The 142,550-nt window shown below is 45.7% G+C and overlaps 7 protein-coding genes across 15 annotated transcripts in view; 4 read left to right on the forward strand and 3 right to left on the reverse strand.

The window, feature by feature from the left end:
* The window catches only part of kdm7aa (lysine (K)-specific demethylase 7Aa), an 18,637-nt gene extending 7,539 nt beyond the window's left edge, over positions 1 to 11,098 (forward strand). The window contains exons 2-19 of one of the 2 annotated variants that reach the window (XM_012823534.3): positions 681 to 766; positions 1,159 to 1,276; positions 1,574 to 1,734; positions 3,944 to 4,085; positions 4,180 to 4,366; positions 4,639 to 4,801; positions 5,631 to 5,718; positions 5,861 to 5,967; positions 6,152 to 6,243; positions 6,445 to 6,531; positions 6,771 to 7,004; positions 7,168 to 7,215; positions 7,451 to 7,575; positions 7,912 to 8,045; positions 8,221 to 8,282; positions 8,397 to 8,563; positions 8,874 to 9,226; positions 9,492 to 11,098. In XM_012823534.3, coding sequence (XP_012678988.2) covers positions 681 to 766; positions 1,159 to 1,276; positions 1,574 to 1,734; positions 3,944 to 4,085; positions 4,180 to 4,366; positions 4,639 to 4,801; positions 5,631 to 5,718; positions 5,861 to 5,967; positions 6,152 to 6,243; positions 6,445 to 6,531; positions 6,771 to 7,004; positions 7,168 to 7,215; positions 7,451 to 7,575; positions 7,912 to 8,045; positions 8,221 to 8,282; positions 8,397 to 8,563; positions 8,874 to 9,226; positions 9,492 to 9,580 — 2,443 coding nt within the window. In that variant the 3' untranslated portion in view covers positions 9,581 to 11,098. The remainder of the gene's footprint in view (positions 1 to 680; positions 767 to 1,158; positions 1,277 to 1,573; positions 1,735 to 3,943; positions 4,086 to 4,179; positions 4,367 to 4,638; positions 4,802 to 5,630; positions 5,719 to 5,860; positions 5,968 to 6,151; positions 6,244 to 6,444; positions 6,532 to 6,770; positions 7,005 to 7,167; positions 7,216 to 7,450; positions 7,576 to 7,911; positions 8,046 to 8,220; positions 8,283 to 8,396; positions 8,564 to 8,873; positions 9,227 to 9,491) is intronic. The other variant, XM_012823535.3, reaches the window with a different exon arrangement.
* Positions 11,099 to 12,557: 1,459 nt separating this feature from the next.
* ndufb2 (NADH:ubiquinone oxidoreductase subunit B2) lies at positions 12,558 to 14,700 on the reverse strand. The gene is made up of 4 exons (XM_012823537.2): positions 14,497 to 14,700; positions 13,883 to 14,027; positions 13,352 to 13,455; positions 12,558 to 12,754 (listed from the first exon to the last, which is right to left on the reverse strand). The coding sequence occupies exons 1-3, from the start codon at positions 14,580 to 14,582 to the stop codon at positions 13,384 to 13,386; spliced, it is 303 nt and encodes a 100-aa protein (XP_012678991.1). The 5' UTR covers positions 14,583 to 14,700; the 3' UTR covers positions 12,558 to 12,754; positions 13,352 to 13,383.
* A 4,744-nt stretch (positions 14,701 to 19,444) lies between these two features.
* LOC105896721 (interferon alpha-inducible protein 27-like protein 1) lies at positions 19,445 to 20,697 on the reverse strand. The gene is made up of 4 exons (XM_012823519.3): positions 20,554 to 20,697; positions 20,404 to 20,436; positions 20,125 to 20,286; positions 19,445 to 19,844 (listed from the first exon to the last, which is right to left on the reverse strand). The coding sequence occupies exons 1-4, from the start codon at positions 20,561 to 20,563 to the stop codon at positions 19,750 to 19,752; spliced, it is 300 nt and encodes a 99-aa protein (XP_012678973.2). The 5' UTR covers positions 20,564 to 20,697; the 3' UTR covers positions 19,445 to 19,749.
* Positions 20,698 to 35,401: 14,704 nt separating this feature from the next.
* On the forward strand, positions 35,402 to 73,371 carry sema3c (sema domain, immunoglobulin domain (Ig), short basic domain, secreted, (semaphorin) 3C). Its single transcript, XM_031582962.2, has 18 exons — positions 35,402 to 35,703; positions 38,648 to 38,834; positions 53,456 to 53,616; positions 54,662 to 54,724; positions 58,440 to 58,559; positions 60,811 to 60,901; positions 62,392 to 62,511; positions 63,176 to 63,318; positions 63,497 to 63,611; positions 64,089 to 64,158; positions 65,321 to 65,465; positions 65,719 to 65,941; positions 67,366 to 67,454; positions 68,065 to 68,106; positions 68,380 to 68,537; positions 69,336 to 69,403; positions 71,019 to 71,149; positions 72,636 to 73,371. The coding sequence occupies exons 2-18, from the start codon at positions 38,687 to 38,689 to the stop codon at positions 73,035 to 73,037; spliced, it is 2,289 nt and encodes a 762-aa protein (XP_031438822.1). The 5' UTR covers positions 35,402 to 35,703; positions 38,648 to 38,686; the 3' UTR covers positions 73,038 to 73,371.
* Positions 73,372 to 77,420: 4,049 nt separating this feature from the next.
* Positions 77,421 to 85,307, reverse strand: cd36 (CD36 molecule (thrombospondin receptor)). Its single transcript, XM_012823491.3, has 12 exons — positions 85,095 to 85,307; positions 84,709 to 84,869; positions 82,494 to 82,638; positions 81,919 to 82,074; positions 81,542 to 81,633; positions 80,987 to 81,036; positions 80,720 to 80,789; positions 80,013 to 80,200; positions 78,895 to 79,013; positions 78,545 to 78,618; positions 78,376 to 78,430; positions 77,421 to 78,047 (listed from the first exon to the last, which is right to left on the reverse strand). Exons 1-12 carry the CDS (start codon positions 85,218 to 85,220, stop codon positions 77,877 to 77,879), a joined length of 1,407 nt encoding a protein of 468 aa, XP_012678945.2. The 5' UTR covers positions 85,221 to 85,307; the 3' UTR covers positions 77,421 to 77,876.
* Positions 85,308 to 87,674: 2,367 nt separating this feature from the next.
* Positions 87,675 to 102,290, forward strand: gnai1 (guanine nucleotide binding protein (G protein), alpha inhibiting activity polypeptide 1). Its single transcript, XM_012823548.3, has 9 exons — positions 87,675 to 88,191; positions 95,671 to 95,713; positions 95,864 to 96,005; positions 96,452 to 96,609; positions 98,320 to 98,448; positions 99,375 to 99,504; positions 99,869 to 100,022; positions 100,816 to 101,026; positions 101,536 to 102,290. The coding sequence occupies exons 1-8, from the start codon at positions 88,074 to 88,076 to the stop codon at positions 101,004 to 101,006; spliced, it is 1,065 nt and encodes a 354-aa protein (XP_012679002.1). The 5' UTR covers positions 87,675 to 88,073; the 3' UTR covers positions 101,007 to 101,026; positions 101,536 to 102,290.
* Positions 102,291 to 141,528: 39,238 nt separating this feature from the next.
* The window catches only part of magi2a (membrane associated guanylate kinase, WW and PDZ domain containing 2a), a 214,905-nt gene continuing 213,883 nt past the window's right edge, over positions 141,529 to 142,550 (forward strand). For all 8 annotated transcript variants that reach the window (XM_031583189.1, XM_031583194.1, XM_031583195.1 and 5 more), the window contains exon 1: positions 141,529 to 142,076. In XM_031583189.1, coding sequence (XP_031439049.1) covers positions 141,779 to 142,076 — 298 coding nt within the window. In that variant the 5' untranslated portion in view covers positions 141,529 to 141,778. The remainder of the gene's footprint in view (positions 142,077 to 142,550) is intronic.

Consider the following 142,550-nt stretch of genomic DNA (forward strand, 5'->3'; position numbering starts at 1 on the left):
TTGGAAAGAAAAAATAAACACTGCTGTGAAGTGGCTGTAGTTCTCCAAGGGCTTCCTGATGGATGTCTGACGGGTTTCCATAGCGACATGGGCAAGAGTTTCCGCTTTATTGCAGTGTCATTTGACACCAGAGTTCTTTCTGTATTTCTTCTACAGGGTGATTAAAAAGTTGTATCTCTTCCTGCTGTTTTGCTCACTTCACTTTAATGCTATCAACTCACAATGTTGCTATAGGAAGGGCACATCAGATAGATACGACTGTGGTCCTTGAGAGTTTGAGTCAAGTAAGAGGCTGTTTTGACGCACCAATGAGAAACACAGGGACAAGCAAGTACAGGATGTGTTCTATTGCAGTTTTTTTTTTGCCAGATATTCCTCCATGTAAATGAATATATTGGCAATTTTATGTAGCATTTATTGAACAGTTATAGCTCATAACCCTTTAAAATCATGGTAATATGACAACAATCCAATAAAAACTGCTCATGTGAAAACAGGAACCAAAAGACAAGGAAATGAACAGGAGAAAAAAACCCTCAACAAAACACAAAATGATGCTTGAATTAAAGTGTGCGGGTGTAAAAGGGTTCCAACATAAAACAACTCTGCCTGAGTTGATCAGTATTATGGCTTATAAAAGGACTGATTTCTAACGAGCTGCGCTCTCTTTACTCTTTCAGCTGTGTCAAAGTGGAGGAGCACCATGCAGCGGATATTGACGTCTATCACTGTCCCAACTGCGACGTCCAACACGGACCCTCCTTGAGTAAGTGGCTCTCGGGCCGACCACAGACAGCGGAGATTAATTGCCCTCCAGGGAACTGATCATTCTCTGTCCTGACACAGTGCAGCTCTGACCCCCTAAAGTGCCGGGGTCAAACAGTAACAGGCTAATTGAATGGTAGTGTAATTCTTTAATTGAGTCTGTGCACAGGCTATGGTTATGGGAAGCAAGGAAGAGAAGTGCTACTGTGTGTGTGTGCGTGCGGGAGGGGTGGGGGTTGGGCATCAGTCATTTTTGCTTGGCAATTTCATATGCTTGGTTGAAGGAGGTGGTAGTGGTAAAGCAGTTAATGATTCAAGAGAAAACAAACAGAATGACATTTTAAGTAACGAGACATTAGACCCTAACATCGTTTAAATTGTAACCTATTGCAGTGAAAAAGCGCAATAACTGGCACCGCCATGATTACACGGAGCTGGATGACGGCACGAAGCCGGTGCAGGCGGGAACCTCTGTGTTTGTGCGAGAGCTGCAGAAGAGGACCTTTCCCAGGTAGGAGCCTAAAACCTTTGTTTGTTTATTCAAGTGATTTCTCAGCAGGTAATCACATCTGCTGTAGGAACAAAAAAAAACAGTTTACCGCAGTGAAATTGATTCTCAATAATGGAAGACCGCTGTAAAAGCCGTGTTGAAACCGTGCTTGCGTTCTGTTTGAAGGATGTGAGAACATAAAATTAGCAACTCATAAAAGTACTTGTAAATGTGAAGAAACGTAAACGCTAACTGAAAAACAGTGGCCTTACACAGGACTGAAAGCTGATTGCTTCTTTTTGTATCTGTGTGCTTCAGTGCAGATGAGATTGTCCTCCGAATGCAGGGGCACCATGTGACCCCAAAATATTTGGAGAAGCAGGGGTTCACCTACCCCATCATGCTGCCGGAATTCGAGGGGTTGGGTCTCAAGCTGCCACCCCCTTCCTTCTCCGTCAAAGACGTGGAGGAGTGTGTGGGTAAGGAACCGACCGGAATGTAGCCTACTCAGGCTGTGTATGTGGGCGTGCCTTTGTTTGTTTGCTAGATCTTAGCTAGATCTGTATTTTAAATTTAAATGTTTAGTTTTAGCTGTTTGCATTTCTTTAGATAGAACAGTGAAGAGAGTGGGAGGGAGATTAGGAGTGGGATCGAACCACACGTCAGATTCGTACCCGGATCCCTGTGGACACTTACAGCCATATATGGTTGGGATGCTACCGCTTGTGCCACAACCCTACCGATGAATGAGCATTTTCATAGGACCTTCAGTGCTAAATGTTCCTCACAGATTCATGTAAGATCTAAGGCAAAAGCAGAATATCTCCTAATCAATCTAACTTGACCACTAAGCTCCAAATGAGAAGCAATAAAGCCGAAAGCTCTTACCAGCACCCTGCGACTGGTGTGTAGATGAAAAGTCTAGTATTGTTCACCCAACATCAATCAAAAGTTGAGTATAATCTAGGCTAAGGGTTGCTTACTTTTCAAGGTCTAAAAGTTCAAGGCATTTCCTCCTCCTGTTGAGGCTCTGGTACATCCTGGCTCTTATTACAGGCCCTTTGCGACCGGCGAGCGTCTCAAATTCAACGCCATCGCGGCTGTGTTTTATCTCTTAAGCTCCAATTACACGCCACCCCTTATGCTCCATTGAGCAATAAGCGCCCCTTGTTTTAAAAAGAAGCAGGTGTTGTGACTGGGTGTAGGCCTCATGGCCGGATCACATTACATTCTTACAGTTTTGGAGACAATGGGTGGAGAGCTCACCCCTCTGTCCCTCCCTCTTTCTCTCTCTCTCTCTCTCTCACCCTTTCACCCCCTTTTTCTCTCGCTCAGTGTTAGCAGAGGCTCCAAGTCCTTGTGAACTGCAGAGACCCTTCCACCCCCCATTGTTGTTTTAGTATCTTGTCACCTGTGCTTGCCAAGACCAAAAAAAGAAGAAAAAAAACGCAATTCGACCCCTCTGGTCTTGGTCTTAGAGAGATAGCCTGGGATTGAGGTGGAAGCCTCCCAAGCTCATCTGTGGAGAAGACCATTTCACTGGTATTGAGGTATTCAGTGGTGGCTCTCCCCCTCTCACTCCCCATCTGAGAAACTTGATTAGTTAGACATGCAGGGACTACAGTGCTCCATAACGCTTTCCACTGGCTCTGCCTCAGCGCTGCCTCCACCTCCAGCTGTTCCCTGTCATCAGACGCTGGCCAGCTGGGCCTGTGAGTGTTTTGGCGTGCGCGTGTGTGTGTGTGTGTGTGTGTGTGTGTGTGTGTGTGTGTGTGTGTGTGTGTGTGTGTGTGTGTGTGTGTGTGTGTGTGTGTGTGTGTGTGTGAGAGAGAGAGAGAGGTTGGCGGCAGCAATGGGGGGGGGGGGGGGGGCAGGGCGATCACACAAACGCCAGCTGTCCACTCCCTACTTATTGGCAGCCCTGTTTCCGGCGCTTGCTCAGCCCGTGCGTGGTAGGTTTGATTTGCTGCCCTACAGCTGTGGCCTTAGAGGCCACAGAGGCCTTATCTCCAGCCTCCGGGGCCCACTCGTCCACCTCTACCTCTACCCCTACCTCGGTGGCTCAATCACGTGACCCCCCCCCCCCCCCCAGAGTGAGAAATCCCCTGAGGGAAGTAGCACCGTGGTTTAAAACTAACGGCTAGCTCCAGGCTCTACAATTAAGCAATTCCATTTACAGTCTGTAGTTAGGGAAATGGAGTCTAATTTGGACTTTGCACCATAAGATTTGTTTTACCATAAAGCATTACTGCCAAAAAACGTCAAAGTGACACCTTGTGTGTGTGTGTGTGTGTGTGTGTGAGTGTGAAAATAGCCTACATCTTCCATGGTTAAAGATGCAGTAAGGCCATACTTTATTAGAATACTTGAGCTCGCTGTTCTTTTCCATTTGGACACGCATCACAAGAATAGATGCTGTGGGAGGGAAAAATAATTCCCTGGGCTCTTGAGCTCTGTAATCATTAACATTTATGTAAACACAGTATTAAAAAACTTTAACAGATGTTAAAAAAAAATAAAAAATAAGTTTTAACAGATCTAGAAACTTTCGAAAGAGATGGGCATCTTGGCCTCACAAATATTTTACATGTACAGTGGGAAATGTCTTATGGGATTTAGCAAGGAGAGCTAACCTCACTTACCATAGCTCAAGCATAGTAAGTAAAATCAGCACTTTTGATTTTGCAGGGGGTGACAAAGGCATTGATGTCATTGATGTTGCTAGACAAGCAGACAGTAAAATGAAACTCAAAGAGTTTGTCAAGTATTACTACCAGCCTCAGCGACCAAAAGTGTTGAACGTTATCAGCTTGGAATTCTCAGACACAAAGTAAGTCTTCCTTCTCTTCCTGCTAAATGAATGATGGTCACTGTTGTTGGTAAGCAGGAATACAATGTGAATGATTGCCCCTCCATCCTTTCAGGATGTCTGACTTGGTGGTGGTACCGGACATCGCTCAGAAGATGTCCTGGGTGGAGAACTACTGGCCGGACGACTCCTTCTTCCCCAAGCCCTTTGTGCAGAAGTACTGCCTGATGGGGGTGAAAGACAGCTACACTGACTTCCACATAGACTTTGGTGGCACGTCTGTGTGGTACCACGTCCTTTGGGTACGAGCTTAAGAGGCTTTTTTAAGATCTATGATGGCTAGCTAACAGCTTCCTTAAAACTGTAATGCATTCAAACGTATTTATGATGAGACGTTAATATAAAACAGTCTGTTTATGTACGCATGCCACTGCATGTTTGATTCCACATGCATTGAAAGATGTTAATTTGTTCCCGCTGCAATGCATGAATAGCTCTGTACTTGCAGGTAATATTACTCGTCAGCGTAAAGGCATCTTACTAAGTGGTGTTTTTGTCCCTGTGACCTCTGCAGGGAGAGAAGATATTTTACTTGATCGAGCCAACCCAGGCAAACCTTGCACTTTACGAGGCGTGGAGCTCCTCTGTCAATCAGAGTGAAGTATTTTTCGGGGAGAAGGTGGAGAAGTGCTACAAGTGCGTGGTGCAGCAAGGAACCACTCTTCTCATTCCCACAGGTAAGAGATCCTCCCCCCAGCTGCTCGGATTCCCAAGAGCCCAACAATGCTCACCTCTTGCCTGGGCACCAGTTCTTAGATCCTGGGCCTTGGTGTTTGTGGTTGGAGGCCTCGCTTGACCCATTGAATGGAAAATAGTTTCTTGGAGAGAGAGAGAGCGAGCGAGAGAGAAAGCGAGATTCAAAATCATCAAAGCAGGCCCGAGTCAAAAATAATATCAACATTTTCCCAGGGAGCTTGCCAGGAAAATCTGGCTCAGTGCTTGAGGGGGTGACGACCCCGCTCATTGCCAAGGGAATGAGAAACAGGGAATCTCTGCCAGGCAACAGTGTAAACACCACAGGCCAATTGGACTGTTACTGTATTCTAGACGTGACTCTGTGGAATGAACACAATCAAATGAAAGGCTGGCCAGGTTGGCCCAGCAGCTCTACACAAAAAAAAACCCAATCACGAGTGTTGTAAACATTAGATAAGGTACTCAAGGTGTCGTGTTACAGCAGACGTCCTTATCACAGGTTGGAAGGGGAGCATAGGCTTGTGCTTGGGGTGTAAGTGAAGGGCAAGAAACCACTCAGGCATAGATCCTTCTCCTGGTCTCTGGCATCGGTGTCATTTAGAGCATCTGGTTTCTCTCGCTTTCTGTAACGCTTCATCTGAGCTCCCTTATCCAGAACCCCTCTGTTAACGTCAAGCGCCTCTAATCTGTTCTGCGTCGGACAGAACAGGAGCAAGATATTGATCAGATGGGCTGTTGTGGGTGAATGTGTGAACAGTGATTTCTTTTTTTGGGCGTCTGCCGACTGTTGTCCTCTACTGCCCCCTGCAGGATGGATCCATGCCGTTCTCACCTCTCAGGATTGCATGGCATTCGGAGGAAACTTTCTTCACAACTTAAATATTGGCATGCAGCTCAGGTAGGCTTTCTGCAGACCGTAACCTGAGAACACCTAGAAGCCCAAATAATTAAAAACATTCAGTCGCGTGCACAAGGATACAACTCCGTGGCTCCAGGTTGGTGAATAACACCTAACATGATTTTTTGTATCTATCCGCCAGGTGCTATGAAATGGAGCGACGTCTGAAGACCCCTGACCTCTTTAAGTTCCCCTATTTTGAGGCCATCTGTTGGTATGTGGCCAAGAATCTCCTGGAGACATTAAGAGGTAAAAAAAAAAAAAAAAAAAAAAAGAAAACACACCATTTTTGATCAGTTTGTAATCGATAATCTTAGTGGTCTACTTGTCATCAAAGGACTACATCATCATCATCATCATCATCATCATCATTAGGTATCTAAATCTCTGCTTATGTATTGTGAGGTTTTAATGCTCAACCATTTCTCCTCAGAATCACGAGAGGATAACTGTCTGCCCCAAGCCTACCTTGTGGAAGGGGTGAAAGCTTTAATGAGTGCACTGAAAACATGGCTAAAAAGAGAGGTATGACAACCGCCCTTCTAAAGACTATGCTTGAGCAACTGTGTCCGTGATGAATCAATGTCTGGTCAGTATCACACATCACAGTCCAGGTGTGGCGTATGAATAGCCATGCATTTGCATTCCTGTTCAGGATGTAGAATACTAAAGCAAACACCGCACAGGCCCCTCACTGTTCCGTGTGTATGCTCTCTCTCTCTCCAGGTGACGGAGCCCACCAGTGAGGTTCCTGACCATATCAGACCCCACCATCTCGTCAAGGAGCTCACCAAGGAAATCCGCCACCTGGAGGTAGGTCACCTTCTGCAGATAAGGCCAGTGGAAGAGTTTGAGTGTGGACACACCTGGAGTCATTGTGTGGCGTTGTGACAATGAAAGGAAGTGATCTTAGTATTATGCCTCAGTTTGAAATGAACTGAAACCAACCTAGACAACACAGTTGCTTTTTTTTGGGAACCAGTTTTCCCAGGATTAAATTCTAGGATTGGCATTTAATCCAAAGTATCCCCATGGTTCCTTATGACCTTCAGGAGGACCAGGGCAGCGGTGGTGGACACAAGCCAATGAAAACTCAGGGAAATGGGGGTTGTCCCCTGACTCGCTCCACGTTAGAGCGTGGCTGCCATGCCAGGCGGGCTGCACGGAGACTGCGGGAGCAGCAGCAGCAGCAGCATCACACCCCAAAGCTGCCCTCCAACCTGGACATCCTGGAGCGGCACACTCGCGACGTCCTGAGGAGGCTGGAAGTTGGCGCTCTGGAGGAGGTGAGTGGCATTATGGGCTATCAGACGAAAGCTGGGTGGGGGGGGGGGGACGACTATATGAAGGGTGGATGTTGTCTTGGAAACAGCTATACTTACTAATGGAATATATCATTGTGGAACGTGTTACTTTTGTAACATTTGCCCCATCACTCAATGTGTTTAGGAGTTGCCAGAAGAGCTGAATCCTCTGACATTTCCTCAAGGTTTTGAGGTACTGGGCAGCTAATTTCACAAAATACATAACAAAATGAAAGGCACCTGTGATCTACCTTAATTAGATCCAATTTGTTTTCAGTGCTGGGTTGGAAGAAAACACAGGACTTGATGAGTGAACATCAAGAGTGCAGGAACTGCCAGATGATGACTGCCTTATGGCTCTACTGGCAATCAATGAGAAATGTTTGTTTGATTTGATCCCATAAATCTCTTAACTCCATGTCTTGTAGGATCCAGACTTCAGAGCAAGAGAGCATGGAAAGTTCAACAAGGTCTCCATGGCCTCTGCAGTCACGATCGAGAGGGGCCTGGACAATAACCTGCACTTGGTGATGTGCAATGGCAGAATTGTCAGGTGCGATAGACCTCCTGCATGTACTACTGAAAGGTAGCGATAACATTGATGCATAAAGCATACGTCTTTGGACACTGCAAGACGGCATGTCCGCATTGGTCCATGCATTAGTCTCTAGGCAATGTTTGGTGCCAGTCTTAGTCTTCAGCAGGCTTGTTTTCATCAGATATCCTGCCCAGAAAGGATCTAAAGAGCTTTAGTTGATCAAAGTGTCTGAAATGTTACAAAGTCATGGTCACACTTGTCATTGCCTCTGCTGGAGTGGTAACTGCGCCACAGGGCACGTGGTACTTTGGTTGCCCGAAACTAACTTGTTATTGACTTGTTATTGAACAGAGATCAGCAGCCACGTGGTTTAATAAAGACTTTGGTGAAGCCTGAGAGCGGGACTATGTTGGCATGCCAACTTAAGCAGATCAAGACAGAAAAAACAGATTCGGATCAGGAGCAACAAAGCTCCACAAGAAAAGGTAAGAAAACAAAAAAGCTGATATTGTATCTCTGATATTGTGACATAGTTTGTTTAACAGTATACTAAATTCTTGTGGTTCTCTGATACTCACTGTGCCAAGTGATGAGTTGTTGTACAAAATGAGCACTATCGTGAGTTTCTTGTACAAAATGTGCATTATCTTTTTGTAACAGAACTCAGGGGAGAAACGTCTGGTGTTTCGGATACCGAGTCGGAGGATAGTGGAAGCTCAGAGGTACCAACTCCCTTCTCATCATACTCCTCCCTCATGAGACCAGTCAAATTTGGTTAACTCTGCTATTAATTTGAAATAATACTGACTGTTTCTTACTCGGTCACTTTAAAACAGAGGGATTCCTCCTCGTCCTCGTCCTCGTCCTCGTCCTCCTCCTCGGATTCCGAGAGTTCGGGGGATGAAATGGAGGATGTGAATGGCTCAGCGGAGATGGACTCAGGGAGCACGACGGAGCACCAGGCTAACACGAAACACAATCACAAACACAGGCCACTCAAAAGGTAAAGCTGCAAGTTTCTGATATGGTGAAGTGACCTGAGGTTACAAGTAATGTAGCAAAGCCTTTTTGCTGTCCATTTTCTGGCCTTTGAATGCTAATGGAATGGAAGAACCAGGACTGTTGCACTTTCATATAGTGTAACCTTGACCTTTGTGAAGACCCAAGCCAGTTATGTTATATTATAGGTTGTGTCAGCTCTAATCTCATCTCTTGGAGCTCTAATCATCGTTTATATGAATGGTTCAGATACTTACACAATTTGGGTAGCCTTGGAGATAATTAACGGTCTGCGTGTGTTTCCACATCTGCAGAGAACGTCCTACCTCACCAAGCACAGAAGAAGCCATTCAGGGCATGCTGTCTATGGCCGGGCTGCTCTACCCGCGGCGGCCTGAAGAGGACGGCAACTCCCAGGAGCCATGGTGGTCCAGTCCGGCCCACCGGCAACCGCCATCTGGCCAGGAGAGCAAGGGCTTCATGGACAGTCAGGGCAACAGTAGCAGCGAGGCCTGGGACCATCACGAGCTCCCGCCCAGCCCCTTGCGCCAGGAGCACAGTCCAAGGAGGGATTTCGAGTACCGCGAGAGCTCCATGTCTCCTCCGCTGCATCCCTCTAAGCGACACGCTTCCGACACCCCACCCATCAGTAATCAGGCTACAAAAGGTATGAGGCTGTTTTGGTTTCAGCTGCATGTGTTTTGCTGTTTGCTTATACCAGTGTGGCACCATTTTGTAAACTTCTCCTTAAAGTCTTGAAGGACTTGCATGGTGGCTTCATCCTCCCCTAGCTCAGTGAAATAAAGGAGGCTGCTGCAAAAAAATGGCAATGTTATGGAATTAATTCCCAGGGAGAAGAAGCAATGATACAATTGTGTAGGTTTGCAACTATGATATTCTAATTTACACAATTCATTTTGGCCGTTTTTCAGGCAAGCGCCCGAAGAAAGGAATGGCGACAGCCAAGCAGAGACTGGGGAAGATCTTAAGACTCAGCAGACACAATCGCCTGTTCGTGTAATAGGAGGATTAAGGAGGAAATGGTCATGGAGAAGAGCGCTGCAGTCTTTGGGCTCGTAATGATCTGCTCCTCTTTTTGGTTTAAACGTACAGAACTTACACATACAAAAGCCACGAAAGCTACGCCTGGAGCATGCGCACCATCAACACACCACACGCACACAAACACACTCGCACGCTCACTGTGCATGCTTATGAGACAGGGTACTTTTGATGGAAGCAAGCACACTGCTGAACCTGTTAGACACCCAGAAGGAGGAGGATTTAAAAAAAAGAAAAAAAAGAGGATATGTTCTCGCTACTGCAGGGACTGTGGGAAAATTACAATGGTTGTGACTTTTTTTATCATTTATGAGCTCTTCAACAATTTTTGCAGAGAATTAAGGAGTCTCCTTCCACATTGGCATCACGGAAGTTACGTCGTCGTCAGAGCAGTTGCAACCAGCCTGTATTGAGTTTTTGCATTTCTATTTTTCCCCTTTTTTTTGTCTCCATGCTGTTGGAGCTTCCACTGTAACCCTACCTCCATGAATCCCTGTAGCGCCGAGGTGAGCGAACCTCGTGCTTTTGAGGCCAAGGACAATCAAGGACAAACTCCGCACGGAGGACAGGCTGTGTGGCCTGTTGAGGTTTAACACTGGGGTGGGGGAATCACCTAGTTGTGAGGTTGGTCTCTCTCACTTTCTCTTTCTTCCTTTTTCTATCTATTGATCTATCGATCGATCTATCTTTACATCTGTCTATCTCTACTTCTTTCTTTACATCTGTCTTTACTCTAGATAGCTGTCTACCTGTCTCTCTTTCTTTACATGGGGTCCTTCTAGACCTAGAGAAGGGAAAGGTGCTATGGTGATAAACTGGAAATTTCTTAATGGTGCTGAAAGTTCGTATGTCCTACGTGTGTCCTCTCCCCTGCCCCTGTCTGTCACACCAGCAATAATGACCTGATGTGGAGTGAACTTAGGTCCAAGAAGGCATTCTCATGCAACCAAGTCTTCCTCTGATCGCCACTAATCACCTCTTTTTAATAGAAGTACAAGTAGTTTGTACACATTTATTTGATCACAGTTGCAGTCTTTTACATTGTTGGAACGCCCCAAGTTTTGCATCTGTGTAATTGTCGTGTGTTGATTTTTAAAAACTATCAAAGCCATATGTTTAATGTTCAATGAAGCAACAATGCAGCTCAAGTGACACCAACACAAAACCATAGATGAGTGTTGTGCTGCCTCCTATTGGTCAGAGGAAGACATGATGAGATTGCCATCTTAGTATGTGTAGGGTAGGTGTTTGCTTGGTTTAAAGGCATTAGATGATGTACAGGGATGGATGAATGATAGAGTATCTTACTTAATTTATTTGCTTCTTTTTGGTATCTGACTTGATCATTTTCTTTTGATGGCTTTTCAACTGTGTATTTATTATTAAGTCCTGAATGCATCCTATATTCTCACCTCCACACTGTACAAAGTATTTTTTTGTAAATGTTGATATTATTAAACAGTTTACCTTAGCTCAACCTTGCACCACACTAAGTAAGTTTCCTTGACATTTGAAATGCCTGGTTTGAGGAGGCATTGGGTATTGATTGGGCAAAACTGCAGCCAAACCTCATAAGGACTCAGTTGCCTCACTTTCGTGCTAAAAAATGTGTTACAGAGTGGTACATGACACATTTTAAATTGATTTTCATTTGTTTAAAAAAAAGTCTGACATGCGATTGCATCTTTTTGTTTTGCTTATTTCTGAATTTGAGAATTCCAAGTGATTTGATGAAGTGGTATGGTGCCTAACTGCTAAGAGGGGTCTGCAGTTTGTCTCAGGGAACGAATCACAGAGCTGACATCTGATTTCATCACCAGCAATATCCATCTGTGTCACTATGGTTTCAGCAACCATGACAACGCTATTTGCTTAGTTTACGTATACAGTTATGATTTTGATCCTGAGCCTTTGCCAAGTTCTTGATAGAGTACTACCTAATGACCATCTAATTACTTTGAGGGATAGTTGCTTTCAAACATTTGGATGGCTCATATGAAACTTAAAATTGTAATTTCAAATAGAGCAGGTTAACCTAGATAGCGTGTGGTTGTAATTTGACCAAATATTAGAGCAAATCATAGAAGTACCTCATTTTAAGTATTATTTGTGATTGCATTACACCAGATGTTCTGAGTTGGGAGGCTTTTACGCTTGAGAACCCTTTTAATTTTGTCGCGAGTGGAGACGATATTCTAGCACTAAGAACTAAGATAGTAAATCGCCTCTATCTGAAGGACATAAGATGTCCCTTTCTGATCTAGATTTAAATCTTAAAGATGTAATCTTTGCTACTGACTGTTGGTCTGTGTCTCCTGTTCGTAGTGAATGAACGGAGACCCATTCGATGTAAGCGAACTAGTCTACTACTTACAACAATTATACATAACAGCAATGGTGATTTTAAGCACACCATTTCTTTAAGCTTTAACAAAAACCCATGTCCTGACAATAAACTAACTGGATTAGCTGGAGCCATGTTTGACTTGTGAATGCAATGGCAATTATACTTCCCATGAAAAGACTTTCACCATTGTAAGTCCTAATCCCAGACATAAACATTCTTTGTTACCCTCTATAGAAGTACAAACCACTTAGATAGATGTCCTTGTCAGAGTCCACGTCACATTTACACATATTTGCAATTAGAGGTGCTAGCCTGCCGGCAGGGTTTTGCTCATGCCTTCATAGTGACATGTACAGTATTTATTTGGCGTCATATCTACATCACAGCTGTGGTATGGAATGGGTCACTGTGTTTGAATTTATAGATTGGAACTGATTTCAATATTTTCTATGTGCTTAGTAATTTAAAATATAATCTAATGCAATGTCAGTTCATTTTGAGAAATGGCCTGTAAATATTGAAGAAAAGAAAAAAAGACAATTTCTTTTGTGTATGAACTGTTTGTTCTTTATACTAGCTTTGAACCAGATTTCAAGTGGCAAATAAATCTGTTTATTAAGTCAAAACAATGTTATGCACATGTCAGCTGTTTCTTTCATCACATCCACGTTCTTAGGTTGAAGGAAGTTTGTTATGGTGAGAAACCAGACTGTCTATTTACAACACTGACTTCAGAATCAACCATTCAGGGCATTCTTGTGCTGCAGATCACAGGGTGGAGGGGACCTGCAAATAAACAACACAAAAGCATATGAATTCACTATTTAATTCTACATTCAGGTGTTTCTAACACTGTGAAACCGTGTGAGGTTTGTGTCAAGGTTCTGAACTGAGTTGTTAGTAAGTCATGTGCAACAGGTTGGAAGGAAACGTATTCAACTCAAAATCGTCAAATGGCTTGCAACATCTAGGTCAAGCTTTTTTTTAATTTTGTTGGAGGTTACTTAATAGCACTAAATTATAGCCAGAAGACTGTAGGATGTGTTTGTAGTATAATATGGATTTTTTTTCACTGACAATTACTGCATGAAGTACCAGATTTGCTGTATTACACATTTGATGGCACACAGTTTCTCCCGATCATGCATCCCACTTACAATACAAAGTGGCCACAGTCATATTACAAGCCAGACATCACAAAAAGGGGAAACCGTTACAAAAACTAGAATAGAATAGAAAAGCCTCTCTTGTCATTGTATTTGCATACAGCGAAATTTGGAAGTACTGTGAAACTACTGTAATTTGAAGCATTCCGTCTTGATGTGATTTACCTTCCATTCCCATTACAGCCTGCACGGCTTACATGACTGGGACGAGACTCACCTGAAAGTCAGCTTCACTAATATGGAGGAACCTCACTCATCGTCAGGGGGGATTCCCAACTCCTCATCTGTCCACGCAGATGTATCTGGCCATGGGAAGTGACCCTGCAGAGAAAAACTGAAGTTTAACATCCAGCCTCACATTATTTGTTACCAAGTAACAGAGTTAAACCTTGTCCTACAATTGATGACAGATGAACAAAGTACTGAGGAAAGTAAAAACAGCTCCATAGTAAAAGCAACAAAAGTCTACATCTAGAACTGATGTCCCAAACCTACCCATAATAATAAGAAAACATTTCATTTTTGGTTACTGAAGTTCATCACCAGTATAATACCATGATAATATTGATGCCTGCTGACAATGATGCATAATGTTTACAAGCTAGCAGCCTTCTTTACACTACCTCTGCTGGCAAAGCAAATATGAATTATCTTCACATGGTGGTAATAAATCGGAATGGAAGGCAATGGACATCCTGCATTTCTTTGTTTAAACTTTGTTATACTTATATACAAGACAGGCACTCACCAACACAGCATCTGGGTCATGCCAGGAGTGCCACAGGATCCAGAACCACATAGCACTGGATAGCAGCTCCGACTGGAAAACCTGGTTCTTGGTGAGTTGAGGAGGCATCCTGTACTGGGGCTCAATGTGTGGGCCGCCTCCTGCCCTACAATTACAGACCCAGGTGAGAGGGTGTGACACGCTAATGCACTTGGGATAACCTCTATCTGTTAGATTTTAGCTATAGTTTGCATTTCAGTAAGCAACAGTGCACTGCAGACCATGTCAGACGAGATACAGAAAGCAAAGCTAGCCAGCGAGCAAAATCTCAGACAGGGACACACCAGAGGCAGTAACGAGCTGGCTAAGTTAGCTGTGACAAATAGATACTCATGTCGCTAGCTGGCAAGGTTAACCATGGCTATTAACTGACAAGGGTAAATATCTCTTGACACTTAATTCTACACATTATGTGTCTCATTTTGCGTATTGACTGGAAGTGACATACTTAAAATGTTTATTTATATCGTCAATTCTAAAGGGCAAAATGTTAACGTTACCTAGCTGGCTACATGCTAGTTTCAGCTAAGCAAATTGACGTTATCCTAGCTTGGTAGCTAATGGCTAAGGGTTACCTTCTGACGACTTGTCTCTGTGGCCCTCGTCGAACAAGCTGCATGCCACCTCGGAGGACATAAGCAGCCCTCCCGAGAGAAGCCATGGTGACTTTATTTTCCTGTCACCAGTTAACGGTCCAAGTGGTGTAGATACTGAGCAAAGGCGACCAACTACAAAATGTCACCTTCTCAACACAACATCGATGACCAACCAGCAATCTGCAATATCATTGGTGCATTTCTTCATCACCATTTGTATGGGCCAGGACATGACTGAACACGTTCCGACACCTGCTGTATCGGAGTAACAGTACACCACAGCAATACCACACCAACCTTCAGACCATTACTTTAGACCCATTTGAAATCGTTTGCCTTTCCATAGCTTATCCCATTATTATTTTTCACCATGCATTTTTAAGTAGCTTACCCTACATTGGGAACATTTTTACCAGTTTTAAACTATAAAATGAGCGCAAGTGAATTTGAATGACTGTTTTGATTGCTATGAAATAAGTCCTTTTTGCAAATGTCTGACAGGCATTCCTGCATCTCTCTCCCTCTCTCTCTCTCTCTCTTTATATACACTTTAATGGCAGCAGTTGAATGGCTAAAAGATGTTCAGTGGAAACTCCAGTTTATGTTTATGTAGGCCTGTTAAGTATATTTGTAATGTATTTCTATTAACATATTGATGGAAACGTTCAACATTGGTTTAGCTGTTATCAAGAGATCTCTTTTTAGATGGTCAGGTTTCACAGAAGTTTCTTTTGACTATATTATCGGTTGTTATAATATATTATGGTTGTTTTGAAAGAAAATCCAGAAGACTCAACACTCATACATCTGTTTTATCCGCCTTTTCCATATCAACTGAGTAGACACAAACGTGACACTGATGGATACTTTAGCCATGGAAATATTACATGGTTTTCAATTTCATTGTGTATTGGTTTCCTCCGGCACGCACCAGGGGGCAATAGAACACAGTTTTCGAGGACTTCAGTTGACTGGATTGAACTAAGACCCACAATTGAATGTAGCTGTATGATCACGTAGAATAAAGGAAGAAAGGAGGAACAAATATTTTACTCACCTTGTCATCACCATCTTAGCAGGGGTCCCCCATGTTTTGGAGTCTACAGGCTTCAAGTAGGGATGGGCTGTTGTTCATGTTTCTAATTCCCCTCTCCGTTCCAATAGAAGTGAAGTATTATTGATATCATCTGAGCTTTTCACTCTTATGAGATCCTATTAAATGCCTGGCCGGGGTCCAAACACCGTACCATCCACTCTTTTCACTTGGGTAAAAGGGAACTTAACCAGGCCCACATGTGAGACCACATAGCCCATAACATTTGTGTCTCTGTAACAAATGGACTGTATCCCCTGTTCATATGTCTGGCACTTTGCCTTTCTGAAAAAAAAAACTCTTACTAGGTAAAGAGACCTTTGTCAAAAACCACCGTCATTGGTATTGTGTTTCCTGACATAACTTTGGCATTTTCTCTCCCTGTCTATTACCAGGGAGCAAACTAGGTCCTGTACCTGAGGCAGACACACACACACACACACACACACACACACAAATACACACACTTTCAAATACACACACATGCACACTCTCAAACAGACACACACACACGCAAACACACACGCATGCACGCACATACGGCAGTCCAGCCATTAAAAACATTCCCCTGGCAGCAATGATGAAGGGCCATGTGGGCCAAATTTCTCTCTTTGAAAATACATTGAAAGAATATGTGCATACAGCGAGAAACACACAGGGAAGGAGGGCGACTTCAAGCCCTGACATACTAAAGTGGTTTTAAAGGCAAATATTTGTATTAATCACTGTCGCAGGCATGGTGGTAGAGGACCAAATGAGTTGGGTGGGGGACTGCGGCTCCAGATGTAATGGCTCTCCGTGATTAATGGAGGAAAGCCACGCATGGTGTGAGGTTATACCCCTGCGTCGCCGGTACCTTGCTCGTGATCACCCTCTGTTGCCTCGGCACAGCAACAGCCAACTGCTGTCTCCGCAGCTCTGGCTCTGAGCCACCGTGGTGTTGCACAGTAGGAGCGCCCACTGCATGCCACTGACCTGGGATCAGTCGTGATAAACACCGGAACAAAAAAAAAAAAAAAAGCGAAACTATGCAAAAGTGACACTGGGAGTTATTTAAGAGCGCAAAACCACCCAGTTGTTTTGGATTCCCCCCCATGCGTGTCCATTTGACAGATGTGGCATGTATAATGCCTGTGGAGCCTGGCCCAGACTGAGCCTCTGACTGCCAGCACCAGAGAATGTGGGGGAGGAGTGGGACAGACATGGTATCAAACATCCAATTACACACAGAGAGAAGGACAGGCAATCTTCCCAAAACAACCACTCCTTTATCTGCAAGTAAGGAGCTCTACTGTGATAGCCGAAATAATTCAAATCAACAAACATTAAATGTTTTAATGACGGTTCTGCCCTCCTGGCACACAAAACACACTTTTTGGATACATTGCTGTGTCATGAACTTTGTGTTTTCACAGCACAACCTTTTCCCAGTCTTTGAGTCACTTGGACGCTGCTCAGAAGATACAGGTCTGGTAATATCCTGTCAGTAAGATCAAACCCGTGTTATTGGCTTGTTATTCCAACATCGTTGGAGTACATTAAAACCACACACTTGCACTGTAAGGAAGTTCCCCCATGACACTGGGTTGACCTTCCCGTCCAGCCTTGCCCTGCACTGCTGCTATCAGGGGGCTCAGGAGACCTGCAGAATCAACCCGCTAGGTTCCCACAGTGTGGATTTGCCCAGACTAACATCCCTGACACAAGGGATATACAGGGTGTGGTGCACAGTTATCCTCTCTCTCTCTCTCTCTTTCTCTCTCACTCACTCACTTTCCCTCTCTGCCCCACTCTCTATCTCATGCACTCCTTATCTAGTGTTGTAATAAGGACACGGAGCTGACTGGAATTGCTGTAATGCTTATCTTTAGTCTTGCTCCGTTCCAGGCCAACCTGTTGTGCGTATAATTTGATTTTTTTTTGCGTGCAGTAATCCTCCTGCTCCGCGAGTGGCTCCCCCATGGGATGCCCCCCTCCAGCCTGCAAGTGATTTAATGCAAGTGCTGCTTTTGATTAATTACAGGGCTTAGTAACTATGCTCTAATACATTGAAATGGAATACAAAGCCTATTTCTATGCTCTGATAATCAGGGGAAACTAGAAGCACTTGTTCATATTGTACATGTGCATGTTTATGTCTTTGAGTGTTGTGGAGGGGTATTCTTATTTTTGATGAGGGAATGCACTTACCAATGTCAGACAGTCAACTTGTGTATCAGGGCACCATGGAAACATATATTGCCATGACATTTACCTAAAATTCATGACCACCACACACACAGGCCATAGTCCTGGAATATGGTTTTTAAAGCAAGGCTTGGTACTCACTCTCAACATGACATCACACACAACAGGAGTGCGTACCACTCCCAGACGTCAGCCAGAGGAATGCTGCAATTCTTCCAAAGAATGCGCATGTTGGGAAGACAGACAGAGCTCTATTTGTTACGCCTGGGAGAAAACTGTCTTGTTTTTGAAGGGCATTATCTTATTGGAGAATGATCCCAAAATTCATAATGCAATAATTGAGTCGGGATTCAAAGGACCTGGTCATGCAGATAGAGTATCTATTGAAAAACATCTGCCAAAAATATATACAGCGATTCATCAATGCTGCTGACAGCTTGAAGAAATCACTCATCGCACATGCTCCTAAAGGCTTAGCATACTGGTCATGTCTCGGCCAAACACTCATCACCCATCAAACCTGGGCTTATCAGATAGTGCAGTCATCATCCTTTGCAGGACATTGAATAGTGAACTGTGTTTATATCTTTGGTATTAACACGGAACTCTGAATGCAGATACCGCATTGAGGAATAGTAAAGTCTTGAGCCCCTGGCCTTTTGGAAGCCATTTGAGCCTAAACATTAAACACGTCTCGTGTGTGTAAAGGAAATCCCTCTTAAGGATCCAGTGAGCTGGATGAGGTCCAGCAGTCTCTGCTTCTGGAGTGTGCAGCACGGGGCCGGAGCTTTACATCTGAAGTCGTCAGTGTCACCGTATGTGCTTGGCTGTGACAAATGGCATTTTCCATTTCGCTCGCAGCGTTTTGCTTTTTTTTTTAGTGTGTGTGTATGTAATCATTTGCTGTAGGATACCTGATGCACTGGGGGTAGAGCTTGGAAAAGAAAAAAAGATACTGAAAGCAGAGGTTCTTCTAATTGCAATGTGTTCCAGATGAGCCTGAGTTTGCAGTCAATACATTGTGTGAGTTTGTGTGTTATTTAATGTGTGTGTGTGTGTGTGTGTGTGTGTGTGTGTGTGTGTGTGTGTTGTATCCCTCAGCCATCCTTTAGTGAGAATGTTCCTGGGGAGGCTCTGCTGACTCTTGTGAGATGGCCGTTGTCATGACCACGTGATTAAACAATAGAACGTGAGAAAAGGACAGAGATGGAGGTAAAGAAAAGCATAGAGGACAAACAAGAATTTTGGATAATGAAGACAGATTAGAGGAGAAACCCAACATGCTTCAGTTTTGAGCCTCTAGAGCATAGTGATAAAATGGTTTATTTGCTAAAACCCCTTTCTTGATATTTATAAGGCTTTGATGTTGCAAGGTATGATGGCAGTCATTGCTCAAAAGAAGAAAAAAACTATAAACAGGAAATAGTTTGTTTATGTAATGGTAAAACGCAATACACATTGTTTCCAATATCACATGAATTATTGTTTAATCATGTGCACAGTGTTCCCAATCAGAGGTGTGTTGCTGATTTCAGAGTAGTGATAGCATTTTAATAATTTACTTTTAAGTTGTGTCAGTACTGAAAGGAGTGCAGTGATCACACTTCATGCCATTAACCATTTACAATCCACAACCACTTTCACAAAGTTTGCTTAATTATTGCTAAATAAATCACAAATACATTTCCTCTTCAATAGTATAATACATATCCATTGCATTCATGCAGAAATCTAACAGCTTTATTACAATACTGTTTTTTTTTTTTTGCTGTTAATGTAAGGACATAGCTTTACTTGAAAAAAAAATACTTTATTCTTGCATTGTTTCAATACTTGTTCGAGATTGACTTGAAGTTCCTACTATTATTTATGATTTATGTTTCATCCCAATATTATTTTACTCAGACATTGGACTTTTTTTGAAGCTATTGGACTTGTGTGGAGTAATCTTTTCATGGTCTCCTCAGTGCCCTCCCCACTCCAGTTCCTACTGAACCTCCCACAACTGCCACTGCTGCTTTCGCTGCCAGCGACAAGCCCGCTGCTCCTAGACAACACAACACAAACCACATACACAACAAAGTCAAGCACAGTTTATTGAATTTTTTTTTCAATTTTGTGGACTGTATAGATGAACTTTGTAGGTAAATGACAATCCATTCATCCAACTGAAAACAAGATCTTTAAAGAATTTCCTTGGTTTGGTTTATAGTTCAGTTGTATCAAACTGGTGCAACTTCTAAAAGGGACATGGCTGATTTTAAACATGAGGACAGGTGATGACTAACACTGGGGTGGAGATATCTGGAGATCCAGTGGTTTCTTACCAGCAGACTGGAGGACTGACACCATAGACCCAGCTACCACTCCACCTCTACTGGTCACTGCAGTGACTGACATCATGCTAGCTGCGGAGGAGCCAGCTGTGATGCCTGCTGAGGTGAAGCCTATGACAGGCAGGGCGACTGTTGCCATCGTTATGGCTCCAACTTCAAGACGGCAGAAAACGAAACACTTATCATTTACACTTTATTTGTGTACCGAAGCGATAACGGAAGAAAATTCAGAATTCATTTTAATGAACTGAACCATGGAGTTTCACTTGCCTGCTCCAACTAAGGCATCGATCACAGGACCCACTGCACAAACAAAATAAACTTTTTAGAGTTTCACAACATTTCCACACCTGGATTCCCACTCTTGCTGGTATGCAAACAAAACCATTTAGAGGCAGGAAAACAAAATAGGCTACTTACCAGCAACCATCTTAGTTTAAACCAGCTGGTCAGTAAATATTGCACACTGTTTCTGTACACCAGGACCAGATTCACACAGGGCCAGTGAGGTGAAGCCTATGAATCACCGACCGTTACACACCCTGATACCAAACAGCACAGTGACTACTTTTCACCCTTTAAATAGACAGACTGACTGATTACAAGATTGAAGACACCTGTGATGATAATTAGAGGCCACAACTTAGTTTAACATGTCCATATGGTCAAATTATTTTCCATCTTTTCTAGGGGTACCATCATTTTTTATTTAGAATCGCAGATTGCACCTTTAGAGCTGCAACTTGGAACAAGTGAACATGATTGTATCGCTCTTCTCTGGGTGTATCAGGAGCTATAGGAGTGTATACTGAGCAAACATTGTGTTATGTGTTGACTCCTGATGAACACAAGTTATCTTGGGCACTGAAATCTCAAGACTGTCAGGCAGCCATTCCTCTTTTTTTCCCCTCTGCCCTTTTTTTGATCTGGGATCAGTAGTTAGGGAGCTGCTGTGTGTCTATGCAGGTGGTCTTACCGCTGAACACTTGACCAGCAGTGAATTCATTGCCTGTTCAAACCCTGGCAGTTTTCCACTAAGGTCTCTGCTGTGTTTATGTTCTAATTAATCATTAGACAACTTACTGTACCTTCAGGTCAATGGGCTTTATTTTTCCTGTGTGTATGTGACTTCAGCTAGCCGCCTTTAGCTTAACCGCGCATTGTGCTCTTGTGTAAACACCCAGCGGATGTCAAGCATTAGGGTTCAGCTCTAGGGGGATGTGTTAGGAAAAGATGTTTGTTTTACCAAATCGTTAGATTTTTTTAACAGACTTTGCACATGCTCTCCCATACTCTGACCCTCTTACTCTTTCCCTGTCTCACTCCTTTATTTCTCTCTCTCTCTCTCTCTCTCTCTCTCTCTATGTCTCTCTCTCTCTCCCTCTCTCACACACAACCACAAACACTTTTCCTCTCATGTTTTTGCTTTCTTTATGAACATCTGGGTTTGAATACAACTAATAAGTCTTTGAGTGCTTATTGGGTGAAGAAAGAATATGATGGAGGTATGATGGAGACTCATATCGCCTCAGGCAGGCAAACATGTGTCCAGACAGAGAGACATAGAGAGAGAGAGAGAGAGAGAGAGAGAGAGAGAGAGAGAGAGAAAGAGAAATAGAAATAGATAAACATCTGTATTTCTCTGCATCTATCTCTACAGACGCGTTTAGACATGAATATACACACATATGGGGATCACCAGAAAAGCCATCCTATAACGTGTTTAGTGTGTAACTGACTCTAAAGTGCTATGTGTTTCCCCCTAGGGAGTCATATGAGCTACATAGACCCCTGCATCTCCAGGCATTTCAACACACTTCTGGGCCAGCATGTCAACTGCTAGTGTTAGCAGTGATTTACTGTATGAGCGCCAACTGCCGTCTTTCTTGTGACCTCATCACTGTGAGACGCATTTCATCACCTGCACCCACGGCGTATCATACCTCTGTCATCTGGTCATTGTAGTTTTTAAGAGGCTGTTTTGGTGTACTTTGATATGGTGTAATATTCATCAAATATATGCTTTGTGAGGCTGGCCTTCCCTGACACCCTAGTTGATGAAAGAAAAGGTTTGATTTAATCTGGTCTGGAATGAAAGTGACAGGGCTTTGACTTTCGGTCTTTGGCTGATTTTCAATGTTGAAAGGCTGGGAAGAGTTCAATGTCTGTGGTGTTCTCTTGTAGACCAGACATCTGCTGAGTGACAGAAAGGTTCCACAGATGCAGATATGAACTGGCTGCACGCATATAGACTCACACACCAACACACACACGCACACACACACACACACGCACACGCACACGCACACACACACACACACACACACACACACACACCACACACACACACACAAATCCAAATACACCCTCATCTCTCTGTACATCTCATACACACACACACACACACACACACACACACACACACACACACACACACACAAATCCAAATACACCCTCATCTCTCTGTACATTTCATGTACACACACACACACACACACACTCATCCATCCACTTGCTTTTACCTAAAACACACTCTCTTTGACCTATCACAACACACACACACACATACACACACACACACACTTGGTGCAAACACAGTCCAGATGACTGCTGATTCTCATCAGAGATGCTGGACATGACAGATTCCCATCGGAATGAAACACCCTCACTTCCCCGTCCGCTCCTCTGTCACAGATAAAGTCAGGACTGCACCAGCGGTTTAACGTCCATGCTGAAGTCATCCCAGAGCATTTGTTGGGGCACAATCAACCCAGGTATGCAGGCTACGGGCACAGATTAGACCTCTGTGGAAACCTGGGTAAGTGAGACTGATGTGTTGGTGGAGAAGAAAGCATACTGTGCTGTTTCTTTTTTTTTTTCAATGTCTCTGCCCTCTCTCTCACACTCCTTCCTATCCTTCCACCTGGATTGAGCTGACTTGTATTCAGTCCAGGAAATTTGCGTCTGGAATAAGTGCCAGGAAACGCCCGGAGTCAGACTCTTGTGATGGTCTGTTCTTTATCCATACCATTAGAGGAGGTGTTTCCTGTCTAATGAAGCTCTGGTGTAATGATATTTGAGAGGGGCTGAATAGGAACAAACATCTTTTCTCTCTAATGACAAACATCCACACAAGTCCCATCTACGTCAATTGACAGCTGTCTCTGATGGATTTTTTAAGAAAATATTTTGTTCTTCATCAAACAATACGTCTGTTGAACTGAATATTTGAATCTGTGGTATGCCTACATAACTATACCAGTTGCATATTATCATGATCCCACGTGTGCTCTTTGGCCCTAATTTTTCACAGAGCACATTGTTATATAAATCACCCAAGAGTGCGCTATGATGGACTGTCGACACACACCGGCATGTAGCAATTTATCTACAAGTGAGACCCATGAGGCAGTGGGCTCCGTATTTAGGCTTGACATGGTAATGCACTAATGATATGTTACTCTGCTGCATGACTCAAAGCGTGAGGCTTTCCATATCTGCAGACGCAGCACAGCACAGCAGCGGCTGCTGGCTCAGACCACACTTGGCAGATTGGCAGCAGAGCATGCAGAAAGAGAATACGGCCCAGCGCGTGTGTGCGGTGTGTGTGTGTGTGTGTGTGTGTGTGTGTGAGAGAGAGAGAGAGAGAGAAAGTGTGTGTATGTCTGTATGTGTATGAGCTGGGTGGGACCGGGTTGGGAGGTTGCGCATGGGTTACTGCTGACGAATCAATCAGGCACTAATTGGAATTACCTAAGTGTGGCCCCTAGTCAGCCTTTAGCTTAATTAGCCAGAGCTCATCCAGCAGCTTGGCCACAGCTTTCTCATCACGCTCGGCCCAAGGGTTAATCACCACCCTGGACCCAGCAATGGCTGGGAGAAGAGGAGTGTCTGTAGCCAGACCACACCAAGGGGCACTTCTGGGCAGGGAGGCCCAAAAGGGAAGGCTTCCCCTGGGGTGGCTGCTATAAGCTATTCCCCTCCCTCTGGCTCTGCTATTGATTTGAGTTGATGTCATAGTCGGTATGTGGGAGGATCTCAACAGGGGGTCATCTCACTAAGAGTATTTGAGCTGATTGGCCTCTGTTAGGTCATAGCCTTGTGCGTAATTGGATTACTAGAGTTGAGTGGAGAACAGGACCAAGCCTGTGGCCACGAGAGTAGATGGATTGGTACTGTACGATTGGACATACAGTATTTTATAAGGTGACCACTCTGAAACAGACTGGATGCTAACACCATAGAGTTTGATGAGCTTATGCTAGGAGTGTTTTGAGGTAGAGAAGGGTGTGTGTGTGTGTTTGTGTCTGTATTTCTGTGTGTGTGTGTGTGTCTGTGTGTTTCATGTGTGTTATCATTTCTGTGTATTGCCCTATGTTTTTCTCCACGGTTGTCCCCCCCCCCGTCTGCTTCCCTGATCACCTCCTCAGCGCGATAGCCCCATGTGTTTGTAATCCAGGCCCTGTTGATTGCTTTGGCTGTTTGCTTTAAATGATCCCATTTCACAGGATGCACAAACTGGCCTTGAACAGCATGGTGCTGTTCCTCCATCTGAGAATGAGGTAATGGACCTCAGGTTTCTCAGCGCCGCCGCCGCAACTCGAAGGTCTGAGCACGCTCAATCAATGCATACAAAAATCCCCTATCAACAACAATTTCACGTCAAGTGATAGGACCACATATTTAGCTTCTTTTCTGCTTTGAACGGGGTGGCCCCTACACCCCTCGCCGATGCCTGCTGATAAAGAGCATTTTATCTGATGAGTGGAGGCTTTATGGAGTGAGCTGAGCTGTGTTATGAGAGTTCAGAGGCTTTTAAAGTTGAGCTGCAAGGATTCTTTATGGCCCTCACAGCTTTCCTGGGTCTCACAGTTTCCTTTCAACCCCAATGGTGCCAATCTCTCTCTGTCTCTCTCTTGGCATCCTGGCAGAGGCGAGACCCGACATGGGTGTCTCTCCAACCTGACTGCAATGACTGGAAGGTCTGGAATGATAAAGATGGTGAAAATGCCATTTTTCGCGTTTCACTGATGCTTGTTTACGCAAAGACCACTAGAAAATATTTCCATGGCTATTTTTATAGTATCTCGCACATAACTGTGGTCAGGCCAGAAAACACTCAATTCCTTCCTCCCCCTACAAAGAAAGCGACCTCATACTTGTCTGTGGTCACAGGGCCGACAGGAGTCAAGGGGGGTACACACAAAAGGCCTGCTTTGAATGTAGGCCAATGAGAGCTCAGTGGGTTTAATACAGGTGCCGATTATCGTCAAGGAGACCATTGAGGCTGCGATACGGCAGCTATTGATTAAAATGTCTTCGAGTCTGTGTGTCAGCATCATGCAGATTGCCTAAGTCCTCAGGGACCCCAGATTGACTTGCAGATAGAAATAAATAATGGCCTGATGGAATAGTTCAAAAGAGTGCCAGGCCTTCTAACCCACAAGGGGAAATCGAGTGTCACATTTTCTCTTAGTTTTTCTTAATGCACTCTGCGTTTTTTTTTAGTTTTTTTCTTGTGTGAGATCTTTATGTGTACATTGACTGTTAAAATCTCTGCTATTCATCAAGCAGAGTAAAAATGAACCCGCATTCCGGGTTCTTTAAAGGGAATTAAACTTAATTGAATTCTACTGTGTTGATGACAGAATGCTTTCAGATCCTGATTTATACAATGATTGGTCATGCCTTGTCTGTGGTGACCTTTGACCCCAGGAAGCATATAAAACAGCAGGATGTTTGTACAAGGCAGATTCATAAGCTCTGCGAAACACGGCCAAAAAAGGCCTCCTCCCCTGCCCAGGCTGTCCCACCAGTCTGCTCCAATCAGAGAAATGAAGTGTCGTTTTCGGCAGAGTAATTCCTTCAGCATGCTGGAAACGCTGAACAATACCCTCGTCTTCCTCAGTGTGGCTACTCTCCAGTGGGTAGGAGTCATAGGTGAAATAAGAACGCACTGCGTTATTGATTAGGCAATTTCCAGATAAAGGAGCCCATTCTCTGTGGATGGAGGCAATGCAGGACCACAATACAGTCCCATTTGTTCTAATTAAGCGCATTCGCTCCATTTTCATATTAAATCACTGGAGCCACAGAGCTGCTCATAGTGACCCTGGCTACATGTGGTGGAATTTGCTTGTAAAGGATCATTGAAAAATAGTACTGTGGAAAAGTTAAGCCCGTAAAGCTTTTGCAAAGTGGAAAATAGAACTTAAAAAAGCGAGTTGTTGTTGGTTTATTTTTTGTTATTATTTCTTCATGGAAATAGAAAGTGTTTGGCATTGCAAAGAAGAGTCAGTTCGGTCTCTTTTCACATCCATAGGGGAAATCTGGTGCCTCACAACAGAGGATTATCCAATTACATTTGCGGGTCCCAGACCATGACAGTCCGCAGTAATATCAAGCAGATGATTGTGTGGCAGAACATGAGCGCCGCTAAGCCCAGGCTCTCCAGATGAATGACAGACCTGTGTGTGGTGAGTGTGGAAACCAAAGGACCGGGCAGGGCAGGGCAGGGCAGGACACAACTGCATGGGGGGAGGGGGGGTTGAAGTACAGAGCAAGGGCACAGTACTGCCTCCAGCTATGACCTACTGCCCCACCCACCCACCCTCAGGGAGAGCTGGAGGTCCTCTCTAGAGCTCCACATCACCATGCCCCCCCCCCCCCCACACACACACACGCACACACACACACACACACACACACACACACACACACACCACACATGCCCCACTGCCCAATCTGGTTCGCGGTCACAGGTGAGTGTGTTTGGCGAGCGTCTGGGGGGTGGTTGAACCAAATTGCCTCTCTCGCTGCTCAGGAGTTCCGCTGGGATAGTGGGAGAGGGCTGTGTTCCATTCACAGGCTCCATGTTGGCCTTGCAGAGCCTGGTGGCCGGGGAGCCTGACATCATGCGTCTGCATTCAATGCCACGCCAGGTAAGCGATACCGCCTGACCCCTGACCCATGGAGAAATGGAGGCTTTCGTCATGCTGTGTGTGAGCTGGGGGGGGGGGGGGGGCAAAGGGGGGAGCGGGTCAGCCGATTCTAGCACATCTGTTCAGAGCCAGGTAGCATGTGCAGAGCCAAGGCCGCAACTCCTGCATCTAGAACATTCTGTTGATGTATGGAAATTGATGGCAGTTGCCTCTGCAACCTTACAAAGCCTTTTGTAAGGCTGCATAGCCTATGGATATCCAACTCATTATCTAATGAATCTATGGAAAAATCAACTTTGAAATGCAGAGCAAGGGCAAGAAGCTGTGGGCAGCTTAAGTATCTTGGTAAGATAATACTTCCAATTTCACTGAACTTGTTGCCAACTTAAATCTTCTCCACTAATTCGGTGGTTTTCAAACATTTCAAACGAAGACGGTTCTGTTCCGTCTGTAGCACGTCCAAGCTTCTGTCAGAATAAAGAAACTTTGGTGGCTGAGGAGGTTCCTCTGGGTGTGTTTAATTTGTGAGTGGAAAGTTCTCAGGGTTAAAGTAGAAGGCTCTTACCGAATTTTTTTCATACAACAATACCCCTGTTGTTGCGTCTAAGCCTAAACCAGAAAAGTCAATCTACCATCAGTGCAGACTCTCGTTACTCAGCTCATGAATGTTGGTGGGAATCACTTTACAAAACGACAGAAGAGGAGCATAAAACAATCTGTCTATTTCCTGGTCAGTGGGGTCACTCCCATCATTGACTGTCACATCGCAATGGACCGTTTGACCTTCAACCCCCGAGGCATGGTTCACCAGCGGCGGCAGTCAGACGAGACTACATTGTCTCGGTGTTCTCCTAGATGAATGACCTCTGAATGTCTATTGGCGTGAGGGGGCCCTTGAGTTGAACGACTATCGAGCGACCCTACTACTGCAACCTGACTGAAGAAGAAAGCCCACAGAGACTCCTCCATTGACATGAACTGATTAAAATTCTCCACTGGGGTCTGGATGAACAGCTGAAGATACTGGTGATGATCCCCACTGACAGGCTAATTAAAGGAGTCCAGACAAAAGCAGATTAAGTCAGACCAGATTCCTCCCCCTGAAGGATAATGTTGCCATCACCTGATGTTTAACAGTTTGGAATAAAGGGCATACCATTTTGAGTGATTGATTTGAGTGGAATGCTGGAATTGGTGTTGTTACAAGGGAACGTTTGTGTTTCTTCAACCTTCAAACAGCAACAGTCAGTTGACAGAAAAGAGGAAAAAGAGAGAAAAAAAAAAAAGAAAAAAAATCCTGAAGATGGTATTCATTTTGAAGGCGTTCACTCGGCACTCCGATGTCAACAGTAGATTTCTATCAAAATATTTGACCCGCTAGCGAGATCACTGACACGTTGCTGATTCAGACTTTTCATCAGGGTCAAAGCAACAACCGCTGACACGAGCTCCAGAGGAGCCTCCCCTTCTCCTCTCCTGTCGACCCAGATCCGCAGCTCTCCGCCTGGGTGGGTCGCCACACGGACACACACATTCCTCCCCGGGAGCGGTCTGTGTGTTCAAGACGTCCATCCATCCATCTGCGGCTGAAAGAGCACACCACCTGTCTGCCTCTGAGCTACACAATAGGCTGTTATGGTTTTTCTTTTCTCCCAGAGAGATCTTTCACTTGTTGCAGGGTCTGCAGACAGCAGCCGTCTGCCTTGCATGATTCGCAGACAGGAGCCGTGTTTTGGGCCCAGAGATCCTGGGAAACGATATGCCTGGAGCTGAGAAATTGCTTTCAGGTGTGTTTCTGCGAAAGCTGTGTGGACAGCAAAGAAGGGAGCTTTGGATATGCGTGTTACACTTCTTTGTCTTTTTTCCACTACAGGGGAGGGAATGTGTTTTTAGCCAAAACATATAGTACAGTCTCAAGAGCCAGTGGTACTTGCAGTTAGATAAGTTATGCATATTCATATCCCTTGATTTAAAATGAAAACAGTGGCTTGCAGAAAGAAAGTGGTCTCTTTCAGTCTTTGCTCATTCCATGACGCAGGTAGGTTGAGCACTTGGGTTTAACTACATTAGCAACCATTTAGTTGCCTCTAAACAAGCGGTGGCTGAACTTTGGCAGTGGACCAACAAATTCCACTTCTCTCCCCTATCCCCCTCTTCAGTGCTGTCAGATGTCAGGGCTCAATCATTCCCTCATAATGGGCGGTAGGTCTAGACATTCCTGCTTAATGAAGGATGAAATGAAGCGTAATTACACAGCAGAAACGACAGTGGTGGGACATGCAAATGTGGAATACATCTCATGTATTTATTTAGAGAGAAAATTAAGGACCAGAGGCAGCCAAGCAGAAAACAGAGACACAAATAACTTTTCCTCTGAAGAGCAACCTCACGCTAAACTACGATAGAAGTGTGGTGATAACATCATAACCGGAGAGCCGTACCACATGTAGTATCATGTATGTCAGCCAGTGCCTTCCCTCCTATTTGTATCTTTCATTGCTTTGCTCTCTCTCACACACGCACACACATAAACACCCTCTCCCTCTCTTGCTCTCTCTTTTCTCTCTCTCTCACTCACTTTCTCGTCTCTAGCACACTCCTCATTTGAATAACTAATTTAAGTGTTGGTTTCCTCCATTGGGTAATGACACACAGATGTTTGTTGCTTCTGAAAAGAGCTCAAGTCACAGAGCGAGGGAATAGACAGAACATTGTAGTATCGCTTGAAAGTCCCACTGTAGTCTCCATGTGATATAGTCATCCAGGACATGATGTTGCTGTGCTGTGCTGTGCTGTGCTGTGAGAAGAATTTAGTTTTTATTTATATATTTTCCATAATTCCCACAAACTTCCTAGGGCTGTTAGCAACCGTGTCTAAGCAACAGTCCCAATGAAATAAGCACTATGGAAATGCGCTGGGTATTCAGATGTGATTGTAAATCTGTATGATTACTGTGTCCAGTATGACAGACTATGGCCAGACAAACAGTGGAACATCCCCTTCAACAGGAAATGGGTTGATATCTTTTAACCCCTGCCTAATGTATTTGCCTGACTGAAGTCCGTGCCAGACATTGGGAGGAGTAGTTGAGGGGATATTGCCTTTGTGGGGATGTACTATGTTTAATCTCTCCTGCTCTGGTTGTGGTAGCACGCGGTTAGCAGTGACACACATTAATATCAACAGGGCTATATTTCACCAGACGCAAGGATGCAGACCTTAAAGGACTATATGGTGTTGTTTGTGTGTGTGTGTGTGTGTGTGTGTGTGTGTGTGTGTGTGTGTGTGTGCCTGAATGTACATCCATGTATGTGGATGTGGATGGGACTACTGATTGACCCAATTTTAGATATAGATTCCCATGAGACTATGAAGGCAGCGGGAGTGACGGAGAGCGTAGACATAGCTGTGAAGAAATGGCGCTATTCTTAGCTACCTGATGATGTATGTGTCCTGTTGGCTTTATTAGCGACCTGAGAGGTATGTGATGTACAAGTGGTGACTGAGGGCGAAAGGAAAGCAGCTCACAGTGTCAGACTATTTTTGTTTACCTTTGATAAATGGCTTGAAGTCATCCGTGACCCCCACCCACCCCCCCAGCCCCACCCCGAGGCGACTTTAACCAATCGGAAGGCAAACTGTGCGTCGGAACACAAAGGGAGTCTTTCAGTGGAGGCCAGGCGCACTGTGACTCATGGGCTAATTGAGTTAGATAAAGAGCGTGCTGTCCTGCTATGTGCCTGTCAGGAGCCCGAGAGAGAGTCAGCCACTCATACTCATCCTCCTCTCATTTTGCCTTCACCACTCTGTCTTTCAGTTCTGCTGACACCTCTCTTCTTCTTTCTCTCTCTCCTCCTCTCTCCCTCTTTTTCTTCCGTTCCCTGGGGCCTGAGGAGAATTTTTAGCCTTCCGACGCGTGCAATAGGGAGGTACCACGCGCCTCCTGATGTCCTTTAGATATGGAAGTGCCCTTGGTCTGCTCAAAGTTGGCCTCTGTTCCCCTTGCAAATGCCAAGTCATTCCCCAGGGGCCTGACTGGGGTGAAGCCTCGCCAACACTGACTCGGAGGAAGACGAGACCATGTGAGAGACCGTGAGAGAGAGAGAGAGAGAGAATGAAAATGAGAGAGAGAGAGAGAGTGTGGTCTAAAAAGTGCTAGGAGGGGGAAAAGAGTCCAAGGTAACTGTGCACGTCTGACAGGACCGCTTTTCAGAGGTCGCAGAGAGACGAGGAACGTTTGAGGAAATCTCGCTCAAGCTGTTTCCACATCGTTTGTGACTGCGGTGGAATTCCACGTCTGCCTCGGTTTCTCCCCTTCAACTGGAGTGGCCGCTGGAGCCAAAGAAGGTTTTTTTTTCGTTCATGTTTATCAGATACACCCGCCTCCCCAACCCCCCAACCCCCCACCCCCCGATACCCCTGTCCGCTTCTCATCTTGCCGTTTGTCTCATTAGCCGGAGCCCCTTGCACGCCCCTCCCTCCTCTTTGTTTGTGCTGCCTGTCATGCCCAAGTGGCATAGCCGGCCGCAAGCATGTGCTGCTCTCACAGATGGAGACGATACGCCGCACAACACCAGCTGCCCGACTGGCAAACGCCCCCTCGCTCTTGTTCTCCGAGACGAGGGCGGACACGCGAGTCAATCGGCCAATTATTTACCAATTTCAATCCGATCCTCCTTTATTCACACCACACTCTTTTCACACACACACACACACACACACACACACACAAATACTCTTTTATATTATTTTCACACGTTTCGTTAATCACTCTAGGTTTTATTAAAAAAAAAAAAAAACATCCATGCATGTCTATCATTATGCTGACAAAGGTGGCACAGTGTGTTGATTAATAAGCCTTGGCAGCTTATGTCCCTGGAGCCAGATCTTTTTCACTCTTTTATTGAGGGGTTGTTGCGGCGTGGTTGAGGGCAGAAGTGAAGTGACTTTACTAAGGCGGGTCGCCCCCTCTCGACTCTCCTCGGGGAGAAGCTCACACACAGCAGTGACAGTTATTGGTGCGTTACGCCGGAGACTGCCATGCAACGATACACACAGGGGGGAGGGAAGGGGGGCGTCCACGATGGCAGCAGCCGCGACCTCTAACCCCTAGATTTCCCACAAGCCACTTAATGTCAGCGTGACAAACATGAAACATCTGCACGGGGCCGTGCAGGATGAGCGAGTCACACACACACACACACACACACATGCACACACCAGCAGTTAAACACACATTGATTCCATACATTCTGTAGATAAAAATGACCCCATGCACAAACACACACATACTCATACACTGGGAACAGAAAGACATCAAAGTCACACTCCTTCCTGTGAAATTGAATAAGGTGAGATAATCTCAGCGCTTAGGAGAATCAGTCCTCGGAGAAACGAAAAACAAGAGCAAACACAAAGGCTGGGATTGTTTCAGTCTGTTTTGATTTCTCACTCTCAGCCAAATGAGTGCCAGCGCTGCCAAAGCCCACAACGCCTCAGTCAGCGCGGCCCGATACGCTACCAAAAGCCGCCACCTTCCTCCCACTTTCCCCCGAGCTGTTAACAGCCGCAGTCTTCAGAGAGTGCAGACTTCCACACTCATCGCAAAATGGTTTTCTTTCTATTTGCACCCTCAAACTCCTTTATGGCCTCTTCTCTCTCCCTCTCCCCATTACACCTCCTTTCTCATCACTCTCTCTTTCTCTTGCTCTCTCTCTCTCTCCTATCTCTTGTTACTCTTCCCACTTTTGGAAACACTCCCATCCCACCCTTATGTGTGACTCTCCCAGGTGCTCTTGGCTTCATCAAAGGGATGGGGGTAATTTACTACTGCTGGTCTGCAGTGGGGTGGCTTACGAGAGAGAAAAAAACTAAAAAAACTAGAGAAAAGGAGCCGTTCTCTTCTCGCTCTGTGACGTGGAGCGGTCGGGTGGCTTTACGGCCCAATGAAATGCCACCTCTGCACAAGCGCTTGCTCCTGACAGTTTAATTGGGGAGGCGTAAATCACTCGACATGTCACAGAGGAGGTAATTATTTCCCCCTGTCTCCACTGGCAATCCCAGCACACTCAGCACGCACACACACACACACACACACACACACATGCACACACACACACACACACACACACACACACACACACACACACACACACACACACACCTTGTGTTCCTCCTAATTACGAAGGCCTGTCCACTGCCACAAAATCTCATACAGTGAGATTGCCAAAGTGCCCATATACAAAGTCACTAATACATTATGATCAGATACATATACATACAATTACACATCTACTGTATTCAGTTGACATTCACACCATTCACAAACTGCATTCTTCAACACACAACGTCATGCTCTGTGCACACACACAAGCATGAGTGCACACACACACACAGACACACACACACACACACAGTCAAACGCTGTGCTTAGGCAAGCATGCATGAGCACACACACACACACACACACACACACACACACATACACACACATACAACCCTCATTTCCACTCGATTCCCAACAAACCACTTTTCCTCTCAAGTGAGAGTCGCCACACGCTTAAACACTGCCTATAAAGTGACAGGAATAAAAAAAGACGGCATTCCAAGAGCAACACAAACCGCCGGCTCAGTCAAGGAAACGTAACCTGGCCCCGGCTGTAATTACCCCAGTGCTCCCGGGCTCTCAGCATGGCACTGGGGCTGGTGTCGGTAATAACGCATACCTCATCCGCTCCCTCTCTCCCTCTCTGCGCACTGCCCATATATCAAACGCCAGATCGCTGCAGTTTTGGGGGCTTTTTTGTAGCCCGAGGGGGGATGGAAGTCGGAGGTGAAGTGACAGGTGAAGTTGGGGGCAGTTTTATGTGGATGACGAGGCTTCCGATCGGTCGCTGGAGTTCAGGGAGCTGGAAGGAAGGACGGTGGAGTGAGTGAGGGAGGGCAGGGTTGGGTTCAGCACATCCTCCTGGTGCTCACCTCGCGCAGGTGTTTATTTTTAACCCCAACACATGAGGAGTCAGCACTGTGGGAGGTTATGGAGGGGGGGGGGGCTGTAGTTTGGCTTGGATGAGGGCTGAAAGTGATACCTTGCTACCCCACATCGTACGCACCGACACACATATACACACCTACACTGACACACATGTACATGGACACATGCTCATAAATGTGTGCACGCACATGCACACGCACACGCACACGCACACACACAAACACAGCATGCCATCATGCCCCAGTGTCTAAAAGGGATTCATCCCTCTCTGTCAGACCCCAACATCACCTGCATGTTAAATGGATGAAACAGTGTAAAGTTGCCATGACGACAGCATCTATGGCATCTCCCCCACCCCTTCAAATGTTTCCCATTGTCAAGTACCAGCTATGAATCCTTTAATGCCACTTCTACACTTCTAACTGCTGATATCAACCAATCACAATCCTCAGCCACAATGACTGTCAGTCCTGGGACTGGATGGGACCAATTACTGAGGATAACCTAACCCCTCTCTACGACACGGGTGCTTGATGGATGGGCAATCCTGAATGGATGGAATGAAAGAATGAGTGTTAAACGAATGCATGGACAAACAAACGGAACATTTGCCATCAGAGCGGGAGAATGTTTTTCTGTCTTAGAACTCATGGGAACTGATATCTTGCAAAAATTATTAATTCTTTAGAAAATGTGCCCATGGCAAAATAAATTGGGTTTGCTGTGGAGGAACAAGTTCAATAAAAATGTATCTAGCTTGTATGAGCTGTAAAATTGGACATACAAAGAGAAATTCCATATTTGTTTAAATGTCTGTTTAGTTTGAAAGCTGTTGACTTAATCTGTTTGGAGTGAGAGATTGTGTGTTAGTAAGTAAACAATGTGGGCTGATTAGCACTGACTCTCTCCTCCTTCTCTCCACCTCTCACTTCATCTCTCCAGCTCTCTCTCTCTCTCTCACACACACACACACACACACACACATATACACACGTTTTCTTCTCTCTGTCATTCTCTCTGTGTGGGCATTTAACGTTTGGCATTTCTTCTATTTTCCACTCTGTGTGGAGCAAGAATTCACAGAGGAGCCAATGTTTGTTCAGAGAAGACTCTGTGATCAGTCTGTTGTCTTGTTAGAGAGAGGCAGAGAGAGAAAGAGAGAAAGAGAGAAAGAGAAGGTGGGTATAGAGATGAGAGGGAGAGTGAGGACGGGGTATGAGCGAGTGTATGTGTGTGTGTGTGTGTGTGTGTGTGTGTGTGAGAGAGTGAGTGGAGACGAGTGTAATAGGAAACCCGTCCCTCTCTCTCCTCTCCTCCCTCTTCTCTCTCTCTCTTACTCTCTTGCTCTTTCAGATTTGCTTGTCCTACAGGCAACTGGATGGAATAGCAGAGCTCTCTTCTCCTCCTCTTCCCCATTCTCCCCTCTTTTCTGAGAAGTCACTTCAAGGAGGCAGACGCGGAGCACCAGTGAACTTACTAACGGGACACACACACACTCAAACATACGGACAGAGAGTAAGAGTGAGAGAGAGAGAGAGAGAGAGAAGGGGGGGTTGGAATCGTCTTCAGTGGAACCAGGATAACCCCTTGGACTGGCTGGACTGGCATCAGGAGCTTAAGGACGGGCTGAGAGGGTAAGTCAGAACCTCCTGGGTCCATACTCAGGTCTGGGTCCAGCTGGGGTAGGGCCATGCTGGGAGCGCATGGGCTTCCTTCCCCAGCCTGGGGTCCAGATGGAGTGGAGGCGGTGTGTGTGCGGAGGAGGGGAGGTTGGATCGCAGGGCTCAGGCTAACAGGTGCGAGGGTCCCACTGGTGAGACCAAGGGAAATGACAATGCTTAAAGTTCTGATGCAGGATTCATCTGAAACAACAGGCCCGCTGAGCTACCCTGTGTGAAAGTCTTTCCGAGTCTGTTGAATTCATCTTGAGGCTGGATTTGATGTTTATATTGCTTTTGGTCGTCTTTTTATGTTTGTTTCTAGTTTCTCTGCTGACTACATTTGTATTGTCTTATGGAGGAGGGCTAGTGGATTTCTGTGGAAATTTTGAAGAATGGTTGATCTCAGATCCGATAACTGTAAAGGTTTCACTAATATTCATTTAGACTATTTGGTTTTTTGCATTTCTTGGATTTGGTTCTGTATATTTTACATTTATATATGGACACTATTACATTTCAGTTTTATTTTTATGACCTACACACTGCGGTGCTATTACTATTACATCTTGTTGCTCATATTACGAATAGCCCATTAAACAGTGTCGCCAAGTTATTTCAATTCGTTCAAAACGTTTCAGTGTGAGAAATAAGATACAATGATAGCAATGTTCCTTTCAAATATACAGCGTTGCTAATAAACAATAGTAAATAGGATAGGATGCAAATCCGAAACCAATATTTTACCCCAGGGCACACTTCTGTTTTGTCGTAGGTACGTTTTTTTTATTTTCACGGAGAGCTGGTCACGCCTGCCTTTGGCACCGCGTCGGGGAAGCGAGCTGTTGGCAGATAGCGGGCAATGGTGGTAACGGGTAGCGCTGGTCATCGCTGTGCGCTCTCTCCCGCACAGACAGAAGGCTGCCGCGCCGCGTCCGCCTTGCCACATGCTCTTTGGCACCATACTATGTGCTTTACCTTCACTGACTCCACTGGACTAATGCGATTTCCTGCCTTAAATGTATCTGATTCAATTACTATGTGGCGATCTCTGTCTGAAACCAATCCCTGTTTATATTTAACAAGGAAGACCACAGACAGACTGTTTAAAACAATCTCTCATCCAGCTGCAAGTGCATTTTACTCAATTACTACAGTTTAAACAAACTAAATTGTGTGCATGTGTATTACACATCACAGACGACAGATGCGTAATGGCTTGACGTTCAAGAGATGACATAAAAATTAGGCTAACTTTCAAGGACTTCGTTAAACATCTAGAACAAACAACCTTGATTTCGTAAATCACCCGTTTAATGTTTTTATGTACATCAGTTGGTTTCAAAGGGGGAGGTTTCTATGAGGATAAAATGGAAAATTCATTAGGCCAGTAGCCAGACAACACAGAATAAAGCAGATTATCATGACACTCTACTCTAATGTATTTCAATGTTTATTTAAAACTGGCTTTGAATCAAACGCATTTAAACTTTCATTTCTAAACCTTCCTGGCCAGACTTTTTTGACAGTTTCCCTGGACTGCGTTCAAAAGTCCCAGACTATAAACGAAGTGAGTGGTTTGTCCGGTCTGAGTTTAGTTATGAAGTGGGTCATTCCTCGTTATAGGTCTATTGTGAGGCACAGTTGGGTGATTTAATTGAGAGAGAGAGAGAGAGAGCGAGCAGTCAGGCATGGCAGGAGCAACGCTTAGGTGCTTTTTAATGAATTCCTCTGGTGTCTGTTAATACGCACCAGAATTCAAGTTTCAGGGATGCTGCACAAAGATCTGTGAAAATATGTGGATGCCGACCAGTTCCTGGTTTGTATGGGCTGTAGTGTGTATTTATTAGTGTATGCAGTTTGTCTTATAAAAACACAGAGAAAGAGAGAGAGAGAGAGAGTCTCGGTGTGTGTATATGCGTGCGTGTTTGTTGGCGGGCATGTAAGTAGGATATACGGTGTGTATGTGTAAGGTGGCTGGGCCGCGTGGTGTCTTATCTCGGCGTAATGGTTTATGACGTTCAGTGGCAGCCTGCTGGGTTCCCCAGTGATGGCTTTAGCAGCTGTGTGGCTGACATCTCGTGGACCAGAGGGAGAGAGAGAAAAAGAGAGAGAGAGCATGGTTGCTCATCATTCCGCCCTGCAACTTCCATCCCTTCTCTAGGCTACCCCTAAATGCACTGCCAAAGCAATCTTCACATTACGCTGTTTTCCATATGCTAACCGAATAGCTTCATTACACCCGTGCGCATTCTGTACACACACATGCACTCTCATACACAAACATAAGTACACGTAGAGGAGAGTAAGTATAGCTTTTTGCACAGCTGCAACCAACCTTCTTTGTGAGGACAGGCTGACCTCTGCAACCCAACCATTACCTGCGGCCGCATTGCAAATTGAAACTTTCGTAGATATCCTGCGCGCCTGCTTTCCTCTTCACGGCCGGCCATCAATCTTTCACGAGTGCTCATGTATAAGCCATGAGCGTGGAGACTTTCTTTTATTTCCCCCGCGCAAATATAAATATATATCGTGATGTTTCTGTAACCTCCCTACTCTGTCCAGAGATGCATTTGAGCTCTCCTGCAGCGATGAAAGAATCCCTACACAGGGTGTGTCCTCCTTAAGCACGGCTTGTCCTTATTCATTATTGATCTCTTATTGTCTCAGAGAAGAAAAAAACAGAGTAAAGGGCCTTCACCAAATGTTTTTTATAAAGAGTTAACTCATGCATTTTGTACCAGTCTTTTGAAAGGCAATAGTGCATTTCCCAATTCTCACGGGAGACCTTTGATCCACACATACAGAACCTCTTACCAAAGACATGTGGTGTGTGTGGTTTGGAAATCCTGATTAACCACATTGTGCTTTGTTCTTTCTTTCTTTCTTTCTTTCTTTCTTTCTCTTCTCATGACAGGTTTGTTGGGACTGGGTGGTTTTTCTCATCCCAGACATCATGGGGTGGCCACAGGGTCATGTGTCCTGGCCAGTGGGGTCATCAGGCAGAATGACAGGCCTGAAGACACTGGCTCTTCGACTACTCTTCCTCACCTGCGTGTCCTCTTTCTCTACTCCACTACCCAGAGTCTTCCTCACTTTCAATGGTAAGGACTGAGTTGCTGTCTATTGTGTCTTCCTGACTGTGAGTGAGAATCCAAGTGGTGGGCGTCTTCTTTCAATGGAGAAGAGTCAGGAGAACCCTAATGTTAGAGAAGACAGCAAATGTTGAACACATATCCAAAATGTGTGTATATACTGTATGTGTGTGTGTGTGTGTGTGTGTGTGTGTGTGTGTGTGTGTGTGTGTGTGTGTGTGTGTGTGTGTGTGCGTGTGTGTGTGTGTGTGTGATGTGAACAGATTTATTGAGTTTGTCCTGGTTTTGATCCAGTCACTGGGAAGATACTATGCAAGAAATGTTTTGAGTCTGGAAAGATGATTCTTAATAGTGCACCTATCCCGCTTAGGTGAAACAGATTTACACAGCAGACTGACATACTGACCTGTTTTAGGTGCTATTAAAAAAGAACCTCCCTCCAGAACTATGCTGTTCATCCCTCTGCCTGTCATGCACATATTATGGTGGATGTGGCATTTTATAAGGGGTCTGATTTATTGCTGTATTTATCTGATTTATTAGATATGCTCTCAGTTATCAGGGCTGGACAAACTTAAGTGTGCCATAAATAAGTTAAGCAAAGAGGAAAGTTGCACAAGTGAACAGTGAAGCAGTTGGAGTTTCACCTGTGGTGTGACATGCTGTGGAGCTACACTGTAAAATCTGAGATGAACTGATCTTCACTATGAATCAGTACCGGGTTTAATTAAACAAGGAGTCAGCCTTGACTCATGCCATGAATGAATTCTGAATCAACTCACGGCTGTGAGTCTGTAGTGAACTGGCCCGACATCTTTGCACAGTTAAACTTTAATTCATGTGGAGTGCAACGAAGGTCCTCTTCCTCATTATTCCAGCCAGTTTGCTCTTATTTTTTCATATTTAATTACCTTGACATGGATCATTGGCTGAATTATTAATAGGCCTGAGAGAAGGGGAATGAGAGAAGGGGAGGAGGGGGCCTATTTTCTTGAGTCTCCAAAGTTCCAGACTTCCACGCTTGCGGTAGGGGTAGAGTTGTGATACTGTACAGGTGCTTTAGACAGGAGATGGTTGATTGCCCTTAACTAGCAGGGAGTAGGAGAGACTGGGGAGGCGGCGGTGTGTGTCTGTGTGTGTGTGTGTGTGTGTGTGGGGGGGGGGGTCTGGTGGGGCGTCTGTTCTGTGTCTGTCTCTGTGGTGACAAGAATGTCAGGCCCCCTTAGAGTGGCCTTGGCTGTTTGGTGTTGTGCACTTAAGCAGTTGGAGCTCCCTCTCTCTCATTCTCTCTCTGAATATCTTTCTCTCTTGGTCTCAACTGTATGGTTGTCTGTCTCTCCCTTTCCTTTATTTCTCTCTGAATCTCTCTCGTTCTCTGTCACACTCACTCTCTGTCACACACACACACACCCCTCCCCCACACACACACATACACACACATACATACACACACATACACACATACACACATACACACATACACACATACACACATACACAGACACACAGGTACAGTGTGAGTACAGTAGAGGGTGAGTTACAGCTCTGGCTGATCTTCGTTGGGTCGGTCATGCGGCAGGTTGCCAGTGGGTTTGTGTTTGGAGAGAATGGTGGGCTTTGTGTTTGATGGGCTTGGCTGGTCTGATGTAGAAGGAACTGGTGGTATCTTCTCAGGTCCTCCTACTATATTTCAGGCTCTTTATTCGCCTGTCAGCATCTGCCTGCCTGTTTTCTCCTGGTTGTTTCGTCCCAAGTAAGACTTTATTCACTGCAGATCATGGTTTCTACTTTTAGTCGCTGCTGTATTTCCCCTCCTCTGACCATTGTGCTTTGTTCTTTCTTTCTTTCTTTCTTCGTTTTCTCCATCTCTCTGTTAATTCCTAAATCTGTATATGTGTGCTGCACAGCTGTGGGATGGTTTAATCCAGCGTCTTTCCACTGCAGAGCCTGACTAACTACTGACTCATGGCCCACTGGCTCACAGTGCTGACCTGAGAACATTGGCAGTCAAAAAGGGGTGAACAGAGGGAAGGCCTGGAGGAAAGGGAGGGGGACCACCAGAAGAAGTCCTCGACGTCTGCTATGCGCTGCAGCTCTGTAAAAATGGCTGACCCCTGCGGTGAAAGAGTCACCATGCTGAAAAGAAGTCAGGCCCCCACAGTGCGAAGCCAGGTGTGGGTTTGATTGGTCCCTCTGCTCGGGATTAGACGAGCTCTGCTGAAGTCGTCAGCGTAGAGCGGCGTGGCGACAACGGAGAAGCACTCGCGACTCGCAAACATGGCTGCCGTTTAGTTGCAGGTTCTCCCTTGACTGGGGAGAACCGCACAGGTGTGCTTCAGATGCAGAGTATGATGTATGTGGATGGCTACATTGTCTCCCTCTCAGGAGGCACATTTCAGATTCACGTGAGGAACGCTGGTTTGTGGAATGCTTGTCGGCTTCAGTTGTTGGTTGTTCGTGGATGTGGGAGAGGTAGACAGAGAGAGAGAGAGGTTCCACGGCTCTGTGAGCGAGCATAACTCAGGTTTCTGTGTTTGTTTCCGTGATTTAAGTCCACGCTATACTGTACTACGTGATGCGAGGTTGAATTGATCTCACTTTGCGCGCTATAAATCACAGTGGTGCGAAGGAGGGATGGGAGCGTATATCTCCCGCGGCAGGAGTTGGATCTCAGTCAGAAATCGCCAGATGTTCACAGACGGTAGGGGAGCAGAGGCTCAAGTGTGAAGACCGCCATCTCTCTCTCTTTCTCTCTTCCCTCATACAAGACAAGTCTGGAACGCCCAAGTGTGGATGCTACTCTTCGAGGTGGTTATAGACTGAGGGGTCCCTCTCGGGGTTGGGGGAATGGGGGAGAAGGTCTGGTCTGGAGGGGGAGAACCTGCAGGTGGGTCAGCACCTGTCTCCACAGAACTAGCCCAGTTCGGTGGCTCCACGAAGAATAGGGGGGGGGGATTTATTATTCTGACCCTGATCTAACCAAACTTAAACTTGGTGGGAAAACAACCCCCTGAAGGAAGGATTATAGTGGAAAGCAGGTAGAGGCTGAGGTGTGTGGAGTGTGGAGACCCTCCTGGCTCCACCCCCCCTCCCCCACCCCCTCCCTACCTCTCTCCCCTGGGCCCCTGAAACCCAACCCCAGGGGTGACATGGGTTCACCGGGCCCGAACAGGAGCAATTGCGTCTTGTCTCGGAGAGAAGTTGCTGCCTTTGACATTCCATCTCTTCTCTCTGCCCCGGGATGCCAGTGCAGTGGGCCAACCACCATAGCACCATAATAAACACAATCGAACACAGCCGCTGCTAAAAATGTGATGAACGCTGGCCTAATTCTTAGCAGAGAATGATAATAAACACAAAGGACTCAGTTTGTGTTGAAATGAGCACAACGTGCTACGTTGGAGTGCAGGTTCATTGTATTAAACCATGCCAGGTTTATACAAGATTTATACGTTTACATAGTATCTGTTTTTGTACATTCGTTTGATATTTTGACTTCCAATATTTAGTCTAGCTTTCAATTTGTGCACTTTTCAATCTACACACTGAATGGCACTGAGATATTTTCCCCCGAAGTGTCTTGTGATCATATAATGAGCTCTGAGATTCTTGTGTTTTTTGGCGAGAACAGCAGGAAGATGACGCCAATATTTTCTCAGACTTTGTAATATTGCTGTGATCACGCTAACTACTTTGAATAATCATGCTGTAAGACTCAATAACAAACATAGCCATGTAAAGCCTTGGCCAGACCTCAGAGATGTAGCCCGATACCCATGTGTGCTTATCAAGAGAAACCCAAGACCTCCAAAGTTTTATTTTAACCTGTCGTGAGAATGGGAGAGGGTGCAAGGGTCAGGTAAAACCTAGCTGTATGGTTATTCAGAGACACCAATTTATTGCTCATGTTCAGAATATTTAAGTTGAGATGGGTACGTTTGTTTGACTGTTTCTTTTAAAACTAACCCGACCCATTTAAATAAACCTGGGGTTCGGACGAAGACTGTGTATGGAATTGCACGACTGCATTGCTTCATCCTGGGCCACCCAAACAGCCTCTGGCCTCTTTTTTTCCGACTGTTAACGATCCTGAGAAAGTGTTTGTCCAGTCCATGCCTTCAATGCTGTTTGCACCTCCAGACACGCATCGCAGAGTCCCTTTCATAAACTGATGTGTAGTATTTACACAGTGATCTTTGGATCTGGACTGACTATGCTGTTTGAGTTACGGCGCTTTGCACGCAGGCTGCTGCAGGTCTTGTTTTGTGTCTCGCTCTTTGTTGTGATGGCTGCGTGTTGAACACTAACACGTTGGGTGTTGAGCGTCATGGTCATTGTTGGACGATGGACAGGCTGTGTGACGTGTCGCATCTTTTTTTAATGGGTCGGTCAAAATCAGTCTGAACTCCATCATTGTTCTCTTAACACAAACTAGTCACGGTGGTAAGAAAGTTAATGCCATTTACTGGCTGAACTTGCGTACATGTATGCATTCTTGTGTGTGTGTGTGTGTGTGTGTGTGTGTGTGTGTGTGTGTGTGTGTGTGTGTGTGTATGTGTGTGTGTGTGTGTGTGTGTCTCTGTGTGTGTGTGTGTGTGTGTGTGTGTGTGTATGTTTGTCTGTGTCTGTGTGTGAGTGTGTGTGAGTGTGTGTGCATGTGTGTTTGTCTGTGCTTGTCTTAGTGTTTGTCCAAGCATGTGTCTCTTCCAATCCACCTCATTCATCTTCAGATTGATGTCCAATGTGCACACGGGTGTGTGTTTGTGTGTATGGGAGTGTGTGTGTGTGTGTGTGTGTGTGTGTGTGTGTGTGTGTGTGTGTGTGTGTGTGTGTGTGTGTGTGTGTGTGTGTGTGAGTGACCGTTTGTGTCTGCATGGAAGCCCCTGTGTCCATTTTAATCCACCTCATCCGTCTCTGAGACCGAGGGGTGGAACTCCCCTCCGGTCTCGTGTCTGGGATGGATCGGAGCGGGGACTGTGGTGAGCGATCGCTCCCTCTGGCCCAGGCACGGCCTGCCCCCCCCGGACGGCGGATGGCTTCCTTCACCCAGATCAGGCCTCGTCTTCATCACGCTCCATAGACTCCTTCCTTCACTCCTTCATTGTTCTAGCGTAGTCTAGCATATATATATGTATATAATAAATACAGAGAGAGGGGGGAACGGGGGTGGACTGAGTGGGGTGGACGTGTTAGGTGGACGTGTCGGTGGTTGGGGCCATATGAGAGCACAGACCAGTGGGTGTTGTATGTGGCTCCTCTGCGAGGCCTGTTCCTGCTGAATCACTCGGGTAAACATATGCCACTGTGGTTTGGTCACCCAATCATTGTGTTTAGCAAAAAATGTGGCTTCAACTGTAGGTTGGAATGTTGGAAATTACGTCCGAGCCCTCACAATCATGTTCAGTTGCATTCCGATTCAAATCATGAAGTACAATTCCTGATTTTTTTATTTTGACGAGGGTAAAGTCAAGGCTAGAGTTGACTCAGTGTGAGACGTGGCTAGAAGTAAAGCATTTTCTAAATTCTTTTGCATCAAGATCAGGGCTTTAGAGTAGACAGGGTTGCGTTGTGCCAAAACTATTGCCTTCTTAGGAGCAGTCTGGCATAAATCACACATTGACATCTACAACAATGGGTTACTGTTCAGGAAATGTTTATCCCATCCACCTAAAATTGATCTTAAATCGACCCTGCATCTTTCTAAATCTTTCGTATAAATTTCATGGTAATGTCTGTTGGATGGCTTTGCCCTTTTGACTGTTTGTTATGTCTCTGACCCTCCGAGCAATAACAGCATTAAACGAGACACAAACAGAAGATGGTGAGCAGTCGCCTTGCGAGGTCAGTTAAAGGTCAAAGGTCATCCATGAGGGTGCATTTTTAAAAGAGGGTGGTAGCTGCTCAGGAGAACGGCTTAGCAAGTCTGAAAAATGACACTAATTCAATAAGTGTCTTTCCTGGGGTATAGTATTGATCTTCCATGTAGGCCAACTATTAGGGGCATGACGTTCACAGAAATTGAAAACATAAACAAGTTTATCAAAAACAACTGTGACACCTCAGGATCTGGGGAATTCCCCAGAAACACAAACCAGGGGCCTGTCAAGGTTGTCGCCGTCAGTGGCATGGAGAGAGGCACAAACAACTTGTGTCTTGTTTTCTCTCTCTCTCTCTCTCTCTTTCTCTCTCTCTCTCTTTCTGTCTCTTTCTCTTTCTCTCTCTCGTTTCCCCAGGCATGCATCTGCTTGTTAAACAGTGTTAATTGATTGAGTTAGGACATAGACATTCTCCAGTGAAGGTTAGGCAGTGTACTCATGCCTGAGGCTGTGGTGTTCAGACAACGTGTCTGTCAGTTTCTCTCTCTCTCTCTATCTCTATCTATCTGTCTCTCTCTCTCTATCTGTCAATTTGTCTTTCATTTTCTCATTATTTTGACATGTCTGCCCTGACCCCAGAGTCATCTTTGAATGTCAGATTCTGTCAATTTCTTTGCACTGCGGAGGCTCAATCTTTAACAATCAATATTGACAACAAGGTCTGTTTACTGACATGTGGAGGTCAAACTGGTAATGATCGGAGCGGATTCCTGCATGTCAGCATTGCATTGATTTAGTTTGATTAATTCACAGTTGCTCTCTAAGGTCTTCCCAGATATTCGATGTCAATCCCCTCTCTGTTTAACTATGCATGCCGACTGTGGTATTAAAGTTTTTTCTCAGGAATACATCAGAATCAATTTGGTTAAAGCACTTGGATGCTCAGCAGCGGAGGCTCTGACTTAAATGCTTTTCCGTTTGAAAGGCCAGTGCTCCCACCATCGTAAAAGAAGTGGGGGGAAGCTTCAGCATGCGGTCGTGAAACAAATGAAGGAAACACTGGGGGAATGGAACAATACTTAAGCCCATTTCACGTGGACTCTCGCAAACTAATTTTATTACCCAGACGAAAATTGTCTTTCCTCTCCTACAATCTGGATCAAAAGGCCAGCAAAAGGGTCCACTTCAGTCAAAGTTCCTGAATCTTTTAATGTTCCCTTTCGAATGCATCAACCACATTTGTCTCACTTAGTCCTCAGACACATCAAAGCCCCTTACACCCCTCCGAGGTTCCCGACAGGATGTATGGCCATTTTAATGAAACGTAACTACAACCTTTTAAAATATCCTCTCAAAATGGAAGCCGTGACAAATGGGCTGAGTTGTTCAAGATTGGGCTAGCCTTTCCTGCGTCCTCCTCTCGACCCAGAAAGCCTCCTGTAACCTATTTAGGTTCTAGCTCGGTCTCTGCGGAGCTCAGACATAGTCATGTATTTTACAGCACAAGAGGGGTGAGAGGTGAGTGGATGCCGGTAGGTGGGGTCAAAGGTCACAGGGGTACCCAGGGGAGCTGTGTGACAGGTGAAGAAGAGAGCAGCAGATGCTAATTGGGGCTAAAGCACGCGCTCGTGTTCGCACAGGCAGGTCAGAGGCTCCTGTTTCAGCTCGTGGAGGGAGGGTGGCAGGCCACAGAAATCCACACGCTACTGACGCAGATAGCAGCAAGCAGCCTCATCCAGGAGCCTCACGGCACCGGACACCCAGTGCCAGAGTGAGGAGAAGCTCTGAGAAGGAGGCAGTTTGTCACAGTAGACCCAGAAGGCCTTTGAATTGAGAGGAAAATATATAGAAGGTATAATATAATGTTTTCAGTGCCATAACCAAAGGTAGGCCGTCTTGTCTGTATTTAGTCTGTAAGGGCAAAGTGATAGTCATCTGGGATTGCAGTGACAACGACAAAATCCAGTTATTTGCTCTAATGAATGGTAAGTGTGTGTGTGCAGCGGAAATTGTTAGAATGCCTGTTGGGTATATCCACACTCTGGCCGCCCCTGGGAAAATGTGGGGAATGTCGGCTGGACAGACTCGCTGACGACTTTCTCCTCTCGGTCCACGTGCCAACCGGTCTGGGTGGTCTCCTGCACAATGACACCCCCCCCAATCTTGCACTGGACATCCTATCGGTGCTGTCAGACTCACCTGATTAACCTTGCCACCCAACCCACAAGCCATCAATCTTGGGCAAGTGCCTACGTCTCCATCACGGCAGGGGAGACAAGTATGCCCGTCCCTGGGCCAGCGGCCATTATGTGCCTGCGTGGGGAGAGAGAGAGAGCTGCCAGGTTGCCTGGAGCAAAGCTTTGAATAGTGCAGCAATGTGTGAAACTACTGACACACCGCAATACGTGAGGGCAGCCATGCAGATCTCTGGCTATTTGTCCCCACTGGGGGGGGGGGGCGTGGGGCCTGGCACAGGTTTAAAGTCGGCCACGGACAGAGGGACCCACTCGATGCTCACAAAGAACATGGAATAAAGAGGGTGTTCCAAATCCCCTGCTTAAACATTTATTGCCCAGGCGATTGGAAGGCGGGGTTTGTGGGCGGCCGTCCTGCCCACTCGCTGCCCCCGATGACCGGTGGCACCGGCTGGAGTGCAGTGAAGGCGACGCAAATTAGCAATGAAGCGCTTCAGTTGCTGGTGGTTGGTTTGTTCCCATTGGTCTTTACCAGAGCTCAGCCTCTCTGAAGGGAGGAGTGATTAATCAGACACTACAGAGCCAGAGAGCATGGAGAGAGAGAGAGAGACTGGATGGCAGCCCGGCAGCACAAGGTTAAGACCCCGATATCTGTCCCGCATCCAGAGAGTATCTTTGACCCGGATATCTGTCCCGCATCCAGAGAGTATCTGTATCCCCTACAGGTGTCTACTGCTTAGTATGAAGCAAGCACTCTTACACCCACGCCTTACCGCAGTGTAAGCCGATCCTGAAGCTTGTATTAAAGGGCCATCAATTTCCAGTTTGTACTCCCCCCCCCCCCTTGACATGGAGAAGGGGCTGAGTGTGACGGAGTCTTCCTGGTCCCTGTGAGAGAGCCGGATGCGTCACTGTCTGGCTCGGTTTGATGATGTCACTACCAGGCAAGGGGTAATCTAGGGTGAATAGCATAAGTGACACTGGTGACATCACAGCAATACACTTCAGTCTGTTGGCGCCAGGTCTTTTGCCCCCCCCCCCCCCCCCCCCCCCCCGCCCTTACAAAAACAAAAACCTGTGGGAAGTACTGTACTGTTCTCATCTCTTAGATAAAAAGGCTGAAAGAGTTTCCAGTGACCGTGAATCTCTTTTTTACAGCACCGTGACGTGAAGGAACAGTCCGTCCATGTATGGCCGTGACCAGGCCAAGGAACGCCACCGTGCTGTTTACCGCTAGAGGCCCAATAGAACTTCTTTAATTGGAATTCCCCAGCGCTGATTTCATCCCAGACACCCAAACAATGCAATGGCAATCTCCATTTAATTACACGGCCACTGCCATTTTGCCCTCTCGATTAAATTACTGCCAAACTAACGTGGCATGGGATGTTTCTTTGCTTTTCCGTCCCATTTCCAGGCACATTGTCCCTTTAGCCTAGAGGCACATTTCAGGATGGGTTTTTTTGTTTGTTGGTTTTCTCTACATTCAATTTCCAAGGATTCCAAAAAGCTTTTGATGTTTCCACAGTGCATTAATTACTTGTGTTTAAAAAACAGACGTAATGCTTGCATGAAAAAGTGTAATAACTTCACAAACCGCACATTACATAAACATCCAGTCCTGCCTCACGCTGAAAATGTTAGCAGTCAGAAACAGTTACGAAACATGTGGTTGCTAGGGCTTCATATGCCCAATGGCTTTGTTGTTCTCTTTGCTTGGAGCTTATTAAAAAGTTATTTAATTTTTAAGGGTCATTGTGAGACCAAATTCTCTGTGTTGAACAACAAAATGACAAATGTAATATATATTGCTTGTTTATCTAAACTCTTTTGTTGTCTCCCATCCTATAACACTTCCTCAATGTCTATTAGCCATGATAGGAGTATGTGCTGAGATGATCCATGTCAGTATAGCCTGAGGTTATACTATCATACAAGGTGAATGAGCATGCATTCGTTAGTGTATACATTCATCATTCAGTTCATTTCATCCATTCAGTTCATCCATTCAGTTCATCGATCCTTCAACCTGGTGCTCTTGAGCCTCTTCAGTAGGCTGTTTTGCGTGTTACATCAATGCCCTCTAGATCTCATGTAGACATCTGAAGGCCTCCTTTTGACAGCACCTGACCATGCTAAAGGACCCCCCCCCCCCCCAGCACTCCTACAAACCCGCAACTGTTCTTTTCATAATGGATGACCAGAGGTCTTCAGACTTGACGAAAGACCGCTGCCTCAGTTCTTGCCCCGACCGGGCTTCCACAAAATGCAACGCACTTCAAAGGCACGGAGGCAAATGTGCGGTCACCTGCACCACTACAGGCATGCTCTGCTGCTGCTGCCGGGGGGGGGAGGGGGCGACCCCTCGCTACATCACACGGCTGACCGGCGCCAGATGACCGGGCGAGCCTCGAACAGAGCCGGAGCTGTCGGGTCCCCACGGGCGAGTGCCTGCGGTCAAAAGCAGAGGCGGGGTCCGTGCAGCCAGAGCACCCAGCTGGAAGAGGCGCAGCCCACCTGCCAACATCAATAATGAAAGACCCTGAGACTTCCTGTTTCCTTCTCACCACAACCACCCCCCTCACACCCCACCACCTCCTCTGCTGAGGCTGAGAGGTTGGGCCATGCTCTAGGTGGAAAGGGGGACGCCTTTGAGCAGATCAGCAAGCAAGAGTCGGGTTTCTCCCACCTCCATGAGTGCTGGAGAAAAAAAGGAAATTACTTTGACCAGTGACTCCTCTGTGTCTCGGAGCTGAAGAGTAGATCCTCTCACTCCACCACAGCTCAAGGCATATTTTGGGAAACGGGTCAAACCAGTGACAAGGGAGGAGTACCCCGTGGTAAGTCCCCTCCACGTTTATGCCTGTTGTCATTAACCCACATCTGAGCGAAATAAACACACACACACACACACACACAGAGACTAATGGTTCCAGCAACCCCACCGCATTCTCAGAAACGCCTCTACGCAACTGTTTGTGACGTGCCCCCCTCCCCAATACACACACACACACACACAACCCCCTCGGGCTCTCCACTGCTGATGTCACAATGAAGGAATCTGGCCAAACCTATGACTAACCACGCACATGTGGTGAACAGGCATTACATCCTCGTGGATTCATTCATCAGAGCGTTGAAAAATACCACCACAGTATCCACTGTAAATTTGTTCGAATGAGCCAAAAGTCAGAGCTTCCCATAGCTGGGCCACGGTTTTGAGTTTCACGATTTTTGATTTACTCCACAATAAGCGCCGTAAACCCATTCTGTCCTCTCTCCAAGAATCATTCGGGGAGTGTGACCGGGAGTTATGTCCCCGACCTTTTAAAAGTCGTTATTTTGTGGGTTGTTCTCAGTAGCGTGGTGGTTTGATGGTACCAGAGAGTCTGGCCAGTTTCTCGCAGTGAGATATAACACTTTATCTGTCAGTCTGTCGAGAGGATGAGCACACTCCACTGAGGTCACTGGGATTTCAGAGTTAGCGGGTTGGACTGTAGACACGGCCTTACATTGTTTGTCGTAAACTAATCTCTACACTATGTAATCCTTTTACATTTGACATAACAGTTATAACCCAATCATACAGAATCTTATGGGAGACATCCAAAACCCTGGGCCGCACCCTGTGTCTCGCAGTATCTCTTCCACTTATCTCATCTCCAGACATGATAACAGATTTTGTGTCAGCATTTAACCTTTGGTCCAGTGAGGTTTTTTTAGTGGAGACTGGGAGGTTAACATCTGGCTAATATGCCACTTGATATTTCCTTCATGGCAGACACGCTTTAACTTTTACCCCCTTGGATCTCACAGGTGCAATAGCCCTGCACCTGACCAATGCTTGTGGGAATGTTGACACTGGCGGGCGGAGGTAGTCTGTGTTGATTTGGGCATGCTTCACATGCTTTTTTGCGAGTCGGGGTGTTGGATGGAGCGGACACCGGACACCGCGGCGCTCTCCAGAAGAGGGGTGGAGGCCCCCTCGTCCATTTATTCAGCGAGGTGCAGAGGTCACCTGACCACTTTCTGTCGTCCCTTCCCACAACACGGCCTCCTGGTCGGCGGACGGGCCACGCAGCGGGGCGGAAACAGCGAACGTGTCCGATTCCACCCCTGCGCAAACAAACATGAGGATTCACGAAAAAAAAAAAGAACGACTAACAGTTGTTTCAACGAGCTTCAGAGTTGTGTGATATTCCGCGTTGTCTCCTCAGTGCACACACAGAATGTTTGAGTTTCCTCGGCGACAAGTGTATAGTCATGCTCTGTCTGTGGACTGTGGCCTGGAGGGGGGAAGCTCATTGTCATAGGAAAGAGAAACAAAAGTGCCTTTGTTGACAGACCTCACTAGCATGCAAGACTTGCCCTCTGTCTTGGCCAGTGTTCACTAAAACAGACTTGAGATGTTGTTGGGTTACTGTTAGATATGCTCCTAGTGTAACTTCAACTCTCAGTCCTTCTCCTGGAGATCCCCCCGCCCCCTTACCCAGCTGTTTCAAGCAGACTTGATCAAAGTCTGCATAATTATAATTTACATCGAAAAATCAGATTGGCAAAATCAGATGTGCTTAGCTAATCAAGACTACCACTGACGAGTTCAGTCGGGTATGTAGATCAGGGAAAGATGGAAAACATACAGACCAAGGAGGGGGCATGAGACAGGATACAGGATCGTGAAACAATGGATTAAGGTCAAATAAAAATACCGGTTTTGATGTTTTGAAACCCACTGGTGATGTTTATAACAGGGAGCAGGACTCTGACTTTCAGGCTTTTCCCCCCGAAGCGAAATAAAGTTGATAAAACATCTTGAGTCTAGTCTCCTTCACTGATTTTTGAGGAGAGGCATAATCATACCATCTTGGGCCAGGTCTGAAGCAATGTGTATGGTAATTAAACCTCAGTTATTTCTTCAATGGTATATACAGTATCTTGCTCTTACTCTCTCTCTCTCCCTCTCAGTCTGTTTCTCTTTCTCTCTCTCTCCTATGCGCCATATCCCTCTCTACTTCCCCCCACTCTCTCTGTCAGACCAGGTTTATCCTGATGAGTTCTTTTTGTGCTATTGTGGTGCTTTAATAATTCTTCCCTGAGCTCTTGTGAGATGCTATCGTGGCAGCTTTGAAGCCTGGGCGATGCAATCTGTTCCTCCAGAGGTCCCATCTTTATTAAACACACATTCTCTGGATGTGTCTGACAAGACTCTTCCAGTCCAATATATATCCGGCACGGTAAGGTGAAACACAGTGTTTCGTCTGTAGGTATGTGTGTCTGTGTGTGCGCGTGTGTGTGTGTTTCCACACTTTATGTGTTACTCATTTTCTAACTCCTGTGATGTTTCTCACTCTATGTGTTTAGAGTGGCCAATAGCTCTAGACAGCATCACTTATGTGTGATGTAGGATTCGGAGAGCAATGAAGACAGTCCTGGGAGGTGGGGGGGTATGTGGAGGGGGCAGGTTTGCTCACACTCTATACTTGGAGTAAAAGTGGTCCCTACTTTGTGATGAAAGGCCGTGGCTGGGCCTGCCAAAATATGCTGTAATGTACAGGAACCAAGGAACCAAGGAGAGGGGAACCACTCTCCTCTCCTTTTGGTACGAAAGGTTCTTTGTGATGAAGAGAAAGGGGCCGGGGAAGAATCAGAAAGTGACTTTGGCCAAGGGGAGGGCCCCGGCACAAATTGTTTGTTGAACCGCGCGGGGCAACAAACAAAGGATGAAAGGAGTGTTAGGGGAAAGAAAAGAAGAGGAGGAGAGGAGAAAAAGAAACGGCACAGATCAGCGCAACTCCTCACTCTCCTGGCCTCTCATTGCTGATTGAAAAAATAATAAATATTCATAAGCTTGGCTTTCAGGGCGAAGGGCTTTGATAGTGCACTGAAGAGTACTTTTGCCCTGTTCTCTGTCTCTCTCTCTCTCTCTCTCTCTCTCTCTCTCTCTCTCTCTCTCTCTCTCTCTCTCCCTCTCTCTCACTCTCTCTGTCTCACGCTCTTTCTTTCTCATTCTCTTTCTCTCCCTTCTCCTATGTGGGGGCCCTCCATAAGCTTTAAGTGAATGTGAGTGTGTACTGCGGTGAGAGGAGATGTTTACCTCTTCTCCCTCCTGAAGCACATTGAAGCTTTGGGGAGCTTCGGGGGGTTTGTGAAAGACACAGGCACCTCTCTCTCTTTTCCATACTGCCCCAATGCTGGAGGGTGGAGGCGGAGGTGGAGGGGCGGAGGTGGAGGTGGAGGGGGAGCCTGTGGAGGTGTGATGCTTGAGATGCATTCTCCCCGGGGCAGCAGCCCCTGCTTATAGTTAACGCTAACAGAAAGCAGAGCACTTCAGTGACTGTGCCGGGCTGCTGGAGATGCTTCATGCTCCCTCATGCTCTCTCTCTCTCTCTCTCTCTCTCTCTCTCTCTCTCTCTCTCTCTCTCTCTCTCTCGCTCCCTCACCTCGCTTGTTATTCATCATGTTTCCCCCTCTCCTGTCTGTCTTTGTGTGTCTGCGGGTGTGCACGTATATGTGTGTGTGTGTGTGTGTGTGTGTGTGTGTGTGTGTGTGTGTGTGTGTGTGTGTGTGTGTGTGTGTGTGTGTCTGTGTCTGTGTCTCTGTCTGTATTTGTGAATCCCAGAGCTCGAGGCCTCTCAGTCCTTTGAGCACTACGCTCTGAGTGAGAGTCCCATGGACTATCGAATCCTGCTGATGGACGAGGATCAAGACCGGATGTATGTGGGCTGCAAGGACCACGTCCTGTCCGTGGACATCAACAACATCACCCAAGGCACACTTAAAGTGAGTCCACACACACAATGGCCAATGCTCAATGGCCCAAAGATCCATAGAGTACAGTAGCACAGGAAAGCATTACCTTACATTCCCAGACCTTGAGGTAAAAGCAATAAAGCAACTCCAACATCACATCATTAATGTTTGTCCAGAGTCATTACTCCAAATGGCCATTTTTATAAGCTTCACACCATTTTGTCCATATAAGTTATATTCAGAGGTAATGGGTAATAATCTGTGAGGACAAGCTAGTCATTGTTCATCAGTTTTCTCCATAAATCCTACACTAAGTATGTAACCATATTATCACACGGGACCAGGGCAGTGAATGGATTTTTCCATGCATAAATGTGGAAGTGCCGCTAATACAACAATGGCAGGTAATAATGGCAATTACAGCCACTCAGGGCTCTCGGCATAGGTAACAGCGACAGTGTGGATCTCTATAGGAGTAAAAGGGGCATTGCTCATCAGATAAGGGGGGGGTATCTCTCTATAGGATTTCTCTGCTTACTTATGCTGATAGTGAGCACAGTGTGATACACACACACACACACACACACACACGCACACGTGCACCCACTCACATTCACCTGCATGGACACACACACAAACACATACACAGACACACAGACACACATACACAGACACACAGACACACATACACACACACACACACACACACACACCTAATGTACAGAGAGGAAAACACAGTGGATTAATAATGGGTATGCTATTATTATATTCAGTATTTCTCCTCAATGATGTGTGGGGGTTGTTTTCTGCAGAAGCATTTGCAGAATAATTACTGAATGTTAGAGACAGAGAGAGTGGGAGGGAGACCTTAAAAGAACTCTGTATTCCTGCTCCTAACTAATAACACAAGGCTGTTGTCTCAAAAAGAAAAATACTGTTGCCGTCCCTGCCAAGGTTTTCAGCACAGGCATGTTTCTGGTCTGATGTACTGTACACTTATACCTGTCTTCTGTTTCCAGGTAGTCCATGATGAAAAGACTTTCCTCAAAACCTATTCTTATGCTTTTCCCATCAGGTGTTCTGGCCCGCCTCCGTCGTCAAGATCGAGGAGTGCCATATGGCTGGTAAAGACCCTACGGTAAGCCCACTGGCATCTCCGAACCTCTGCCAACATCTGGCGCTCTCAGGCTCGTGAAATCATGGTTTTTGCCTGCCATGGATTCATTCCCCCAACCCCTTGAGTTTCGGTTCCAATCATTAGTCGCTGGTTTAGTGGAGCTTTAATGAATCATTGATTATTAAACTCTAGTAAATAGGCTACATTTATTTAATGAGTTAATGCAAAAGACTGGGGAGACTTTGAACTCTTTGTGGATGAGTTAGCATGCTGACGCTAACTTGCTATTCTCCCACGAACGCAGTCTCCGATCCATTGGCAGGTCCTCTGTCCACAAGAGTGGGCTGTGGGGGCCTTTGGCAGTACTGGACCCCATGTGGAAGCACAGATGTGCAGCCACGGAGGATCTTAACCGCCCCCCCCTGCCGTTAATTACGTTCGCCAGAAACACAAGCCTAGCGCGTGGGTGGCTACCTGTGTTCCCAGTCTGCTGGAGAGAACACAAGCAACCTTCATCAAAGTGAGGCGCCCAGTGTGATATCCAGCTCCCCAGTCACAGCAGGCCCTTCGGGCTGTCTGCGGCATCTCCCACAATACCCCACAACTTCTCGCTTAATGGACTGGCTGCTCTCAAGCCTCGTCTGCGGGTGATGAGCGATATCGGTGTTCTATCTGACTGGCTGCGGTGATGGAATGACAAATAAATGAATAAACTTGTCAGTTGAGGGGGAGCTAATGAAGAGATGGCTGAAGTCTAGTTGAAGTGTGTGCATCGAAGTGTGAGACAGTGGGGGAGGTTGGTTATTGGAACGGCGTTGTCTGAGCTCTAATGAGTCGATGAAAGAAAGGAGAGAGAGAAAGAGAGAGAGAGAGAGAAAGAATGGAAGGATAGAGAGAGTGGGAGAATGATGTAGATTTAATTTCACGTTTAATCATTTAGAGCTGTTTTCAAGTGGCGTAGAGCTCAACACAAACAAACAACTAATCACGGATATATCTACATGACAAAATTCAGGAAACTCTCAGAAGTAAAGTATGGTAAAAATGAAAAGTGATTAGTGATTTTTTTACTCAGTGGAAAATGAATGAAAGCAAATAATGATGGAAAGAAGGAACGTATGAGAGAGACAGAAAGAAAGACAGAGAGAGAATGAAAGAGAGAGAGAGACAGAGAAAGCCATTTCCAGATTCCTCTTTGATTTGTGTCACTGAGAGCCAGCGTCTGGTTTCCGTGTACAGGCTCCGGCAAATATTTGTGCGAGCCGTCTCCAAAGTAGAGCCACCCTGATGATCACCCCCCCCCCCACCCCTCTCTCATTCCCTCTCTTCCCCCTCCTCTTCTCCTTCTTTCACTCTTGTCTCCCCTCCTTCACACTGACTGCACCGGTCTCATAGTTTGGACAGGTCTGTTTCATACTGCACTATCTCCTGGAGTCTTTTCTCTCTCTCTCTCTCTCTCTCTCTCTCTCTCTCTCTCTCTCTCTCTCTCTCTCTCTCTATGTCTCTTTCTCTCTCTGGGCCCCAGAGACGCACGCACTGTCAGTTTGTTACTCTTACCCTCTGCACGTGTATACACTCTGCAGTGCATTTAAGACAGAGACCGTGGCCTCCGGGAGTCATAGGAAGGGACCACACATGATTTCCACTGGAGAGAGAGTATAGGGCTTCTCTCTTATTCTCTCTCCGTCTCTTTCTCACCCTCTCCCTCTTTCTCGCTCTCTTTCCATCCTCTATCTTTGGCTCTCTTTTTTATTTAATAGACAGCAAGCTTTTTTTTTTGGTAAAGATCCATATTTAGAGTTGTACTTTCTTAACCGGGGCTGTGATCTTTATTTGAACTGTGAGCCTTTCGGACACCTCTGGGCTCCTCTGTGAGTTGTTTGGAAGCACATGAAAGCCTGGCGTAGGCTTATATAAGCATCATTATGAATATGAGTGCCTCACTGCCTGGTGCCATGGGCCACGCCAGAGGAGCGATTGTTGATGCAAACTGAAAAAGAAGAGTAGAGAGAGGGGAGGGGGGGGGGGGGGGAGAAAATGAACAGGACAGAGAAAGGGCGTGTGCCGCTGGAAGAGCTGTTGTTTTTCAGGATTGCTCTTGCTGAGGTTTGTGTATGTCTGTGTGGATGTGTGTGTGTGTGTGTGTGTGTGTGTGTGTGTGTGTGTGTGTGTGTGTGTGTGTGTGTGTGTGTGTGTGAGTACGTTCACTTGTTTTATGTGTGTATGTGAGTGCGCGTGTGTGTGTGTATATGTACACTTGTTTTTGTGTGTGTGTGTATGTGTGTGTGTGTGTGTATGTACACTTGCTTTTTTGTGTATGGGAGTGTGCACGCGTGTGTGTGTGTATATGTACACTTGTTTTTGTTTGTGTGTGTGTGTGTGTGTGTGTGTGTGTGTGTGTGTGTGTGTGTGTGTGTGTGTGTGTGTGTGTGTGTGTGTGTGTGTGTGTGTGTGTGAGTACGTTCACTTGTTTTATGTGTGTATGTGAGTGCGCGTGTGTGTGTGTATATGTACACTTGTTTTTGTGTGTGTGTGTATGTGTGTGTGTGTGTGTATGTGTATGGGAGTGTGCACGCGTGTGTGTGTGTATATGTACACTTGTTTTTGTTTGTGTGTGTGTGTGTGTGTGTGTGTGTGTCTGTGTGTGTGTGTGTGTGTGTTTGGGGGGGGGTGTGTGTGGGGTCTGTGGGTGTGTGTTTGCGTGCGTGCGTGCGTGCGTGCGTGCATGCGTGTGTGTGTGTGTGTGTGTACACTTGTTTTTTGTGTGTATGTGAGCGCGCGTGCGTATGAGTGTGTGTCTATATGTACACTTGTTTTGTGTGTGTGTGTGTGTGTGTGTGTGTGTGTGTGTGTGTGTGTGTGTGTGTGTGTGTGTGTACAAGAAGCATGAGCCTCTGCAGCTGCTGTTTCTACTTGGCAAGCCAAGTTCCAAATGGCTCCCCAAGCGTTCACTCCTCTCTCCTTCATCCCCTTCTTCCTCATCATTCCCTCCCTCTCCCCCTCTCCCTCCCTCTCTCTCTCTCTCTCTCTCTCTCTCTCTCTCTCTCTCTCTCTCCTCCTCCTCTCTGGCCCTCTCCTCAGTTAGGATCTTTATAACTCACCAAACCAGAGACTTCCTCCCTTCCTCAGGCCTTGCGGCAGTGGAACCACGTGTCCGCTCTGCACAAACTCAACCTCCCTATTCATCTCGCTCAGTCTCCTCTCAAACACATTCAAAAGTGTCCCCACATTTTTCCATTGTGTCGGGACCCAAAACTAAGGAAATTATAGCCAAGCCAGTTAATTACTCTGTGTACTCATGTTTCATGTTCGTATAGCACTGGGATTTATATTTGTGTAATTTAAAGCTATGGTGGTCTGCAACTGTATGTCATTTCCTGACAGTAACTTACCATTATAAAGTCATTTGTCATGGTAGTGTGACATATGGATGTGTACTGATATCATTTAAAGCTAGGTCTCTATGGAATTTTTGTTGTATGTCATTTCAGAGCCATAATTTACAATGGGAGCCGCACATTAGACCAGGAAAGGAATGAACTAGTGTGCACTTAATGGAGATGTCTTACAGAGAGTATTTATGAATGAGGAGCACACAGGTGACAGCTGCTCTCTCTCCCTCTCTCTCTCTCTCTCTCTCTACCTCTTTCTCTCTCTCTCTCTCTCTCCCTCTCTATCTCTCTACCTCTTTCTCTCTCTCTCTCCCTGTCTATCTCTCTTGCTCTCTCCCTCTCAGCATGGCTGTGGAAACTTCCTCAGGGTCATCCAGCCTTTCAACAGGACCCATCTGTTCATCTGCGGGAGTGGAGCGTACAGCCCTGTCTGCGCGTACATCAACAGAGGTCGCCGGCCAGAGGTCAGTCTGTTAGTCTGTCCCTCCGTCTGTCTATCCTCCGGGGTGGGTTGGATGTGACGGCCTGTCTTGCTCTCAGTCATCCGTGGGACTTGCTGTACACCTACTGCATCGCTCGCTACTGCTGCTGGAAATTTACGATGCTCATAGGTGCCACGGAGCAGAAATGCTATGCCGATGATGTCAAACAGAGGCAGAGGGCGGCTGGGTTTTAGTGCTCTTGGTCTGTTGTGTCTCACGTTTCCAATGTTTCCTTCTGACTGGCTCTGTCACCTGGGCCTTATGCAAGCTTTAAATCTGGCCCAGGATGATGAGGGAGGCCACAAAGATTCCAGAGATGTCTGTCTTAGTGTGTGTGTGTGTGTGTGTGTGTGTGTGTGTGTGTGTGTGTGTGTGTGTTAAAGTTTGTGTCTCTGTTTTGGAGTGAATGTATGTGTTTACGCGGGCATCTTTGAGTATGTTTGTGTGTGTTTGTTACTGTGTTAGGGTGGGTCTGCATGAGTATTCTGTCCTTGCCTGTGTGTGTGTGTGTGTGTGTGTGTGTGTGTGTGTGTGTGTGTGTGTGTGTGTGTGTGTGTGTGTGTGTGTGTGTGTGTGTTAAAGTTTGTGTCTCTGTTTTGGAGTGAATGTATGTGTTTACGCGGGCATCTTTGAGTATGTTTGTGTGTGTTTGTTACTGTGTTAGGGTGGGTCTGCATGAGTATTCTGTCCTTGCCTGTGTGTGTGTGTGTGTGTGTGTGTCTGTGTGTGTGTGTGTGTGTGTGTGTGTGTGTGTGTGTGTGTGTGTGTGTGTGTGTGTGTGTGTGTGTGTGTGTGCATGTCTTACATTGTGTCTTTGCCCTTGCAAATGTGTGTGTATGTGTGCAAGTGTCTGTCTGTTTGCCTAAAGAGAGGAAGTGTGGAAGGAGTGTGTGTGTGTAACTCGTGTCCGCCCCCAACCACAGAGCCTGGTGGACGGGACTGCCAGAGGGAAGTCTCTCTCCAGGAGAAAAGTGCTCATGGAGCCGCGGCCCAGTCCGGCGCTTTTGCCAAACACGCCACGCCATACCGCCTCAGCCTGCCAAAACACACACACACACACACACACTCACACACCCACACACACACATACATACAGGCATGTACTCCCTCCCTCTCCCTCTCCCTCTCCCTCTCTCTCTCTCTCTCTCTCTCTCTCTCTCTCACACACACACACACAGAGGCAGACACATACACACACAGGCAGACACATACACACACACACACACACACCCTGGGCTCTTTGTCATCCTGGTTTTTGTTTGAAAGGAGGGATTGCTCTGTTTTTCCCTTTCCCTTTCACTTGCACACAGGCATCACAGTCTCAGTGTCAGGTAATAAACCTCCACAGGCGGCTTTTGGCCAAGGTGGTGCATTAGGCCTGACCTTCAACCCTTGACGTGTGTGCAAAGTTACCACATAAAAGCCAGCCGTGACAGGTCATCCACGGACAGCCGGGGCGACTCAAGTGCACGCATGTTTGTTTATGTGTGTGTGTGTGTGAGTTTATGCGTGTGCGTTTCTCGTGATAACAACAAATGTGGCAAGCAGTCGACACACACACACACACACACAGCTGAAGGGAAACAGGAGTCTGTGTGGACGGTGTCTGGACACAGCCCTCATTTTCCTGGAGAGGCTCCCTGACTGCGACGCCTCGGCCCAGTCTGCGCAGCGGCGGCTGGGCTCGAACCAGGCGGCACATTGGGTCCGGTGGTTTCGGTGGTGGTGGTTGGAAGGGGAAAGACGGATGTTGGCAGGGTGGAGGGAGGGGTGGGGGTGAGGGGGGGTTACAATTAGATGGTGGTGTTCACGGAAAGCAGTAAAGGCCATAGGCAGATCCATCTCACGGTGAAGACAGAAGGAGCAGACAGCCAGTCCAGATCCCCGGCACACAGGGAGGAAATTCCTGCTTCCTTTCCCACATGGAATTTTCCGGTAATGCACCGTAGAAGAGGCAGGAAAGGTGAAGAGCAGGGCTCAGGATCCCTTTACTGTGGAATATAAAGAGAAAATAAAACTCCAGAGGAAAGCTACCTGAGGAACAGATGGAATGCTCATATTCATAGCTCAAACTAAACTCATATTTACGATGTAAAGACGGCTAAGTACATTTCGTTTTAGAAATGCCCATTTGCTTTAAAAACCTAAAGGCTGAAAAAAACTGTCTGTCTTTCCCTCTGTCTCTCTCTGTTTCTGTCTTTCTCTGGCTGTCTCTCACTCTATCTCTCTGCAGGAGAAAATGTTCCAGATTGCCTCTCGGGCTGAATCAGGGAAGGGAAGATGTTCCTTCAACCCACAGGTCAACACAGTCTCTGTCATGCTGAGTACGTTCTCCACCCCTCCTTCCGCCCCCAAACCTTACAGTAACACATCCATATAACCCTCTCCACACACACACACACGCACACTCACGAACATACACACACACACTCACACATACATAGACGCCTCCCCCGTTGCCATTCGTGTGACCTCAGGGGTCGCTCGGCAACATCCCGCACCGTCAGAGCCGGGCCTTTGATCTGTGATTGGTCGCAGGGTGTCCGGTTGCTGTTGACAAGTAGCCAGTGCCGGGGAGCCGTTGGCGTCGCACGCAACAGCTCGGTTTTCAGACACCTGAGCTCTGTGTGCCTGCCCACCCACCCCGCCCCGTGCCCACCGAACCCTCCTGCCCTCCTTCTCCCTGCTCGCTCTTGTCCCCTTCTGCCCTCTCTTTCCAGGCTGCCCCTGCGCCAAATTAGTGTAACGTCAGAGTGAGAAGCCCACATTTATGTTTTGTATGGAGCATGGAAATTGAAGAGCTTCACTTCAAGTCGATGAAAAATCCAAACTTTAATATACCTCTCCAGGAACTCTAAATGAAGAAAGTTGTTTGTCTTAAAGAGAGGTGAAACTTAAGGCCCATTAAGGTCATCTTGTCTCTATAAAAAGAATCTGGAAGATCTGGAAGATTCTTTTGTAGGACACCTCTAAGGGGCTTGCAACAATCGGCTTTATATTGACTTTTGCAAACCCTTTTCAGTCCAGGAACTTACACCACTGTGATGAAAATATTCCATACGGATCTTTCAGCTTTTCAAAGATGTTTTGTAGTAGTACAGGGGCTGTATAGCTAGATGCGGGCAGCTGGGGGGTAGCCATGCTAAGAAATGATGGAGAAAGTCAGGAAGATGGAGCTGATGGGCCAGGCTGAAGGCTCCCTGCCTGAGGCCGCTAAGAGGCTGCATCTTTCCCGTATCGAGCCCCTGCGGTGACAGCGTCCGTGGTCCGTCCACGGTCTGTGGACTGTCGACACGCTTCCCTCACAGCAGCCTCCACTTGGCCCCCCGCCACACTCCCTGGATAGAGGGATAGAGGGATGGGGGGATGGAGGGATGGAGGGAGTGGAGGAGTGTGGGAGGTATAAGGAAACACTGGCACAGGGTCAGTGGGAAAGAATGGGTGCAGAAGGAGAAGGAGAAGGAATAAATCCAATGAGAAGTGGCTTTCCTGTCTCCACTCTGGCCATAAGGATGCATAAAGTTATTTTAACATGTTACTTAGATTTGGAAATGCCCTTTATCCTGCATGCATTTCTCAACCCATCTGTGAGATGACGCACACATACACACGCACACACACACACACACACACACACACACACACACACACACAGTTTTCTTTTTGGCGGACCGTGATTGCAGCTGATTCGAATATTTCTTTGCTATTGCAACATTTAATCTTGTGTAAATCGCTGCAGCTTGTTGGGACGCTCAGCGGGGATTGTGCGTCATGTGGCAGATGTGTGAGACAGTGTCTCTCTTGTTGTCCTCAGACCAGGAGCTGTTCTCCGGCATGTACATCGACTTCATGGGCACAGATGCCGCCATTTTCCGGAGTCTGACCACCAGGAACGCTGTGCGGACCGACCAGCACAACTCCAAATGGCTGAGCGGTGAGAAACTCACAACAACGCCAAAATTCCCGTTTTTATTGACTGATTCATAACACACTGTCATAGCAGAACACAATTGGTAATATTTTAGAGGCCCTTTCCAGGCGTGATACCCTAGAGCAAAGGCTATGGTGTCAATGAAAAGAAGAAGTGTCAGTGTTATAGGAGGAAATACGGAGCAGGTCCCAGGTCAGTAGGGCAAATCCATCTGCCTGTGGCAACCCTGGGAGAAATAAACCTGCCTCGCTAACTCACTGAACAATGCACTCAATAAATCAGGGCCATCCCCAAAGTCCATCTGAAAGAACAGAGCTGTTATTAAACATTGCCGCATATCAAACCTTTTTTATGATTTTCTCTTCTCCTTCCGCGTATGTGAAGACATCAGTACTCTCCTCCCTGATCCCTAACAGTAATAAACCCCATCTGTTGTTGGCCAGGGAGAAAAAAAGAGCAAGTAACAATAGCAGTATCCTTCATCTCTTTTTACTGCTTCTTCACTTGCATGTCTAAAAAGACCTCCACTTACACCCCCCCCAAGTCAGTGCGTTTTTTTTTTGCTGGATTCCACATTCAGTGGCTGCTGCAAACCAGCTGGACAGCTGTTGTTTGTTTGTTTCACCAAGCCTTGTTTGTTTTGTGTTTTACGCATTCCATGATGCAGAGCCCATTTTCATCGACGGCCATCTGATACCAGACGGGTCCGACCCCAACGACGCCAAGCTTTATTTCTTCTTACGAGAGCGGCTCACGGACAACAGCGGCAACACAAAGAACATCCACACCATGGTGGCCCGAGTGTGTCCAGTGAGTCTGTGTGTGTGGATGTGTGACTCACTAAACTTTTATGTGCCCGTTTTTGTCTTTGTTTTTGTCAGTTGGCAGGAAGCTTAGCATCCACTAATTCATTCCTTGTTTTTCTGTCCTTGTCGCTCCCTTATTTTCTCTCTCTTTTCCTATCCATCTTTCTCTCTTTCGGCTGCAGAATGACACTGGGGGCCAGAGAAGTCTGGTGAATAAGTGGACCACCTTCCTGAAGGCCCGGATGGTGTGTTCTGTGCTGGAGGAGGATGGCACAGAGACCCACTTTGATGAGCTTGGTGAGCGGAGAAATGACCAGCTTTCCCCAGCTTGGTCCCTTCTTAAGAAACAATTTTTCAGTGCTTGCATCAGTCCTCTGTATTTCATCTCATGGCAGGAATAGCGAAATAGCTTATCTTGATAGCCTCATCACTGTCTGGATTTGGGCCGCATCCTAGCAATAACTCCAAAGACGTTTTACAAGCCTCTACTCTACAAATGTTTACAAGCCAAATACCATTTTTCTTCATTGTTTTTACTCTTCCTGTGAACCAGCTGATGGTTTTTCCTGCCTGAGTGTTGGCACGTGTCAGCTTCTGAGGCTGAAATTTGGGTGGAGTGAATTCTTGTCTATCTAACCAACATCCAATGGGCTTAATGAATAACCTCATTCTCTGTGTGTGTGTGTGTGTGTGTGTGTGTGTGTGTGTTGGGGGGGGGGTTGTCTGTGTTTTGTAGATGGAGGGACATCACTCATATATTATTCTTGTTTCTAGAGAGTGTCTTTTTGCTGGAGGCCGACAACCCCAAAGGTCTCCTGGTGTTTGGCGTCTTCACGTCCACAAGGTAAAGCCCTCGCAGCTCTCACCGATGATCGCATGACTCTTGAGAGCATGTGTGTGTGTGTGTGTGTGTGTGTGTGTGAGTGTGTGTGTGTGTGTGTGTGTGTGTGTGTGTGTGTGTGTGTGTGTGTGTGTGAGTGAGATAGAGAGTAGGGGAGTCTCCAAGAAGAGGTGTGGACAACATCTTGGGACTTTTCAGAACACACCTCCCAGAGTCTGCAAAGTGCCTTATTACACCATAGCCAACTCTGACATCTACTGCTCCCTTCCACACTCCAGACACTGCGTACATCTCTCTGGCTCAGCAGAGACAAAGCCCATAAACAGTGTGTCTCAAAGGACCACTAACAGAGTCCCACAACTTTATGTAGCGTGATCCGATACACTCGCAAGACATGTTTGTTAGGCAGGAATTCCACGGTAACACACTTCAGTCTCCATGCCAGTGTTCGCTCCTCGCACGAAGCTATAATTATGACCCCTCCGAGTAGCCATAGTTCCTGTGTGTTCTCCGCAGTGTGCCCGCACTAAAGCCGGCGTGGTGCCGGAAACGATGCGGTCGGCACCACTGGAGCGTTCGCCTGAGAGAGAAAAAAAAGAAAAAATAGGCAGTGCTGTCGGTCCTGTGGCTGTATTTGGTTTGGGTCTAGTTTCCACCACTGGTCTACACTCTTGCGCGGGGGGAACCATGGTGGTTCTTCTCTCAGACGCAGGCCAAGGGAAACAAGCGGGGGGTTTGGGGACTGGGTGAATGCCATGTTGAGGAGTCTCTGTTAGCCTCAGAACTTTGTTATTCCTGCTCGCACATTGGGCTTCCTCCTTTCTTTCTTTTTTTACCCATAATGCTTTTTTTTGCATGGTCAGTGTTTGCTCGCCGAACAATGGTCCACTGTGCGTCAGCGTCGCATAGCACACAGCATAGTCCAGCCAACACGCAACATAACCCTCGGGGAAAAGAGGAGAGGTGTTCCGTTCTTCTGGGAGAGAGAGAGAGAGCAGCTCCGGCGGGTTTATGTGACATAGTTCTCCCTTGAAATCCTCCAGGCTGTGTTCATGAACCTTTACCATGGGGAAGGATGGAGACATAGATATCCTAGAGGTTTCATTCCTTCTTACCCGTCTACCACAGCATCTCTTGACATTGTTTGTCCTGTTTTCCCCCCCAGCTCCGTATTTAAAGGTTCAGCAGTGTGTGTGTACAACATGGCCGACATCCTGACCGTCTTCAATGGGCCGTTCGCCCACCGGGAGGGCCCCAACTTCCAGTGGGTGGCCTTCCAAGGACGCATCCCCTACCCAAGGCCAGGCACCGTAAGTTCCAGCCTCTCAGATGACTTCTGCCTGTTTGGGTGGTTCTATTGCTCCATTGGTTGACAGTATAAATACACATAGAAGTCATCTCTGTTTAGATTATATCAGATGGGGCCAAAACTCAGTCATTAATTGTGTAATCAGATTGATTGGGAGAGTAGGTATCATGAGAAAGTTGGAGAAAGTATGTGTGAACTGTGACAGGATTAAGCTTTTGAATTCAACCCCCTTTCTCTCTTTCTCTGTCTTTCAGTGTCCTGGTGGGGCCTTTACACCCCACATCCAGAGCACCAAAGAGTTCCCCGATGACGTGGTGACGTTCGTCAGGAACCACCCCGTCATGTTCAATCCCATCTACCCTGTGGGCAGGAGGCCGCTACTGGTGCGGACACACGCCGACTACAAATACACCTCCATCGCTGTGGACCAGGTCACAGCAGCAGACGGCCAGTACCAGGTCCTCTTCCTGGGCACAGGTACACGTGCACACAGTACCACACTCCAGTGAACACATACCTGTCATACTGTATGTTTAGGTATTAGTGGTATAAATTCCAGCTTCTCTTGTGAGCCAGATCATTTTACCTAACTTACCATAAAGAGTTGGCTCTGTGAACTCCCAAACTGTGTGCAGCAGTTTTAGGTGTGTTCTGATCATCCATCAACAAGATGAGGTTAAACTCACACTTTTCACATTTACCCCCTGCTCATAGCTGTGTTCTAACGCAGACAAACAGATATCATTTGTTATCTTGAGTCACTTATTTTTACCTGAAACATCCATATACCCACTGCTTTGTTGTACGGGCTTCAGATACTCCAAGACTTTATGGCATTTCAGCAGTGGCTCATAAAAGGATGTCCTGTCTGTCACCCACAAAGCTCTGTTTACACAGAGAGAGCAAGCGATTTACTCTATTTCCCTGTGATATTAAAGCAATCCCACCCTCTATGCTTTTATACTGACCGTAATGGAGGATGAATGTGCAGCGGGGGCCGGGGACCCGGGAGCCGGGGGCCGGTTGGGCGTGTGGACTGTGTTGAATGGCAGAGAGAGAGAGAGAGGGGAAGCAGGGGAAAGGGGCATGGTATCTGGCGGAAGAATCAGTGATAGTGGAGCACCGCAGGGAACCGGAGCGATGGCCTGCGACTAGGCCCCGTGTGCGCTCGGACGCTGATGGCACAGGGAGTTGTTCCGCACAGCTGTTTGTGTTTATGGCTCCCCACTCTCCCCTTCTGTCCTCTGCTCCCTGCTTCATCACTCCATCCCTCCCAGATTCCTGAGCAGGGTTGCCAGAAACGCCGGACCAGGCGGTCGGGTCGCTCGGCCAACAGGCTTTTGCTCCTTCATGTTTTTTTGGGGAGAGAAGAGAGAGGGTTTTTTATAATAGGGGATTTCCAATGTTTTTTTTTTTTTTACGGGACCATGCTTCTCTTCCTCTGTCTGCTTTCTCTCTCCTCTTTATCCCCTCCCAGTTCAGAAAGGCTGTCCTGATAAACAAGGAGCCACCCTGTTTGTGCACCTTAAAGTTTATTCCTGGAAAAGAGGAAAAAGGAGGGAAGGGATGAAGAAATGCCAGCTCATTTTCCTTCTCCATTAAAACTTTATCTCGGTGTCAACTCAGGAGAAAGAGGGAGGGAGAGAGACAGGGAGAGAAATAAACAGTTCTGTTTATTCAGCTAAACATGCACAGTTTATGTGTGCGCGTCAGCCATTTATACTAAACCGACCTTATATGGTTTCAACCACTCGTGCCTCTGTTGTGATTCTTTATACGAGGGAGACTCTTTTGTACTATTTTAAAACAGCTGTTCCATTGTCTGTTCATTCTTTCTTTCTCTCTTTCTTTCCTTCCTTCCCTCTCCCTCCCTCTCTCACTCCATCCTTATTTTCCTACAGACAAAGGCACAGTCCAGAAGGTGATCGTCCTGCCCACAAACGGTTCCCTGGACGAGGATCTGATCCTGGAGGAGCTGGAAGTGTTTAAGGTCTGGGCTGCCTTCATTCCTGTTCCCCACACACACATCGCACACATCAAAGCCTTGTGGGCCCGTTGCTGCTGTGTGTCAGGTTGGGGTGGGGTGGGGTTGGAGGATGGGCCGTGGGGAGGGGGTGGGAGAACTGGAGGAGAGGTTGGCCATGGCACAAAGGGCCAAAGCAGATAGGGTGGTATATACCATAGTTAGCCTTCTGGATATCTGATGGTCCAGACTGTTAGAGTGGCGTGAACTTCACTGATATCTAACAGCTAGTCTGCTAAATACCAGAATATCCTCACCAAAGCTAGTTTATCTTAACGGGTCCTGTCCTGTGGGTGATCAAGGCCTGGGATGAGTTCTAGGGCTTTATAATCTCCACTTGCACCTGGAGTTTAGCATCGCCGCTTACGATAACACTCCAGCTACTGTGTTTGCTACTGTGGAGTCTATGCAGCTCTCAACCAATAGCTTGGAGGGTTTTAATCGGCATTCTTCACAGAGAGCCTGAAACACAAAAACAAACCTTAGGTCAAAGCGCTCATGGTTGATTATGTGGTCTGAAGGCTTGCCATGCCCGGGATGGTTTTCCAATTTGCCTTGTTTGTTTGTTCTGTTCCAGACTGGTGCTGCCGTGACCAATTTGCGAATCTCATCCAAGAAGGTAAGTTACAGCAATCAGCCAGTTGCTGAGGGCCTCTTGCATTTCATTTAATATAGAAAAAAACAAAATCATAATTGTAATGTGGTTCGCAGTTACTGTATCCTATAATGCTTGGACCAAAAATGAAAAAAAAAACAAGAAATTTAACTCTGACACAGTGGCAAAATAAAGCAGGGAGCCGCAATTGCCGTGGTGATTAAGTTCATTTTGCTGTCACCCACCGGGCCAAGGAAAATAAACAGCCGCCTGACATTTGAACTGTTTGCTTTGCAGCAACAGCTATATGTGAGCTCGGAACATGGCCTGTCCCAAGTGTCTCTGCACCGTTGCCATGCCTACGGTGCAGCCTGCGCCGACTGCTGCCTGGCCAGGGACCCCTACTGTGCCTGGGACGGACTTAGCTGCTCTCGCTTCTACCCCACGGGGAAAAGGTAGGCCTACGGAACCGTTTTTACTGGTCTTGGAAATTTCATTCAACCACTTAGCACTTGCCATTCTGGGACAATTCCAGGAAATGATGATGAATCACCTATAGTAGGTTTGTAGGTTTCGCAGATATTGTTTCAATATGTTCTAAGTTGCGTGCGCATGAGACAGAGGATGCAGTGTAGCGCACACCCAGATGCAGATTTGTCAATGGAATGCTTTGTATTGCGATGAAAACATAGTGCCCAGCTAGCTCCTATTTTAGCACGTGACAAAGAATGGATTTCATTCTTGGCAGCTTTCGCGCAAGTTGTAATTGGCGGGAAATGGCTTCATTTTTCATATTCAGTGCCCTCTCCGCCACCCTCCTGCTGCTATTCTCAACAACAGCTGCTCGGGGGAAATCACAGTCAACCACAGTTCAAGTTTGGTTTGGGTTCAGAACTAAGGAACTGCTGCCCCGCTCCTCAGAGAACATGCGGGAAATGTATCCGTCATACCATTTACTTATCCTGTTGCTTTTGGTGTCTCAAGGCCGTGTCGTATCTGAGATAGAGACTACTGTGAAATTCACCTCACACGGCAGAGTTTCTCAGGCTCAAATGGCATCCTGGTACTGTTGACACAACCTGGTATTCGAGAGGCGAAAGCACTACCCGCAAGACATTAATTCAGTGTTTCCCTTTTGAGCTAGATTCTTTGTAGATCATGTGTTAGCCACATTAAAAAACAGCGCTTGAAGGGAACAGTCTCTGTAGCGTGACAGTGATGGATTACAGTACTGTTGTTTGTGTGTTGCTCAGGCGCAGTCGGAGACAGGACATCATCCACGGCAACCCACTAACCCAGTGCAGAGGTTTCAATTTAAAGGGTTGGTCGATATCCACGTATCATTCCCTCCCCTGTCTCTCTTCCATCTTTCCCTGTTTGTCTGTCTTTCATTCTCTTGGACCTCTTTCTCCGTCATTTTCTCTCTATCATTACACTTTCAAGTCATATTAAGGTCCAGTGAGGTTCAATTCTATTACACGTCTACATCAACCCAAGTTGTGCCGCAGGGCTGTGCAAGTTGTGCCAGAGACTGAGTAAAACAAGACTCTCTGTGTCTGCTGTCTTAAGTTAGATCCTCTCCTCATCAGCAATGCATGTGTAAACGCATTAAAACCAGACCAGCTGAGCATGCCCCCCCCCCACTCCCACTGCCTGCTGGGAAACATCTTCACATATGGGAGGACCCCATTATCATCTCTGAGTGTGCTGTACTCTCCCACAGATCTCTCTTTTCTCCACATTGCCACCCCACTTCCTCCACTCCACGTAGAGATCCGCTTGGGGACCCACAACACATGTTCAGTTGAGCCTGCTAATTAGTCTTAGTGCTGTCATCCATCCAGCTGAATGACAGCCCAATTGTCTCGAACCAGAAATACCAGATGACACTGTCGATAATTAGGCAAATCTCTAACCCCCACCACCAGCCAACGCTCAGGGCTTCTGGGAGGCTGGGAGTCCCCGAGGTCTGAGGTTTGCACTGAAAGGTGCAGGGGCTTGGCGTGGACTCTGCTTGTCCGCGCAGTCAACTTTGACCCTACTCTTCAGGACACACACACGCATACACAGAGAGAAACAGAGTTATTCACACACACTCGCAAATGCACACAGACACATTCACACTTACTCACTCGCAGCTGTTCAGTGTAGCCATATGTCAGTTTGAAAATTCCAGCAAAGCCAGTTGCTTTCCCTTATGTCTGAATGGGATTGTGTGTGTGTGAGTGCATATGCGTGTGTGTGTGTGTGTTTGTGTGTGTGTGTGTGTGTGTGTGTGTGAGTGCATATATGTGTGTGTGAGTGCATGTGTGTGTGTGTGTGTGTGTGTTTGTGTGTGTGTGAGTGAGTGTGTGTGAGTGCATATGTGTGTGTGTGTGTCTGTGAGTGCATATGTGTGTGTGTGTGTGTGTGTGTGAGTGAGTGTGTGTGAGTGCATATGTGTGTGTGTGTGTCTGTGAGTGCATATGTGTGTGTGTGTGTGTGTGTGTGAGTGAGTGTGTGTGAGTGCATATGTGTGTGTGTGTGTGTGTGTGTGTGTGTGCGTGTGTGTAAGTGCATGTTTGTGTGTGTGAGTGCACATGTGTGAGTTTATGTGTGTGAGTGCACATGTGTGTGTGAGTGCACGTGTGTGTGTGTGTGAGTGCATATGTGTGTGGGTGTGTGTGTGTGTGTGTGTGTGTGTGTGTGTGTGTGTGTGTGTGTGTGTGTGTGTGTGTGTGTGTGTGTGAGTGAGTGCACATGTGTGTGTGTGTGAGTGCACATGTGTGTGTGTGTGTGTGTGTGAGTGCATATGTGTGTGTGTGTGTGTGTGAGTGCATATGTGTGTGTGTGAGTGCATATGTATGTGTGTGTGTGTGAGTGCATATGTATGTGTGTGTGTGTGTGTGTGTGTATGTGAGAGTTAGTAACCAAACGACTCCAATGTCTCATTTCAGCCTACAGGAATGCAGCGGAGCTGGCCCAGTACGGGATCAGGAACAACACCACCTTCCTGGAGTGCATGCCCAAGTCTCCGCAGGCCTCCATCAAGTGGCTCATCCAGAGAGACAACGACCGGCGGAAAGAGGTCAGCCAGCGCCTCGCTCAGTCAGGATCCCTCAGACGGTTTCCTTTTTTGCACTAATACGTGTTGTGTCAGAGATCGCATAACACACGTCACGCCCATCGTTTCGGCCTCTGTCAGTTCTGCTTTCATGTTGCGAAGGGCTATCGCGCAGGACACATGCTATTTGTTCGCGTCCAACATCCAGATGTTCGTGTCAAACTTTGTCAAAACAGTCTGGTGAGATCACAGCCTTGACGTGAAAGGCCTGTTCTGCTCTGCCTCTCCTCGCTCGCTTTCGCTCCTCTAACAAGGGCCGTGTCATGGGTGGCGTTCCATACGAAACTGTTTCAGATGTTGGAGTGTGTGGCTAATGAGACAAGTCCCCTTGGGCCCACGTTTTAGGAGTAAATGACACCTCCTGCTATTGCCGACTGTCCCTTGAGGGGAAATAGCGGGTCAGTGAGAGATAACGTATGCTGGGAGAGTGCCGAAGCATCTGCATCTTTTATAGCTTTGACTTTTACTTGGGTTTTTTGGCTCACGTGAATGTCGTTCGTGACTGTGGTTAGGGAGTTTGGAGGGCACCTTGGTCTAGAGCTGGAGTGTTATCAGAGCCTCAATATCATCAATTCTTCGCTTTATGGGAGAGTCTAGACAACAAACAATCAAACAAACAAATGAATAAATACATTAATGAAGTGTGGAAATATCACACGTTTCAATGCTGGTTACAACCTTTGGACTTGTAGTCTACAACTCGTACTTGTAGTCTTTTTTCTGTTTCATAACTTCACTATAATGACCTTTGGATAAATCCTGCAATGAATTACGTGAAAAGGCTTGACTGATCGAGTTCTGAATGATATCACATGGATATTATACACAGAGAAGCACTGAAAGTCATCCTCCAAATATGAGGCCAATCAGATTGTTTTGAGTCGTCTTTAATGTTCCTGAAAAAACAGCTGAAGATTTTAAACGGGCAGCCAAGACGTCACAATCATAGATACAAACATACAACGTCATAATGGGAGAGCACATCTGCTAACTCCCACTAGTTTCCTTTATTATCTGAATTTGCACGTTCATCATAAGATGTGGTCAACAATGTTTGTCACTCTTTCACCAAAATCTTTGGTCGGATCCATCTGGCAAAAATGCTCTGGAGCAAAGTAGCTAGTGATTAGCTAGCAAAAGTTAGCTTAACTGTCAAGCTTTCTGCCAAAATATATGGTAGTAAACAGGTGTAGTTCTATCTTTTCACCTTGGGTGAGGGTGGCCCTGTTTAACAGATTGTAATACTAGTTAGTAGTTTAATTCAGGAAAACCACCTCATGTCTGTGGTGGGACAATTACTACACAAGGATAAAAAAATAAAAAAAAACACTTTTGGTGATACACTGTTTCACCTGTAGTCTTATAGAAGCTGCCTCTGTTTGTGACATAGCTTTAAAACCTTTATGCTAACCTCTCTTGATTTCTCCTTTCCTCTTCCTCCCTCCTGCAGGTGAAGCTTAGCGACCGCGTGGTCTCCACCGAGCACGGCCTGCTCATCCGCTCCGTGCATCCCTCCGACCAGGGCCTCTACTACTGCCTGACCACCGAGAACGGCTTCAAGCGCACCGTGGCCAAGCTGCGCCTGCGCGTGCTGAGCGAGGCTCTGGTCAGCGCCCTGACCAGCAAGCAGCAGTCACCCTGGGGCTGGGCGGCGGCGCTGCATCCCAAGGCCCTGGTGTCGGCCTTCAGCCCGGCGGACGCCCTGGCCATGCAGCAGTACTGCAAGGAGCGCAAGCAGCTCCAGAGCCTGGCACCCGCCACTAGAGGCGACCTGGGCAAGCTGGGCAAGCTCAAGCCGCTGCTGGACCGCACCAAGAGCCGTAACCGCAGGAACCACCAGCCCCCGGAGTAGACGGTGGGGGAGGGATGGGATGGGAGTAGGGAGGGAGATGGAGAGGAGGACAAATGGGGGCGGGGGGGGGGGGGGGAATGATTGACTGAGCATCTGGGGAATGCCTTTGGTTAAGCCACGCTCCAATGGACTTTTTTTCTACATGAATGTTACGGGCTGCCCCTGCCTGCATTGGGCCCGCACATTGGAGAAAGAGTGATGGCAATACTGAAGAGAGAGATAGAGAGAGGGAGAGGGAGGGGAGCTTCCTGCACTGCCTCTACAGTAGTCTTACGTGCATGAGGTACTCAATGACTGTGACCTATGCCAGCATGAACACACACACACACACACACACACCATAAGCATACCCACACTCATGAACACACACACACACATACATACACACACACTCACGCATGCACACACACACACACCATAAGCATACCCACAATCAAGAACACACACACACACACAGGGCCAGCTCCGCTGCATTCCTGTAGGCTGAAATGAGACATTGGAGTCGTTTGGTTACTAACTCTCACATACACACACACACACACATACATATGCACTCACACACACACATATGCACTCACACATACACACACACACACACATACATATGCACTCACACACACACATATGCACTCACACACACACACACACACACACACACACACACACACACTGACACACACACACACACACACACACACACACACACACACACACACACACACACACACACACACACGGTTGTACCACCATCTGCACCCGCACGTGGGGCACATATGTGCAGCGGGTAAAAAGACACTTTCCCTTTCAGGAAATAGCAATACACAATGAGACTACAAGCAAGCAAGCATGACATGGTGTGTGTAGAGCCAGGCTGCCGTAATATTGGCTTCAAGTAAAAGAAGGTGTTGGTCCATGCATATCAAATATGTGCCGTGTTTGTCCTGAGATGTCGTACTTGCATGCTTTAGATGAAAAATGTTTTTCTTCTGTTTTGACAAGCATTCAACAAATGCACATTCAACATGATTACACAGTAGAAATTGTTTACAGATATTTAGCACTCCGTGGCAATACTTACTACCAAAACACAGGGCTAGCTTCAAAATAAATGCCATTTTTATGACCTTTTTCGCCGCAATCTAATCGACTTGGTTTACAAAGACTACAAACACACAGGTCTTCCAAGAGAAACTGAACCATACCCAATGTACGCCTTTATAAGGGGCTCTCGGGCAAAAACCTTGATTCATCTCAACAGGTCATCCCACTCTACCATGGATGATTTGGCAGATCCAAATGTTCCCTCTGAAAGAACGTCTTACCAATGGAAATTAAAACATGGTGGACAGGCCAAAGTACACGAGCTCTCAGATGCCGCCCAGATGTCCAACACAAATGTGTGTGTGTGTGTATGTGTATGTGTGTGTAGATGTATGTGTGTGTGTGTGTGTGTGTGTTTGTGTCATCTGTGGTGGGAAGCAGACACAGTCCATCTCACTTGTTGGGCCTCAGAAAACCACTGACAGGAAACCACTCTCTTGACTCACGCTTGATTCCTAGTCCTCAAACACCTGTCTGCGTGCATGTATGCACACACACACACACACACACACACACACACACACACACACACACACACACACAATTCCATGGCATATGTGCCTTCACACACATGTATAAACACCTGTATGCATGCATGTATGCATTACTCAATGGAAACTTTTTGGTGGACATGAGGCTTCCATGGAAAGAAAAAAAAAACATTTAATTTAGCAAACCTGAAGTAGCATGGCTAAGGTACGAGCTAGATTCACTTTTTATCTAAGTGCCATATAGGTACTCTTTAAGATTGGATTGACCATCATTTATGTTTTCCCAAATTCAATGTGTGGATTTCTGAAGGACAGTTGAATCATACACCACGCAGCATTTAAAGGGGTGTGAGGTCGCTGAATGTTTCCTTTTTAGATCCATCCAGAGACAAGTTTATGAGCTTGAAGGCCAACTTCCTATTTGTGAATCACTCGCTTGTGTTCCAGTCTGTTTAGACTAACAGGTATAGAGGATGTAGAAAATATTAGCCTTTGTTGTGTGTACAGTTTTTATTTTCATTAAGATTTGCGTCGCTGTAACTTATGTCATTTTTGTAAAATGTCAAGTGTATGTTTGTCAATAAAATGTGGTAAAGTGTAGATAATTTTAGCATAATCCCTCAACTATTTTGACAGTATCTGCAGTTTGCAGAAGGTTATACAATACATTTCATTGTGACATGATAATGGGTTTTTTTCCACCGTAAGTCAAAATGCACCAGTCACTGATCGTAGAATCTCCACTTTTTTGATGCAGATGAAACTGTCTTCACAGTGAATGTCAAGATTCCTTTCAGTTTATTTCGATCATCAACATTTGTGTATTTCTATTTATTAATTGTACCGATGCCTGAATAAATACTGTTAATGACTAAATGGACTCACGTTGAAACCAGGTTTAGATTTGTCTGCATTTAACATGCAGATTTCATACAAAGATTTCATTTGTTTGTGTCTAGCTAGGTTGTTTACAAGGACTAAAAGCTCTCTATACAACAACTGTACTCGCATGTCATTTAATCAAGTCAGAACTGATTCATTCATTCATTAATTTGTTCTTCGACCATTATTTAGATTTAGATTACAGATAAAACATAATAAATAAAACATCATTATAACATCATATTACATCATAAGAACATTGAAGTGGGGAGGTTTGTGATCATACTTTGAATAGTCCATAAGATTTTTAGAGAGTGTTAAAACGTTCCAAGAGGTTGAGGCATTAATTAAATAGGCTTATTTTCAAGTTCGGAGTGAACATAAGGGGCCATTAGTGTAAGCTAGTGATTAGAGCGGGTTAGGTAAGGCTTATTTCAGATCAGCATCGTTGTGATGTAAGCATTCGGTCAATCTGTAGATAAACAGATTGGTTATTTTGATTCTCTGCCAGAGACAATCAATCCACTTTAGCCTTAAAGGACTTTAGCATGAGTGCCACGACTGTCACCAGTAAGGGCAGAGTGATAGACTGTGTTCAGGGGTTTGAAGGTAGAAGAAGCTGCATTTCTATATATTATGTGACCATAAACACCAACACGAAATCGGTTTAAACAATCCTCTTCCTAGTAATCATAGGGAAGCTTGTTCTGTTTCTCAAAAAGAAGCCAATTCTTTGTCGAAGTCTACTGAGAAGATTTTTGCATCCATCCTGATGCCAAGACATGTATACTCAGTAACTCGCTCAATGTGTTAATGTTAAAGTTAGATAGTCTATACGTGCAAACTATTATAATCAATATTTCTAGCTCTAGTAAACCACATGAACGTTGTTTTATTTGAGTTCTAGTTTAAGATTAGTGAGTGCTTCCTGAAGAGCATTAAAGGAAAGTTGCAGGTTCTCAATGGCAAGTTGAACAAAGTAAGCAGCACGAGCATACACAAAATTGTCATCAGCATGAAGACAGCCATTTTGCAACCACCTCTTGATGCTGGGATGGCTGTCACTTCATGTACACATTTAACTTCTTCCAAAACATTCAGCTCTCTCTCAGCCTCCTGTTAATGACTGCGGTGTAAAATGACCACAATAGTCAGCCATGTGCAAGCGGATCAGACTATGACCTTTTCATCCAGACACTCCACTTACACTCACCCCAAACCCCAGACATCTTGACTCAGCATGACCTCATCGACCTTATCGGCCCAACCGTTGGCAACCAAAGCCCCCAGTGGTCTCTGAGGTCAGTGAAGACGGCTGAGGCCTAAGGTCGGGCAGGAGTCATCAGCCAGCCCGCCACCCAGGTAAAGCGTCTCCCGGCTGATTCCTGTCGGTGAGCCAAAACGCAGAGAGACGGCAGCCGGGAACAAAGAACCAGAGAAGGCGAGCCAACCTAATTTAAAAACCATAAAACTCAAGTGCAGGCTTCTGTGGGGGCAAAGCCACTGCTTTCTGACTAAACAAACCCGACCGCTATGCAAGGAATAATTTAAAGGAGGGTTTCTTTTTTCCTCTCTACCCCCGCCCCCCCCTCTCACACACACACACACATACACACACTCTTTCTCACTCTCTCTCTCTCGATTTTGATTTAATGCCCAGGTGAGGTAAGAGAAAGGAGACTGCATACATTTCACCTCTGAGTGCACAGTGTGTTGTTCTGTTCCCCACTGGTGAGAATGAGTCCTTCATGTTCAGAGCGGACAGAGTTTCCAACGTGAATGTCGGGGGGCTCGAAGTCAGCACGCGTGACCCTTGTGTCATTAAGACGTTCACACTTATGAGAAAGAGGTGTGCTGTGGCACCATTGGAAAGTCAGCACAACTGAAGGAAATGAAACCAGGCCTGAAGTCTGATCGTCTTTGACAGACAGTCTCATATTTTGTTAATTTCTTTTCTGTATTAACATAACGTTCATACACTGACGTATGCACCAGCATACCAACTAACATAGGGGAAACACAATTACCCACACAAGAACATTCAAAAAAAGCTTTTTTTGCAACGCTATTGCAATTCTGTTTTAATTTACCTCTTTCAGCATCACTACACAATATGTGCCAACATGACCATTCATTCTGCAATTTATGAAATAATCACACTGTAATCATGGAAAATCTTTCCCTCACAAATCAGAGCACAGTGCTTATGCACTACACTCTCACACTAATGCATATAAATACAGTATGTGTTACACATAAAAATGAATGTGTTATTTAGCTTATAGTGTTAGACATTCCAAAGAGTCATTCTGTGTACAGAAGTCATTTTCTTTCCCTGCTTCTCTCCTTCTGTCTCTGATCTCCATCACGCTATTGTGCTTCGGCGTCTGTGGACAACGCAGGCAGCCACCGCACAGAGCACACACACAGCCGAGCCTAAGGACAACAGTGCGATCTGCACCGTCTCCAGCATGTCAATGCGACCCACCAAGTCCTTCTTGAACCTGTCAGCCGTCTCATCGTCCAGGGCTGCCGTCTGAGGCAAGAGGGACAAAGACATGGGACTTTAGTGACATGGTGAGAGGTCCGGTCCCCCAAAAACACCAGAAGGAAGAAAAGACATCCTGTTTTCACATGAAAGGTCTCCACAATAAGTTTAAATATAAATGTACTTTGTCCATTGTTTTTCCTAATACCATTACTTGACCTCATATGACTTTTGTACTTTGACTGAAATAAAACAAATACAACATTTCTAAAGACATTTTTAGTTGCAAAGGCATTCATTCTCAAAACATTTGGGCTGAATATGGAGACAGATGGCTAATGTAAAGTTATTTCTTTCTATTCACAACAGCACTCACCTCATTAAGCCACGCCAGAGGGAATATAGTGTAGTCCTTAACCTTTTTCAGTACCCTGCGGGAGAAGATGAGATCTGTTTAATAGTTTGACCTGTCAGTATGGAGTGGATATGGTAAGCCATAGGAAACCACAGTGTGGAGAAGGTGTTAGGGAGGCGTCTGAACTTACGTGATGACCAGGGAGGGTCCATACATCATGTTAACCTGGAGCCTCTTGGCAAACCTCAGGGTGAAGCCTGTGGTCTTGGTAGAAGGAGGAACGCAGTGAGAGAACTGATCAATCAACCAGTTACTAATATACAGCTCTGTAGCATGTGCGTGGGTGCAGTTTGTGTGTCTGTGAGTGTGCCCATGTGGGTTTATCACTTTGTGTGTGTGTGTGTGTGTGTGTGTGTGTATGTGTTCAGGTTGTGTGCATGTGTGTGCGCATGTGTGAGTGCGTGTGTTTCTGTTTGTGTTTTCAGTTCGTGTGTCTACCATGACCTTCCCAGGGTGAAAGGTGAAACACAGGTCACTTACTGGCTCCACATCCAGGTAAGTTGAGTGATGCTCCTCACTGGGGCTCAGTCCAAGCACTGCCTGCGTCAGGTACGGGCTGCCATGCAGGAAATGAGGCAGGGAGATGTAGACCGGGGCGTCTGTGGGGAACAATACCGCAAGCTTGTCATCTTTCACATTTCCTCCTTTCCCGGACACACTGGACAGAGTTTTGCCCCAAAGAGAACTAACTGCAATCAAACCACACTGACCATCCCTGGTGATTGACCCACATACTGATTTGCAGATCAACAATGATTACCTGAATACAAACTTGTATGTATGCGTGATCTGATCTATGCAATATTGCCAAAATCAGAAAAGTTTGATCCCTCTAAGATGCAGAAAAACAAATCCAAGCTTTCATTACGTCGCAATTAGACAACTGCAATGCTCTTCTGTCCTGATGTAGCATAAAAACTCAATAAAGAGTTGCCGCTCTTGCCACTCTTGCTACCCTTGTATAACTAAAATTCTCATGCACCATGTCAGTCAACCATAACTAAACATAACTATACACCATACCAGGCAGCCTCTCCTTCTCAAATTCAATTCAACTCAATTGTATTTACTGTTTATAGCACCAAAACAATACAATTGTCTTAAGGCGCTTTACAGAGCCCAGGGCCTGAACCCCCCTAGAGAAAGCACAATGGCAAGAGGGGCAAGAAAAAAAAAACATGTTAACAGGATGTAACCTTGAGCAGAACCTCGGCACACAAGGGGGGGGGGGGGGGGCATCTGCTTGGAGCCGGCTGGATAGAGATAGAAAACATTTTTTTCTCTCTCTTATAGCGTGACCTTTGCGTGTCCTTTGCCGATGGCTGTGAAAATATTGCTACTCAACACCATAACTGGTAATGTACATTATACATATCAGGCAACCAAGCTCTGGCCACTCAATGTGTCTCTTTTCTTCCCTTCTTAGTCTAGACTGTCTCCGTTGTGGGATGCTTCTGTAGTCTGTCCACCTGATCTACTCGCAGAAACCCTCTGCCTACACCTACCCACCCCCACAACACTGTCATGGATTAATTTTACCCCAATTGAATTGAATTGAATTGAATTGAATGAAAGAATGAAAAAAATAATGGTCTCACTATCTCTGCAGGATCTTACGTCCAGCACCCCAGCCAAAGTGCAGTTCTTGGTGACCAGCGTTTCGTGGCAGAAGCACATGTTGTCAGGGTTATCCCTGGGAGAGGCTAGGGTTTTGGCGGGTAGCATGTAGCGGTACACCTCAATCCCCTTCAAGTCGTGACTTCCAGAGTATTCTGCACTTACAGACCTGAGACAAAAAAACACAGAACTCTGCCACTAGTACAGCCTGACCCCTTATGGTATAAATGAGACTTGCATGCTTAAAACCGACCAGGTTTTTTATGAACTTTCAGTGGTGTATACCCATGGGTGTATACCCAATAAGCTATATATTTGATTAGATGTGTACAGGTTCAAATTGAATTAAATCAAGATGTGTGAAATGTACCTTTACTATACTAAGAATACCGTTTTTACAAAAAGCATACTTCCCGGTATGTTAACTTTAAAAATTACTTTATGTCTCACTTTAAAAATGGTTAAAACCCTACAAGACTTGTCAGGGTACAATGTCTCTTAGACAACATTTTATACCTGGGGCGTTTCATTTGTGAATGATTCAATAATAATTCATTAATTCACTAATCATTTTTTAAATGAGCCTTGAGTTCTATGTTTGTGAATATGTGCCACTGTGAGTGAGCAATAAGCTCAAATCAGTAATGTTTACAACATGAACGTGAACTGAGAACTTAAACAAACAAACCTGCATATGTCGGAGGAGAAGAAATATAGAGGCTTCTTCTTATCCAGAAAAGGAGCGAAGGAGGAAGCATCTTGAAAATGATAAGAGGAGTGAACTTTAATGTTAACGAAAGGACATTGTGCAGGCACAAATAGAAAAGGCCTTGTGTCAAAATTCTAAAATACTACTTTTTTAAAGCAAGGCACTTATAGCAAGGTTAATCGTGGCGCACCTGACATACTGGTCAGGCACAAATGAAAAGAAGGTGATTCAGCGTGTTTTCCTTACCCGTGCCATTGATCATATCACAATATGGGTCCTTCCAGAATGAAAGAACGCTGTGAGAAATATACAACTGTGGTTATTGGCCATGGAAAAAATACCAAATATTGCCCTCAATATGGACATGTAGTAAACAACATAGGGCATGTTTGGAAGACAGGCATAACCAGGTGATTGGTTGGGAAGACGTAGGCATATCCAGGTGATTGGTTGGGAAGACATAGGCATATCCACGTGATTGGTTGGGAAGACATAGGCATATCCACGTGATTGGTTGGGAAGACATAGGCATATCCACGTGATTGGTTGGGAAGACATAGGCATATCCACGTGGTTGGTTGGGAAAACATAGGCATATCCACGTGATTGGTTGGGAAGACATAGGCATATCCACGTGATTGGTTGGGAAAGCATAGGAGATTTCCATGTGATTGAGAAGAAATAAAGTGTACTGTGACCATGAACAATCAGATTGAAAACAGAAAATCAACAGTAGAAAATGTACCATCTCAAAATCATTTAGATTTTTGTTTCCAGAGAGAAACACATAAAACAAGTCACCTGCTCTCCCTCCATGAGTTGATTAATGAGACTTTGGAGATGTCGTCCTTGCCCGTGAAGATGTTGTAAGGGCCATCAGCGGTGTCATTATACTGACAAAGACAAGTCACTCTCTTTTATAAGAATTTTTCTTGATTCACACATTGGTCACATGTAACTAGTACTTAACTTGCACTTACAGTAGTTACATTCCTGCACTTTTTTTAAATTTCTTATGTAAAAATACTATTTATTGTAACACTAGGTCTCTATTGCTCGTAGCTTGATTGTTCTCTCCTTTGTACGTCGCTTTGGATAAAAGCATCTTATAAATGACTAAATGACTAAATGACATGTTACACAGAATGAACAAAAAAATGGCAAGTGCCTGTACTCACAGGGTAAAAGACACCAACGTAATCTTTCCGTATGGGGTCAAAGTAACCCCATAACAGTTCTTTGACTGTCCTGTTCTGGAAGAGTGAGGCGCCTGACTTCTTTATTTCAGCTTCAACTAAAAAGTGAAGAAACTTGGGAATTGTTGAATAAGCACCCTGGAAAGATGAAAGAATGTAGTTCATTTTCATGGTACAATTATGTCAAAGCAATGTCCAGAAATGGAAGCATAACTGATTTAGAATATTGGGCGAACAGCTGAGCTGGTGATCCGAGATAAGAAGAGAAATCAACCATAAAGATTTTATCGCCATGATATAATATGGCTGTGTCAATGACCATGCACATAAAATGTCTAAGTCACAGCTCTTTTCTCCTACTATCCATCACAATTCGCTGAATGTCAAATCATCGCTAACTGATGCAAAATGACGATACCACCGACACAAACAGCACAGTTGTAGGCACTGGCTACAGATGGTTTGCAGTCCAGTTCAATCATGTGATGTGATCATGAAGCCTCCCTCACTATCATTGTGAATAATGGAGCAGAATGAGCATGACAATGGAGTCTTACGGCCACGACCAGGTTGAGGACGGTGACCACGTCCTCCTCTGGCCCCACGGACATGGAAGGATCGAAGATGGCCCCCGCCGGCAGACTGAATGACACCGTGTGGTTTTCATATGCAGTGATGTTCGTCTTGGCCAAGTAACGTGTCCTGCAATTGAAGCAGAGGGTTTCAGTTGAAATCTCCCCAGCTTGACCCAAACAAATCTTGGGAGAGTATTGGACATATGCCTTTTGCTCGGCAGCGCCACGCTTATGGAACATCCTCCCTGACCACCTAAGGGCAACGCAGACGCTGGACTCCTTTAAAGCTGGACTAAAAACATTTTTATTCAGGAAAGCATTTCTGGCCTTGTGTTAAATCGTATGTTAAAATGTTAAAAAGTTTTCTATTATGCTTATGTTAATTCATTTTTATTTTATTGTATTATTATAGTTAGTTTTTAATATGTTGGCACTCTGAGATTCTTTTGAATGAAGAGTGCATTACAAATAAAATAAATTATTATTTATTATTATTATATATGTCAAAGCATCCCTGCACAAATCAGTACATGTTGTACTTTGAGCAGCTTCTGCCTGACATGGAGGTGGGTTCCCAGCATCAAGCATAAAAAAACTTGATTAGAAGCCTACATGTCATAAAATGTAATAAAATAAAAATGTGATGATACCAGAAGAAATAAAAGTAGTAGTTTAGTAGTCTTCACTTCACTGTGAAATGATAAACTTTGAATTTAGATGCTAAGAGTCAGGGCTGGAGTAAATGACCCACTAGCTCACCTGCTGAGCGTCTCCTACAGTCCTCCACTGAGAGATGGGCCACTGGCTTGGGACAGCCTTATAGTATTACACTGCAAGCTTCAATAGTGTAGTCAGTTTGTTTCAGATTGTCTTGGGCTGACTTTACTTGGGTTCACTTTACTGGGGAAATTTTGTTCGCTCAAAACATATTTTGCTGATAAAATAAAAGATGTATGGGATTTAACTTGTCTAGTGTCATTGCTTTGATAATAATCATGTTAATTTGTAGGCTGTAACTTCCAGCATAGGTTATTCAAGAAAGGTGATTTCAAAACGACCTAGCTAAAAATAGTGTTTTCACTCATTTCTGCGTTTCCGCGACGACGTGACTCTCAAAATGTGGACCCAATCTTTTTTTTTTTTCAAAACACTCAGTTGTCATGGTGACCGCATCTTACCCAAAGTCTCTTTGAAAGGAAAAATCCATTCATGCCTGACATTTTATTTAGACTCCAATGCTGTCCAAAAGTTTCACCCACAATGCATCCCTCAGGGCATATGCACATGTTTGTATAACTTCAACAATAGAGGTTCATTGGTGAGTATAACTCAGAAAAAAAAGAATCTGACAAAAAGTAGTAACAACCAAAATCCATTGCACAATCAAGTGTACATATGACTAGCCATTTGGATGCCAAAATACAGCATGACTAAATATCTCTTCCAGGATACTTCTAATAGGCCGTTAAATATAATCAACTTTCCTTTAAGCCTACATAGATTAGATAAGGTGATATCAAGATGAATTTTCACAGACTACCATAAAACTCTTACATTACACAATAAGTTAAAGCAACCTCTGGATTGCCTATCGGATGAGGACTCAGTGAAAATATACTTACACCAAATGTCATGGATAGAACTAGAAGTGCAAATGTTGTCATTTGCACACAGAACTTTTATCCTCAGGCATGTGTAAATGCATGTGTATGTCTTTCAAAGAATCAGATGGGATATATTTGGTAAGGTGACAATGTGAAATAAAACACAGTCACAAATATGTATTATCACACCTTGTCCTCCAAACCTGAATCTTGACAGAATCTTAGTTTTGAGCTGTGTGAGCAACTTTTTAAAATTTTGCTGCTTGGACAGTATTGTGTGTTTCTTATCAAACTATAAAGCTGTCATTGACATATGTAGATGTGCACAGAAAAAGTACGATGAAGTGAATCGAGAGAGAAATCACAAATACACTTTGAAGTGATGCTATAAACTTTCCTGATTATATGCTCAAATTTCATGGCTTGTATTCCATGCATATATGAATACTTGTTAAGTAAGGTGTCCGAAACTTAAAAATAATTTATAAACATGTCCTTTGCTATGCTATTGCTGCTCAAATTATACTGCAATGCGTTTTCAATCCAATGTTAACCCTTTCAGAACACATTTTGCGGATAAACAGTGCTGTCACCTGTATGTGTATGGTCCTTTCTCCGAGACTCTAGGGGTCTCTCCATTCTCCACCACTCCTGCTGCATTCTGGACGTCATACAGCCAAAATTGCCTGTACACAGGGGCACCCGAAGCTATCCAGTTCTCATAGGCCAGCGTCCCAGGCTCAATCACAGCTTCCTGCAGAGGGTCACCAACCATTCGCTGATATACTCTGTACTCACTTTGAACCAAAAGGAGCTTCACAGGTTCCACATGTATTTTTAACAACTGAATGTTCAAGTGACAGCCAAGATGTCTCTTGCATCACAGACCACCACAGAGGCATTCTGTCTTGTTTCTGCTCTAGTCACCGAGTTAAAACCTCCCGCACTGTAGAGTGTGACAAAAGTAACTGAGACGTACCTTTGTCACCGTGGACCGGATGATATTGTCCCCAACAGGGATGAGTATTCCCCCTAGCGCAGCCAGCAGGGCCCCTAGCACAGACCCGGCGATGAGCCCACTCACAGTGTCACAACGGCAGCCCATGCTAAACGTACTCCAGTGGCAAGGAAGCCCAGAAAGTCTGACAAACGTGTGGAGACACAGAAGACTCTACACACCCAAGCACTACCTGGTGCTGATTATATATACGGAAGAGGGTCACCGGTCAAACTCCATACAGGTGAAGTCCACATTGTTTCCTGATATGAAAATATCTTAGCGATAAAACCTCGGCAACAGACTTCTTTGTGTGGATCTCGGGTTTTATTGCACCTCGACTCTAGGGACATGTACAGAGCTTCCATCAAAGGAAAGTTAACTCTGACATCTTGTACATAGACAAATTTAAGTGTTGTGACTAACAGCAGAGGGTCTTTTTGATGAATTGCTATTGTTGATACTTTCTATTCATGTGAAAACAAGAGCACTGCAAGTGTTAGGAGGGGATGAATTGGGGATTGTAGGAGTCTTTGTCAGTAATGGCCCGTTGCTAGGTTTCACGTGATATGGTCAAACTGATTGCTGTGATAGCCGGTTAATGGACTCTCGTTGGGACTTGTTGCCCAGACTAAAATCATAGAAGACATCTCACCATTCAAGGCCTTGACTAGATCACACCACTCTCCTGCTAGACAACCATCGTACTCAATTTGTCTCATTCTTCAGAACTGCAGAGATATTAAGTGTTAAATGTAGTTATGTTAGTTAAGTGGTAAAGTATAAATAAGTATAAATAAATATGTCCCCCAAAAAGTCACCCTCCAAATCACTGTGGTTTTGAAGCTTATTGTTTCTCTGATTCTGCTCTTTGTCATGCATGTGTATAAATTGTAGAGCCCTCAAAACCATCAACAATACCTCAAGTTAAATAATTAAAATGCACAAAACACACAGGAATGGTGCACCTTCAAAAATACATCATTGTTGGAGTTCTAAAAACATTAAAAATGTCCACAACAAAAAAATACTTACTGTTCCTTTAATGGTTCTGTTACAAGACAAACTATGGTGTTCACAGAGTGAAAAGTGGAGTTACAGAGTATTTTCTGGGAATTATATCAACCCATTTATTTTCAGCTGTCATTGTGTCCTTTACATTTCCATATCACCTTAAAGGGCCACGGCAATAAAACCAACAATTATGAAACTAGAGCACCTTCCATATGTGCTTCCATATATCTTTAAACCAAAGAAAGGGAGAAAGAGAGAGAGTGTGTGTGGTGGTAGGGGGAGGGGTTGGCGAGAGAGAGAAATTGAAAGACATTCTGACTCTAGATGGAGCTGTTCCACCATCTCAACTTCTCCTTCTCCTCCAGTCTCTATGTGGCTCCTCCCATGGGACCCGTCTCTGGCTGTGTGCCACCTTCAGCCTGTGTCATTAACATCCTACTGGGAACCCCACTGCTCTCGTGTACTCTCAATCAGAGTAGGCCGACCACAGCCAATTTGATCCCAGCAAACAGTGAGCGGAAACCTCAAGCAAAGAAGCTTGAAGCTTTCAATTTTACACATTCATACATTCTAAATTGTGTCTTTGCCAAATAAACATACTTACTAAACGGAGACGACCCTGTTGTGATCTGTTTGTAGAGTGGCATGTTTTGAAAGTTTTCCGACTGTTGAGTTTTTTGTTGTTGTTTTAATGCCCGAGAAGCAGACTGTTTACAGTAGCACCAACATCAGTGTGCACCTGTTGGGTGTGGAAGGGTAGGGAAATTGCCGGAGGTGGTTCCAGTGCTTTGCATAGGTTTCCTGAGTGCCAAATTTGTCATTGAAATAATATGTAAAACACAGGACCAACACAGGAATGCACTGTTGGAACATATTATGGCCTCATGATGTGCACTCCCTGTGTCTCCTAGATATCTGATATCAGTATTTGTGATCCAGATATCGTTTCCTTGAGAAGCCAGTATTGATTCACACTGTCAAGCAACAAATGAAATGTCATGGTGTGGCACATATACAGGTTTCTCTGAAAATGGGGTTATGGTCATTCTAAAACTGTAGATTTCTTTCACTGGCATGTGCTTACCAGAATAGGGTTTTAAATCGTAGGGCAAGATCATTCACCAGACATCTGACCTTAATATATATATATATATAAAAGTTTAAGATGTTAGAGTTAAGGGTGAGGAAACAGGTATTTCACTGACAGACCAATCAGCATTCCATGTTATCAAGTGCAATACCACATGAAAGGGTAAAATAACGAACAAACGATTATTTCATGACTAAGATACTGTCAAGTCGTAAAAAACATTGATGTTTTAACCTGATACATTAATGGGTTTCGTATGTGACCGAGGCTTTACTGTACGGTAAACGTATTGTCTAACCCGTGTACAAAAAAAGCAACCATATGGTTTAATTGTGAGTTAGCAACTGCTGGAAGCAGTGAAGTAGAGAGAGTAGGGAGGGCAAATGTTGCACGTCGGTAGACGCTACGTTGATTGCTCAGTTCGATGTCTCGGAAGATGCAGTGCACGGTGGTTTGCTGCTGAAGCTATAGGCGCGTGCCTGCTGCCAAACACACGTGCACGAGCCGCCATGTATGAGAACAGGAAGCAGCAATCTCTTGATGACTGAGAACAGAGGTTGACGCGCTGGAAGAGGGCGTCGTTACAGTCCATTTGGTCTCGCAATTTTAACATTTTATCAAGAGCCGAGAGGGCAGAAAACACAAGGAATATACGCTGGGCATCGGACGACGCACGCAGTATCCCCTTTCCATTTTGTGTCGAGAATCTCCCATTTAGGCTGTTGTATATCTTCGGTTTTTTTTTTTTTACACAAGGGCGTGTGGCTTTCCGGGAGTTACTCGTTTTAACCCTTGCATGTTTGTATTGTATATATTTTATCTTTTTACTTTTCATCGACCGGGGGAATCGCTTGAGGATGGGGTGTACCTTGAGCACAGAGGACAAGGCGGCGGTGGAGCGCAGTAAAATGATCGACAGAAATTTGCGAGATGACGGAGAAAAAGCCGCAAGGGAGGTCAAGCTACTCCTTCTAGGTAAGGTAGTCATGGTGCGCAAAAACTTTACGAAATTGGCCAATAATGGTGGTTTATTGTTTTAATCTCGTTTGAAAAGTTGTATGCACTTCATTTGTTTTTCACTCGTTGAAGCAAAACGAACACAAATCGTTAAATTGTCTTTTTAAACGAATCAAGCCACCCTCCCAATAGCCAGTGCTTCTATTTGAACGGGGGCTCTGGCTACACAATACCTCCAGTTTACATTTTCGCCATTTGGATTGGAAATATGTGTAATGGTTTCACGATAAATCACATAAATCCAATTTATATCACGAAATTGGTTTTGATTGGGAGGAAGTCTGCCATGTTGTTTTCTTTGGTGAAGGAATAACTAAAGGGAATCAAGTTGTCTGCTCCCTCGTTTGTCCACATCAGTGTTGTTGGTAGGGTAACCACCCAACATTGAGGCAACAAAGTAGCCTATCCAACCCACTGAACGACACATTGTTTCTAACCATGGCCACGGATATCATGGTTCGAATTCCAGACATTTGGTTCTGTTCGCATTTGTATTGTGTAATTTAGATTTGTATGCTAAACATTGAGGTGGACGGAAGTGCATCTTTTGAAAGGGCCCAAAACGTGTTGGGGAATGAGCGCAAGCTGTTAGACTGGCTAAGCACCTATTTAGCTATGTCATGCGTGTTGTAATACCCCAACAGCATTAGCGTGGTCTCTTTGATTGGACCTGTTGATTCAGATTTCCTCACGACGAATGATTGAGTTGTAATCCATCGAAATAAAATTAGTTTTAGGCTATTCATTATTTAAATTAGGAATGTCGATTGTTGCGATTTTTATAGTCGTTTCCTGAAACGTCACTTTAACTTCCGTTATTTTTTTTCTGTAAATGTGGACGTTCTTTTGAAATTGTTTCTGGCAAAGTTACGACATGGTAGGCTAATGGCCATTTTCTGTTCAAGACGTGGCAGTGGTAGAATACTTGTAGATAGATATCCCCAGTCGAAATTGCAGTTCCGCCTCAATCTTGGTATGAAACTTTTTTCAGACCGAAAACAATAAAATTACATGATAGACTATGGATAGTCCTTCAGGCCTGTTGCTCGCCGTTCCCTCGAGACCCACTGTGTATGTGTGTAATATTACACATTACTTTCACCATGCATTGGGGTGGGCTTGTATTTGATCACCAATCATCATCCACAGTAAGCCATTCACAAACATTAAGTAGCCTAGCACGTGTGTACAAAATCCTGATGACCAACGCCTATTAGAGTTTCTTTGTTCTTGCCTTTCTTCCCAAAGAAACGCATATGTTGGCTTATCCCTAGAAACCATATGGGATGGTTGTTGCAGATTAGACATGTCATCATTAGTTTTCCATAGATGACTGCACTTGGCTAGCTAGCTCTCTGCACACCTACAGAGTGGCCTGTCTTGAAGTGCATGGCAAGTGCAATTCGGCATGTCTACTTTCTTGGAAAATTAAATGTATGAAAGTTATGGGTTAAGGAAAAAACATGGATCACATGTTCTGTTGTGGAAATAGGAATCAATGTCTGACGGGTAGCCAGGGTGTTGTAATGTGTGTCTCTTGTTCATATTCATGTTTTGATGACAAAATGTGTCATTAATTATTTAAGATGGTCTAAAAATTAAGAGACATGTGTTTAATGGAGTTTATGAAGTAGTGGGCAGATCGTTGAGAAAATGGTGTGCTAGATTGTTACTCTAAGGTGCTGAAGTCATATTGCCCCTCTCCACACACACACACACACAGGTCTTGTCAAGATCTTGACCATGGTGCGTGTCTCAGCTATCAATAGCTGGTCGCCAGGTAACGCACTTGGCCATGTTCAGATGACCATGAATGAGCTGGCTTTGGCGATGGCTGCAGAAGCACAAACTGAGACGCAGAAAAAGGAGTTAAATAAAATGAGACCCACACACAGGTGACGGTGGTAAAAGATGGCAGAAGAGAAAGGGAGAGAGAGAGAGAGAGAGAGAGAGAGAAAGAAAGGGAAGGCAAAAGATGTGAAGCAGTAAGGTGAGCCCGGCAGACCCACTGTGTCATTAAAAATGAAGCAGCCACTCCGCTGAGCTGATACAGTGTGTGTGTCTACACATAAACACACACACTAAAACACACAGATTAGGTAGCCATACACATTTGGACACAAAAGCATAACCACACTGATGTGTGTGAATACACTAACAAGTGGACAAACCTATCAGAAACATGCTGGGGGCACACTGAATAGAACGCCACGCACGTACACAAACACATTGCCACACAGATAAGGGTCATCTAAACACACAGGCTCACACACCACTGGTGTTGTTGTGGAACAGCCACAATCACACAAGTCTGTGTGTGTGTGTTTCTGCTTCCGTTTCTCTCCCCAGCAAGTCTCTGTCAACCTGGTGGTGGTGGTTACTACTAGTGACACTGCTCCTCCCTCTATCCCTCCATTCTCCCTTTAGTCAAAACGTGTGTGAGGCTACAACCCTCTGAAGAGGACTGAAATGATTTTGCGTATAGTGATTGATCGATTGATTGATGTGCATATGGTGAGAGGGTGTGTATGCCCCCCCGCCCCCAAGCTGCTGCGTTTGCATGATAGGGGGTCATTTGAGTTTTAATAGAGTTGGACCCGGCCCAATTTGCATGCTCCCGACCGCATGTTTTGCCCATGCGTCTATGCTGACCTATGCCAAAAGGAGTGTTTGTTTTTGATTCTCATTAAAAATACACATGTTCCAGGATGCATGTTTACTGTACAGTAAGCAATAAAACAAGAGTGACAAAGCCAACAGACAGCGTCCCCTCAGTTGAAAAAGCTGACGCCATTATCTTGGTGTTTTGGGTGCTTTTTAACCCCTAGAGAGGATCAGGCCTCCGTCTGGCTGTGACTCGTGTCATAGTAATGGCCACCCATGGGGTGCAAGTGCCAGCTCACTTCTGGTCTGTCGACACTAGTGAGGCTGGGGAGTTCACTGGGCTGCCTTTTGGCACGAGGGCCTTTCCACTACAGGAATGGCCCACGGCTCGGTACTTGTGGCTGCGGTGCAGGAACTACAGCATCTACAAGTTGATGTAGACTGATCATTTTGCCCTTTGATCGCAACGTCGATTCCTAGCACGACAAAATGATCTATTTCTCCAGTGGCAGCACTAACATTAGACAACGTTAGGATTACCCCACGGTTGAGTGGACAGTTCAGTTTTGATATGAAAACACTTGATTAAATGCCTTAATGGAAGCTGTAATTACTTGATAAAAGATGATGCCAGCACCACTGTTGATTTAACTCAAGCCTATTTTTCAGCTGAGGGTTTGCTTGTGTTCATTCAGTGATGGCAACCTCAACAAGCTCACTCTGTAAGCTATAATTCATTTTGCTGTGTTCACCACGTAACGTGTAGTTAAAATGACTTTGCTGGCTTTAAAAATGGACGCTTTTTGTCTTCCGCTCATGTTGCGTTTAACCAATCCTCAACCATCACGGCAAGCAGCACCCATCGGTTTCAGAGCCCCACAGAAGTACCCACCCTGGAGTAGATACTTATATCTCCACCCGCAAACGGACCTGAAAGAAGGCCTATGCAGGGGCAGTTCCCCGTGGTCGGAAAACGCACAGTGGTGCAGACGGCCCTGCCAGTTCCTGCAGCGGAAACCCACCCCCCCCCCCCCCCCCCCCCCCCCACCCCAACTGTCATGTCTGGCTCTGTAGCACACTCATCAGAGCGGAGGGAGTGGAGTTGTAGTTCTGTGTGAAGGTTCTGCTTGGAAATGGCCATGGTGTTACCTTTGTTTAACGATGATATTGTTATCCGTGTTGGGTGTTATTCTTTACGGTCTTGCTCTCTTCCACTTCTTTTTTTTTTTTTTTTAATTCTTATCTTTTTATCCTCCTTTTTCCCCTTTTTATAAATAGTTCTTTCACTGTCTTTGGCTATTTCTTGTGCACTTTGTCACCGTGTTAAACTACCCAGAGGAATGTGCGTGGAGAAATATTTTGGGTGCTTTTAAACCAAGCCCACCTTGTTTGGTTGAGAGTTCGGTACTTTTCCATGAATAGGTTTAAATGGCTCAAAACAGAAACCAGCTGCTCCACCGGCACAGTGTATATTTTGCCATGGGCCGGGTGTGTCATTGTGGATGTAATCCGACACCGCTAAGGGACTGCAACCAGGACACGAGGTTGGTTCTAGGTTCTGGGGTGGTTCCTCACTGAAAGGAAATCTACTGGTGGTTCTTGCTGCCTGTGCTTTAAAGTGTCAGAGGGCCTTGTGGCTGTGATGTCACCAGGCTGAGGTGTATGATGTTAGTTATGTAAGGCCTGTTCTGAGAAGCCCCTCGTCACTCAAGTTTCATATAGTGTGTGTGTGTGTGTGTGTGTGTGTGTGTGTGTGTGTGTGTGTGTGTGTGTGTGTGTGTGTGTGTGTGTGTGTGTGTGTGTGTGTGTGTGTGTGTGTGTGTGTGTGTGTGTGTGTGTGTGTGTGTGTGTGTGACGCTTTGAAGAATACGATCCTTCTGTGTGTAGGTTAAGGACCGTTCATTCTTTACACACACACTCACTCACTCACTCAGCCTGGTGTGGGGATTATTTGCTCCAGATTGAGAGGCCCTGTAGGCACCAGTGGCATGTCATGGGTGATCATTGTGCTGCTGAAGGCAAGACACTGCCAGAATGCTCTCTCTCTTTCTCTCTCCCTCCCCCCCTCTCTCTCTGGACCTCTTAATGGCATGTTTAACATTGCCACAATGCTATCTGGCACGGCACAGTTCCACACCCCACCCCACCCCCCTCCCCTCCGAGGCCACCAGAGCGCAGTGGTGACACGTAATTAAAATAATGTGGCCTCCAGTGAAATCTGTCCAATTACAGGTGCCAGCACACCGCCAAGCCTCCCTCTGCTCCCAGAGAGAGGGAGAGAAAGGGAGAGAGAGAGAGAGAGAGAAAGAGAAACATCAACATATGGGCCCTTCCAGCCCTGCGTCCCATCAGAGATAATGAGGCGTTGTAGGGACCCAACTTTGTGTCCGATGCCCCCTAAACTCCTGTCAGGTCACTGGAGAGGAGCGTTTCTGGCGGGCGGGGTACTGTTTGGGCACTGCACGGCTCAGGCATGAGGTTCCAGGGCACAGACACAATGCCAGCATTAGACACCTGGCACCAAGAGGTCACCTTTCAAACCATGGGTGGGTTTAAAAAAAAAAAAAAACATTTCTCAAAGCAGTTTTCACCTTGTTTTGAAATGTGGAGGGAGAGACAAAGGAAAGAGAGGAAATGAGAGGGAGAAAGAGAGAGAGATCATTTATTTTTAATGAAGGAGAAGGACAAATTGTTCAGCAGAATTCACCATAGGGAAAACCGAGCGAGCGGGTCACGCGGAGAGACCGTGCAAGCGCATCCTCGCGCACATGCACCTACACGCATGGATGCTCCCGCTTCCTCTATGCGTCACTGGCGGTTAGTGTGGAGTTAAATCTGTGACGAATTCTGGCTGGATGTATGGCAATAACAGCTCTACATATTCCTGTGCTTGGAGTCAACGAGTTGAGCTGTGTTGATGTTAGCCTACCTGTAAACAGAGCCAAAGTGCTCTCCTCCTCTCTCTCTCTCTCTTGTTCTCTCTCTCTCTTGTCCTCCCTCTCTCTCTCGTCCTCCCTCCCTTCCTTTCTCGCGCATATTCTTTCCTTCTGTCTGTCTGTGTGCCTCAAGTCTGTGGTAATGGCTCCAGTTGCCATGGCAGCATGACGTACGAGCGAGAGCCCTGGCAGCAGGCAGGCGTGTGCCACTCCGACGGTGATCACGTTCACCTCTCTCTTTCGTTCTCTCTCGTCCTCTCTCTCTCTCTCTCTCGTCCTCCCTCTCTCCCTCCATCTCTTCATCTATCTCTTTCCCTGCCTCTGGCTCATTCCCTCCTCACGTTTGTAAATAATGCACTCGCTGTTCCCTCAGCTAGCTCATGCTGATGTTATTGGTGTGATGTGTTGGGAGCTGCCACCCCCCCCAGTGGAAATGTTTGACGCCATTTGGCCTCCACGCTGCACCACCACCAGCGGAGTATGACCCCCTGCAGGGGCCCGTGTGGTTGGCAGCACAGGGTGGGGGGAGGGGGGGGGGGTATTCTGGTGCTGGCTGGGCTGGTTCTGTACACCTGCGGCCGGTCCACAAGGGTTTGGTTACTGAGAATTACGTGCCCGGCCAATAGGATAAGCTTATGGAGGCTGGTCACGCACACCTTGATACGTGTGTGTGTGTGTGTGTGTGAGAGAGAGGACATGCATATATATGCATGTACAAGTGACTTTCACATAGGGGAGACTCTCAAGGTTCTCTCCCTGCGGTAAAGTATTCACATGGGAGCAACTACAAGCCTCACTTCCCCCTCCAAGCCCAGAGAACCTTCCATCACACATCAGTATGTCCCTCCCCTGTGTTCCCAACCCTCCTCCCAGCTCCAGGACTGTGCACCTAGGGGGGCTGCTTTTGTGACTCCAAAGTGCTCTGTGCTCCAGGGAGTCAGATAATGGCTGGTAAGTGGTGCCACACAGATGTACCAATAGCCTAAGAGAGAGAGCCATCGAGGACAGGGGGAGAGCCAGAGAGGACGGGGCGAGAGCCAGAGAGAGGAGCTATCGATCCCTCTGCCGATAGATTTGTATTGATTTTGTTATTAAAGTAATCTCTCACTTCTGTGTCTGTAATGTGCTTGTTGGTCATGACAGACAAATGGAGGAATCTTTTTCTTGTCTGTGAGATTTGTTCGTTTCTAAGAGCAGAGGTGCACTGGGATTGGTTTCTGTAGTGACTGTGAAAGTAAGATGGGTCCTAGATCAATGAGGTATGTAGAGAATGTGCCAGAGAGAGGAAGACATGGTAGAGGAGATGAGGAAGAGATGAGCGTCAGTGGAGCTTTTATCTTCTCTTCTCTTCTCTGTGGCTTATTGACCAGCTGGGTCCGTGGATCTATCAGGGAGTCCATCAAACAGGGGCTTGTTCTTTCTATGGATTTCTGCAGTAATGTCTGTGTCTCAGGGTGGTATTTCAGCGTATAACACACACTAGTGGAGATATAATATGATAGTGTTATCCTCACTGTTGCAATACCTTTTTTACAACCCCCACTGTGTCAGTGTTTGACAGTTTCCAAAAGATTTGGAATACAGCTGTTGTTCATGTCCTTCCAACTGTCTTGTTTTTAGTTGCCGTCTTAATGTTATTGCCTCACCAATGGCCACTATCATTGCCTTAGGTGGCCACTGCGATAGTATTTTCCACCATGTCAGACATTTGAAATGTATTCTGTTTGGCCAGAGGATGAGGCTCCTAATGATATGGAGAATGTGTGTTAATTACTTAAGCGTTTATGGGCGAAGAATAATCGCCTCAACTGGAGCAGTTCTGTTGATCTGCTTTGCAACTGAGTTAGCACATTTAATTACAAAACATTTTTTTTGTCTCTCTCTCCTTATTTCACAGGTGCTGGGGAGTCGGGGAAGAGTACAATTGTGAAGCAAATGAAGTGAGTATCAAGCTTGTTGCTTTTGCAGCCACAGGCTTAGGCGTTAGAAGTGGCTGCCAGATGGTTTTGACCGGTCTGCTACTGGAGGGGCCTGCCTGTCTCTGCTCCCCCCCCACACACACTTACTGATGACCTTTCGCCCTTTCCTAGAATTATCCACGAGGCGGGCTACTCAGAGGAGGAGTGCAAGCAGTACAAGGCGGTGGTCTACAGCAACACCATCCAGTCCATCATCGCCATCATCAGGGCCATGGGCCGTCTCAAGATTGATTTTGGGGATGCAGCACGAGCTGTAAGTCTGTGTGTGTGTGTGTGTGTGTGTGTGTGTGTGTGTGTGTGCGCGCGCGCTTGTGTGAAGGGGTGAGGAATCTGCATAGTGGTGTGGTTTCCTCCTTCCAATTTTTCTGTAAAGAGGGCTTCTTACGTTCCTATGCGTTAGTTGGCTTCAGTGAGCTAACGTGAGGCCGACAGAAATCGAGTTACCCAAAAGCAAAAACCACGAGACAAAACCCCAAAGTCAGCGTCAACTAGACCAACGTCTAAACTGTATCACGTAGAAAGGCAGATGTGCTTTTTGGCAGTGCTGCTCTATATCTAATTGTGATACTATATGATAGGGATATGGGCAACAAGAACTTGATCTAGATGATGGTGGTTATGCTGATGAGTGTGTGTGTGGTATCGTGATGTACACAGAGTGTAACTGTATCTGGGTGTGTATGTGTGTGTTTCTGTCAGGACGACGCACGGCAGCTGTTTGTGCTGGCGGGCTCTGCGGAGGAGGGCTTCATGACAGCTGAGCTGGCGGGGGTCATCAAGCGACTGTGGAAGGACGGCGGCGTGCAGGCCTGCTTCAGCCGCTCGCGCGAGTACCAGCTCAACGACTCGGCAGCCTAGTGAGTCCCCTCTTCTGTCTGATGCTCAGCCCCCCCCCCCCCCCCCCCCGTCCTCCTCACTGTGTCTCATTCTGTCTCTCACTCAAGCAACCTCTGGCTCACACATACAGTATTGTTTTCTCACAGTGTCTCTTGTTTTCTCTCTCTCTGTCTCTGTGTGTGTCTCTCTCTCTCTCTTTGTGTCTCTCTCATGCTGCTTCTCACCTGCTTTTCACTCTGACTCTTTAACCCATTCCTGCTGGCTCTGTGTTGCAGTCTGTCTTTGTGTATTCTTGTCTGTTTCTCTCCCTGTTCTTTTGCCCATCCCATTCATTGGGGGTTCCTCAACTTGCCTCTTCATCTTAGGGTTGATAAAAGAGTGCCAGAGGTAGCAGGTGTACAGCACTTTTTAGCTGTGGAAAACCTATGTGTAAACTGCATTGCCTAGAAAACTGTCAAGAATACACACACACTCACTGCCAGCCACTTCCACTGCTACTGCTGGTCTGACCTTTAAACTCCCAGACCTGTCAATATTTGCACTCCTGTTTCCAACTTTGTAACGCTTTCACCGGAGGATGCCGGTGCCCTTGACTTTGAGTCGTACTTTAGCCCTGCTAGCATGTGTCGGCAATAGCAACAAACTCAATGGAGGAGGGAAGGGTAGGGAAAGGTGGAATGAAGAAAGAAATGAAGTGGAGAGGAGGAGGAAGGGATGGGGAAAGAGGTGTGGCAGCCAGCGTTCATCATTATCATCGTGACGTACGTGCTGGGTAGCCCTGCAGAGGCGTGGTGAAAGACTCATTATCAGCTGCTGAGGACATTTCCTGAAAAAAAGTGTGTGTGTGTGTCCGCGCCTGCTGGAAATCTCTTGGCTTTTGTTTGTCGCGCACAGACCATAACTTGCATCATTTTTCTGGCTTTGCCGTAACAGCTGCCAGGGTGTTCCCCCTTTCCCCCTCATCCTGATCAATATCCCAAACACATTTTGGCTGCAGACACAGCCCATTGCACCTCTCTGCAGATGGCCAGCGCACACACACACACACACACACACACACACACACACACACGCATGTGAATACAGTGATACTGTTTGTTTTTATTTGAGGCAATATGATCACTGACGCTTGTGCAATTTCACAATCAGGGTGTGTGTGTGTGTGCGAGAGGGGGAGAGGAGCGAATGTGTGTGTATGTTTTGGAAGGTGCGAGTGGAGAGTGTTGTAATAATATTTGGACTGCAACACAGCAAGGTTGTTCCTACAGTAAGGGGGTGATGTGAGTGTGTGGGGGGGATTACAACAGATTTGCGATCTCTGGAGACAATAATCCCTGGCCCCCCGGTCCTCTTGAGTACCCCCTCCCCCCCTTTGTTCTCGCCCCCCCACGTGCACAGAGAACCGCCGCCTGTGTCTGGACACTGGGTCCAGATCCCTGCCTCACCCAGCCCACGACTGACAACAAGAGCAGCATTGTCCTTGTGGCTGTCATGGCTTCCTCGAATCCTTCTGTTTTCTGCTCTGTTTATCTTCCACCTTCTCTCTTTCTGCTCTCATTTCGCACCTCTTACCTTCCTCCTGCTATGCCAGTCTGTCATTGCTCTCCTGTGTGTGTGTGTGTGTGTGTGTGTGTGAGAGAGAGAGGAGCACTATGGTGATGTGTTTATATGTGTTGCGCAGTAAGAGGAGTGTCAAAAGCACTCTGAGTCATCTCTGGCTCTTTTTCCAGCTACCTGAACGATCTGGACAGGATATCTCAGGGCAGCTACATCCCCACCCAGCAGGACGTGCTGAGGACCCGAGTGAAAACCACCGGCATCGTGGAGACCCACTTCACCTTCAAAGACCTGCACTTCAAGTAAGTGGACCCACTTCCCGATTTCAGCATCTGAGAGAGACTGAAAGCAGGAGAGGAAAGACATTAAAGGAGGGATAGAGGGATGGTGTGATTTGTTTGAAGAGGCTGGTCTAAACGAGGGCACATGAACAGTCATGAGGGGCAACGAGGATGGGGAAGAACCTCGAATGAACGAAACAAAACGAAGGCAAGACGAAGAGCATATGGTAGAAATACCCAGGAATAATAACAGGGAGACAGATGAGTCATGTGCTTGACCTTCCCCCGAATGATGCAAACAGGAAGAGAAACCTTCAGCGCTCTGAACTGTGCAACGACTTCAGTCGGCTGTTTAATTTGCAACTTCTGCCTGCTGGTCGTGAACATAAACCCTTGAGACACACACACACACACACACACACACACACACACACACACACAAGCGCGCCCACGCCCATGCCCGTTCTTGGTGGTTAACCATGTCAGAGGTTGGTAATTGCTAGGCAGCATGTGGACCCCATCCAATTCAAGCAGTAAGAGGTGCATTAAAGCTCCCGCTCAGAGGTTTAATGTGTGGGCCCCGACATGCATTACTATGACTCACAGCAGGCCACTGTGAGGGCTGTAATGGGGCTGTACACTCACACTTGAAATGTTTGTTTGCTGAACATAAATGTGTGTGTGTGTCCAGTGAGGGTACTTAACTCCCTTCCCCCTTTACACACATACACTCAGCACACATGTACATACTGTCAGTACCAACTGTACACCACAGTCATCTTAAGCTAATAACAGTATTGACAGTTACCTGTTGTTTTAGACAGTAGGAGGTCACATACTGTCTTTGCAGCCTTCTTCCTCTCCCCCTTCTCTCTCTCTCTCTCTCTGTCTGTGTGTGTTCTGTGTTTGGAATTAGTTGTTTAACCCATGGCTGTCTTCCTCTTCAGGATGTTTGATGTGGGAGGTCAAAGGTCAGAGCGTAAGAAGTGGATCCACTGCTTTGAGGGCGTGACGGCCATCATCTTCTGCGTGGCTCTCAGTGACTACGACCTGGTGCTGGCCGAGGATGAGGAGATGGTGAGCCTTCCTCCTCTTCTTTCAGCTCCCCTCACATAGCATGCCCTCAACATATATACACACACACACCAGATACAACCTCAACAGATTTCTGAAAAGCCATTTCTTACTTGTATTAAGATGTACGCAGATGTTCTTCAGCTGTAGACTAACGGGTCATTTCCAATTATTGTGTTCTTGGATGTCCCGCAAGTGTATACCTGAGCTTTTTCACAGTAACCCCCACCAATTTTTTCCTGCAAAAAAGTCTCAGTTCTCTTGAGTAAATAAAGTGAACTCAAGTATTGAAATGCCATTCACATCTGTTGAAAAGCTTGTTGAAAAAAATGTGAAATTTAATGTAAGTCCTCATTCTCCCATCCAGAACCGCATGCATGAGAGCATGAAACTGTTTGACAGCATCTGCAACAACAAGTGGTTCACGGACACCTCCATCATCCTGTTCCTCAACAAGAAGGACCTGTTTGAAGAGAAGATCAAGAAGAGTCCGCTCACCATCTGCTACCCCGAATATGCAGGTATGCCACTCAACCACACAAGCAATTCAGTTGTTCCTCGTTCAGGTAGGTAGCTATTATAAGACACACACATACAATAAAAAGACAAGCGATTCATTATTTCCTCCTTCCACATTCATAGCACACACACACACACACACACACACACACACACACACACACACACAATAATCATCGGCCAAGCAATGCATAATTTCCTGCTTCAACATACATGTCATGCATACAAAGAAATACACAATGCACCAGACAATCTGTTCCTTCCTTGTTCTACACACGCACATGTTTAAACACAATAACACGTCTCCAGCATATGCCAGAAACCTACTTGTAAAATCCCCCTGAGGGGCCTGGTTGGGGTGGTCAGAGGGGAGTTTGGTGTGAGGAGGCCTGACTCTCAGCTGCCAGGAAGCCCCGTGACAATAGCGTCTGTCTGGGAACACAAATGGAGGAAAGCCCAGCGGCCACACGTCAAGTTCCCCCTGCTACCCGTGTCAAGTGCTCGGCCTCCGCACTTAAAGCGGCGGATCCGCTTCCTCTCAGGGACTCCCATGACCTCACTTCCTCTTCCTGGCCTTATGTTTTCCTTATTTGTCCCCCCCCCTGTTCCTTTTTTCTCTGATTAATGTTTTAGCTACAGACAGACAGACAGACAACGTCTGACAAGTTAACGAAGCATTCAGGCCATGTCTCTCTCACACACACACACACACGCACACCTCTTTTGCTCGTTTTGTTCTATCCCTCTCTTTCTGGTTTGCCTCCTGCTGATGTTACCCAATTTTGTACCTCCCAGGGTCCAACACCTACGAGGAGGCGGCTGCCTACATCCAGTGTCAGTTCGAGGACCTGAACAAGAGGAAGGACACCAAGGAGATCTACACGCATTTCACGTGTGCCACCGACACCAAGAACGTGCAGTTCGTCTTCGACGCTGTCACCGACGTCATCATCAAGAACAACCTGAAGGACTGTGGACTCTTCTAGAAGCTCTAGATGACCATCCGGTAAGGATTCTTTCCCCCCACCCCCAAACACGCACAGTCTCACAATCATATCCAGTCATCCAGTCCAGTCTCACTCATAGTGAGTCACTGACTCATGCATATTGTTGCCCTTCAAAACTGTATTCTCATTAGGACACTGATTGCCATTAGTCTTAGGGTGTCCAGTAAACCTTTAAGAGACATCCTTGTGATGACGAACATCACATATAAATGGCCCAGAACACATATTGAGGCAGAAAACCTGATTACATTTCCTTAGCGTATCCTAGTAGAATCTCACAGTATGAGCTTGCTATTTCATTGTTTTAATGATATGTTTTAAGCTTTGCTTGATATTTTTGAGAAATGACAGCAACAAGATCAGTCTGCCAATCAATCAAACAATTACTCAATTTAGCGGTCTTGTTTATCTGGCATTATTGAGAACAGGAAAGTGGGATATTTTGAATAGATTGTTGTGACAGTGCATTGATCAGTCAGCTGATGGTGTCTCTCTCTCTCATTCACAGGTTGAGAGAGGGCCAGGCTAATGTGCTTTTGTTTCTCTTCTGTAAGTGAAAACATTCTGAGCGAGCATATGGGGAAATCAGTCACGGACCAGTGCTGTACAATATGCCACTTTTATCAGCTTTATTTATGTTTTATTTTAACTTTTTTGTCCTGGGACATTTTAAAAGTAGCGTTTCAAAAAAAAAGAAAAAAGGAAAAAAATGTGTAGGATGTTTGTATGACTGTTACTGTCACTGCTATGTTTTTATTTTCCACCTTTTTTTTATTTTTTATTTTACTTTTTTGTAAAGAAGGACATGTCTCCATTTTTTTGCTTTTCTTTCTTTGAAAAAGAGGCTTGCCTTCGCTGGAAAAAAGTTCTTTATCCCTCCCACCCCCTTACCTTCCTCTAGATTGTTGGATATAAAAAAGGATTTTATTCCAAGTCCAGTTGTTGGTACTTGTGCCTTCGCATGCCTTTTTTTCTGCAGTCCTTGTGGAAATGCTTGGTTTGTTGCCTGCTGAACAGCTCCAACATAAAACATGTAAAAAGTCTGTATGAACCTGTCTGACCCCACCCCCACCATACCCCTCCAGTGTGAGCACAAACCTCCAGGTCACCTGTGTGTGTGTGTGTGTGTGTGTGTGTGTGTGTGTGTGTGTGTGTGTGTGTGTGTGTGTGTGTGTGTGTGTGTGTGTGTGTGTGTGTGTGTGTGTGTGTGTGTGTGTGTGTGTGTGTGAGAGAGAGTATATGTGTGCGAGATGGTGGACTGTCGGAAAGGGATTGAAGGAGGCTTTGTCGGTGAGAAATGGCCAGTGCCGGTGGTGGTTTCCATGGAAACCCCCCAGAAAAGAGCCCATCGCCCTCTGCTTGATTCTCCGCCATCAGAGGCGAGAGGGGCGAGTCCTCACCATGGTGAGGTGAAGGGCTTTGTCGTTTTTTAACAATACCAGCCGTTTCAACACACGTTGCCAGCCAGCCATTCAAAAACAGCGGTGGCGTAGGCTACGCAGTGCAGAGATCAACTCCTCTGTTGTACCAGAGAGCAGAATTTCATGGGTCTGGGGAAATGGAATCAGTCTATTGGGAGTTCTTTGATGAAACCTGAGTTTCTGCAGAATTCAAGTTTAGAGCCATGCAGCTAGGGAAGCAAGAATGATGGGGGGGAAAAAACTGCCACCGCTGTGTGTGTGTGTGCATGTGTGTGTGTGTGTGCGAGTAAGAGAAAGAAAGAGAAAATATGAGACAAGAGTATGTGTATGTATGTTCTCCATGAAGTGGGAACATTTGTAGACTCATTTCCCTTATTTTGCTAATAAAATATTGAAGAAAAAATCTGACTTTCTCCCCCCTTTTTTGTCATTAATTCATTTGGAAACCCATATATGTGAATATACTGCCCTCTGGTAATCAGACTACTCCTCCAGTGCTGTAGCATTCATGCACATTTCTTCAGAGATCAGAAGCAAATTAATGCTAATCTGGTTAGCATTGCAGTCTTGTCTCCATGCAGCACAGCCATCAAGCTAATCTACTCTTAGATGGCTGCTGGGTCAGATAAGCCATATCGATGAAGTTCTTAGCTCAAGGGAGAGAGAGGGAGGGGGAGAAATGGCAAAATGTCTGACATGGCCTGCTTGTTGTGAATTTACAGTGTTAGTCATCGACTAGCTGATTTATTCCTTTGAAGGATCGACTAGAGACTTTGAGTCACCGGGAGAGTGCTTCCATGACCTGTCAGTAAATTCTCTCTCTCTCGCTCTTTCACACACATCCGTCCTGCTGGTAAAGGAGTGACACAATCACGTTCAAAAGTGTTTTCACCGCCCGCCCATTTACTAGTCTGGCACTTGGGAAAAAGACAACGCTACTCCCAAGGCATATCCCCTGCCTCTGGTGTGTGCATGAAAGAGAGAAGGAGAAAACGGGGGATGGAGAGATGAGAAAGAGAGGAGGGGGAAAAAGAAGTTGTGGTTCCTCGATGTTGTGCTTTTCTCCCCTTCAGAGCCTGCTGTTTCTCTGAAGCTAGCGGGAGATGGATGCACAGAGATGCGTCAGTGAGTCATACTTAAACCCCCCCCCCCCCCGTCACCCCCCACCCACGCAAACAGCACGCCCGTGGCCAGGATCCCTTCGCCTGCAACAACACATTTGTGTGTGTGTGTGTGTGCGTGTGTGTGAGGGGGAGAGAGAGTGTTTATCTGCAGGAGAGGAGGTGAATGTGCTTAGATGATTTGGAGCACAGGGATTTGGCTCCTAAGGGATGGAGATATTTGGCTGGGCGGGGGGACTGGGTCCTGTGTGTGTGTGTGTGTGTGTGTGTGTGTGTTTGAGTGTGTGTGTGTGTGTGTGTGTGTATATATACCAGAGGTATTTTTAGAGCCATAAAGACACCAGAATTATAGTGGGATATGCAATGAGCAGGGAAGCATGCGTCTCTGTGTGTGTGTGTGTTAAGGGGGGGTTGGGTTGCACACATTGTTACTGTGTGAACACCATCACCAGCCACAGTGCTGGTTGGACACCAAGAGGGAGTGGAGCATTTGGCGCCCGTGTGTGGGAGAACGAGAGCGCGAACAAAGGGGTGCATTATGGCTCCGTTGTTACTGTATTTACGCTTTGTTTTGCTCTGCCAGTGAGTCTGCGGGGAGCAACTGGCCAGCAGTGAGATAAGACCTGTCTTATCAGTGGACAGAGTGCTTAGTAAACTTGTCGAGCTGCCTTGCCTCGGATACCCGTATTTAGTGCTCTTTACACCAGCACCAGACTAGCAGCCTCCTGTGCATCTAACGCCGCACACAAACACACCCGCTGTTTACACACCGAGTGCCACTTGCACTGTTGTTTCTGCAGCCCTCATAGTACACATTTAACCTGAGGCGAGGGTCTCACAGAATCTAAATAAAGCAGGTTATTCCTCCTACCAGGTCCCACTTTTGCGAAGGGAAATGTACCATGCTGGCGACTAGTCTGGGTCTGATCTGCTCAAAATCCCTCCCTCCCCACCAGGACTTTAGGCCATCTGCCCCTAGTCTAAAGTCTGCCACAGTAAGCCACAGGGTCTGTGCTTTCCCCCCTCATGGTTGCACTGTGTGGAGCAATCCACATTGCTAGTCAATGGCCCTGCAAGCCATTAAGCTAGTGGTTATTGTCCCCATAACTGTTTAAGCTACATAAAATGACTAGCATGATATGTAGGCAGCTGGGAATGGTATGAGCTCACTGATGCAGGCGCTTGCTTCAGCTTGCTTTTGTTATGCTGGAAGAGAAATGCCTCTGGTGGCACCTGAGTCGCTGCTGGTCTTCCATGTTCACGTGCTTAAGCCGTTCTCGGGCGAGCCGTTCATCCACCACAGCCTCCCCTTGATGTCATCAGCGCTGGGCTCCATGGCAACACAGAGATATTCCTTTGGTCTAGCATCGCCCTTTCGCTGAACGGTGATGCGAGTGGTATAAATAGACTCCGGTGTTTCTGTGTTTGTGCAGCCGGTGTGTCTGTCTGGAGGACACGAGGACACACATTGAGTAGTATGACTTAGTGAGTTTACCTGTCCGCTCAGTGTTTTTTTTTAATAAAGGCAAAAGTTAAATGCAGAATCCAAAGAGTTGTAGGCCATTGGGGATCTTTTTTGAAACCATCTTCTTGTGAAGGTGTTCATTTTCAATAGCCCTGGCAGATATTGAAGGATTTGCTTTAGTCACCAGCCTGCTAAGACTAAACAAATGCATCATTCAGGCAATGTGCTAATTATAAACCCCAAACTGGGTCAAGGAACAATTCTCCTAATCCGCATTTTTATTTCTGTTTGTCTTTTTAATTTTCTCTCTTGCATTCGTATGGGGAGAATTAGCATAGCATTAGAATGGTGTATGTGTGTATCTTTAAGGCAATCTGCTGTGTGTCAGTAATATAGTCCGCATGAAGGGTCTCAAAAACCAATGCACAAAATCCCTTTTATTTATAAGAATAATATTACAGAGAGTAACCGGATTCTTTGCCGTCCCCAGAGTTGGGTGTCTTCAAAGTCAGTAGGCCTACTGCTCCAAAGCCTGAAGGATGGAGGATTCAGTACAGAAACTGGGGCAATGATGTGAAATACTGCTGGGATACACACAGTGTTCCTTTAGCCTCTTAACATTCCCGTGTGCCTGGCATCATTCCTTCCCAAAGGCTCAGTCGCATGGACCACGAGGTGAAATGCCACAGCTGAATCCACGCAAACGGCTACCATTCCGTGGTGCTCATGGGAGATGTAGTCTAAAATAATCTATAGTAAACAAAAGAGAACAGGCATGTAGGATTGCAACATACCCACAATATGGGATCGAATTTCTCAAAGCTGAGGTGGCATGTTTTGCCATTTTTAATGACTTATTATTCTGCCAAATGTATTTTCAATATGACTAATTATCCTGCCAAATGTTATTTGACAAATGTTTTCATGTTTGGCAAAATTCCACCAGCTACCATTTCGGGTTATGGTCTGAGAAGAAAAAGCCTGTCTCTCCGAACGATCCCAGCTCTATTAACGGTGAAGAAACAAATTGCCTCATTATAGCCTACATCTAGCCTATCAGGACAAGGAGGCACCCATCCAATCTGAACAATAATTTGCCTGTCAACCGTGTCCTAGCCAAGACAGTGATTGTACAGGGGGAGTGACTAACAACAGCACTAACAGTAGGCTACTGTAGGTGATTGCCATTTTGCAACCCAACAACCAAACATCAAGATTGAAACATCATGACTAACCCTGACTCTGACGCTGTGCTGGCAAGGGGCTGAGAGTTTACTAGACAGAAACCTGCTTGCTACTTGTGAACATCCCTACATTTCTTAGTGGATTTCTGAGACTTGAAGGACAAAGTTTGATTCAAGAATACATTTAAAAAAAGGACATTCTCAGATTTCTCTCAATTCCAGTCAATCAAATTTGAGGGTACTACAAACTCTCAAACAATTGTGTCAGGCCAGTAGGTGGTGATAATGTCTGTCGATGATACATCCAATGCCAGAGAAGAACTTTCTGAGCATGCATATTGATCTTATTTTCCAGGCGGTAAAAGAAAAAGAGATGCAGCTATGGCGAAACCTAAAGCAACAATGAGTATGCGCAAATTTATGTCACATCAACGCTGTCCAAATCTGCACACATATGTCCACACGGATACACATAAACTGTTATCTTCACTTTAGAAAAGATGTTTTTAAAAAAGAAATCTCTATTTGAGTGTGGACAAACACTGCTTACATGTGGATGAGCGGCCCAAATGTAGAGGGAAATATTCGTTGTGCAAAATATCCGTATTAGTGTTGACAAGGCCTCAGTCTGAGCTCCGCCCTCCAAAGTCTCCACCATGTCTTCAGCAGCAATGAATAGAAAATCTATTTTTGATTGTCAGCCAATCATGGTTATCCGCCAGTTTGTTCCTGTCTCTACAGGGGAGGACATAATCTATGGAAATATAAGATGCCAAAGCTTTTGTTTGATAAAAAGTGCCGCTGAATTCTAGCAACCTTAAGGTAATTTCACCTCATGAGTGTTCCCATGGCTGTTCCCAAACCCCTTCATGCTGATGTTGAAATATAAACGATTTATAGGATTTCTTGGCGCATAGTGCCATTGGTTTGATAATAATCTGATCAAAAGCATATGTTAAGTAAGAAATGTGATTTTAAAACAATCTAGCTAGCAACAGAGTTTTCCCTCATTTTTGTGGACAGGGATGAGTTCTCAAAACGTTGTGTGGATGCAAAACTTTTTGACAATGAAAAAGTCAAAAACATTCTGTTGTCGTGTGGACAGGCTGTGAGTCTTCAAGTAACATCCCAAACTCTTATTTCCTCGGACCTCCAGCCCTGGAAATCGTTCCAAGACGTTAAACGAGGAGGCGAGGAACGAGGACAGAGTACCTATTAGCGAGGAAACGGAAGAGCATCCGTCACGGAAGTGCTTTCTATTGGAATGCATGACGTATGGCACGAGGTGGAAATTCCCCTCCTCTTTCTAATAGGGAAATTGAACAGTCGTAGAATGGTAGGCGCTTGTCCAAGTCAATATGGTCTGCAATTTCCAGACCTCGACATAAAGTAAACCTAATTCAATTCAGAGTTTGTTTAAAATAATGGAAGCTTTTCCTTCTTAAGATGCTGTTTTTAAAACATGATATGATATATGATAATTCTTGATGGTAAGCCATCATGTCTTTCTTTTGCACTATAATAACCTGTATTCTACTCTGCTCTATTTAGGTTGGAATTCATGGTATAGCATATTTAGCATTTGGCATAACAGACTAAGAACATACAGATGATTAATAATGAAATTAAATGTAGACTTTCATACAATTACAAACAATGTTTTGATTGATCTTACAGCCCTTCATTTCTTATAGGCTGTATAACATAGGTCCGTTAAGTAGCAAGCGGTGATGCTGATGTGTCATCAGTAATTGACGTCACTTAAAAGTGACGTGCGAGTGAGCATGCGCATTTCATTTCTCATGTATGTATGTATGTTTGTCCTTGATTCCTCCATCCATCCTCGTTGCATTCCTTCCTCATTTCCTTCACATGTTTATTTGAGGGAGGGGCTAGGATGTAAGAAAGGAAGGAAGGAAGGATTGACAAATAAGGGGAAATGAGAATATGAACATCGTGAGGTAGAGATGTACCAAACGGTTGAGTATGTCAGCATCAGCCTTGGCAAGGGTCAGGGTGATTTTAAACAGTAGATGGAGTGTTTTTAACCCATTTTCAACCCATAAAATGACAATTTTTATAAAAATTTTAAATTTGTCATAATAACACCAACATTGACATGTGTCATCACATTTTAGTCAAATAATTTAGTTTATAGATTTCAATAGATTTAAAAATTTAAATAAAAATGAGGGTGTACTTAACAATTGAATACAATACTATGACAGTTTAATTAATTCATATTCAGTTGTCCATAAGAACACCTGTAATTTGTAGAAGATCTATAATGCAGATGTATCACCCATATACAAATTCCAAATGCATCACCCTCTTGCAAATCCCTTTGAGCAACTGCTCTCTTTCACCGGTTCCAAAGCTCATCCATAAATATCTCCCGTGTCCAGATCGGTGTTTCGGCTCTCCTTGGTGGCAGCAGAAGCGTGACCGTGCATTCTCACCACAAAAGAAACCCAGAAACTTGAGTGTCGGCCTGTCCGTGGGTGAATGCTGCAGTCTAGTGCATGAATCACAGCTTGTGTACTCAAACACATGGGCCACATTGTCGCTCCCTCCCACACAGTGACAACTCAAAGACCCACGTCGCCACTATCTCAGTGAAACATTTGTAGGTTTATGGCTTTTATTAAAGCCAGAACTCATGTCACCAATTCTGACAGGTATGAGATGGCCAACAAAATGGCTGATGATGGAGCATTTCTTGTCATGCGACGCAACTCTTTCTCTGTCAAATCCAGTAAGTGGTCTTTTGTGTTTTCCCACAACAGATGCAACCCCTTCATTTAAATTCAGTCTTTTCCGCAGCAGGAAACGGGATGAGACGCTTAATGAATTGCTGTGTACCACGAACGAGGAGCAGGGGCAGCACTCATTTATATTTAATCAGTTAATTGGGCACACAGAGGCCGGAGTACCTGATGCCTCATTCATACAGGGGCAAATGCTCTCAGGGCAAATCCATTCAAATGGGGGAGGAGCGCTGGGGTCATTGTCAGAGTGCAATAGTCGAAAACAGCCATAGTTTATTTTTTACAAAAGCGACTGGATTTTCACTCTCTGCCACGTATGTTGGTATTCCCCTTGGTCAAAGACTGTGCTATGACATCACCACCACACAACATGGAGAACAGAGAACCCTCCTTGCTAAACTGGGAATGTGGCAATTAGTGACGGGTATGCAACTGTCCCCCCACCCTGTCTGATGCCTTAATCGAATGTTAGCATCCTAACTTAATTACACAGTAGGCTATTGGTTTTATGTAACTGTAAAGTATTGCGTCTGGTGGATTACATTATACAAATTGCAGGGCGAGTTAGTCAGTTTCAGAAACTGGGTGCCGCCTCGCCGGAGGGTATGGCAGAACAATTAGCAATTTCACACTGCGGTAATTTTGTGATTTAAAAGGGTAATGTCTCTCCCCCCTGTGTGTCCCTAATGGATTCAAGATGTTCATACATTTTTTTCCACAGCAAACTACCTGGCGTTCAGCTCCCCCTAGGGGTTAAGACTGCAGCATGCTATAAGAACTGGCAGTACAGCCCATCACTAGATGTACAGTTGGCAGGGAATGCACCTGTACCATACTGTGTTTGTTTATTTGCTTTCCATTTTCATATTAGTAGTCGTTTTTCATTTCCTGATAAATATACATATGGTATAGTATGTATTTGCATACTGTAGACTGTAACTCCACTACAGAATATACTTTTTTCACACACAGATTTTGTACATCAGACATTCACAATAGGGTATAAATATTATTTCCTGCTCCCCCCCCCCCACACACATACAGTTTTATACGTACAGCCTACTGAGCCTGTGAAGACATGTGAAGTGATCTCAGTGAGAGCACCTCACGTCTGAGCAGTGGGGTGGTATTGGCTGATACAGCAGGCAAGCATCTGCAGCCTGAGGCGTCTGTAGCCTGAAGCTCTAATGAGCTCTGGAGGATTGCCGAAGCCAGTGAAACTGCACGTCTGTCTTTCCTTTTTCACTTTAGGTGGCGCTGGCCACGCTGAACTGAATGCCAATACCCTCAGTTTCAAACCATCAGTCTCTCTCTCTCTCTCTCTCTGTCTCAGTTTATCTATAACACTCTCACCCCACCTTTTCTGTTTTGTAAACCGTTTTGATCAATAAAACAGAAAGGTCCATTTGCCTGTGATGTGTAACACTGAAAAGATCTTTCCTTCTCTCCGCTGGTGTGTGTGCGTGTGTGTGTGTGTCACTCAATGCTTCTGTTGTCGGGCAACAAATCTGCGAAACATTCAATGAAGGCACACATGGGACGATCCCTTGTTTGGCAAGCGCCTGCACTAGATACCCAGGGCAAGGTGACAGGAGTGGGAGGACAGTCACCAGGAGGGAGGGCAGAGGAGGGGAGGCTGCTGCTCTCTGGATGCCTGGGAGGGATTTATTACAGCAGGTAATTAACTCTCTGGGGCTCACTTATTTCATCCCACGGGCGCGGAGCATGCAATTAATGGATATAAAAGATATGGTTATTAGCTCATTATGACAACAAGAGCCACACTCGGTGTAGCCGTGAGCAGTGTTAGGATGTTACTAACCGGGGCACTTAGTAAAATGCTTTGGAGAGCGTTGGGTGTGAGTTTGGCACTCTGAGCGGCACGTTGTGTAGGGGTTAGTGGAATAGACGGTTCCGGAAGCAGTAGTGAAATGTGACTGGGTCCGTTGGATGCGATGTAACAATCTCCCACTGATCAAACGCAGCCCTTAATGGGTCCATTTGCAAGGTGGAACGGTGGTGGAAGATCAAACACGTCCGCTGCGTCGCCACCGACCAAGGCCCAGTCAAAAGCAGTGCCTTTGATATGGCGTCCAATTAGGGCGAAGCATTTGAGGTTACAAACGATGGGACATAGAGGTATTTTTAGCTTTCTTCCCCACTCCCCCCCCCCCCCCCCCATGTCTGTCTGTCAGAGCCGTCGCCGATAAGCTGCTGCCTGTGTCACCTCTGAGTGAGTCACCAATTTGTCATCAGGATATGCAACTGAATCCTCATGTACAGGTGCATCTAAAAAAAATAATAATATCGTGGAAAAGTTCATTTTTTTCTGTAATTGAATTAAAAAAGTGACACATTCTACAATCATTACACATAAAGTGGCATGTTTCAAGGCTTTTTTGTTTTACTCTTGATGATTACGGCTTACAGCTCATGGAAATCAAAAATCCCGATATTCTAAAAAAAATGTATGCACCTGTAGATCATTTTATCAAAAGGTGGGATGGACTTGGTGCAAAAGGGTTCCTCTAAATGCTCAGAGGTCAATTGGCCAGTATTGACTTTTGTGGCACGCCCTTATACAGTGGGGAAAATAAGTATTTGAACCCCTAGCAAAACATGACTTAGTACTTGGTGGAATAACCCTTGTTGGCAAGCACAGACGTCAGACTTTTCTTGCAGTTGGTCACCAGGTTTACACACATCTCAGGAGGGATTTTGGTCCACTCCTCTTTGCAGATCCTCGCCAAATCCTTAAGGTTGCGTTTTCAATGGGAGTGAATGAGGGAATGAGGTTCAAGCCCAATATTCCACATTACATGGCCCCATCCATAGTCCCCTCGATGCAGTGGAGTCGTCCTGTACCCTTGGCAGAGAAACAGCCCCAAAGCATAATGTTTCCACCTCCATGCTTGACGGTGGGGATGGTGTCATATTCAGCATTCTTCCCCCTCCAAACGCGGCAAGTCGAGTTGATGCCAAAGAGCTTGATTTTGGTCTCATCTGACCACATCCTGTCTCCCAATCCTCCTTAGAATCATTCAAGTGTTCATTGGCAAACTTCAGACGGCCCTGTACATGTGCGTCCTTGAGCAGGGGGACCTTGCGAGTTCTGCAGTACTTCAAACCATTACGGCGTAGTGTGTTGCCAATGGTTTTCTTGGTGACTGTGGTCCCAGCTGCCTTGAGATCATTCACAAGCTCCCCCTGTGTAGTTCTGGGGTTATTCTGCACCTTTCGGATGATCACCGATACCGCATGAGGGGATATCTTGCATGGAGCCCCAGACCTAGAGCGATGGACAGTTGTTTGGTGTTGCTTCCATTTACGAATAATCGCACCAATAGTTGTCTGCTTCTCACCAAGCTGCTTGCCGATGGTTTTGTAACCCATTCCAGCCTTGTGCAGCACTACAATCTTATCTCTGACGTCCTTGGTCAACTCTTTGGTCTTGCCTATGGTGGTGAGGTTGAAGGTGTGAAGTATGATTCTTTGGACAGGTTTCTTTTATACACATCACCAGTTGATATCAGGTGTACCTTGTTAGGCCTAATGAGGACTAATCTGTGTGCTTCTTGGGCACATAACTGGTCACTGGGAGCCAGAATTCTTGCTGTTTGCTTGGGGGTTCAAATACTTATTTTCTGCATCAAATACAAATAAAGTCATAAATGTTATAAAATGCAGTTTTCTGGATTTGTTTGTTGATATTCTATTTCTCACTGTTAAAATACACCTACCATTACAATTATAGATCACACATTTCTTTCCAAGTGGCCAAACTTGCGAAATCGGCAGGGGTTCAAATACTTATTTTCCCCACTGTATAATTGACTTACAGTTGGTGTATGTATGTATGTACACAAATTGATAGATGTTCTTATGCGTCATTTTAAAGATGTTCCGGACAGGTCTCCTCTGTCACTGTTTGATCATGACCTTGTAGTTGTGTTCTTTGAGGAAAATAATGCTGGTTTCTCACACTGGACCACTGGACTGTACTAAACACACACACACACACACACACAAAACTCCATCTTATTACCCATCGCTGCTCCAGCTATAAACAGCAGGACGTCACATGGCTAAAGGGGAGTTATTTTGTCCAACACCACACTCTCACTGATTTGGCAGGGCCCTCGTGCTTCTCCAGAAGTCCTCTGTCTCCACTTCAGGGACGAATGATGCCCAGGCTCTCTTTTGATGTCAGCCGCAGACACAAACAAAAGCACGGCCACATGAATAAAATATCTTATTAGGCAAGTCGGCTCGTGAAACCCGACCACCCCTACTCGGTGAGGTAGAGGCATGCGCATATAACAAGATGAAAGTAAAGGCTCAGAGTTCTTTTTTCCAACTTTCTTTCTTCTTGAGGAAAACATAAACAAACAAAAACAAATGCCAACACCCTGTGGGAGGAGAACCATTAGCATTTCCTCTCCCTCCATACACACACTAACACTCTGCCTATTTTGCACGTGGCCACATGTCTATAATCAGGCTCCAGGATAACCACCTTTCCCTCTAACTCAAAGACAAACATCACTTGGGACACTTTCGGCATCTTTTAATTGCTCCCATTCCAACAAACTTTGGGATTTCCCCACTGAGATGCTGGTTTAAATCCAATCCCTCACGCTCTTGTCAGTGCTTGTCTACGTTTTATTTTTTTTGTTTGTTTGCACGCTTTGAATATCAAACAGTACGGTAATTGCTAATGTCAGGCAGGTACAGGAGCGCTAGCGTAGTTAGACCTTGAAGAATTCCTGTCATCGCCTCAGGCTGTGGTCCACTGTGACCCTTCACAGTTGGCGCTGTGGTTCCTGCCGTTGAGGCTCGACTTTGCTATGCAAGCCAGATATATCTGCTGCCGCGGGAACGTGCGGGGTCCTAATACATTGCTTTAATTTCAGACCGCGCTTTCAGTGGAGGAATTAATCTTTGATATATGGTGGGAGTGGGTCCAGGCCCATAAGCGTGCTTTACTAACACACAGCTGCTGTCAGGAGTAGTGATGCATGCGATGTCTACCAAGACCGAGTTTTATCCTGGCCTGGTACATCTTTTTTAGAGGCCTGCTACATAATGAATACTCCTGCCCCAGGGACAGGCACCGTTAGTAATTGGATTTTTTTTCGTCTTCTTCCTCTTCTCCTTCTGTACTCTGAAAACTAACCGAATGAGGAGAAAACGATTCTCTCTTTTCATCTCCTGTTATCTTGATTCCACAGACACAGAGACACAGCCCGGTGTGATAGAAGTTGCGGTGAACAAGCACTTTTTTCGTGTTCAAGCGTAACTTCGGGATTTGCTTCCGGTTACTTCCGTTTTTTGAGATAATAACAAGTACTTTGGCATGTCCTCGTCATGACAAATATCTGATCTTTTCATTCTGTGAAAATGGCGTTATTAATCACCCAAAGTAAAGGTTATACAGAGCACATTAAAGGTCTCTAAGGGTTCTACCATCAATGCCACCCCCCTGTGAGAACCCAAACTAAAGAATGCTTGAGAACCATTTCAAATACAGCCCCCCGCCCCCCCAGCACTGCTCTTTACAACCTGACCTTGATATTTTTAATAAACTAGTTTTTGAGTGTATTGCATATATTGCCAATGGCCACTGCCAAGTTTTTCCAAGATGGATTTGTACATTTTATAACTGGGCAAAATCTTTGACACTACAAAAGCACATTTCAATTGTTTATTTGACCCTTGGAAAATAAGCCAGATGGCCTTTGGACATTGCTCTCCCTCAGTTAAGTTTACAGATAGGGATAGCCTCCTCTTAGGATGACCTGACGACTCCAGTGTCAGGAGCAGTATCAGCTGTATCTCATGAACACTAATTTGTGGTGTCAAAGGTCACGCTGCTCATAGGAGTGACGTGGGTCACGGCTCACTGTCCAGTTCAGTGTCATGTCTTCTAACGACAGAGACAAAAAAATGGCCTCAAGACATAACACTGATTCTTATGACAAATATGTGACGTTTCTATTTGTTCGACATACTAGTACATACTTCACCCTCAGGGCCTTTTTCGACTCCTCTGCTTGAAAGAGAGGTAGACGAGGAAGAAGGAGAACCTTAAATATGGCAGACATGCTAGATAACTGTGTGCAATGGAGGGTGTGTCACAGTGATTGTTTTTTTTTTCTTCTCTTTTCTTCAGACCAACTCTTGATTATAGAAGGGTGTATGTATGTGTGTGTGTGTGTGTGTGTGTGTGTGTGTGTGTGTGTGTGTGTGTGTGTGTATTTATGTGTGAAACAAAGAAATAATACACTTGTGTGCAGACAGGATATTTATTGTCTCGGTGTAAGAGCCTGCTTCAGCAACGCCACACACTTCTCATGATAAGGGCCAGGTTGCCCATGGTAACACGACATCGACCAAGGACACGCATGGCTGTTTCAGATCAACCAAACTCTGTCCTGCCTCACATATTCTCTCTATCTCTCTCTTCTCTTCAATGAAGGTTTTCCACATAACAACTTTATCCTGGTCATTTTATACTTGGTTTCGTACTGTATGTGTGGGTGTGTTTTGATCAGGGACCTGGAAATTAGGCTACAACAGATGTTTCCGCACACAAACCACAAGCCCATTAATACTGCAGGGCTGTGCAAAGAAGTTATTCAAAGGCATCTAGCAGACTTGGAAGATGCACTTTTAAAAACACATCCCACTTTCTCATTAACATTCGTTAACAGGGTTGTAGTTCTGCAGAGACCTTAGCCATTATCTGATTGAGGGCAGAAAATACATTATGTCATCAATGTCAATCACGTCCAATTTGTCACAATGCCGAAAAGCGCTAGTTCCCCAATCCATTATTCATCTCGTCAGTACCTCTGCGGCCTTATCGGTTTACATGCGGTGTGTGTGGCAAACGAATGTGCCACTGTTTCTCCTGAGTGGGTCGACCGGGAGTAAAGACGAGCATTGATTAGGTGTAGGCCTCCGTATCGATCGGTTTTAAGTAAAACAATACCGTTTTTTTCCCCACTCCCGCCAAACGCGGCCGTTCTTCCTTGACATGCCTTGAGTGGATGAGACGTTTGTTGAATTTCCATTCGACATACTCATTTAAAACCCAGTCACAGGTACAGCCGTGTGCTCAGAGAAGAAATGGCACATTCATATTTGCTGTCGTGCTAGGCGTGGATGAAATAGAATTGGCTTTGCTCGCCGCTGCAGTAATTAGAAAAGTTTAAGTGAATAAACGTTCCCCGTGCGCCTGCCCTCCGTCTTGAATCCCAGCTGATGATAATCCTTTCGAAATACGATACAGCCTGTCCACGGATAGAAATCAATGAAAGACAATACCTACCTTGTCAAATGATCAATGGCAATAACAGCACACTTAAGTCTGGCTTTAAGTTCTTATTTGGGTTTGTGGAGTTCAGTGCTTACCTTGCTCTCTGCGCCGTGTGGCAACTTTGAGATGTGCTACTATTGCTGGGTGTCCATCCATCTCATTCCCATCTTTTATGCGCATTCATGAAAATTCCGCTAAACAAAATGTAAATCACTGCGCGTTTCCATCAATTGTGTTATGCGAAATAGAAATGGAACCCCTCCTAATCAAGGGAGGAGTTGTGAACAGCTGTGGGATCAAAACGTAAGGTTGTCAGGGCAACTTTAACGGAAACATCTGATAAAATGGCAACAAATGCGCATTTCTCGTTTATACTGACCTTAGTCGCATTATGACCTATGCAAATAGCGCGTTAATCCACCCCCTGTAGCGAATCGGTTTTTTTATTCGCATTACAAGATTTTATGCGAATTTCAAGCGTTTTCACTACTCAGAATGTCTTATTCGAATGATCAAAATGCGCATTCAAAAGTTGGATGTAAAACCATCTTATGACTCAACATCACCAGTAGATGGCACCAGGTCTGTTCTGTTGTTCGTCTGCTATGACTAAAGCCTGTCGGGGTTTTGCTGCAATGGAGGAAGGTAAACACAACTAATTCGGAGGGAATTTGCGCATACGTTCCCTTTGTGTTGTACATTTGAGAATTTCCCACTGTTGCGCTGCTCTTGTTTTCCTAACTTGGGCTCTTAATTGGAAAACAGTGTTCAACATTAATCAATACATCACTCCCCAGTGCCCTCTCTCTTAGCTGTGAAGGAGACTGATTATTTTATTGTAACATGGAATTAAAAAATGTGTACATTTACGAAGTACTGTATATCCGCTGAACACCTGCCAACACCTTGGTGCAGGTCTGGAGAGGTTCTTATGCAGGATGCATAACACATTTGTAGTTTGAGTAGCACTAGATGTGTGTGTGTGTGTGTGAGTCTGTGCGTTAGTGAATGAGTCTATGGTATGGCTAAGAGTGTGTGAGAAAAGTAGTGTCTCTTAAATACACCAAGTAACTTGGTGCTGACTGCGCTGATTGCATTCCTGAGGTAACTAATAGAATGTTTATCATATCATTCTGGGCCTTGATTATTTTTTCCACTTCTATGTCTTTTCTTTTGTCTCTTTAATCACATTCGTCACCTCCTGTGTGTTGGTCTGACGGCCCGCCCTTCCGGTCTGTCTCTCTCTCTCTCTCTCTCTCTCTGTCTCTCTCACTCCTTTTAATAGAGATACAAGCTGCCTGAGTTTTCTCAGTCACATCGATCCGCCACCACCCCTACTGCTCCATGATAGAGAGAACTGCTAAACTCAGAGACAGAGAGAGAGAGAGAGAGATAGAGAGAGAGAGAGAGAGAGAGAGAGTGGGAGAGAGAGAGAGAGAGATTGGCAGGTAGAGTGAGGAACAGCTTGCCATAGGGCTGGACCGATAGAGATCAGTAATGAGGGTTGGAGGAAAGCACAAAGCGCCCTCTAAGGGAACAGGTTTTTGGGAGGATAGCAAAAAAGGTGGGCAGAAAATGGGTAGGTGTGAGAAAAACTCACTGAAATGGACTTCACTGCAGAGCTTTCCCTCTCTGCTTACCAGAGGCACTGGAGGACAAGCCCACCTGGCCTCACACAAGAGAGCCTCTGTGGGCAGACATGTACATACTCATGCAAACACACACACACACACCACACACACACACAACACACAACACACAACACACACACACACAGACACACACACACACACACACAGACACACACAGACACACCAAAGCCAAGCATACACAAACACAAACACACAAACACATCCAAGTCAACACTCACAAACAGAACACACACGTCCACACACAAACACAGTGCCAGCAGTGGTATGTGATGAGGTGCGTCTGCTCGGCTACACACACACACACACACACACACACACATACACAGTGCCAGCAGTGGTATGTGATGAGGTGCGTCTGCTCGGCTACACACACACACACACACACACACACACACACACACACACACACACACACACACATACACAGTGCCAGCAGTGGTATGTGATGAGGTGCGTCTGCTCGGCTACACACACACACACACACACACAGTGCGAGCAGTGGTATGTGATGAGGTGCGTCTGGTTGGCGGATCTCCCCAGACTACCTGCACAGATGTGACTCAGTCCTCTGCCCTTGAGTCTCCCGTGTCCTGTTCTGGCACAGCCTTGGCCCCCAGAGGGACACATTAACATGCACAGCCAAGCCCCCTCATCTGCCCCTCATTCAGCGCTCCAACTCACCCCCACCCCCCCGCTGTCGCCCACAACCCCTTTGACGTCAGCCATGCAGCCAACCACCCCCCCTCTCCCCCCACCCGCTCCCTTCCGTTGGAGTGATGAATGCATAGCATTCACCTGGATGGGAGCATGACTACCATGGGGGCTGACAGACAGAGAGGCAGACAGTGGCCAAGTGCTGAAGCCTCACTGTAAGCGATGTTTGAATTTCTCGCTCTCTTCTGCCATGGTATCGCCACCGCATGACTCCACTCCTAGGCGACATGGTTAAAAAAACGCTGTGATTTCTACGTTATTTCTGCCTGGTTTTGCCATTAATAAGTAAACCCCTTCTCTCCAGTGTGTACATGCAAAATACCACAAGGGTGCCAGTCTCCTTCAAGGTTTGGCAACTGAGTAATGCAGTCTGAAGAGTTGTTGAAGAGAGTTGAAATTTTGTAGTTGTTGATATCTCAGCCCAGACGCCCCTGGGACATATTCTGCCCTCAAAACATCTATTTTCATGAAAGCAATTAAAATGTTAAGACAGCTAGTGTAAGCATTCCAAGAATGTATGGATTGCAGTAACTTTAATACATTGGTTAAAGTGGAGGGTGTTCAGGCTGTCGTCTGCAGACATTCCAATTGCTCAGTGGCTCCCTGCTTGCAATACCATGCATTCCATACCCCCCAGAACAAGAGAGAGAGAGAGAGAGAGAGAGAGAGAGATTTGGCCCTAATTAAACATGGGGACTTTAGGGAGATTAAGATGTGTAGCATCCACATATATACACATCCCCAGTCCACATCGCTTGTGTGTGTTCTATTGAGCTGAGCTGCCTACCCATTTACATGTTTGCCTTCTGCGCTTGATCTCCGTATGCAATATGAGAAATGATCCCACTTGACGCCATTATCACCCTCCCACCCCCCCACCCCCCTCTCCCTCTCTTCTTCTCCGGATGAGGTTTTCCAAACATGACAAATGGAATGCTTGCTGTGGTCTGCCGCTGAATATTTATATTTGGGGAGAAATGAAAACGGAAAATTTAGGGCTCCGCGCATGAGTAGAGTTACCGACCCATCTCAATTCATAAGTACGTGTAAGATGACAGCAGTGCTTCTCTATGGGAAAGAGAAAAGGGTATAGGGACAGAGAGAGAGCGAGAGAGCGAGAGAGAAAGAGAGAGAGAGAGAGAGAGAGAGAGAGAGAGAAAGAGAGAGAGAGAGAGAGAGAGAAAGAGAGAGAGAGAGAGGAAGGAGGTGTGGTGTGGATTCCAATCACAATGCAAAACAAATGAGCACGGCTCCGCTAGCCAGCCTTGGTAAAAATGGAGTCTGCCTCAGGAAATTAATTCGCACTTTGAAGCCATACATTAGGCCTGTGGCGGTGCTGATGAGAATCTTCATCCATAGCTATGAAGTGCTAACCTTGGGAGACAGATTAAAAATTAAGAACGCTACATCATTCAGTGCGCTTGACAAATGTGAGGATTGCTCAGAAAATATCTCATCATTTCTTTAATGGTTTTGAGAGGGAAGTGTTTGTGATTTAGTTAGAAGGGTGTGTTTGTGTGTGTGTTAGTGTGTGCGTGTGTGTGTTAGTGTGTGCGTGTGTGTGTGCGTGTGCGTGTGCGTGTGCGTGTGCGTGTGCGTGTGCGTGTGCGTGTGTGTGTGCGCGAATGGTGCACGTGTACTTTTGATTTGGTGAAGAAATCACAGTGTGTATAATTTCCTTAACGGTTAAAAAAAAGCATGCACGCACTGGTGTGTGTGTTAGACTTTATGAAATCCTAATTTCCTTTAGAGGGTTCTGAGTCTGTGTGTGTGTGTGTGTGTGTGTGTGTGTGTGATGGAGGAGGAGCTGAATGGAATGTAATTAATTAGCCTCGGCTGCATTATCCTCTCGCACAGGGAGCAGGGCCTGACACTCAAGGGGAGGCAGATCTGTCATCCCTCCTGCTTGAAAACACACAGAAACGCACACACACACACACACACACACACACACACACACACACACACACACACACATGCTCTTTCACATACATGTACAGTACACACAAACACATACACACTCACATACTCTTCATGTCTGTCTGTCTCCCTCTCAAACACACTCACACACACGCACACACACACACACACACACACACACACACACACACACACACACACACACACACACGCTCTTTCACATACATGTACAGTACACACAAACACATACACACTCACATACTCTTCATGTCTGTCTGTCTCCCTCTCAAACACACTCACACTCACACACACACACACACACACACACACACACACACACACACACACACACACACACACAAACACACTCACACTCACACTCAAACACTTGTCTCCCTTGTCTCTCTCTGTCACACCAGAACTCAGCCTCAACCTCAGCATGAGTATCCTTAAACCTGCCACTCCTCTGAAGGGTGACTTCTCCCCCCCACCACTCTTCTCCTTCTCCTTCTTCTCCTCCTCCTCATCATCCTCCTCTACTTCATGTCACTTCCTGCTCTAAAGTCACAGCCACCCTGTTGCGCCAGATCCAGACATACACAGAAGCTCCCCCCCCCCCCCCCCCCCCCCCCCCCCCCCCCGGCCCTCCCACACCGATGAGGCTCCTCGCTCACCCAGACTCCCAGCACTGCATGGGGGGAAAGACAAAGACCGAAAGAAAGAGAGAGAAAGAGAGAGAGAGGGGAAATGAAAGAGAACCGCTCGTTTTATTTTCCTTGCTTTCATCTGAGCTGTTTTTTCTATCCCTGCCACTGCTGAATGCACCTGGGTACAGATGTTCTGAGCGCAGCTTGTGTTGAGTGCTCATCTGTCTGTTCGATTGTGTCGGTCTGCCTGCCTGTATCTGTCTGTCTGTCTGTCTGTCTGTCTGTCTGTCTGTCTGTCTGTCTGCCTGTCTGTCTGTCTTGGGGTAGTCAACGAGTTGTTTGAATGCCAAAACTTTCTTAGAGCTCATCTCCTATGCAGGTCCAGTGGTCTACTGAACATAAAAGAATGAGACAGACTTCATTCAAGCTGTGTGTGTGTGTGTGTGTGTGTGTGTGTGTGTGTGTGTGTGTGTGTGTGTGTGTGTGTGTGTGTGTGTGGTAGGGGACCGATAGCCGTCGGTGAAGCTGTGATAGCAGGGCCTGGCCGGGTGGCTGCTCGCCGAAGCAAACTAAATTGGACCCAGCAGTCTTTGAGTTTCTGTGTGTGTGTGTGTGTGTGTGTGTGTGTGTGTGTGTGTGTGCATGTGTGTGTGTGTGTGTTCCTCTCAGTGCACTTCTTTTCTTCCTTTTCAGTTCCATTTTCTTTGTTCTTTCTTTTCTCTTTTCTGTTTTCATCTCGCCGTTCTGTCTTGGTGCCCTTTTTGACGCCCAGTGTGGGTAATATCTTGACATTTCCGTCCGTCGTGCTGAAATTGTTTTCCGTGACCTTCCGCGGCGAGATCATCAGTGGCGCTGTGGGGGGGTGGGCCTCTGGTGAGGCCAGGCAGTAGCTGTCTGCCTGTCTGTCTGTCTGCGTGAGATTTCAGACATCACCCTCTCCCTAAAGCCATTCTCATACATCTCACACATACACACACACACACACTAGAGTGCGTCTCGGGCCAAACCAGACCGATCAGTCCGAGAGAGTAGTAACCGAATCCGCAGGCAATTGTGGTTACAATGGTGATGGCTTGTCTGTTTACCCAGATTACGCATGCGTGGGCACCTTGTAAATGACCGTCAAAGCACATTGTTTTGGGCTGTATCGCTAGATATAATGTTTTAATTCACACACACATTTCGCAATGTCATCAGCAGTTCTTCACATATACAGTTACAGTACAGTTGCACCCCTCCATTGAATACCTACAGCACCTAGATGAACTAGATTGCTAACCAGTAACAAACTAAGAATAGTAATTTAGCCAAATGACATCCACCATGGAAGACACCAACAAAACGTCAACACACTTTTCCCTTATTTGGTTTGTGTGGTCTCTTAACTTTCCCATGTTGAAGACTAAATAAGGTAATTTGGCCTCTGTCTCACCTCATATATAGTGAAAAAAAAATGTTCTCTGAATAAATTAACTTAAATTAAAGGTTGGATTTGAAGCTAATTCACAAAAAGGTGAATTTCATATAACCCTTTTTAGCCATCTTTACCAGGGGTGCCAATGATTGTGGAGGGGACTGTACATAAACAAATGAACCCCAGCACAAACAGGAAGAAGCACAACACAGACAGTATTGTTGTTGTTATTCATTTTTAATATTAATATTTTATATTTCCACTAAAAATAACTTGAAGTAGGCTAGCCCATCCTCATTAGTAGTTAAAAAGCCAAATGTTCCCGCCCTAGTTATTATGTGTTTGGCCTACGTGACCCAAACTGATAATTATTTTTGTTTGAACCAACAGGTCCCATCAAGCACGGGTTGGGTATCACACACCCACACACACACACACACACACACACACACACACACACACACGCATACACAAACGCACAGACACACCAACATGCACAAATGCACACACACTAAAACTAGAGCCTGGTGCTCACACACACACACACACACACACACACACACACACACACACATACACACAGAAACATTCTCTCTCAAACTGTCTCAAAATGTCTTTCCAGGAAAAGCTTGCTGTGCAATCTAGGCATTAAAACACACAGATATCAGCTGTATGTTTGGGATTGTGACTCAGCACACCCTCTCCCCAAACACTCTGAGATCGGCCCTCAGTGTGCATATTCAAACAGCGCCTTGCCGACACAGTAATGCACTCACTCACTGGTTGGAGAACAAAAGCTATTTCGTAGAAAGAGAGAGAAAGAGATAGAGAGAGAGAGAGAGAAAGGAAGGGAGCTGCAGGGAGTGATAATGAATTTGCTGACCATGCTCCCATCTCAGAATCTGACTGCGCATGCATGTCTCTGTGTGTGTGTGTGTGTGTGTGTGTGTGTGTGTGTGTGTGTGTGTCTGTGTGTCTGTGTGTCTGTGCGCGCGTGTGTGTGTGTATTGGATAGAGGCATCGTGACAATTGTTTTTAGGAGGCACATAAGCCAGCCCAGTATTGAGTACAAATGTAAAGTTTCAGCATAATGACTTGCCGTACGTGAGTGGTGCTTTGTTTTCCTGGGGCGTTAGATAAAGAGTATAAGTCAGGCAAGCCATCCTTTGCTCTGAAGCTGTGGGAGGGAAATGGGTCGAAGCACCTAATGCTTGCTGAGAGGCTTTTCAAGAGAGAAGAGAGCATCGTTCAATCCTCCTTTTAAAATGTAAAAACGGTTCAGTTCACACACACAGTGTGTGTGTGTGTGTGTGTGTGTGTGTGTGTGTCTTTGCCTCTGTCTAGGTAATGATGATGCTTATTTATGCTATGTTTTATAATGGCATATGTACGTATGTCAGCCACTTTCCAATCAGATGTTTCCTGTCAATTTGAACCAAAACTCTCTCTCTCTCTCTTCACTTTTTTGTCCAGTCGTCTGTCCAGTGCTGCTGTCTGTTCCTACTACATGCAGCTTAAGTAAGACCTGTGTTCACAGACTGCATTGTGACCTGTGTTCTGAGACTGTGTTCTGAGACTGTGTTCTGAGACCTGTGTCCTAAGACTCCATTCTGACCTGTGTTCTGACCTGTGTTCTGAACTGTGTTCTGAGACCTGTGTCCTAAGACTGCGTTCTGACCTGTGTTCTGACCTGTGTTCTGAACTGTGTTCTGAGACCTGTGTCCTAAGACTGCGTTCGGACCTGTGTTCTGAGACCACTGTTCTGAGACCTGTGTTCTGAGACCTGTGTTCTGACCCGTGTTCTGAGACCTGTGTTTTGAGACCTGTGTTTTGAGACGGCGTTCTGACCCGTGTTATGAGACCTGTGTTCTGAGACCTGTGTTTTGAGACCTGTGTTCTGAGACGGCGTTCTGACCCGTGTTCTGAGACTGTGTTCTGAGACCTGTGTTTTGAGACCTGTGTTCTGAGACGGCGTTCTGACCCGTGTTCTGAGACTGTGTTCTGAGACGGTGTTCTGACCCGTGTTCTGAGACTGTGTTCTGAGACCTGTGTTCTAACACCACGTTCTGCCCTGTGTTCTGAGACCAAACTGTTCTTTTCACAGACAACACTCAACCTTGAAACGATTAGCAGCTTGACCATGTGTGCAGGTATTGAGTCACTCTTTTGACCCATGTTTTGTTGTGGAGAGGACCGAGGAGAGGCATGGCCAGCACTTGAAATTGAAAGCCATAATTTTCAGGCATAATTTAGGCTCTTTTCTAAAGGATGGCTGCCAACTGGGGAGGAAGCCAGTCGGCATTGAAAAGCGATTTGAGTGTGTGAAATAGTTCCTATTTTCTGCTTTCAATTTCTCCCTCATGTATATACACACACACACGCATACATACACACACAAACAAATACTCAAACACACACATACACATTCACACACAAACACACACACATATTATTCTCGTTGGTCTTCTCACTCTGAGAACCTTGTTGACTGTAGAGGAGGTGAGATGAGAGTGTTCCCTGCGGAGCGACCCCCCTTATTTCGCTCTCCCACAAACAAGTAGCAGGGGTTCGGCTGCTATTACCCTCGATTGCTGTGTTCCCCGTGCACCGTGGTGCTTATTTTCAAGTGCGCACAGGGCCTGACGACCGCCATGGCAAAAAAGGAAGGAAAGCTAGCTGTTGGCTTCACAGATGTTTCCGAGGCCACCATCACATTTCTTTACCCGGAAACGACTCGTGCCGAAAATGGATGTGCTAAGTGCAGCTAGTGTGCTGTTTGTTCAACCCCTTGATACAGGCTTCCGGCAGTCATTAATTAAAGGTGCTGTTTGTCTGAGCTTGTTGCAATTATCTCTTTTGTTTGTTGAGCAGCTGCAACAACTGCCAGCCGGCGATCCGGGAATGAAGGGAGCACTGATAATGGGAGGGGTACAAAGGTGCTGTGAAGGGAGAGAGAGAATGATAGAGAGAGAAAGAGAGAGAGAGATAATTAATCACTGAATCATAAACCCTTTATTCATGCAGAGAGAAACCCACTGAGACGAAAGCTTCATTTGCACTGGCGGTCTTCACTCCAACTCAAACCCAGAGTGAAGTATGTCACAGAGATTGAAGAGCGGACCGCACAATGACAGACTGAACGGACCCACCCAGGTGAAAAACCTACAATTCAAAATCAGACACAAACAAACGACAGAGTGAGCATTATATTCAAATCTGATTCAAAGGTATGCACTTGAAGTAGAATGAAGAAGTCAAACTGAACACATGGTGGCACACAAAATACCTAGTTGCTTCCTTTCCTTTCTGAGAGGCTCAGTGCATCCTCACACACACACACACACACACACACACACACACACACACACCAAGCAGGCAATGATAAATGGTGCTCCTGGGTACATGTAAATGCGACATTAAAATAATATTTCCCTCGCTATAATTATGCTCAAATAAGACAAAATATCCATACGCTGGAGGGCCCTGTTTCAATGATTTTGGAATAGATAGATGGCGTTGGTGGAGGTGGGGAACGAGAGAACAGAAAGAAAGACTGAGAAAGGGGAGGCAAAAAGTGAGAGATAGTGAGGAAAACAGAAGGAGAGCGGATGTGCAGGGGGGTTTTTATCTGATGCTGATTAAAACATTTTACACTCAAATCTCAAAACGCCATTCTTTGGTCGTTAAAGTGTTTGTATGTTTCTGTCTGTGTGTGTGTCTGTGAGCGTGGTTGTGTGTGAGAGCACGTGGATGTGTGTGTGTGTGTGTGTGTGTGTGTGTGTGTGTGTGTGTTTGTTTGTGTGGATGTGTGTGTGGATGTGTGTGAGGGCACGTGGATGTGTGTGTGTGTGTGTGTCTGTGTGTGTCTGTGTGTGTGGATGTGTGTGAGGGCACGTGGATGTGTGTGTGTGTGTGTGTGTGTGTGTGTGTGTGTGTGTGTGTGTGTGTGTGTGTGTGTGTGTGTGTGTGTGTGTGGATGTGTGTGAAGGCACGTGGATGTGTGTCTGTCTCCTGAGAGTCCTTCCTCACCTAGTCCTTCCTTCCTACCTTGAGCACACAGCACCACACGTTTTCCCATGATATCTCCCATTTGGTCATGGACCGGGAAGCAGCAGGCTATTCCACCCAGACAGGCAGTACTGCCCATCCTGTCTCACCCTCTGGTCCCGGGGGGAAACCTCACAGCCTAATCAAATCTGTGAGCCACTTTCCCGCAATCACTGGGAACAGGGCAGTCACCGAAACACTGCTCTTGGACCACCGCTACGGAGGGGGGAGAGTGTGTGTGAATGTGTGTGTGTGTGAGAGCGAGAGAGAGACAGAGAGAGAGAGAGAGAGAGAGAGAGAGAGAGAGAGTGTGTGTGTGTGTGGGAATGTGTGTGTGAGAGAGAGAGATGGAGAGAGAGTGTGTGTGTGTGTGTGTGCGTGTGTGTTTGTGAATGTGTGTGTGAGAGAGAGAGTGTGTGTATGTGTGTGTGAGAGAGTGTATGTATGGGTGACAAGAAGATGGGTGGCTGAATCCCCCCTCCCTCTCTGTCATGCACATAAAAGTGGCCATCACTGATAAGGAATCATATCCGCTCGCCGGGAACCATTTAAGAGAAACATTTCCTCCCATTTCCCCTCTGCCAGCCACTGCTTCCTCCAAGTAGGTCACTTAAAAAAGTCAGTAACGAGCGACGCTTTCTCCGTCACATCTTGACATATTCCTCCCCGGTAATTGATCGAGTGGCAGTTCGGGCAGTGTGTGTGTGTGTGTGTGTGTGTGTGTGTGTGTGTGTGTCTGTGTGTGTGTGTGCCCATTGCTATGTAAATACTCCCTTGAGTCCTCATTCTCTCTCTCTCTCTCTTTTTCTCTCTCACCATGTTTTGTTCCATCGCTCTGTCTCTGGCTAGTTATGATTGCATTCTGGCTGTGAAATGAAAGATTGCTGGAATGTTCCAACACAGAGAGGCAAATGTACTTCTAAAATGATATATTTACAGAGCTAATGAGGCCCATAGGGGTGATATCAACCCCCCCTAAAACACACACACACACACACACACACACACACACACACACACAAACGTACACACCTGAGCTTCCCTCCATCATCCAGAGACATCCAGAGTAAACACATTGGGCCATATTTACGAAGGTTGTTTTTCTCTTACACACATCTAACTTGGCTAATCACGCGGTGATCAGGAGCGAATAATAAAGCCCAACTTTGTAAAGGGTAATTATCCAAGAGGCGTTTAAATGGTTAGTCACCTGTGATTAAATGGCAATGAAAAGACTGTAGATGTCTGTGGGGGCTTGTTTAACGGGTGTTTAATGCAGTTGTCTGGGCAGTTGACAAAATGGATGCACTGCGAATACTTGAGTTTGCTCAAGAGGAAATACAAGAACATTGTCTCTGTCGACAGAGATTTTTATAACGTGATACAGAATCTCCAAAGAATCATTTCACTGTCTTCTGAACCTTTCAGAATTCATGAGAATATATAAAATTCATAAAATGTTAAAACAATGGATTTATAAAATGTATCTAGTGAAATTTTCACAGTTTTTTTTCTTTCAGACATGTTGCTAGCAGCCTAGCCTTCAAACTGTACTCACCCAACATGGTGCATTTGTAAGGCCGTAACATACAGGTCTGGCTCAGCCAATAGAAAGAGTACCCATGAACACTGATCATCATCAGCACTGTTTGGCTGTGTGTGTGTGTGTGTGTGTGTGTGTGTGTGTGTGTGTGTGTGTGTGTGTGTGTGTGTGTGTGTGTGTGTGTGTGTGTGTGTGTGTGTGTGTGTGTGTGTGTGAGCTATATCTAACAGTGTTTAAGGCTTAGACGTTGACCAGAAAAAAGATAAACCCTTCGTAAAAATGGCCCATTATGTCTGTTAAGGTTTGCATCCAGCGAATTCACACATACACCCACATTCCCCCTAACGCAAAGACACACACACACATACACACACACACACACACACACACAAACTCTCTCTTTCTGGCGCTCCGTCTCTGCTCTATGTATGTGTGGTTGAAAGTCTTCTGAGTGGCCCTGTAAGAGGTTCTGAATGGTTGATGAGATGCAGCCAGTGGCCTGCTCTGCCAGGCTCCATTCTACACGTCTACATCTTAAAGTAACATTGAACCGGGGAGAACAGGAAGGAAGGAGGAAGAGGAAGATGATGGAGCTAGTGGTGGTGGTGTGTGTGACCAACCTCTAATACTTGTCTGTATGAGTGTGTCAAACTGTCAAACTGTCAAAAGTGTGTGTGCATTTAAGAGAAACAGAGAGTGTGTAGTTGGTGTTAGTGGAGTGAGTAGTAGGATTGTGTGTAGAGTGTGTGTCTGTGTGTGTGTGTGTGTGTGTGTGTGTCTGTCTGTGTGGTTTTGTGGAACACGTCTTATAAGTATAAGTATTTATGTGGCGGGTAAGCTCAAACATCTTTTGTGTGTGTATGTGAGAGAGTATGTGTACGTGTGTGTGTGTGTGTATGTGAGTGCATGTGTATGTGTGTGTGTGTGTGTATATGAGTGGATCCTCTCGTCTCTGAGTGTGTGTGTGTGACGTCAAAGGGAATTAACGATGGGGCTTTTTGAGGGCCATTGCTCGGCGGGCAGAAAGCAATCTGTCAGTGTGGCATTAGCGACGGGTGTTCGCCACGGCAGAGGAGACAGGGGACACGTGGGCGACACACACCCTCTAAGAACAGCCATGCTGCATATCATACAGCATACCAGTGTTTCATAGACAGAAGACCTCACTGCTTTCAACACACACACACACACGCACAGGCACACACACACACGCGCACAGGAACACACACACACACACACGAAATTTCATGGAATACACACATACAAAGTCATATACACATGCAGAGAATTACAAAGATGGCAATTTTTCTTCCTGCACACATATACACACGAACATGCACAAGCACAAGCACAAGCACACACACACACACACACACACACACACACACACACACACACACACACACACACACACACATACACGCTCACACTCACTCACTCACTTACATAGACACTGTTTAATAATATATCCATGTCCACACACAGAGCAAAATAAAAGTTCAGGGCATAAATACTAGCCCACACAGGTACATGATGAAGAGCACAGGGAAAAACTGTCAGATTAAGTGTAATGAACACAGCATCTCTTCAAACAGTAAGGTTGTCAATAATAGTTAACACCAAGCAGTATTTTGTATCTATTTTAGCCCCTTCCCCATGCTAAGGTAAGGTATAACACAAAGTCTATGTCAGTGTAAAGGTTTAAGACTAAGCTAATATCTTGGGTATGTGGATTATCTTCATTTTTGTTTCTGTTTTTGAACATCCATTAAGAAATTTGACGTGTTTCATCTTTGTATCACAACACATTGCATCAGTTAAGAAATACTAAAACTCATTTTAAAGTCTGTTTGTTTCTCTCTCACATTTAAGTCTGATCTCCCCAAACAGAACTGTTACTATTATACCTTATTAAAGTCAATGTTTGTCACGTCCACAATCATGTGCCAAACACTCATTTGTTTTGTGTTTTGTTTCAGAGAAGGGTTCCCAAATGGCTGATTGATTTCAAGTTGTGGTTATGTAGGCAAACTCCCCCTGTCTCACACTATCATCTCTACTGTCTTCCTGGAGTTTCTGATTCTCTTGATCTTGGGCCATTCTATTCTATTCACTTCTCTGTTGCACAATAGACACAAATGTTTCCCACTCACTCTTCTGGTTTGAGACTCACAAACACAAGCAGGTATACACACACACACACACACACACACACACACACACACACACACACACACACACACACACACACACACACACACACACAATTAACAATCTCTTTCACTCACACAAATATTTGTCTTAAAGAGCCTGTCTGGTAGCCTGCCCTTTCTCACTATGACCTTGTCCACTGGGATTGCAGATATGATTAGGAGTCTCGTTCATGTTGTAGTCTCTTTCAGCCGTGCACAGACTGCCCTCTGCATGGATGACCACTCGAGAGGATGGAGGATGGGACAGCAAGACGGGACGTAGACGGGACGAAGACAGATTGCGATGCAGAGTTAACACCTCCTCAGATCCCCAAAACCTTTACACTCCCTCTGCCCCTTCATTATGGCTTGCCGCCTTCACTGTTGGTTTTGAAGGCTCAATTTAGGGATTCATCTTTACAATGCATTTGCATCACTGGGTTATTAGACTGCAACAGAAGATGAAGCTAACCATCTAAAACAGGCTTGCGGCTACAATGTGGTCGATGGTTAGGTATAGTGGGGGAATGTGACAAGTCGAAGCTCCGCGCTGACAAGTGTGCCGTTTTCAACCTGGGAGATTACCGCAGAGCCTTTAAAGTCTTTGTGCCGACGCATTGGAAGCATCCGCCCAGCCCTAACACTAATCCCCATTGGCTGTCAGACCCCGGCAGATACAGGTACGTGCACACGAGTGTCTGCGTGCCCGGTTTGCAGACGCGTTGACACCGTGGAACGGTGGAGGTGTAATGGAAAAGAGGAGAGAGAGAGAGAGACACACACACACACACACAAGAGAGATAGAGAGATACTGAAGGAAGTTGGCCGCTCCTGATCCCTTCCTCCTGCTGTGCTGTGTAATGATGGTGTGCCACCTTACTGCTGGGCCCAGCTCATTGGTAAACATGAGAAGGAGCAGGTAGCCCATAGAGGAAGTCGAGGTTTGTGTGTGTGTGTGTGTGTGTGTGTATGTGTGTGTGTGTGTGTGTGTGTGTGTGTGTGTGTGTGTGTGTGTGTGTGTGTGTGTGTGTGTGTGTGTGTGTGAGTGTATGTGTGTGTGTGTTAAAGAGACGGAGATTGAGAGATGAGGGATTAGGGTGAGTGAGGGATAATGTGATGGTATGGGAAACTGGATCTTTCTCCATATCAGTGTACACACACAAACACTCACACACACACACAGAGAGAGAGAGATCGACACACACACACACACATACACACACGAGCTCTGAATGATAAGGCGTGAGCCATGATCGGCTTTGAGAGACTGGACAGGCAGGAGTGGTGTGGAGTCTCTGCATATTTCAGACCCTCAGCCCTCAGGCCTCATGAGCACAGCCCACTCCCCGCCACACTACTGACCGCCCTGCCTCCCCTCCGGACCACAGCCTCCACACTCTCTGAGAAGACCGCAGGTCTCTAGTTCATCTATTTCTGTCTCTCTGCTTCTGTCTATACCTGTCCATATCTGCATCTTGCTATATGTTTGGTTTCACTCATTCTCGTTCTTACTATGCATGAGAGTGTTTTCTTTTTCTCTCTGTTTGTCTCCCCATCTCTCTCTCTTTCACTTTCCTCATACCTCTGTCCTTCTGTCCTTACCCCCCCCCCCCCCCCCCTCTCAAGTCAATTTAATTCAAATGTGCTTTATTGGCATGACAAATTATACATTGTATTGCCAAAGCATTCAAAGCATATGAAATGTGTAATTTCTGTACAGCCATGGAGGTCTCTGTGTGAGTGTGTGTGTGTGTGTGTGTGTGTGTGCGCACGTGTGTGTGAGTCACATGTCTATGTAATAAGCAACTAGTATTGCACACTCTTCTTCTTCTCCTAATAAGATCGTGGCTCTTTCTCGTGGTCTTCAATTTCATACAATTTTGGTTACATAGCATCAGATTTTAGGTAGAAGTTGGATCAAGTTTCTTTGTAATTTGGACAGCTGGTGAAGAAGTGTGGCTCTGACAAGAATGTCTTTCTTGTCACAGTACATACACACAGCCTATTTTCTTTGGGCATCCAGGTCTGCCTGTCTCTACCTGTTTCACCTGCCAGACTGTGATTGCAGAGCCTGTATCATGTCATCATTTTTCTTAACTTAGTTTTTACCACTGTCAAATCTTTTGGTAATTTGTATTCTCTGTTTTGAGCCAAATAACATCTATGAATAACTGAATAACCTCTCTCTCTCTTCCTGTCTCTCCCCATCTCTCTCTCTTTCTTTCTCTCTCTCTCTCTCTCTCTCTGCCTTCTCTATCCCTTCTCTATCCTGAATATAAATTGCGTAGCTCAGTGGCAGTGCAGAGCCAGGCTCTGTCAGCCTGAATGCTGATGACAAAAGGTGGCGGTATGTCACTCACCTCATCTCAGGAAGCAACCATGCGCAACCGGTTGCTGCTGCTGTGTGTGTGTGGCTGTGTGTCTATGTGTGTGTGTGTGGCTGTGTGTCTGTGGGTGGGTGTGAGTGTCTGCAGGGAGGGAAAGGAGAGAGATTTTAACAAGGGGGTTTAAAGCACTCCTCTTCACACCAGCCACAGATCCAGTTCCCCTCTCTCCCTCCAGTGCCCGTTTAAACTAATATCCAAATCGCTTAATAAACATAAACTCTCTGCCAAGCGCGTTGCGCGCCACGTATGCACCAGTGTATTCTCAGCTGCTTATACAGCTAAGAGTTTTCGACTGCACTTCACGCGGAGGAAGCCTTTGATCTATCGTATCCCATGATAAATATTCATGGCAACGGTAATCTTGTCAGACCCTGTGTTTTGGTTGCAGAGCAGTTAGTTATTTTAATTGCCTTCATGAATAATTCCATCGAATGGGCAACTGCATGGTGCAGGCGGCGTATGGGTGGAATTATCTGGAAGAAGACCGCAAGGAGAGGGGACACGTTACGGCCGTGTGATGCATGCGCTCGCACGGTCGATGGCAGCCTTGGACGAGTGTGACGGAATGACGGACGGGCTGAGGGATGGCTCGCTCTGGAGGCGACAGGCGTTAATCTCCCGCGTCGTCTTGGAAACTGTGATTATTTTTTACTGCTTGCCTGTCACATGAAGCATCTGTTGTCTCTCCCTCTCTCTGTCTTTCTCTTTCACACACACCTACTTGTAATATGTGCCGCTTCATAAGCTAATACACACAAGAATAAGCCAACAGTCTTTGCCTTGGTCAGAAGATTTTCTTTTAAGGCTGTCACTATTTGGTCAATATTCACACAGATCCAACACTTGTAGACTTGGATCAATGCCTTGGTTAAGATACGCCAGTAGCTCACTCAATGAAGTGAGTGCTGGTATGCTGAGCTACCTGGCCTCACACTTAATGAGTAGGCTGTGAGGCAAAAGCTATGCCTGTGAGGCAAGTTCGTTTATCTACAGCAGGGGTCACTGTTGGTCCAAAACTACTTCACTTCCCTTGGCTGCAAAAAAGTATGTGTGTGCTTGTTTGTGTGTGTGTATGTGTGTGTGAGCGAGGAGAGTGGGGTGGTGGGGGGTAGGGAGAGATGATTTAATATCTAGGTCATCTGAAATAATCTCATCTTGAGGAAATATTTATTGAATAGGGGGTGAGTGACTTGTGCGCGCTGCTGGTGTAAATGAGAATTCGGGAATGCATAATTGAGTTACGGAACGTGGCGCTGCCGGCGATTAAAACCCCCACCCACCCACCGTGCCTGCCACGAGAATCTGACGTGACGTGACCCCGCCACCCCGTCACATCTTGCGGCGCTCGTTCAAACAGCCGGCAGACAACTCGACAAATGCGCAATCAACGGAGCAAATAGAGCTGCCGGTCCGGCAGGTACGCCTGACAGAGGGAATCAGTGGCAGCGGGGACTGTGCTAGAGCATAGAGTTGATGATCTGCCTTTTAATACAGAGCTCTCTGTACCAGACAGTGGTGGAGAGATGGTGCGTGGTGTGCAGTTGACCTTACACATGGCTTTATCATTCTCTCACTCTCCAACTCCCTTTCTATATAACTCTCTCTGTCTCATACACACACACACACACACACACACACACACACACACACACACACACACACACACAATCACACACATATACACACTAGCACACACATATACACACAAGCACACACATAGACACACTAGCACACACATATACACACAAGGACACTCACCCACACACACCACAAGTGTTCGAAGGAGGGTCTGGGATCTGGTGTCAGCCAATGTATTTACTGGACCAACCAACCAGCCAACCAACCATGGCAAACGTAACAGACTTCACTCAATAAAACTGAGGAGGATCCCACCAGAGCACTTTCAGAACCTCCATAAATTGCAAAGAAGAAAAGAAAGACACGTTCCCCTTGATTTGTTGCTAAGGGTTTTACTGCAGCATCCCTCGGCTGAATAATCCATCTGTTCCTATGCACACATGAAACAGATTAAATGTTTCTGTGCTGCCAGTTTCTTTTCAGATGAAGAGTGTTGTAACAATGTGTCAAGACTTGTGTTTTGTATGGCAGTGTACAAATGGCAAAACACACGTTGTGAAGACATGGAGATAGCTGCACGTGGAGCATGACATCTGAGTAATACTCACTCCAGCCGGTGAAAGGAGACCACACTGAGATGATCAGTGATAGGCCTTGAGAAAGAAAGAGGAGAGGGGGAAGGAAGGTTGTAAGGGAATGAGAGTGAGAGGAAAAGAGAGAGAGTAAGAGAGAGAGAATAAGCGAGAGAGAGAATCTTTAGCCTGAGAGTGAAAAATCAGCCTCTTCACTTGACTGAGCTATCAAGACAAATGAGCAGCCTCCACCCGTTGAATATGAATCAAAGACAAGGCCTTTCCTCTTTAGTAAATAAAAAAAGTAAATAAATACACACAAACACACTGGCCCTCTCTCTCTCTGCCTGAAGACAGGCTGGACAAGCACCGGGCCCCTTGGCACAGCCGCCGGCACCAGAGAGGGGAGTATTAACTAATGACCTCTCCGGGTCTGTCACCGCCGCCGAAGTGTTTTAATCCCTGGCTTTGCGGCGGACCGGCTCACCGAACACAGATTAAAGTCAGCCCTCTTGTGGGTGTGTGTGTGTGTGTGTGTGTGTGGGGGGGGGGGGGGGAGGGTGCCCGTTGCATCAAATGAAATTCTTACTCTCTGAACATCGACTCTAATTGTCTTCTCGTCCTCCTCCCATGTAATTTGAACAGAGTTTCCACAAATTGTCTAGACTGGTGAATCGCTTGTTAAACATATTCATGAATTCTTGTGTCACATTGTGTGACATATTCTCTTGTCATCCCACAGGGGTTGTGTGTGTGTGTGTGTGTGTGTATGTGTGTGTGTGTGTGTGTGTGTGTGTATGTGTGGAGCGAGGGCATGTAGGTGCAGCTTGAGGGCTTCGCTGTATCTTTGTTGTCAAAGCACCGACATTCATGTGAGTAGATAACGTTTCCAGTAATCATTCCCTAACTTGTGAAGATCCTGTCAAACGCTTTCTCCATTGACATCCATCAGCCTGTCAGTGGAACCTACACTTTAGCTACACCTTCATCTTTTGATGAATTGTATACCACATTACCCAAGCAATGACAGATAGCTTACACACCCCTCCCCCCTCTCTCTCTTTCTCTTTCGTTCTCTTTTTCTCTATCATTTATCCTACCCAGAGTACTTGAGCAAAAAAAAAAAGAAACTCCATCTCTCCTTCCGTTGCCCCGAGCGTTGTTTAAAAGCGGTTAAAAGCATCATGGTGAGTGCAGCCCAGCCAACTTAGTTATCAGCGTTGCCAATATGGAAGGGTGGGGGGAAGGGAGAGAGTGAGGCGCATCCTTGTTTACGTCCCTTGCAGCAGGGATGCATCCCCTGAGTGCCTCTTGGTCCCCGGCGAAGCTGTGGTTCCCAGTGCTGCTGTGCACATGCTGTTAAAAGCCCTAATTGTATCCTCTGGACTTGGACGCCATGAACATCGGTGAGATGAGATGTCAGCTCCTACTCGCCACCATGAAGCTGGAGGTGCTTATTCTCTGAGGCAGACTACTGATCTTCTCTGTCCCTGTTACTGTGTGTGTGTGTGTGTGTGTGTGTATGTGTGTGCGTGTATGTGTGTGTGTGTGTGTGTGTGTGTGTGTGTGTGTGTGTGTGTGTGTGTCTCGCCACCATGAAGCTGGAGGTGCTTATTCGCTGAGGCAGCCCACTGATCTTCTCTGTCCCTGTTACACTGTCACAGTGTGTGTGTGTGTGTGTGTGTGTGTGTGTGTGAATGTATGTATCTTCCAGTGTGTGTGTGTGTGTATGTATATTTGTGTGTGTGGTTGTGTGTGTATGTGTGTATGAGAGAGAGGGGGAGGAAATGAAAGCGAGAGAGTGACATCTCTGTCACACTGAACATACGGAGCGTGAAATCTAAATATAACAGGCGTGCCAATCAGAAGTCGGCTATGAACTCGTCTCGGAGGTTCATAAACGTTCACGGCACATAGCAGAAGTGCGAAAGCCTGACTACTCACCCCTGGGTGACCGCATGTGGATGATTCACTCTTAACTGCAGGGAAGTACATTCAAACGGCCAATGAATATGTAAGGGGTCTTTGTGATGTCAGAGTGTGTTTGTGAGGAGGCTTTGATATCCCAGATGTTCCCATGCATATTAGATACGTATGTGTGATGATTAGATAAAAGAAGAAACATAAGAGAACAATGGCTGCCAGGTGGACCACTGACAAGGCCAGAGCGTCATCTTTCATCACAGTGTTTTACCTCTTGCTTTCATTCATTCACTCACCCTCTCTCTCACTCTAGTCCTCTCTCTCTCTCTCTCTCTCTTTCTCTTTTCCTCTCTGTCTCACTTCTACTCTTCAGTATCTGAGAGGGCTAGGGAGAAAGAGAAATGGAAAAGAAGACACAGAGGTTGAGCAGATGGATTCAGAGCAGTACACACACGTACACACACACACACACACAGCACAGAAGCAGTTTATCTCTCGCTAGCGAGCCGCTCTTCCCTTTGGGCAAGAAATAACAGGCCCATTTATTTCCTCTCGTCCTCTCCGCGAGGAACTCTCACCAAATGACCAAATGAGTCTAATGTCACTCGGCATCTCCGTGAGCCTGGCTGGCCACGGCCGCCTTTAATGACACAAAGTGTTCGGCTGTCAGCTCCAATAACCGTCGTTAGGTTCAGCGTCAGGGAATTGAAGCCCATCAAGCCCTTCTCTGTTTTCGTTGCTGGACGCCGGTATCAAATTGGCACAGCATCACTGCTGTCATAATCATTACATCACGTTGCCAAAACGGACGCGTGTCGACGGTGTCCCCGAGGCCGCATCATTTTTAATGGCCCGTGTGGATTTCCATCTGGTTAGGTGCATTGTGGGAGCCAGAGAGATTTCCCTGGGTGGCCCGCCGTCGCTTCCAAACCCATTGTCCTGTGCTGGCGGCACACCTGCTGTCCTGTATGCTGTCCAAGGCAAAGTCAGCTCCCTGGATTAATGGGGCTATTTGTGGTGAGAAATCTGCTCTTGATGTGAACTAGTAAGCAGGAAACAACAAGAACTAATTCAGATTTGATGACCATTGTAAGAAACTCAGTTATACTCATCTAGCCTAGTAGTAGCAGTCACACTTTCATTATATGCCCAATATAGGCTACTTTAAGTCCAGCTAATTCACATACACGAATGTATATCACATTTATTGCATTATGTGATCAGTGTGGTCAGTTATTTTGTATAAGCTCAAGCTGTTAGATGGTCTTTTTATGAAGGCCTGTGAAAAGACCCTTTGCAGTAGTCAACTCTGTTGGAAATAAAAGCATGAATGAGGTTTTCTAAATCATGTTTTGATATAAGACCTCTAATTTAAAAAAGCGGATGTAATTATTGCTTTCACCACGTTAAATCGCAAATCGCAATCAGACTCCAAGATTAAGACTCCAAGGTTTTTAACAGTGTCCTTCACTCTTAGTCCTTTTATGTCAAGATGAGTTGCAATCCTAAGTCTATCCTCATTTTTCCTTCATGAAATTATTTCAGTTTTGTCCTTATTCAGCTGAAGGACATTTTGTGACATCCAGCTGTAAATTTGTAAATGCATTAACAAAGAGATTCTAGGGGACCAAAGTTGCTAGGTGAAAGGGCTAAGTACGTGAATTTGTGTGTCATCAACACAGCTATGGAGGAGTGCTCTTATTGTCTTTAATAAGCCGGAGCATATAAATGTTGAATAATAACGGCGTTCAGATCGACCCCTGTGGGACACCACAGGTCGAGGACGTTGGTGCTGAGATATAGTTCCAATGGCAACACAAAAGATCCTGTCTTGTAAGTATTATCTGAGCCTCTTGATAATCATACCTGGAAATCCAACCCAGCCTTCCAGCCTGTGTAGTAATATGTTACGATGAACGGTGTCAAAGGCTGCATTAGGGTCCAATGACCCTTGGACTGATGTTTTTCCTGAATCGGTATGAAGGCGTATGTCATTTAAACCCATAATGACAGATGTTTCAATGCTGTGATTAGCACGGAACAAATGACTTAAAGTCACTAAAATACTAATTTTAAAGGTCCACTGATCTCCTCTCAGTGAATGGAAGACCCCCATCGCTCTCTGAGGAGCTTCTCTAAATTACCTTCCATTAGATGTTTGGCCCAAACACCCCTTTCTCCTTAGCCAGCATAAGCCTGCATGACTCCCTCAGGGTGGAACGAACCCATTCTGACGTTCTCAGAGAATTCCTCTGTCTTGTTTGGACACTCCTTCCACCGGATTCTTCTGTGTTGTTAAAACACTCCTCTTTGAACAAACGCTTGCGTGCTCTCTCTCTCTCTCTATCTCACTGTCCCTTTCTCTCCCTCTTGGTCTCACGTCCACTTTCTAACACCCTGCAATTAGTGGCTGTACTCCCACCTTTGGAATGCGCAAGGGCAGCCCTCTCTGATTGCTTGGGAACGCAGCAGAGTGCTTTCCCATCATCCTCACCATCATCCCTTCACACGGAGCACCTGGAGAGAAACAGGCCACACTGAAAAGCAACAGAGACGAGAGAGAGAGAGAGAGAGATAAGAGATACGGCTACATCTCCACAGCTTTTTGTTTGTTTTCGTCGTTTTTGTTTGTTTCGTTTTGAAATGTCAGATCATGACCTGCAGTTCAGTGCAGTTTAGATTATCTCCCAGTTAGCGACAGTAACCGAGGAATGCACTTACACTTTCAGTGCGAGGAGATGCATTCTAATAAGGAGTACTCTTAAAAAGTTTTGACTCACTTATCTAGGACAGGGGGATGGGGAGAAAGGCTAAGAAAATAAAAGTTTTGTACAAAAGCGTCATTAAGAAGACATTCATGAAAGAGTTTGAACTAGACAGGAATGTATTAAGTGGGCAGAAGTAAGCATAGAGAAAAGCACTTGCCGGAGTCTTAAAAAGATAGAAGTGATGCTATTAATGTGCCTCAAGGGGCCTGATCTTATAGGAAGAGGTAGTGGTAGCATAAAAGCTCTCATTTCTGTGGGCTTTTGATGATGGATTATGCGGTATGAAATCATAACTTTGAAAATTCATAATTCTCCAACACTTTCTCTCTCCCTCAGCCTTGTTTCGTGGGAAGGGGAGGATTTGTTTTACTGAAACAAATCTAATTGTGAGTCTGGCCGCCCCAAAAAGCAATAAAATTAATTCCATAAAATTGTCTTTTGATTGCCAGCGCACACAGACAGAATTGCTGCTCTAGACAATTATCCAAGGAGCTGGCTTCTTTGTGATTCTCTGGAGGAGCCAAAATGGAGCAGCCATCCCAGTCGCAGCATGGTTGTATGGTAGTGCTGCCGTAAAGATCCATTGCACTTGTCACTGGACAAGAGAGTTAATCTCCTAATCTTCTTTGATACTGGGATCAACCTGATATGATGTTTATCCCTGTCATCATCCAACTCGACACTCACTGTCTTTCTTTAATCTGCATTATTTAATTAGTTAACAAGCAATGGCTTCTCATGATGCTAGAGGGAAAAAAGTTTAAATTAAAATGCGATTATAGACTGCACTGTATGTGTGTGTGTGTGTGTGTGTGTGTGTGTGTGTGTGTGTGTGTGTGTGTGTGTGTGTGTGTGTGTGTGTGTGTGTGTGTGTTTATTCCCACGGACGAGAGCAAGCCTATGGGACAGTGGCTAGGAAGAACCTCTTTGAGGTTAACTGTTGTTAGGGAGGTTCCAAAATTTCACTGGTCTGAGACGAGGAGACCTTTACAACAATGGCGAGGAAGAATGGGATGCCAATTCAGAGAGAGGCAGGATATTTGTTTTAAATCAGTAAGGGCAGGAGCTCTCCATAAAACCAAGACAGGCTAAAATGAAGAATGGCAGAATTTTAATATTATTTTTAATGCAAAAAAGGTGTTACATGTGTAAACTCCATTTCATGTAAACAACCAATTTTAATAGAAGATGGATGCGTACTGTGTAGGTAACAAAATATGTAAGGATTTAAATGCATGTAATTCTGAAGATGATTTAAAGTGCTCCTTCGCTATTCATTGAAATTTTACTGGGGAATTTTACAAGACGTTCACTGTTCTCTAAATGTTGTAATAACTGCATATAAAACCTGTAATAAACTATCAGGAGACAATGCATAAGAATGTGGGGTTACGTCATTTTCTGTGTTCCCAACTCTGTTGCCCACTGCTGTACAGCCGGTAGGAACGTTTTAAAATTGCAGGAGTATTAACGTACACTTTTAATGTATACCATCACCTATTGCTCTCTGGGTAATGTCCCGCCTTACATTTAACATAAGAAAGAATGCATTTTGTTCAAGATGGAGGTAGAGTAAACTAAGACACTCTGCTGAACAAGGAACTGCCAGTGGGCAACACCGTACAGAAACATAACTTCGTTTTGCTTACAACTGCAGCTTTCCCCAGATCTATAGGCTATTGCTAAAAATCTGAGGGTCTTTGCTGAGATTTCGCGCTTAACCTATAGAAATCGCGTTTGAACTCGCAGCTATTCATTTAAGCATAGTTCGCAATACAGGCACACGAGATGCTGTAGTCGTAGAAATTCCGCTACTTTTTCCTCCAGTCTTTCCTTCAGTGGGAAGCGTCAGATTCAGGAAACCTTTCTTCTCTCCTCCTACAGACATCACATCCGGGTCAGTTGGCTCCAACTCTGTGTGTGTATGTGTGTTGAGCAGCTCCACCAGATACAGTATCGCAGCTCTAGCCAGCTGCTGTGAATCCTTTGCTGACATGGATACTACTCCTGTCGTCCAGCGCTAGCTGCCTTGTTGGGCGAGTCGAAACAAGGGAAACTCACAGGACCGATAACTATCTGGATGGATAACCTGATGTAAGATTCATTGTTCAGCCATGTCCAAAACCCTGAAGAAGAAAAACCACTGGACTAACAGAGTCCACGAGATAGTTTTAGGCAGGGATCTGGAGGGAGAACTCGGGTTCGAGTTGAAGGGGGGCGCCGAAAACGCACTGTTCCCTTACATCGGAGAGGTACGACTGGGCAAGGCGGTCAACCAAAGCGGCAAACTTTCCCAAGACGAATTGCTGTTGGAGGTCAATGACACACCGGTGGCCGGATTAACCATCAGGGATGTGCTCGCCGTGGTCAGACATTCCAAAGACCCCGTCCGTCTCAAGTGTGTCAAACAAGGTGAGCTAATTGGATGGCGTAAATGCAGACGCCAACTACCAACGTGTCTATTGTGTACTAGTCAGTTGTTGATTTAAGTGTGGCATCTGCTGTTCATCGACACGTAGCCTACTGTATTAGCTGCCATTGTCTGAAATAAAAATGCTGTAACGGGATAGTCTCCTAATGTTAAACGCAGACCAAAGCGGAAACTTTCCTCCCGAAGTGTCCTCGTTGAGGTCCCGGGATAGTGTTTCTGTGGAGACGGAGATGCATCAAAGTTTCCTTGTGAAAAGTGTTCAATTTTGTTGCAACTCTGAAAAGTTGTATATTTTGTGCTCAAGTAACGGAATCAGGTTATTAGCTTAGAGGGATTGTTCCGTTTGAGAAGGTGTAATCGGATGCCGATTGCATAGACTTTAGGCGTTGGAACTGACTTCGTTATCTTTTAAAATGTCCCGTCATGTCCCGGGTTATGTTTTATAAATGTAGCTT

The sequence above is a fragment of the Clupea harengus genome, chromosome 16 (genome assembly GCF_900700415.2).
Source record: "Clupea harengus chromosome 16, Ch_v2.0.2, whole genome shotgun sequence".
Lineage (NCBI taxonomy): Eukaryota > Metazoa > Chordata > Actinopteri > Clupeiformes > Clupeidae > Clupea > Clupea harengus.

Coding starts and splice junctions, on each gene's coding strand:
- sema3c (XM_031582962.2), top strand. CDS start 38,687: ATGGGGTGGCCACAGGGTCATGTGTCCTGGCCAGTGGGGTCATCAGGC. Junction 64,159..65,320: donor GGCGTCTTCACGTCCACAAG/GTAAAGCCCTCG, acceptor TTTCCCCCCCAG/CTCCGTATTTAAAGGTTCAG. Junction 71,150..72,635: donor ACAACGACCGGCGGAAAGAG/GTCAGCCAGCGC, acceptor TCCCTCCTGCAG/GTGAAGCTTAGCGACCGCGT.
- gnai1 (XM_012823548.3), top strand. CDS start 88,074: ATGGGGTGTACCTTGAGCACAGAGGACAAGGCGGCGGTGGAGCGCAGT. Junction 88,192..95,670: donor GGTCAAGCTACTCCTTCTAG/GTAAGGTAGTCA, acceptor CTTATTTCACAG/GTGCTGGGGAGTCGGGGAAG. Junction 96,610..98,319: donor CTCAACGACTCGGCAGCCTA/GTGAGTCCCCTC, acceptor CTCTTTTTCCAG/CTACCTGAACGATCTGGACA.
- cd36 (XM_012823491.3), bottom strand. CDS start 85,220: ATGGGCTGCCGTTGTGACACTGTGAGTGGGCTCATCGCCGGGTCTGTG. Junction 81,634..81,918: donor ACGTTGGTGTCTTTTACCCT/GTGAGTACAGGC, acceptor TGTCTTTGTCAG/TATAATGACACCGCTGATGG. Junction 80,790..80,986: donor TGATATGATCAATGGCACGG/GTAAGGAAAACA, acceptor ATCATTTTCAAG/ATGCTTCCTCCTTCGCTCCT.
- LOC105896721 (XM_012823519.3), bottom strand. Junction 20,287..20,403: donor CGATGCCTTAGTTGGAGCAG/GCAAGTGAAACT, acceptor GCCGTCTTGAAG/TTGGAGCCATAACGATGGCA. Junction 19,845..20,124: donor GTCAGTCCTCCAGTCTGCTG/GTAAGAAACCAC, acceptor TGTGTTGTCTAG/GAGCAGCGGGCTTGTCGCTG.
- ndufb2 (XM_012823537.2), bottom strand. CDS start 14,582: ATGGCTTCTCTCGGGAGGGCTGCTTATGTCCTCCGAGGTGGCATGCAG. Junction 14,028..14,496: donor CAGAGACAAGTCGTCAGAAG/GTAACCCTTAGC, acceptor CTGTAATTGTAG/GGCAGGAGGCGGCCCACACA. Junction 13,456..13,882: donor ATGACCCAGATGCTGTGTTG/GTGAGTGCCTGT, acceptor TTTTCTCTGCAG/GGTCACTTCCCATGGCCAGA.